General features: G+C 43.1%; 2 protein-coding genes and 1 non-coding gene across 5 annotated transcripts; 1 reads left to right on the forward strand and 2 right to left on the reverse strand.

The window, feature by feature from the left end:
• Positions 1–1297: 1297 nt before the first annotated feature.
• tpo (thyroid peroxidase) lies at positions 1298–23565 on the reverse strand. Its single transcript, XM_055865508.1, has 13 exons — positions 23399–23565; positions 23063–23166; positions 22085–22175; positions 21787–21947; positions 21305–21437; positions 20820–20949; positions 12699–12905; positions 11967–12485; positions 5484–5742; positions 4443–4613; positions 4032–4269; positions 3612–3820; positions 1298–1543 (listed from the first exon to the last, which is right to left on the reverse strand). Exons 2-13 carry the CDS (start codon positions 23151–23153, stop codon positions 1530–1532), a joined length of 2223 nt encoding a protein of 740 aa, XP_055721483.1. The 5' UTR covers positions 23154–23166; positions 23399–23565; the 3' UTR covers positions 1298–1529.
• Positions 23566–25413: 1848 nt separating this feature from the next.
• Positions 25414–119659, reverse strand: sntg2 (syntrophin, gamma 2). 3 transcript variants are annotated; one of them, XM_055865505.1, is made up of 17 exons: positions 119210–119659; positions 107902–108039; positions 87725–87781; positions 85218–85275; positions 77312–77355; positions 76919–76960; positions 74779–74866; positions 72429–72520; positions 66375–66502; positions 56465–56594; positions 55960–55998; positions 50024–50140; positions 49484–49555; positions 49053–49262; positions 28510–28602; positions 28235–28345; positions 25414–27062 (listed from the first exon to the last, which is right to left on the reverse strand). In XM_055865505.1, the coding sequence occupies exons 1-17, from the start codon at positions 119276–119278 to the stop codon at positions 26937–26939; spliced, it is 1614 nt and encodes a 537-aa protein (XP_055721480.1). In that variant the 5' UTR covers positions 119279–119659; the 3' UTR covers positions 25414–26936. The 3 variants fall into 3 exon arrangements, with proteins under 3 accessions (XP_055721480.1, XP_055721481.1, XP_055721482.1); XM_055865506.1 differs by lacking the exon at positions 87725–87781; XM_055865507.1 differs by lacking the exon at positions 119210–119659 and having other exon boundaries at positions 87725–87776; positions 107902–107993.
• Positions 53268–53343, forward strand: trnaa-ugc (transfer RNA alanine (anticodon UGC)). The gene has a single exon. It is a non-coding gene; the product is annotated as a tRNA-Ala (tRNA).
• Positions 119660–144179: the final 24520 nt, after the last annotated feature.

Raw genomic sequence — 144179 nt, forward strand, 5'->3', positions numbered from 1 at the left:
TCCTTCCTTAAACTCATCACCAAGCTGGTTTTGCAGCAATGTTAGTCACCCATTTAATAGTATATCATTGCATACAGGTGTTTTAGAGGTGAGTCATGAACATTAGTGTGAACGTGAGCAGATGTATCAGGCCCATAGCGTCCACAGAGTCATATGCCCCCTCACATTTGTCCTGTTAAAAAAATGAGTCTATTTTTTGTTGTTGTTGTTTCTCTGTAATAATACTAGCCACCTAGAAATTTTATGAAGTTGGCTTTAGCTAGCCCAGATATATTCCAATCTCCGAACATCATAACTAGCTACCAAGATGCAATTTCAGGCTATCAATGAAGTTAGAGTAGCTAGCTTGTCTAACTATTTTACCGGCTGGCAATGTTGGTAGACTTTAGAAAAGCAAACAGTTACTGAATAAGACTGCCCATTCCCCTCAGATTTTTGGTGTGCATGACGCCCCTGAACGTGATCCAGTGGTATGAGTCTCTCTATCTGGTCTCTCTTGCTCTCTGGTCTCTCTCTCTCTCTGGTGTCTTTTGTCTCTCTCTCTCTCTCTCTCTCTAGTCTCTTGGCCCAACTTACCCGGGGTATGGGGTAAGTTGAAGCGCGGAACAGGGTAAGTTAAGCCGCTTACAAATGTCTGTGCTGAATTAAATATCAGCACTACCTTTTTAATATAACATCTCTCTTTATTTTCCAAACACAATTACAATCGCCTTTTTGTCTTTTTAAGCATTTTAAGCATTTTTAAACACAGGCTTAACACCTAACAAACACTTTGTGCTTTTTAAAAAACTTAACACAGGCCAGACCCTGCTGTTACCTCATATCCCAGTGATAATGCTTGCATTACGCCGGGGGAAAAAAAACACTTGAATTTGCTCAACTTGCCATGGCTCAACTTACCCCAAGGCAAACATTTTGACTATATTAGCCCATTCAGCTAGAAGGATGCACTTTCATAATAGGTTTAGGACCTCATATTTAAGTTGATAGAGACCACAACTGATGTATAGAACAATCTTAAAACGATCTACTTTGGTTTAGATACAAGCATCATGAAACCTTTAATACAATACATTCATTTGACCTGGTTGAAAACCTTTTCTTTTTTGTTGACCTAACTTGCTTACCACTTTTCCATGTGCTTTCTTACTTCACAGATTCCATGAAATTATTACGTCTTCCTAAATAGTTGGTCAAATGATTCATTTGGTGTATGGTTTCCTAGAAACAAGGATGGCCCCATTTACCACACTCTCCCCTAACAAGAACATAAATTACACAGAGAGAGGAAACATGATTGACAGTAATTACAGCTGTGTATATTTTTAATAAGTATACACTGACTTTGTATACCTCTTATACTTCTATTCATCCCAAATACATTGAACTGAAGTACAATGATATTCACAAAGATAAAAGGTGTTGCAGGGGTAACAGTAGCTAAAATATACAGGATAAAAAGCATGAAAACATAGAGAAAAAATGAAACACAGGCCGATGTTTTCATGGGGGATCTCTTGCTTCTCGTCTTAGCTGAAGTTGTCTGAAAATAAATTGGGAAATACAATGTGTATTCAATGTGTATTTCCTCAGGCTATTGCAATCACTCATAGACATTATTCCTATTTAAAATTCACAAAGTGACTGCAGGCGACATCGTGCTTTCACACTTTTTCCCCCACAATGGTGTTGCTTTAAGAGTACCAGTGGGGGGGGGGGGGGGGGGGGGGCAGTTAAGAACCAAGGCAAGATGACACAGAAGTTAATACAGGGTGAGACAGATAATACTGGGTGGATTAGATTTTCACTGGTAGTATCCTTGGTACATCACAGAATTCAATATTTTTTGATTGGATGGAAGACTGATTTCCTCTCACTAACTACTGGTATTACGTTTCTCTTCAACTTGGCTTCTGATTGCAATCCTGTGATTCTGGTGCAGCGTAGTGGTGTAAAGTACTTAATTAAAGGAAAGGGTCACCCATTTTGAAAGTTATATTGTTGTTTTTGTGTGCATCTCTTAGAGATGTTCTATTGATTCCCTGGGTCATTTCATCATACGTCATACTGAGAGAGACGTTTACCACAGTACTACGTCATACTGAGAGAGACTTTACCACAGTACTACCTCATACTGAGAGAGACTTTACCACAGTACTACGTCATACTGAGAGAGACGTTTAACACAGTACTACGTCATACTGAGAGAGACTTTACCACAGTACTACGTCATACTGAGAGAGATGCCTCTCCCACTACACTGGAAGTTAATAGGAACACAACTTTTAGATCTCTAAAATGTGTATCACAAGTGTCAGATTTCAATACTGGCCGACGTCAAAACTCGGGAGGAGGTCTTCTCTCAAATGAGCCATTGATCACATTGTTGCGATATTCCTACCTGGAAAAATTTGTAATTTTACAGAGGGTCAAGCACATTTCTCCTATTCGTCTGTCTCTTCAGTCCAGGATGCATTGCATGGTGCCGTTGCCAGAGATAGAAAGGAGATAAGAATCCAATGAATGAAGGAACGTATAACGCCCCACCCAGCCGACTGTCGACCAATCGCGTTCATGTTGTCATGCTGCGCTACACGTTGCTAAGCTAATCGTTACGCAGCCCCTTCTCAAAGTCAGTGTATATGTCGAGAAACTTGACTATTTTCCTCTAAAATACGTAATGTCACGGTTCCAAAGCTATACGATATTACAGATAGCAAGTTAATTATCTTACATCTCAGAAAATATTTGGAATGTTGTACCTCTAATGTTGGGTTTTTGAGCTAGCGCCCAATAGACTCCCATTCACTCCTTAAAGGAGAGCGCTCTTTGTCCCAGAATCGCCCAGAATGAACCGTGCAGCCCATTGATGTACCATTGACGTTTTCCATCTCCTCAAAAATATATCTGCCATTGCTAATGTTAGATCCACATCAATCTACAGGTTGGTGAGATTGTTGACTCTTAAATTGATAGTGCAGTTTGTTTGACCAATTTTACAGCTAACTAGCTACTTGACATACTGATATTGTCTTCAGTATTATTGTGTGTAGCTACGTTTGCTAGCAAGCTACCTAGCTCGCTAGCTAGTCAGCCAGCCCATAAAGAGATCCTTGCATTGTGGAACTTGAGCTGTAACAGATTTCAACAAAGATTTTCCATGTTGCTACCAATCTTATTATGACGCCAAAATTAAACATTTGTTCACAAAAAATATTAGTCTCACATATTAGTGTTATTTAACACTCTACATTAATGAGGGGTTCTGTGTGGATTCTGTCCTTTAAATAGAAAATAGTTTGAAGTATTACTTAAGTCGGTTTTTGGGGTATCTGTACTTTACTATTTATATTTTTGGCAACTTTTAACTTTACTTCACTACATTCCTAAAGAAAATAATATTTTTTACTCCATACATTTTCCCTGACACCCAAAAGTACTCTTTACATTTCGAATGCTCGGGCAGGACAGCAATATGGTCCAATTCACACACCTATCAATATGGCACACCTATCAATATGACACACATATCAATATAACACGTTGTCATCTGCCTCTGGTCTGGCAGACTCGCTAAACCACAAATACTGCGATTGTAAATGACATCATACCTGGGCTAGGCTCCTCTCTCCAGGCCTCCAAGTTCATCGATGGTATATTGTCACACAAGAGAAACCCGTCAGGGTATTTCCCAAACATGAAGGGGTCAAGAGGGGCCTCTTTCACTTCACTGTTGTCACAGATCACGCGAGATAGAGAGTGCCTTAGAAGTTCCACCCTCTGACCCTGTGTAAACACACCCTCACTCTCCCACCAGAACCTGAAAAAAAACATACAGTATTTGATAATAATAATCAGTCCAATATGGTCAAAAGAATGCTTCAGAATATAGCATACCTAGGGGTCCAAGCAGCAAATACTACAACAATAGTACAACAGTGTACCTACTACCAGTTACCCTCCAAACCCCCTCCATGGTTATAGTCTATGTTTTCTATGTAGCATCTGTTCACGTGTTTCAAAAAACTCACCTGTCCCCATCTCGAATCATCTTTATCTGTTTTCCAATGAGACATGAAAAGAGTGGACCAGTCCTGGACCCAGACAGAGGTTCCTCTACCAGTCCTCCTAGCCACACGTCAATGTTGTCAGGATGTCTAAACAGGTCCATGATCTTCCCAACAACACTTGCATCCTTTACAACTTCTCTGAAGTCGTCTTGAGTCGCTATTCTGTCAAGTCCACAGAACGTCCTCCAGTCATTGTAACCTGGGACGTAATTATGGTGCAATTACATTATGCCTGCTTACTAGAGGATTCAAAACAGATCTTCACAGTGGAGTTGTGCAGAGCGATTAATAGCTTTTTGAATTTTGGTTGGATTTCAATGAGATTAGTTTAAATTGTCCTAATATTGACTCCTGTCTATGGGTAACACTGACCTGGAAGTCCATGGTCACGTCCCCTCTGCAGGTTGAGTGCGGCCAAGTCCAAACCCCCTGGGACAGTAAGCACAACCAGTCTCTCCGTCAGCTCCTCTGTCAGTAGGTTTTCTGGGGTCACTGCAGTCGCCGGGGTCCCCAACAGACCTCGGAGGACTGGCTCTAGTCCACCTTTCGTGAAGGTAAAAAGATGACAACATTTCACAATACACTTTCCACTATAAACACATTATTCTCTGCAAATACTTCCAGTCAAATTAGTTCTAGGGTAGTTATGTAAGTTTCACATGCCTCCAGCAGAGCTAGTTGTGTGAATATGATCCCTTTCATTGCAATAAAATGCATATCTGTGGGGCTAAATCATTCAGTCTTGCTAGTAACCACTGAGAACTGGCTTTGGCTGGTATAGTTATGCATCACTTTGGATGTTCAGTAATGTATTCTGGAGCAGCTCACATGATTATTCCTATTTAAAATTCCAAATAACAGTTCCAAGTCTCTGTCAGATTAACAATATCCTATGAACAGTGCTAAAAGTACTAGAACTTTAAAAAAGGGAGTCCCCATGGCAACTGTAGTAAGGTACATGTAGTTATAGACGTCAGAGGTTACATTAAGTAGAGGTCGCCAGTCTGGGTATGTACTGCACAAAAACATCATGCTGTATAGCCTGAAATGAGACTCCTGTGATAGCCTTTACCAAAACAGAGGTGGGGACACCCTTTCTTATTGTTTAATCTAAGGATTGTCCCTTTTAAGTATGCAACAGTCCACACCTATTAGTTACAATAGTAATTTATTCATTTATTAAATTTAACCTTTATTTAACTAGGCAAGTCAGTTCAGAACAAATTCTTATTGACAATGACAGACTACTGGGGAACAGTGGGTTAACTGCCTTGTTCAGGGGCAGAACGACAGATTTTTACCTTGTCAGCTCGGGGATTCAATCCAGCAACCTTTCGGTTATTGGCCCTACAGCTCTAACCGCTAGGCTACCTGCCACCCCAAAATATGTAAGCAGCATATGAGAATACCAACCCTCTTTGACGAGTCGCCAGGGACTGAAGAAAGTCTTATGCAGACTCAAAGAGGAGAAGCGTTCATGTTCCTGGAAGCTCTGGTTGAGTCTCCGGAGAACTGAGGGAATAGTGGCATGGCCGAATCGGAATGCAGCAGTAGAGAACACATTGGAGGCTGAGGGCTCTGTAGTTGGATCATAGCCCCCATAGGGACCAATGTAAAGATCAAAAGCCTCTTTTCCAATGATTTTGGGAACATAATCCCTGGTGGTTATAATCTGGGGGCAAATACAGAACAAAGCAAAAGGAGACCTTTAGTTAAACATTTTTTTTAAAGAATACATTTTGCAATCAACAAGGTTCTATGTCCATTCCATTAAAATATATATATTTCCTGTAGTCCAAGTTGGAACAGGACAGGTTACCCTCAGGGGTTCAAATTAATGCACTGCCACCAGATATCCTTGCAGAAAATTTGCAAGATTATCTAGGACAGGCTGTATACATTCATCTGAATATATTCTACTGAGATGGTATTTTGGGATATCTTATGCGAGCTTGAAGATATTGTTTATTTGTTTCCCATGTGGTTAACCTCATAAAATGTAATTTGGCCTCAATATAAATAATGTATGGTGTCATTTTGGAGTCACTTTTATTGTAAATAAGAATATAATACGTTTCTTAACACGCCTCCATTAATGTGGATGCTACCAGGATTATGGATCATCATCAATGAATCGTGAATAATGATGAGTGAGAAAGTTACAGATGCACATATATCATGCCCCCAAGACATGCTAACATCTCACCATTACAATAACAGGGGAGGTTAGCATTTGATATCATACCCACAAGACATGCTAACCTCTCACCATTACAATAACAGGGCAGGTTAGCATTTCATATCATACCCCCAAGACATGCTAACCTCTCACCATTACAATAACAGGGCAGGTTAGCATTTCATATCATACCCCCAAGACATGCTAACCTCTCACCATTACAATAACAGGGGAGGTTAGCATGTTATATCATACCCACAAGACATGCTAACCTCTCACCATTACAATAACATTGGAGGTAAGCATTTCATATCATACCCCCAAGACATGCTAACCTCTCACCATTACAATAACAGGGGAGGTAAGCATTTCATATCATACCCCCACGACATGCTAACCTCTCACCATTACAATAACAGGGGAGGTTAGCATTTTATATCATACCCCCAAGACATGCTAACCTCTCACCATTACAATAACATGGGAGGTTAGCATTTTATATCATACCCCCAGGACATGCTAACCTCTCACCATTACAATTACAGGGGAGGTTAGCATTTTATATCATACCCCCACGACATGCTAACCTCTCACCATTACAATAACAGGGGAGGCTAGCATTTTATATCATAACCCCCAAGACATGCTAACCTCTCACCATTACAATAACAGGGGAGGTTAGCATTTTATATCATACCCACAAGACATGCTAACCTCTCACCATTACAATAACATTGGAGGTAAGCATTTCATATCATACCCCCAAGACATGCTAACCTCTCACCATTACAATAACAGGGGAGGTAAGCATTTCATATCATACCCCCACGACGTGCTAACCTCTCACCATTACAATAACAGGGGAGGTTAGCATTTTATATCATACCCCCAAGACATGCTAACCTCTCACCATTACAATAACAGGGGAGGTTAGCATTTTATATCATACCCCCAGGACATGCTAACCTCTCACCATTACAATAACAGGGGAGGTTAGCATTTTATATCATACCCCCACGACATGCTAACCTCTCACCATTACAATAACAGGGGAGGCTAGCATTTTATATCATAACCCCCAAGACATGCTAACCTCTCACCATTACAATAACCAAGGGAGGTTTGCATTTTATATCATAACCCCCAAGACATGCTAACCTCTCACCATTACAATAACAGGGGAGGTTAGCATGTTATATCATACCTCCAAGACATGCTAACCTCTCACCATTACAATAACAAGGGAGGTTTGCATTTATGTGGGGGTATGACATTTCTGTGTCTGTAACATTCTCCCTCATCATTATTCACAATTCATTCAGCATTATCTGTAATCCTGGTAGCATCCACATTTATGTAGAAGTGTTCATTTACATTGAAAGTGACTCCAAAACGAAGAAAAAAATACATTATTTACCATTCATTTCTATTGGGCAGAAAATAATCTGAAACACAACTAAAACACAGAGTAAATGCATCCAACACATGTGTAGATTCACAAGCTTGATGTAGTCTATACGCGTTGTGAATATGGGACCAAATACTTCCCCTTTATTACTTTAATACACATAAGTAAATTTGTCCCAATACTTTTTCTCCCCTAAAATGGGGGGGGACGACTGTGTACAAAAGTGCTATAATTTCACAACAGTTCACCTGAAATGGATGAAAATACCCTCAATCTGCACTTTAAAATCATAGTCATTGGTTTATTTCAAATCCACATTTTTGGAGTATAGAGCCATGAGAAGAAAAAATGCTTCACCGTCCAAATAATTACAGAGGACACTGTATCACACACAGAGCCACTGCAGTATGTACAGGGCACTGTATCACACAGAGACATTGCAGTATGTACAGGGAACTGTATCACACACAGAGACACTGCAGTATGTACAGGGCACTGTATCACACACAGAGACACTGCAGTATGTACAGGGCACTGTATCACACAGAGACAATGCAGCAGATACAGGGCACTGTATCACAAACAGAGACACTGCAGTAGATACAGGACAAAGTATCACACACAGAGACACTGCAGTATGTACAGGGCACTGTATCACACACAGAGACATTGCAGTATGTACAGGGCACTGTATCACACAGAGACACTGCAGTATGTACAGGGCACTGTATCACACAGAGACAATGCAGTATGTACAGGGCACTGTATCACACACAGAGACATTGCAGTATGTACAGGGCACTGTATCACACACAGAGACACTGCAGTATGTACAGGGCACTGTATCACACACAGAGACACTGCAGTATGTACAGGGCACTGTATCACACACAGAGACACTGCAGTATGTACAGGGCACTGTATCACACACAGAGACACTGCAGTATGTACAGGGCACTGTATCACACAGAGACAATGCAGTATGTACAGGGCACTGTATCACACACAGAGACACTGCAGTATGTACAGGGCACTGTATCACACACAGAGACACTGCAGTATGTACAGGGCACTGTATCACACACAGAGACACTGCAGTAGATACAGGGCACTGTATCACACACAGAGACACTGCAGTATGTACATGGCACTGTATCACACACAGAGACACTGCAGTATGTACATGGCACTGTATCACACACAGAGACACTGCAGTATGTACATGGCACTGTATCACACACAGAGACACTGCAGTATGTACAGGGCACTGTATCACACACAGAGACACTGCAGTATGTACAGGGCACTGTATCACACACAGAGACACTGCAGTAGATACAGGGCACTGTATCACACAGAGACACTGCAGTATGTACAGGGCACTGTATAACACACAGAGACACTGCAGTATGTACAGGGCACTGTATCACACACAGAGACACTGCAGTATGTACAGGGCACTGTATCACACACAGAGACACTGCAGTATGTACAGGGCACTGTATCACACACAGAGACACTGCAGTATGTACTGGACACTGTATCACACACAGAGACACTGCAGTATGTACAGGGCACTGTATCACACACAGAGACACTACAGTATGTACAGGGCACTGTATCACACAGAGACACTGCAGTAGATACAGGGCACTGTATCACACAGAGACACTGCAGTATGTACAGGGCACTGTATCACACACATAGACACTGCAGTATGTACAGGGCACTGTATCACACACATAGACAATGCATTATGTACATGGCACTGTATCACACATAGACATTGCAGTATGTACAGGGCACTGTATCACACAGAGACACTGCATTATGTACATGGCACTGTATCACACACAGAGACACTGCAGTATGTACATGGCACTGTATCACACAGAGACACTGCAGTATGTACAGGGCACTGTATCACACACATAGACACTGCAGTATGTACAGGGCACTGTATCACACAGAGACACTGCAGTATGTACAGGGCACTGTATCACACAGAGACACTGCAGTATGTACAGGGCACTGTATCACACACAGAGACACTGCAGTATGTACATGGCACTGTATCACACAGAGACACTGCAGTATGTACAGGGCACTGTATCACACACATAGACAATGCATTATGTACAGGGCACTGTATCACACAGAGACACTGCATTATGTACATGGCACTGTATCACACACAGAGACACTGCAGTATGTACAGGGCACTGTATCACACACAGAGACACTGCAGTATGTGCAGGGCACTGTATCACACAGAGACAATGCAGTATGTACAGGGCACTGTATCACACATAGACAATGCAGCAGATACAGGGCACTGTATCACACACAGAGACACTGCATTATGTACATGGCACTGTATCACACACAGAGACACTGCATTATGTACAGGGCACTGTATCACACAGAGACAATGCAGTATGTACAGGGCACTGTATCACACATAGACAATGCAGCAGATACAGGGCACTGTATCACACACAGAGACAATGCAGCATGTACAGGGCACTATATGACACACAGAGACATTGCAGCAGATACAGTATATGAGGCCTTGCTCTCTTCACATTTGACAAGACAGTCAATTTGATCATCTTATAGAAAATCAACCCTTTCGGAGACTTTGTTGAAACAATTGTATTCTGGTTGGTGTTTAGCTTCTCTCTGACAAGACATCATACGTTCTCTCCCTGGCATTTCAATGGAAGGAGACCTGGATTGCGCTTAGCCTTACACATTCTTCTTTGACCAATATAATGCCGCTTTTATCCAGCTGAGATAGGGGGAAAAGTATTTAGTAGTCTACCTGGCCTTTAATCTAGATAATTCCCTGTCCCTGTGGTCGGAGGGATTCCTAAGCGGTAAAACGAACACCATGGGGGTTATAGTGTTATCCTTATATCCACTCTGGGATTACCATTTGGGCCATTTTCTATCACATTTTGAAATGACAGAAGTACATGCAGGCGATTCAGTTCACCTTATTCTATGTCAGATGGACTAAGCAAGCAGGTTGATCCCCTTTTGACTTTCAAAACTGACTTTCGACCAGAAAAGATAAGAACTGAATGCAACAATATCAACGATTTTACAGTTTACAGTTAATTTAAGGAAATCAGTCAATTTAAATAACTTCATTACGCCCTAATCTATGGATGTAACATTACTGGGCAGGGGCACAGCCATGAGTGGGCCTGGGAGGGCATAGTCCCACCCACTGGGGAGCTTGCCCACCCACTGGGGAGCCAGGCCCAGCCACTGGGGAGCCAAGCCCAGCCACTGGGGAGCCAGGCCCAGCCACTGGGGAGCCAGGCCCAGCCACTGGGGAGCCAGGCCCAGCCACTGGGGAGCCAGGCCCAGCCACTGGGGAGCCAGGCCCAGCCAATCAAAAGGAGTTTTTCCCCTCAAAAGGGCTTTATGACAGACAGATATGCTCCTCAGTCGATCCTGCAGGTGAAGAAGCCGGATGTGGAGGTCCTGGGCTGGCGTGATTACAGCTGGTCTGTGGTTGTGAGGCCAGTTGGACGTTCTGCCAAATTCTCTAAAACAATGTTGGAGGTGGCTTATGGTAGAAAAATCAACATACACAGCTCTGTTGGACAATCCTGTAGTCAGCATGCAGATTGCATGCTCCCTCAAAACATGATACATCTGTGGCATTGTGTTGTGTGACAAAACTGCACATTTTAGAGTGGCCTTTTATTGTCCCCCAGCACAAGGTGCACCTGTGTAATGATCATGATGTTTAATCAGCTTCTTGATATGCCACACCTGTCAGGTGGATGGATTTTCTTGGCAAAGGAGAACTGTTCACTAACAGGGATGTTCATTAACAGAAATAAGCTTCTTGTGCATATGGAAAAATGTGGGGATCTTTTATTTCAGCTCATGAAACATGGGACCAACACTTTACATGTTGCGTTTATATTTTTGTTCAGTATAATTGAATACATTTATTTTGTATTGACTACTGTAAGACCAATGGCCGTTTTTAAGAAGTTATTTGTGCACTTTAAATTCAAAACCCATTTCTGATACAGATCAGAACTCTGAATTAAGAGATTGACCTCTGACCTAAAAGGAATATCTTCTTACCTGGGTATTGCTAATAACACTCTGATAATCTCACTACAATAAGTAACACCATACATCAGGCGGCAGGAACTAGGGGTGCTGGGTCATCCCACAACAAAGCAAGGCTCCCCCAAAGTGAAAATACTACACGACTATGTATTTTAATACAATTCATACAATATTATCATGACATTACATCATGTACAGTAGGACTTGCCTGGTGCAGAGCTCCGACGATCTTGCGGGCCTCTTGGTAAATAACCTCTGAGCTCCAGTGTGGGTTGAGGCTATTCAAGGCCTCTGCGATTCTATTGTGTTCTCTCATCCACAACGTGTGTAGAGCCACCAGAGTCAGAACTTCATTCACCCTGCTGTCCCCAGCCAGGAAACAATCCACCCTTTCCCCCTGAGGATCCCCTGGATCTTGGAAGCATGGAGACGGGGTGTTGGGGACAAAAGGCAGGTAGGGTCTGCCACTACGGTCAGTGAATCTGCTGTTGACAGCCAGCCGACCCTCAGTGTTTGAGAGGTCTCGAAGGGCACTCTGTAAATATGGCGTGTGGCCGTATACAGTGGATGCATCCAGGAAAGACGTGATTGAGTTCATTTGTTGCCGTTGTAGCGCGTGTTTGATGTCCGCCGTCGCAGCCTGTGCATTACCGGAGAAGCAGGCTGGCGACGAACGAAAGAACGGCACACAGCTTCTGTTCCCAGACAGTTTGTCATCAGGGAATGTCTGTGAGAGAAATAACACAACTTAGTTTCAGCCCCCCAAAAAATGCACAGTTTATCATGTTATATATAAATGTTTTCCAAAAAAGCTATACTTTACAACACTGCTGTCTCCCTAAAAGGGATTGGTAGGAGTTGGGAAGCAGACAGACAACTGATGTGAAAGCGTATTCATTAGGGTTAGGGTTAGGGTTAGGGTTAGGATATGAGTGGTTACCTCAATAGGGAAACAAGGGTTTATGTTTTCGCACGTCTTTAAACAGTCCAGTCCTCCCAAGAAAGTAGCTCTGCTTGTGCTTTGAGGAGTGAAGGATATGTCATGGTCGATGTACTGGCCCCAGTCCACTAGCATCTGACAATAAACAGCATCTAGCAACATGGGTTTGCTGGAGCTCTGCAGTATTTTCTTGCTGACTTCATGTACCTGGTAATGCAGTGGGGGAACATAACACAGTATGTTTAGATGATACATGTTGATATTTTTGGAGTTTGATGGTTCTAAACTCGTCCTCATAATAATAATAATGAATATTATATAATATAATTATATAATAATGAAGATATCGACAGCTTCACTGTTCACAAACACAAGTACACTGCAAGCATGACCGTAGCACATGTCCATATCTCTCAACAAAGATGACCTTTAAATAACCTCTTAGATGTAAAGTCCCCTGTTTAGAGGACCTGCATTGTTCTGGTACAGGTTTCAACCTGGCATATTTGCTTTTAAATCGATCTGTGGAAACCATAGATTGAAATGGCTTGCATTTAGCGATAGCGAGCGATATCCCTGGTTCTCACAGACACAGCAGTGTATATTTTCCACCTGTGGTATGTCGGATGTGAAATCTGACACCACTTGAAGGTGGGATGTCCCTCCTACCATTGAATTATCTCTTCAGACTATCCAACAACTTCTGGCTGAACACTAAGACACTGACAAAGCACATGCCGCGTTCATAAAGCTAGTCGAAACTAGGACTCTCAGAAACGTTTGACTTGCTAACTTGTATACCTTACAACCAGTTAGCACGTGAAAAATGTCACAGCTTCCTAGTTCCGACTAGCACGTGAACGCGGCTACATGCCTGCAATAGATACACACGGCGAGGCAGGGCTTAACATGCCCATGCCCCCCGAGTACAGTACAGACTCAGTACTCCCATTACTCCTGTGTTAAATTGACAACTTTACTCATTACCCGATAACGGCAGATTTTTTTTTTTTTTTTTTTTTATCATTCTATGAACATCTGGGATATGCTTGATAGGTTTAACGTACTTCCATGTTGTCGAAATCAACTACCTAAAAACACTTTCATTCTGAACGTAAAAATGTTTAGCATGAACAGATAGACTGTCGAATGGAATGTACGATCACGATTATCAGTCAAAGGGTCGATTCTAACGAACTTTCTAAAACTATCTCAAACCTGCTGTTTGTTTGAACAATAGTAGGAGAAAATTTACAATTACAGTTTACAATTGGCTCATTCATCCCCCTCCTCTCCCCTGTAACTATTCCCCAGGTCGTTGCTGCAAATGAGAACGTGTTCTCAGTCAACTTACCTGGTAAAATAACGGTAAAATAAATAAAAATAAAATAAAATAAATAAAAAAAGACCAGCACATTCATTTTCACCAACTGCCCAAGGACCAGGTGAGAAGAACGTCATGGTTTACGCCACTATGATGATGATGGAAAGCTGTCTGGCTCTGGTTATTTGATAAATCTATGAGTGTTCGAAGCCCTTCATCGCTGGTATGTCGTTAACACCTGTTTGTATCTAAATAGCTATGTGTATTGCATACATCTTGCTAGTTAGCTTGTAGTAAGGACTAGTGAGCTGTATCCAACCAAATGACAGCTATAATATTCTTGGGCATTTGGATATTAATGCAAACCTGGATATTCCACCAACTAGGTGCTGTATTACCATACGCTACTTTGGGCCATTTGGTAGTGTGGTCTCCCCAGCTGTAACGGTTGTCCTCCTCCTCTTCATCCGAAGAGGAGGAGCAGGGATTGAACCAAAATGCAGCGGATTGTGAAGACATGATATTTATTAAAGTAAAGACGGAAAACACGAAAACGAAATACACTTGACTAATTAACAAAATAACAAAACGGAGTAGACGAACCTGGACATACGAACTTACAATAAAACACGAGAACGCACGAACAGGGAAAATAGCCTACACATAAATGACGATGAACAAACAAACCGAACAGTCCCGTATGGTGCGACAAACACTGACACAGGAGACAACCACCCACAACGAACACTGTGAAACAACCTACCTAAATATGACTCTCAATTAGAGGAACGCCAAACACCTGCCTCTAATTAAGAGCCATACCAGGCAACCCATAAACCAACATAGAAACAGAAAACATAGAATGCCCACCCAAACTCACGTCCTGACCAACTAACACATACAACAAACTAACAGAAATAGGTCAGGAACGTGACATAACCCCCCCCATAAGGTGCGAACTCCGGGCGCACCAGCACAAAGTCTAGGGGAGGGTCTGGGTGGGCATCTGACCACGGTGGTGGCTCAGGCTCAGGGCGAGGTCCCCACCCCACCATAGTCAATCCCAGCTTACATTTCCCCCTACAAATGACCACCCTTATCTTACATCCACTAAATCTTTTAGGTAACATCGACACCAGGGGCAGCACCGGGATAGAGGGATAGCTCAGGACAGAGGGATAGCTCAGGACAGAGGGATAGCTCAGGATAGCGAGGTAACTCAGGATAGAGAGGTAGCTCAGGATAGAGGGGCAACTCCGGACTGAAAGGCAGCTCCGGACTGAAAGGCAGCTCTGGACTGAAAGGCAGCTCTGAATAAATAGCCGCTCTGGGCTGAGGGACAGCTCATGACTGGCGGACGGCTCTGGACGCTCATGGCTGGCTGACGGCTCTGGACGCTCATGGCTGGCTGACGGCTCTGGACGCTCATGGCTGGCTGACGGCTCTGGACGCTCATGGCTGGCTGACGGCTCTGGACGCTCATGGCTGGCTGACGGCTCTGGACGCTCATGGCTGGCTGACGGCTCTGGACGCTCATGGCTCACTGACGGCTCTGGCAGATCCTGTCTGGTTGGCGGCTCTGGCAGATCCTGTCTGGTTGGCGGCTCTGGCAGATCCTGGTTGGTTGGCGGCTCTGGCAGATCCTGTCTGGTTGGCGGCTCTGACAGATCCTGTCTGGTTGGCGGCTCCGGCAGATCCTGTCTGGTTGGCGGCTCCGGCAGATCCTGACTGACGACTGGCTCTAGCGGCTCCTGACTGACTATCGGCTCTGACGGCTCGGGACAGACGGGCGGCTCTAATGGCTCGGGACAGACGGATGGCTCAGACGGCGCTGGGGAGACGAATGGCTCAGACGGCGCTGGGGAGACGGATGGCTCAGATGGCGCTGCGGAGACGGATGGCTCAGACGGCGCTGGGGAGACGGATGGCTCAGACGGCGCTGGGGAGACGGATGGCTCAGATGGCGCTGCGGAGACGGATGGCTCAGATGGCGCTGCGGAGACGGATGGCTCAGACTGCTCCTGTCTGGCGGAAGGCTTGGGCTGCTCCTGTCTGGCGGAAGGCTCTGTAGGCTCATGGCAGACAGGCAGTTCTTGCGCCGTTGGGCAGACGGCAGACTCTGGCCGGCTGAGACGCACTGTAGGCCTGGTGCGTGGTGCCGGAACTGGAGGCACCGGACTGGGGACACGCACTTCAAGCCTAGTGCGGGGAGCAGGGACAGGGCACACTGGATTCTCAAAACGTACTATATGCCTGGTGCGTGGTACCGGCACTGGTGGCACCGGGCTGAGTGCACGCACATCAGGACGAGTACGGGGAGAAGGAACAGTGTGTACAGGGCTCTGGAGACGCACAGGTAGCTCAGTGCGTGTGGCCGGAACTGGAGGCACCGGGCTGGAGACACGCACCATAGAGAGAGTGCGTGGAGGAGGAACAGGGCTCTGGAAACGCACTGGAAGCCTGGTGCGTGGTGTAGGCACTGGTGGTACTAGGCTGGGGCGGGGAGGTGGCGCCGGAAATACCGGACCGTGCAGGCGTACTGGCTCCCTTGAGCACCGAGCCTGCCCAACCTTACCTGGTTGAATGCTCCCCGTCGCCCGACCAGTGCGGGGAGGTGGAATAACCCGCACCGGGCTATGTAGGCGAACCGGGGACACCATGCGTAAGGCTGGTGCCATGTAAGCCGGCCCAAGGAGACGTACTGGTGGCCAGATATGTAGAGCCGGCTTCATGGCACTTGGCTCAATGCTCAATCTAGCCCTACCAGTGCGGGGAGGTGGAATATCCCGCACCGGGCTATGCACTCCTACAGGAGACACCGTGCGCTCTACTGCGTAACACGGCGTCTGCCCGTACTCCCGCTCTCCACGGTTAGCCTGGGAAGTGGGCGCAGGTCTCCTACCTGCCCTTGGCCCACTACCTCTTAGCCCCCCCCCAAGACATTTTTGGGTGGTACTCACGGGCTTTTCGGGCTTCCGTGCTAGACGCGTCCCCTCATAACTCCGGTTCCCTTCTCCAATTGCCTCTGCTCTCCTCAGTGCCTCCAGCTGTTCCCATGGGAGGCGATCCCTTCCAGCCAGGATTTCCTCCCATGTGTAGCAACCTTTCCCGTCCAAAACATCCTCCCAAGTCCATTCCTCCTTCTTGCGCTGTCCCTTCCTCCGATTACACCGCTGCTTGGTTCTGGTTAAAAGGTGGGTGGTCCTCTTCATCCGAAGAGGAGGAGCAGGGATTGAACCAAAATGCAGCGGATTGTGAAGACATGATATTTATTAAAGTAAAGACGGAAAACACGAAAACGAAATACACTTGACTAATTAACAAAATAACAAAACGGAGTAGACGAACCTGGACATACGAACTTACAATAAAACACGAGAACGCACGAACAGGGAAAATAGCCTATACATAAATGACGATGAACAAACAAACCGAACAGTCCCGTATGGTGCGACAAACACTGACACGGGAGACAACCACCCACAACGAACACTGTGAAACAACCTACCTAAATATGACTCTCAATTAGAGGAACGCCAAACACCTGCCTCTAATTAAGAGCCATACCAGGCAACCCATAAACCAACATAGAAACAGAAAACATAGAATGCCCACCCAAACTCACGTCCTGACCAACTAACACATACAACAAACTAACAGAAATAGGTCAGGAACGTGACACCAGCTGGTCTCGTTGAAAGGACATACAGTACCAGTCAAAAGTTTAGACACACCTCCTCATTACACGATTTTTCTTTATTTTTACTATTTTATACACTGTATAATAATAGTTAAGACATCAGAACTATGAAATAACACATATGGAATCATGCAGTAACCCAGACAGTGTTAAAGAAATCAAAATATATTGTATATTCGAGATTCTTCAAAGTAGCCACCCTTTGCCTTGATGACGGCTTTAAACGCTCTTTGCATTCTCTCAACCAGCTTCACGAGGTAGTCACCTGGAATGCATTTCAATTAACACGTGTGCCTTCTTAAAAGTTAATTTGTGGAATTTCTTTCCTTCTTAATGTGTTTCAGCCAATCAGTTGTGTTGTGACAAGGTAGGGATGGTATACAGAAGATAGCCCTATTTGGTAAAATACCAAAGTCCATATTATGGCAAGAACAGCTCTTATAAGCAAAGAGAAACGACAGTCCATCATTACTTTAAGATATGAAGGTCAGTCAATATAGAAAATGTCAAGAACTTTCAAAGTTTCTTCAAGTGCAGTCACAAAAAACATCAAGTGCTATGATGAAACTGGCTCTCATGACGACCACCACAGGAAGGGAAGACGCAACAAGAATAAACTTTTCTAAATACCTAGACCCTTCAAGGGCAGGCAAACACAGGAAGTAGTTACGCGACATATCTAAGACTAGCTAATTCAATCGAGATTAACTTCTCTCGCTAGCCAGCCAGCTAACGTCCGATAACAGGCAAAAAAGCTAGGGGTAAACAAACAGTGACAGCTCTATTAGCTTTACTGTCAGTGTGAGCAGGTCGGGTAAAACAACAGAGTGGCAGAAGACGTATCATGCAAATAATTTGCGCTACCGAGTGGGGCAGCAGTCTAAGGCACTGCATCTCAGTGCTAGAGGGATCACTACAGACCCTGGTTCGATTCACAACCGGTCGTGATTGGGAGTCCCATACTGTAGGGTGGCGCACAATTGGCCCAGCATCGTCCGGGTTAGGGTTTGCCCGGGTTAGGCCGTCATCGTAAATAAAACAAATGTTCTAAACTGACTTGCCTAGTTAAATAAAGGTAAAAAAAAAAAGAGCTGTTGTGACAACCAGGTATGTTAGTAATGACACTGCTGAAAACATTAATTAAAACATCCAAAAAGTGCCAGTAGTTTGCTTAGGATGTTAAAGTTAGATGGGAGTACCGGGAGTACTCTACGGCTGTACCCTACCCGGGGCCGTGGTCATGTTAAGCAACGTCTTGCCGTGTACACTACCGTTCAAAAGTTTGGGGTCACTTACAAATGTCCTTGTTTTTGAAAGAAAATCACTTTTTTTGTCCATTAAAATAACATTAAATTGATCAGAAATACAGTGTAGACATTGTTAATGTTGTAAATGACTATTGTAGGTCGAAACGGCATATTTTGTTTATGGAATATCAACATAGGCGTACAGAGGCCCGTTATCAGCAACCATCACTCCTGTGTTCCAATGGCACGTTGTGTTAGCTAATCCAGGTTTATAATTTTAAAAGGCTAATTGATCATTAGAAAACCCTTTTGCAATTATGTTAGCACAGCTGAAAACTGTTGTGCTAATTAAAGAAGCAATAAAACTGTCCTTCTTTAGACTAGTTGAGTATCTGGAGCATCAGAATTTGTGGGTTCGATTACAGGCTCAAAATGGCCAGAAACAAAGCACTTTCTTCTGAAACTCGTCAGTCTATTCTTGTTCCGAGAAATGAAGTCTATTCCATGTGAGAAATTGCCAAGAAAATGAAGATCTTGTACAATGCTGTGTACTACTCCCTTCACAGAACAGAGCAAACTGGCCCTAACCAGAATAAAAAGAGGAGGGGTTTCCTTACATCATAGCACAGCGGGAGGAAGTGGTTTCGTCGCTCAGGAACATTCAGAGATCGCTTTATAGCCAGTAATCTAAAATAAGTTGTAGATTTAAAAATAAAATAAAAACTTTCTGTTTGTCATAGACGGAGGATTAATATAAGAAGATCGGCCGGTTCCTACTGAGTTCAGGGAGCCAAGCTGGAGCTCTGTGATGTTCACAGAGGTGGGGCAGATGTTTTGATCGAGAGAGACACTTAGAAAATATGAACAAATATGTATTTTACAGGTATAAGGAAGGTGAAATCATGTAGTTAGTAATTTTATCATTTGATTATGCTGTATTTAGAAAGCATATCAGTAATTTCAAACATTATTCATATAGTTTTGTTGAATAAGAAATATATATCAAATATTTTTTATTTGATCATAGCTGTATTTACTTGAGCTTGTGTCCTCAAAAGTGACTATACCTCAACAATTTACAACTATTTTTTTTTAAATCATAAAGGTGAGATTTTAATCTTTCTTGGAGTATGTAGCATTACTAGTTATTGTTTATGACACCTCTCGTGATAAATAGTTACTTTTGGGGATTACGTAGATGACATTTTAGATTACATTTAGTTACATTTCACTGACGATTTCAATTAGTTTCAAGGAGTGTTTGAGGATTACAAAAGGTGTTTTACCAACTTCACAACCTCGGAGGAAAAATTCGGAATTTACAGTAGCTTCAGAATCACAGTAAAAAATATGTTGTAATACAGACAAATACATTTTAGGTTCCATTTAGTGGGTTGAACACTGTGCAAACTGCAGGCTGTGTAGCTATGTAATGTATTGTATATTTAATGATGTTTTTCTCCATTTTTAAAAATCCAGTCAGTGTGTGGTGATAACATGAAATACGACAGCTGAAAATATCTGAAATGCAAATATGAATGCAAATCGGATTATATTCCTTTTGGCAAAAAAACCCCCATATTAACACGTTCTCAGTATGATAAAAAAATATATATATTTTCTAGAACCAGAAATAGTTCATATCTCTGGTACCTGCCTAATGAATGCATGCAGCATGTGTGCTGTCCATACAATTTACTAACCTAATTTTGTAGTTATTTAAATGCAATGGATATTCTGCACACGTTTTTAATAGAAAGCAGATAACACTGGGAAACTAAGTAGACTCCTTTCAAATAGCTTTCTTATGAAAACATGTTGCACCTGCAGTCTCACAATTTAGAGATTACCGGGGGAAGTTGGAAGCCGTTATATAGTTGCCCATGGTTCCAGCCCTTTGGTTGTCTTTCTCCGTCTTCATATTCTGCCGGAAGCCATCTGGCCAAGGCACTGTTGGCTGTGCCCCAGAAAGGCTTGTGCCTGAAAAATATGTTTAAATCTGTCAAAATATCCCACAATACAAAACAGGTGTGTATGCCATCTCCGATTGCAACATCTCATAGAGAATAAGTTAATTATAGTGCATGGTGGGAGTTTTTAGAGGAATTGTGTGGAAATCAACAGAAAACAGCTATGTGTGTGTGTGTGTGGGGGGGGGGGGGAGGGGGATTATTCAATTTCTAGTTACTTAAAAAACATAGAATACTATTGTAATCTTTTGAATCTATGAAGAAAGAAAATGTACTTTCTAACCTATTTTGAGAAATGTAAAATATAAGTATAAACAAAACGTATTGTGGATGTTCAGATTTGGTGAAAAAGATATACCAGACACCTATTGTTGCAGACTCCAGATATGGAACGGTACTCGTTGGCGAGGCAATCGTTGTGACAGAAGGCTGGGAGAACGGGTGGAGGACAACCTGACAGGTCTGCAATCAGCGCCAAGTCCTCCAATGAAAGGAGCTCTTGAGAAGTGACAGCACTGAGTTAACTAAAGCAAATAGTCTGCAACAGATCGTCTCATTAGGCTGGTCAGGGCAGCCATTTTGCAATTCAATAATATTGCTGACACTGTATATGCGAAAGGCTTATCTTTGACGTTTAACTCTAAGTGAAGTGTGCATCCTGCATGCATCTCTTCTATGTCGTACCAGTATCTGACTCAAGTTAGAACCACACAGATCTCAGGAAGTTATTTGACTATACCACAGAGTAGACATGACCTTTGTGCTGTCATTGCAAGTGTACAGCATAGCCTCCATGACTCATATATAGTGTGATAACGTTTGAAGTGAAATATGACCATAGACCTACCTGATGCAACAAGAGCCCTTTTATGTCTCTGGCTGGCTCTGTCCTTCAGAATAAATACAGTTGTGTCAAACACCTCTGCAGCTCGGGAAATCTCTTGGGTCTCAGGCTCTGCTTGCCGGAGAAATGAGAACAGCTGCATTGGGGACCGGAGTGTGCCTCGCCTGTGATTCAGAGGAAGTGGCAGATAAGTAGTGAAAAAGTGGACCCCCCCCCACCCGCTCTTAAAACAAATGTAAAAGTAATGTATCTAGGAACACTCTCACATGAAACATACACACACTGTCATTAGGTTCATTACTCTGTCCTGGTGTGACATAACGCTGTGTCCACCATCTGAAGGCTTTCTTGAAAAGAGGAAAAGAGTAATCCCCCATTGTCAAATGATGCACCTGGAAGAGTCAAACATAAGACTTGTAAGGAAACCAACCATGATATATAACATGGGAACATAATATAGAGAGCCGTTTCTATTTATTTACAAATTGTTAGAGGACGTATACAAAAAAAAAACCAAGGCAATATTATTATGAAAATAATAAAGCTACAGTGTTGTGATCCCTGTAGTCATTTGGCCAGGAAGAGAGGAACAGAGACATTCCCCTCTGTTACTACGTATATCTCCTCTAAAGCAGCGAAGGAAAGTTGGATATACCTTTTGAATGGCACCTAATGTGGCTGAGCAGGAGATAATTAGTAACCTCTCTCCGTTACCCGGGAGTGACTTGTATCGACATCATGACATTCCGTGGAAGGGGAAGTAGATACTGAATCCAATACAGACTGATGTGATCCAGGAAATAGCCCTCAGACAATAGGGCTTTAGAATGAGCAGATCTGATACCCTTCTCATATCAACTATCATGTGGGTTTTCCATTTTCTTCAAATAGATGTTAAAAAATATATATTTAAAAAAAGATGAATGTTTAATATGCCCTATTTAATAGCTGCATTTCCCCCCCTGACAATCTCCCCGAGATACATCGCACTAGTAAATACCTACTGGGAGGGAGACTGCCATGTAGAAGTTGGTCACTAGAGAACAGTCTAATTCCCCCATCCTGCCTGGATAGAGGAATTAGACTGTTCTCTAATGACCAACTTCTCAATTATATAATCCATAGTATTATATAAGTTTTTTTTAATGTCCTTGGGTGGTAAAGTTGACACGAATAGAGTATGTGCAAAATACAAAATACATCTGTGTTTAATTAAATCATGCACACATAATGAAATAATCAATAGGAACAAGAACCAAACGATAGAGATAGTACTCACGTTTGGAGTTTCTGGCCTCGTCACTTATAAACCTCACGAGAATTGCGCAGTATACAATGGCATATTTAATCAGGTTGAAATGCCCAGCCATGGTTTGGTGATACCTGAATGTACAGTAAGTCAATCACAGAAATATATATATATAAAAAAAAAAAAAAAAACTTTTTCATAAGTAACTATGTTAATTTAAAAGCACTAGACAATCCACCATGAGCTGAATGTGATAAAATATGATTACTTAATGTGTGACATGTTTAAAGCAACCCCCAGTAACTGTTATAACTAGTATTTCAAGAAGTTACACCAAAGCTGCCATCGAACAACATATTTTCCCACCTTTTTTTTGACGTTTTTCCTCAGAGAAGACTCTTGTCGTCTGTCGGGCAAAGAGAACACTGTCTTGTTGGTCTGGTTTCAGAGTGTCTGGTATTATAAGAGGTTCCGTTATACTTGGTTGACTACGTTGCAGAAAACACTTCAGACAGTGTTTTCTTTGCCTGCGCTGCCTACGCATTTAGAAGACAGAGAGACACGTCAAGAAGAGATATAACTTATTCGTCTGTGTATCTCACCATGCGTGTCTTGCCATTGAATTGTGCGTCAAAAGTCTTGCTTATTTGAGCTAGAGAAAAAGAAAGGGAAATTACCTTTTCTGGACTCGTGTGAGATGACCTTGTCTTTATTATGTCTGAGCAGGAAACATCACTGCCATTCTACCAATAAGAAAGGTACCGTCCTGTATTTTATAGAGTAATGACATTTAGATACTGGCCATGTTATATATTATATATATATATACATGTAAAATGCTGAGATGTTATTGTAATGTGGTAACCCGTTACAATGGAAGATTTTGCATAAATGTACAATCGTATGACATGTCATTTAATAGAAGGCCTTTGCTAACATCAGAAAGGCTCCCAATGTATTGTTTGTGTCAAAGTGACTGATACTGTTTATTCCCAGTAGTCTTTCTGTATTGATTGTGATTTATCTCCTTGCAAGGTTGGTTGTTTTTTTTGTCAGGCAGTTTTCGTTCCAGTGGCTAACTGTGTGTCCACAGATGTTATGCGTTTCTTTCAGATAGTACTTCTTTCAAAAAAAAGAATGTTCACCCTGCTGCTCCCATATACTTCTGTCCTCTCACGCTGTCATTTGTAATTGGCTTAATTTAACAGTACAGTAACCTCTTTTTATCTAATTCTCTAAAACAGCCTTCAGGATTTCTTGTAATAAGGGGAGTAGGCACTAGTTCTCCTGGAGAACGCCCTCAGACGCCCCTAATCACAAATGCTTCAGTTAGCATTCAGAGCTTACTGTTGCCTCTGTCGTCAAGAGTGGGTGTCATGGCCCCCCGGGAGATTGAGTGAGGCACTTGAGCTCTGTACTTGACAAACTGCTGATGAAACTGCATAGCATTACCAAGTATGCCGTGACTTCAGTTCAGCGGAAGGACATGGTCCATGTCTTCAGGACGTTCGTTGAAACTCTCCATCTTGTTGCTGTTCTTCATGGTGTCTTGATTTCTCTCACAGAGACATTCTGTATATCGGTTCAGGTTTGGTTTCTGCACTTTGTCTTCACCCCCCACAAAATGATGGTGCTACGGAAGAAACCTTGAATGGTGCAAACAGCTCAGTCTACAGGTGTGAGAGGTACCATTTAGGAGCCTGTTGTACAGCGCCTACTGTTACCGGTCCCCTGTTTAGCACCCGCTGGGAGGCCCTGGCCTAGCAGGTACAGTGTATAGAAAAATTGAAAGATTGTGCACCGACAGTTACATGTGGTGTGACATTCTGAACCACTAGGAAGAAGTGCCTGAGGTTGCCCCTGCAGTGCAGAACCTGAGGGACTGGCCATCTAATGAGATGGATTTGAAAGCCAGTTGGAGAGCATTGGAACATACAGCAGACAATTCAGTCATGCGTTTTTTGTTGTTGTTTCTTGACCATTTGATTCTGCCCTTTAAACATTCCATACAGAGCTCAACAAAACAAAACTTAGAAATCTGATCAAAGTCAAGCTACGGGCAGGAGGCAGAATACCTCCAATCCTCCAAGTAGGAAAACAAAATGCCAAGCAGAGCCCTAGTAAACACATTTTGGATCTAAGAATGGGACAACAAAGTTTTCAGCAAAATGTTATTGCTGTTTAATTTAAGAAGAGATTTTCCTGTCACTGGTCTCAATTTCCTTCTTACCCTATTCAAGACTCTTCAAGCAGCAGGTGGCCTTTGTTCCAGCAGCAAATCAAGACTATTGATTTGTTAGTCGGCGTTTATTTCCACCATCAATAGCTGTGAACATTTAAGGTAGGGCACGGAATTCATTAAAAGACCATTTGACAATAAGGAGGAATGATTTGGGGTTTATTTAGTAATAGAAAATAAAACCAAAGAGGCTGGGTAAAAATACAGATATAGATGTATATGATGGTAAGCGTTTGTAATGACTGTCAGACTGCATGGCCTTATAAAGTAAAATATTACAAAACTTAAAACATACATGTTGATTTATTTTCATAAACTAGCATTTTAGTCATCTGACAGATACAGTATCCTAACATAGCATTGCTACAATAAGCCTGCATCTTCTTCCCCAAGTGTCCTTCCACACAACCCTTTGTTATGGGAGAATATCAGTGACTAGCAGTGACTGTCTACATAAACTAAAACACCCTCTGGTGTCATGAACGCCTCCACCAAGCCCTGCATTTGTGCGCCTCTAAACAAAACTCTCCAGACACTCTTTTTCCAAAGTCATGCAACAGCCACGCTCAGAAGTCATGGAATAAGTTAAATCAACCACAGAGTATAGCCCAGTAGAATACTAATTTCAAAATGTTTTCATGTGTATTGATTTGTACAGTATAAACTGTTCTGCTTTTTACTTTGTAAATATGAGAAAAAAAAAGTTCAACTGCACATGAATTCAAAACTTTGCAATGAACCTAGAACAAAGAAACCCTCTTTGTGACTTGTAGGCCCTATTCATAGGTTGTACCGCCGTCACTGGGTCGCGCCATGCCATTGTCATGAACGTTCTCAAGCAGTTCTCTATTGGCGGCGCCATAGTGGTGATACGCCCAGGCTAACTACTGTTTCGTCTAAATTACACTACAGTGCCTGGAAATATGATGACTGCTGCTAAAGTAATCAAATATTTAGTAGGAAACAACATTGCCAGAGTTATCATGTTGTCAAATTTACTGTAGACAAATGGCAATGGTGTCATTAGCTATCAAAGTTTGTAAAAAATAAATAAATAGCAATGGTAATGTTAGCTAGCTAAAATCTGGTGGCCTTCCTTCAATCTTAGCTCGCTAGCTAACGTTACACTGCATCTAAAGCCAATCTGGTGGCCTTCCTTCAATCTTAGCTAGCTAGCTAACGTTACACTGCATCTAAAGCCAATCTGGTGGCCTTCCTTCAATCTTAGCTCGCTAGCTAACGTTACACTGCATCTAAAGCCAATCTGGTGACATCAAAATGATGACAAAAGGTTTTCCTACCAATTATTTGCCTCCTTTTGAATTTCCAAGCTACTGTAATGCATTTATGATGAACTCTTCATCAGCGCTCATTGACAATGCGAAACATGCAACCCAGTAACATGTTTTTCTACATGGGAAAAGAAATCTGTCATTTTGAGCATATTCATACTGTAATGTCAATAACAACCAATTAATGCAAGTATAAATATCCCCTACTTCCAAAGTCAAATATGTTTTTTTAAAATATTTTCCTTATTATTATTTAACAAGAGCCTTACAAAAATAACAGGAACAAGATATACATATCAATTTAATTTGAATGTGCATAAAATAGTCAATTAGCTCATGTGACTAAACTGTACATGACAACACCAGGAAGTGTCTAAATCATGTATTTTCCAGAGATGCTTTGACTGTTGACAAAGACAGGGTCCACAGAGGCCACTTTGGAGGCGATAAAAGAATGAATACAATGGAGGACTGCCGTCAGATTGGAAAACTCCAGCTCCTGCAATGAAAAGAAAAACCCTGAATACAAATTCGAAGAATTACTCTTAAAAGAGTTTGCATAACATTTACAAAATGTTTTCATACATAATGTCCCAATTACTTTTGTAACAAATAGGCACTTGTATTTATTAATACTACTACTAACAACAAAAACAACAATCATATTAGTTAATAATATTACTCTACTGGTTCCCCACATGGCATTTACCAGAGATAGTTTGATTCTATATATTGATGAGGTAGCAAAAGCTGATTTAATTAAGTGTCCACGGGCGTGGAGGCTGCTGAGGGGAGGACTGCTCATAGTAACAGCTGGAACGGCGTGAAGGGAAGGACATCAAACACATGAAAACCACCCCAATTTAAAGGTGCCACCAAACATTCTGCCGTCTATCAATACTCTCCTCAGAGAGGTCACTGCAATGCAATGGAACTTGAGAAGATATTAATTTAATTTAACCTTCATTATTTAACTAGGCAAGTCAGTTGACAACTAATTCTTATTTACAATAACGGCCTACCAAAAGGCAAGAGGCCTCCTGCAGGGATGGGGGCTGGGATTAAAAAAAATATATATATATAGGATATAAACACACATTACGACAAGAGAGACAACACAACACTACATAAAGAGAGACCTACGACAACAACATAGCATGGCAGCAACACATGACAACACAGGATGGTAGCAACACAGCATGGTAACAACACAGCATGACAATAACATGGTAGCAGCACAAAACATGGTAGCAGCACAAAACATGGTACAAACAGTATTTGGCACAGACAACAGCACAAAGGGCAAGAAGGTAGAGACAACAATACATCTCACGAAACAGCCACAACTGTCAGTAAGAGTGTCCATGATTGAGTCTTTAAATGTAGATGGAGATTAAACTGTCCAGTTTGAGTGTTTTTTTGCAGCTCATTCCAGTCGCTAGATGCAGCGAACTGAAAAGAGGAGCGACCCAGGGACGTGTGTGCTTTGGGGACCTTTTAACAGAACGTGACAGGCAGAACGGGTGTTGTAAGTGGAGGATGAGGGCTGCAGTAGATATCTCGGATAGTGGGGAGTGAGGCCTAAGAGGGTTTTATAAATCAGCATCGACCAGTGGTGTCTTGCGACGGGTACACAGAGATGACCGGTTTACAGAGGAGTATAGAATGTACCTTCATCTCTATCTGTTTGTTTTCAGCATTCTTGAAGAGGAGTTTCACCCTTGTCTTCCCATCATCAGAGGAGCCTTTCAGTTGAGAGAATTTGTATCTCCATAATATCGTCTACAGAGGATAAGAGTTTTACAATATAGCAAGGGTTCATTATTATTAACTAATCAATAAACAGTAGGTGACCAGGCTAGCAATGGACAATATATCCCCTAGTGTATAGCCTGTTGAACATTCAGTTAGAATAGTGAATGAACAGCGAATGAACAACGACTCACCTTCGAGGAGCTCTCGGAACAAGTGAAGCCAGATCCAAAGTCTATAGTCAAACACAGTACTTTACCCTGGCTGCTGCACATGTAGGTCTTTGACTGTTGAGAGAAAGACCGGTATTTAGAGAACAATCAGACGTTTCAACATATACATTGTGTAACGGAAAGATTCAATACGTCAGAAGCATCTCAAACTAAAACGATTCTCTGCTCGGGGGGGGGTTATCAGAACAAAGAAGCTACTGAAGAAAGGTTGAAATAATGTACATGTTCGTTGTGTTTCCATTGAGGGTCCATCTTAAATGGGTGGTTTACAAAAGGAGTAATTAGGGGATCCTGTTTAAGTTTTTTTTGCGTGAAAGGAACTGCTGTCGGGGTCAGAGTACAGTCTACATATGGATTATTGTGAAATTAATTTATTCCAATGCTTGAACTTCCACTGAGCTTTGAATACAGGATCAACAAACAGAATTGTGAACGTGCAATGCTGTAGTAGGCTATCCATTTATATAGCCCTGCTATTGCTGCAGGTGTGTTCAGTCCATTATGCTCGAGAGGAATTTAGATCGTGTCAATTGAGAATTCTTCTAAACTAGTTAAAATATACTTATTAATGTTACCATATTAGAACGTATTGATTACTTTACATGTATTAGGAATGTATAGGTTGGGGTCAAGGGAGGGTGGATAGGAACTGGTTGTATGGAAAGTTACTGTTTTAATTATTTTACCTTTATTAAACTAGGCAAGTCAGTGAAGAACAAATTCTTATTTTCAATGGCGGCCTAGGAACAGTGGGTTAACTGTCTTGTTCAGGGGCAGAATGACAGATCTGTACCTTGTCAGCTCGGGGATTCAAACTTGCAACCTTTTGGTTAACTAGTCCAACGCTCTAACCACTAGGCTACCTGCTCTAACCACTAGGCTACCTGCTCTAACCACTAGGCTACCCTGCCGCCCCTCTAACCACTAGGCTACCTGCTCTAACCACTAGGCTACCTGCTCTAACCACTAGGCTACCTGCTCTAACCACTAGGCTACCTGCTCTAACCACTAGGCTACCTGCTCTAAACACTAGGCTACCCTGCCGCCCCTCTAACCACTAGGCTACCTGCTCTAACCACTAGGCTACCCTGCCGCCCCTCTAACCACTAGGCTACCTGCTCTAACCACTAGGCTACCTGCTCTAACCACTAGGCTACCTGCTCTAACCACTAGGCTACCTGCTCTAACCACTAGGCTACCTGCTCTAACCACTAGGCTACCTGCTCTAAACACTAGGCTACCCTGCCGCCCCTCTAACCACTAGGCTACCTGCTCTAACCACTAGGCTACCCTGCCGCCCCTCTAACCACTAGGCTACCTGCTCTAACCACTAGGCTACCCTGCCGCCCCTCTAACCACTAGGCTACCTGCTCCAACCACTAGGCTACCCTGCCGCCCCTCTAACCACTAGGCTACCTGCTCTAACCACTAGGCTACCCTGCCGCCCCAAGTGAATGTGAGACAAGGGGAAGTACAGAAAGTTAATATTCTGTTCAAACATGTTATTGTTTAATATCAATGTTTCTAAGGAGGGAGGCGAAGGGCAACAGGTCACCACTGATAAGGCAAGCCAGCTGAAGGGCAACAGGTCACCACTGATAAGGCAGGCCAGCTGAAGGCCAACAGGTCGTCACTGATAAGGCAGGCCAGCTGAAGGGCAACAGGTCGTTACTGATAAGGCAGGACAGCTGAAGGACAACAGGTCGTCACTGATAAGGCAGGCCAGCTGAAGGCCAACAGGTCACCACTGATAAGCAGGCCAGCTGAAGGCCAACAGGTCACCACTGATAAGGCAGGCCAGCTGAAGGGCAACAGGTCACCACTGATAAGGCAGGCCAGCTGAAGGGCAACAGGTCACCACTGATAAGCAGGCCAGCTAAAGGCCAACAGGTCGTCACTGATAAGGCAGGCCAGCTGAAGGGCAACAGGTCTCCACTGATAAGCAGGCCAGCTGAAGGGCAAAATGGTCACCACTGATAAGCAGCCCAGCTGAAGGGCAACAGGTCGTCACTGATAAGGCAGGCCAGCTGAAGGGCAACAGGTCGTCACTGATAAGGCAGGCCAGCTGAAGGGCAACAGGTCACCACTGATAAGGCAGGCCAGCTGAAGGGCAACAGGTCACCACTGATAAGGCAGGCCAGCTGAAGGGAAACAGGTCGTCACTGATAAGGCAGGCCAGCTGAAGGGCAACAGGTCACCACTGATAAGGCAGGCCAGCTGAAGGCCAACAGGTCGTCACTGATAAGGCAGGACAGCTGAAGGGAAACAGGTCGCCACTGATAAGGCAGGACAGCTGAAGGGAAACAGGTCACCACTGATAAGGCAGGCCAGCTGAAAGACAACAGGTCACCACTGATAAGGCAGGCCAGCTGAAGGGAAACAGGTCGTCACTGATAAGGCAGGCCAGCTGAAGGGCAACAGGTCGTCACTGATAAGGCAGGCCAGCTGAAGGGAAACAGGTCGTCACTGATAAGGCAGGCCAGCTGAAGGGCAACAGGTCACCACTGATAAGGCAGGCCAGCTGAAGGGAAACAGGTCGTCACTGATAAGGCAGGCCAGCTGAAAGACAACAGGTCACCACTGATAAGGCAGGCCAGCTGAAGGGCAACAGGTCACCACTGATAAGGCAGGCCAGCTGAAGGGCAACAGGTCACCACTGATAAGGCAGGCCAGCTGAAAGACAACAGGTCACCACTGATAAGGCAGGCCAGCTGAAGGGCAACAGGTCACCACTGATAAGGCAGGCCAGCTGAAAGACAACAGGTCACCACTGATAAGGCAGGCCAGCTGAAGGGAAACAGGTCGTCACTGATAAGGCATGCCAGCTGCGTAACTAGGAAGGAGCGAGGAATTCGGCTCCATGTCAAGTCAACAGATGAAGTGAGAAAAACCTCTAGAAGGGGGGGCCAGAGTGGCCCACCACAACGACCCTCCTACTGCAGTCTTGTGTCACACAGAGGGGCCCACCACAACGACCCTCCTACTGCAGTCCCATGTTCACACAGAGGGGCCCACCACAACGACCCTCCTACTGCAGTCCCATGTTCACACAGAGGGGCCCACCACAACGACCCTCCTACTGCAGTCTTGTGTCACAGAGAGGGGCCCACCACAACGACCCTCCTACTGCAGTCCCATGTTCACAGAGAGGGGCCCACCACAACGACCCTCCTACTGCAGTCCCATGTTCACATAGAGGGACCCACCACAACGACCCTCCTACTGCAGTCCCATGTTCACACAGAGGGGCCCACCAGAACGACCCTCCTACTGCAGTCCCATGTTCACACAGAGGGGCCCACCACAAGGACCCTCCTACTGCAGTCTTGTGTCACACGGAGGGGCCCACCACAACGACCCTCCTACTGCAGTCCCATGTTCACACAGAGGGGCCCACCACAACGACCCTCCTACTGCAGTCCCATGTTCACACAGAGGGGCCCACCACAACGACCCTCCTACTGCAGTCCCATGTTCACATAGAGGGGCCCACCACAATGACCCTCCTACTGCAGTCTTGTGTCACACGGAGGGACCCACCACAACAACCCTCCTACTGCAGTCCCATGTTCACACAGAGGGGCCCACCACAACGACCCTCCTACTGCAGTCTTGTGTCACACAGAGGGGCCCACCACAAGGACCCTCCTACTGCAGTCCCATGTTCACAGAGAGGGGCCCACCACAAGGACCCTCCTACTGCAGTTCCATGTTCACACAGAGGGGCCCACCACAAGGACCCTCCTACTGCAGTTCCATGTTCACACAGAGGGGCCCACCACAAGGACCCTCCTACTGCAGTCCCATGTTCACAGAGAGGGGCCCACCACAAGGACCCTCCTACTGCAGTCCCATGTTCACACAGAGGGGCCCACCACAACGACCCTCCTACTGCAGTCCCATGTTCACACAGAGGGGCCCACCACAAGGACCCTCCTACTGCAGTCCCATGTTCACACAGAGGGGCCCACCACAAGGACCCTCCTACTGCAGTCTTGTGTCACACAGAGGGGCCCACCACAACGACCCTCCTACTGCAGTCTTGTGTCACACAGAGGGGCCCACCACAACGACCCTCCTACTGCAGTCTTGTGTCACACAGAGGGGCCCAACACAACGACCCTCCTACTGCAGTCCCATGTTCACACAGAGGGGCCCACCACAAGGACCCTCCTACTGCAGTCTTGTGTCACACAGAGGGGCCCACCACAACGACCCTCCTACTGCAGTCCCATGTTCACACAGAGGGGCCCAACACAACGACCCTCCTACTGCAGTCTTGTGTCACACAGAGTGGCCCACCACAACAACCCTCCTACTGCAGTCTTGTGTCACACAGAGGGGCCCACCACAACGACCCTCCTACTGCAGTCCCATGTTCACACAGAGGGGCCCAACACAACGACCCTCCTACTGCAGTCCCATGTTCACATAGAGGGGCCCACCACAACGACCCTCCTACTGCAGTCCCATGTTCACACAGAGGGGCCCACCACAAGGACCCTCCTACTGCAGTCCCATGTTCACATAGAGGGGCCCACCACAACGACCCTCCTACTGCAGTCTTGTGTCACACAGAGGGGCCCACCACAACAACCCTCCTACTGCAGTCTTGTGTCACACAGAGGGGCCCAACACAACAACCCTCCTACTGCAGTCTTGTGTCACACAGAGGGGCCCACCACAACGACCCTCCTACTGCAGTCTTGTGTCACACAGAGGGGCCCACCACAACGACCCTCCTACTGCAGTCTTGTGTCACACAGAGGGGCCCACCACAACAACCCTCCTACTGCAGTCCCATGTTCACAGAGAGGGGCCCACCACTACGACCCTCCTACTGCAGTCCCATGTTCACACAGAGGGGCCCACCACAACGACCCTCCTACTGCAGTCCCATGTTCACATAGAGGGGCCCACCACTACGACCCTCCTACTGCAGTCTTGTGTCACACACAATCATTTCCACACTCACAAAGGTTCTAGCATAAGGCAGGGCCATGACTACACCAGTGGGAGGAACCAATTAAGTTCCTGCCTAGCAACAGAGATGTATCTAATCAAATGGTGGCTACCCAGAGTATTTGCATTGCTCCCCCCCCCCCCCCCCCCTCCCTTTACGCAGCTGCTACTCTCTGTTATTATCTATGCATAGTCACTTTAACAACTACATGTACATATTAGCTCAATTACCTCGACTAACCGGTGCCCCCGCACATTGACTCTGTACCGGTACCCCCCTGTATATAGTCTCTCTATTGTTATTTTACCGCTGCTCTTTAATATCTTGTTCCTTTTATTTATTATTATTATTCATATTGTTTTAAACTGCATTGTTGGTTAGGAGCTTGTAAGTATTTCAGTGTCAGGTCTACAACAGGCTCTGATCAGGCCCTACACCCAAACAAGGGCACTGCGTTCATCCACCTCTGGCCTGCTCGCCTCCCTACCTCTGAGGAAGTACAGTTCCCGCTCAGCCCAGTCAAAACTGTTCGCTGCTCTGGCACTCCAATGGTGGAACAAACTCCCTCACGACGCCAGGTCAGCGGAGTCAATCACCACCTTCCGGAGACACCTGAAACCCCACCTCTTTAAGGAATACCTAGGATAGGATAAAGTAATCCTTCTAACCCCCCCCCCTTAAAAGAGTTAGATGCACTATTGTAAAGTGGTTGTTCCACTGGATATCATAAGGTGAATGCACCAATTTGTAAGTCGCTCTGGATAAGAGCGTCTGCTAAATGACTTAAATGTAAATGTAAATGTAAATGTACAACTGTTGTATTCGGCACTTGTGACTAATACAATTGGATTTGATGTGTATTGTCTGTCTAGATGTGTAAGGAGATGACCCCACCTAGTAAGAGGTTATAAATAGCTGTGCTTGTGTAATCATAACTTGTCTTAGCAGCTGTATGACCCAGTGGGTGAATAAACTTGGTTTGAGTTTTTCCTCGTTGTCCGTTTTGAGTTTTTTTTTTTTACTCCGTTTGTTCAGAACCTGACAATATAAAATGCAAGGAAAAAGTGAAATATCTACGGAGGTGTCTACAGTCTGTAGTCTTCCATTTACTGCCCTGACAAGAACAACCAAATGTGTGACATAATGCTTTTCACACAGTCTTATTGAAAGCAGTGATGTGTGAGGAGTGTCTCTGTAGTGAAGTGTAGATCTTTGTGGAAATAATAAGGTTCGGTGTAGAAACCCTATCTTCCCCATGTTTCCGTTCTTCAGCAAACGAAGCCCACTCAAACAGAATGCTACTATCGCTCCCTTTACCGCTTCGGACACTTTGTTTGACACATTTTGCTGTGAATTTCAGGTGTTGCTCCTTTCACACTCTCTCACAAGGCTGGTGGGAACCTGCTGTGTTTAATGATTGACTACAGTGAACAGTGAATGCAGCGGGACTCTTCAGTGTCTTGCTGTTTAAAAATAACCTCTTCTCCACAAAGGTGCCTGGATGAAATTGAGTTGCCATGAAAAGAAAAATCCTTGTGTGATAATTTGTTGTGTCACGCTAAACACAGACTACACGTTGCTAATTGGAAAGCTTCCTCAACGGGGATTGGGAGAAAACAACATGCCAGAGTTAGGGCTAGTGCTGTCGTCCTACTCGACAGAATACAACGAAAAACATACATTAAATTGGCTCATGAGTATGACCCTGTCTAAGTTTAATGTGAATACACCAATACCAGCAGCACACCACCCTGCATCCAATTGCTTGCTTGCTTCTGAAGCTAAGCAGTGTTGGTCCCTGGATGGGAGACCAGATGCTGCTAGAAGTGGTGTTCGAGGGCCGAATAGGAGGTACCCTTTCCTCTGGTCTAAAAAAATATCCCAATGCCCCAGGGTAGTGATTCGGGACATTGCCCGAATGACTTTCAGATCGGATGTTAAACGGGTGTCCTGGCTAATTTCCCAATCGGGGCCTCACACAGTCACCTAATCATCCCCAGCTTACAATTGGCTCATTCCTGTAACTGTTCCCCAGGTTGTTGCTGTAAATGAAAATGTGTTCTCAGTCAACTTACCTGGGAAAATAAGGGTTAAATAAACACCTAACTCCATGTAAAACTGTAAGGGACAAACCGTGTAGGTTAAATGTTATTTTTTTAAGCTGACGCCCATCCAATCAGTTTTCAGTTCCAGGCTTAGCCAAAGTTCAACTCTGTTGAGAGCTTTTCTGAAACCACAGGAGACTAAGCCCAAGTTCAACTCTGTTGAGAGCTTTTCTGAAACCACAGGAGACTTAGCCAAAGTTCAACTCTGTGTCACGACCGTCAAAGGGACTGAGAGAGGACCAAGGCGCAGCGTGTGGAAAGTACATCTTCTTTTTATTTTAAGAAGGAAAACGAAACAAAACAACAAACAGACGAACGTGAAGCTAACCAAGAACTAAGTGCATACATGCAACATAGAACATCGACATAGACAATTCCCCACAAACAGCTAAAGCCTATGGTTGCCTTAAATATGGCTCCCAATCAGAGACAACAATAGCCAGCTGTCTCTAATTGAGACCCAATTCAGGCAACCATAGACTTTCCTAGATACCTACACTCAACCATAGACACAGCTAGACTACTATACTAAACATAAACCCAACTACTCTAATAAACCCCCTAAACCTTACAACCACCCTAGACACTACAAAAACACATACATTCCCCATGTCACACCCTGACCTAACTAAAATAATAAAGAAAACAAAGAATACTAAGGCCAGGGAGTGACATAACCCCCCCCTTAAGGTGCGAACTCCGGGCGCACCAGCACATAGTCTAGGGGAGAGTCTGGGTGGGCGTCCGTCCACGGCGGCGGCTCCGGCACTGGTCGTGGTCCCCACCCCACCATAGTCACTACCCGCTTACGTAGCCTCCTCCAAATGGCCACCCTCCACATTAACCCCACTGGATTAAGGGGCAGCACCGGACTAAGGGGCAGCACCGGACTAAGGGGCAGCAACAGGATAAGGGACAGCACCAGGATAAGGGGCAGCACCAGGATAAGGGGCAGCTCCGGACTGAGGGACGGCAGCTCCGGACTGAGGGACGGATCCTGGCTGGATGACTGCTCTGGCGGATCTTGGCTGGACGGCTCTGGCGGATCCTGGCTGGACGGCTCATGGCTGGCTGACGGATCTGGCTGCTCATGGCTGGCTGACGGATCTGGCTGCTCATGGCTGGCTGACGGATCTGGCTGCTCATGGCTGCCTGACGGATCTGGCTGCTCATGGCTGGCTGACGGATCTGGCTGCTCATGGCTGGCTGACGGATCTGGCTGCTCATGGCTGGCTGACGGATCTGGCTGCTCATGGCTGGCTGACGGATCTGGCTGCTCATGGCTGGCTGACGGATCTGGCCGCTCATGGCTGGCTGACGGCTCTGGACGCTCATGGCTGGCTGACGGCTCTGGACGCTCATGGCTGGCTGACGGCTCTGGCAGATCCTGTCTGGTTGGCGGTTCTGGCAGATCCTGTCTGGTTGGCGGCTCTGGCAGATCCTGTCTGGTTGGCGGCTCTGGCAGATCCTGTCTGGTTGGCGGCTCTGGCAGATCCTGTCTGGTTGACGGCTCTGGCAGATCCTGTCTGGTTGACGGCTAAGGCAGATCCTGTCTGGTTGGCGGCTCTGGCAGATCCTGTCTGGTTGGCGGCTCTGGCAGATCCTGTCTGGTTGGCGGCTCTGCAGATCCTGTCTGGTTGGCGGCTCTGGCAGATCCTGTCTGGTTGGCGGCTCTGGCAGATCCTGTCTGGTTGGCGGCTCTGGCAGATCCTGTCTGGGTGGCGGCTCTGGCAGATCCTGACTGACGAATGGCTCTAGCGGCTCCTGACTGACTAACGGCTCTGACGGCTCGGGACAGACGGGCGGCTCTAATGGCTCGGGACAGATGAATGGCTCAGACGGCACTGGGCAGACGGATGGCTCAGATGGCGCTGGGGAGACGGATGGCTCTGGCCGGAATAGGCGCACTGTAGGCCTGGTGCGTGGTGCCGGAACTGGAGGCACCGGGCTAAGGACACGCACCTTCAGGCTAGTGCAGGGAGAAGGAGCAGGGCATACTGGACCCTGGGGACGCACATTAGGCCTAGTGCGTGGTGCCGGAACTGGTGGTACCGGGCTGGGGACACGCATCTCAGGGCTAATGCGGGGAGCAGCAACAGGATGCACAGGACTCTGGAGACGCACAGGAGGCTTGGTGCGTGGTGCCGGAACTGGTGGTACCGGGCTGGGGACACGCATCTCAGGGCTAATGCGGGGAGCAGCAACAGGATGCACAGGACTCTGGAGACGCACAGGAGGCTTGGTGCGTGGTGCCGGAACTGGTGGTACCGGGCTGGGGACACGCATCTCAGGGCTAATGCGGGGAGCAGCAACAGGATGCACAGGACTCTGGAGACGCACAGGAGGCTTGGTGCGTGGTGCCGGAATTGGTGGTACCGGGCTGGAGACACGCACCATAGGACGAGTGTGTGGAGGAGGAACAGGGCTCTGGAGACACACTGGAAGCCTGGTGCGTGGTGTAGGCACTGGTGGAACTGGACTGGGGCGGGGAGGTGGCGCAGGAAATACCGGACCGTGCAGGCGTATTAGCTCCCTTGAGCATTGAGCCTGCCCAACCTTACCTGGTTGAATGCTCCCCGTCGCCCGACCAGTGCGGGGAGGTGGAATAACCCGCACCGGGCTATGTAGGCGAACCGGGGACACCATGCGTAAGGCTGGTTCCATGTAAACCGGCCCGAGGAGACGCACAGGTGGCCAGATATGTAGGGCCGGCTTCATGACATCCGGCTCAATACTCAATCTAGCCCTGCCAGTGCGGGGAGGTGGAATAACCCGCACCGGGCTATGCACACGTACAGGAGACACTGTGCGCTCTACTGCGTAACACGGTGTCTGCCCGTACTCCCGCTCTCCACGGTAAGTACAGGGAGTAGGCGCAGGTTTCCTACCTGACTTCGCCACTCTCCCTTTAAGCCCCCTCCCAAGAAATTTTTGGGGTTTTCTCACAGGCTTCCTACCGCGTCGTCGTGCTGCCTCCATACGCCGGTATCCCTCCTCGCACTGCGCCAGAGAATCCCAGGCGGGCTCCGGCACTCGCCCTGGGTTGATCGCCCACCTGTCGATCTCCTCCCACGTAGTGTAGCCCAGATCCTTTTCCTGCCTCCGAGCTAGCTCCTCATATCGCCGCCTCTCTGCTTTCGCTGCCTCCAGCTCAGCTTTGGGGCGGTTATATTCTCCTGGTTCTTCGCGGTCCAGAATTTCCTCCCATGTCCATGAATCCTTGATGCCTTGCTCCTGTTGCCGCTTTTCGCGCTGCTTGATCCCGCATAGGTGGGGAATTCTGTCACGATCGTCAAAGGGACTGAGAGAGGACCAAGGCGCAGCGTGTGGAAAGTACATCTTCTTTTTATTTTAAGAAGGAAAACGAAACAAAACAACAAACAGACGAACGTGAAGCTAACCAAGAACTAAGTGCATACATGCAACATAGAACATCGACATAGACAATTCCCCACAAACAGCTAAAGCCTATGGTTGCCTTAAATATGGCTCCCAATCAGAGACAACAATAACCAGCTGTCTCTAATTGAGACCCAATTCAGGCAACCATAGACTTTCCTAGATACCTACACTCAACCATAGACACAGCTAGACTACTATACTAAACATAAACCCGACTACTCTAATAAACCCCCTAAACCTTACAACCACCCTAGACACTACAAAAACACATACATTCCCCATGTCACACCCTGACCTAACTAAAATAATTAAGAAAACAAAGAATACTAAGGCCAGGGCGTGACACTCTGTTGAGAGCTTTTCTGAAACCACATGAGACTAAGCCCAAGTTCAACTCTGTTGAGAGCTTTTCTGAAACCACAGGAGACTTAGCCCAACTTCAACTCTGTTGAGAGCTTTTCTGAAACCACAGGAGACTTAGCCCAACTTCAACTCTGTTGAGAGCTTTTCTGAAACCATGGGAGACTTAGTTCAACTTCAACTCTGTTGAGAGCTTTTCTGAAACCACAGGAGACTTAGTTCAACTTCAACTCTGTTGAGAGCTTTCCTGAAACCACATGAGACTTAGTTCAACTTCAACTCTGTTGAGAGCTTTTCTGAAACCACAGGAGACTTAGCCCAAGTTCAACTCTGTTGAGAGCTTTTCTGAAACCACAGGAGACTTAGCCCAACTTCAACTCTGTTGAGAGCTTTTCTGAAACCACAGGAGACTTAGTTCAACTTCAACTCTGTTCAGTGCTTTTCTGAATCCACAGGAGACTTAGTTCAACTCTGGTTTGAAACCACAGGAGGCTTGTCTAATTGGCTCGAGAACTGAGCATCACCAGCTAATGTAAATACTTCATCACATCTCATTGGTCTCCCAAAGATAATGTCCCAAGTTGACATAATTAATGGTGGAAAATGCAAATTATTATTGCTTTTTCACAGAGTGACAGAGGGGGTAAAAGACCACATTTTAATTATGCCTTTTGTGCTGCCCACATTGTACACCTCAGGATAATGTTCAGACTAGGCTCAGTCAGAGAATACACATAGACAATTTATTCTATTCTATTTGTATTTGTGGTTCTGCTGCGACATGGACCACAATGCTTGATCATTCGCAGGACAGGGATTCCTCCCAGAGTCGTCATAGTGTACAAGGCTAAGTATGTCTTTAGTAGTGTACAAGGCCAACTATATCCTTCATAGTGTACAAGGCCAACTATATCCTTCATAGTGTACAAGGCCAACTATATCCTTCATAGTGTACAAGGCCAACTATATCCTTCATAGTGTACAAGGCCAACTATATCCTTCATAGTGTACAAGGCCAACTACATTGTTCATAGTGTACAAGGCCAACTATATCCTTCATAGTGTACAAGGCCAACTATATCCTTCATAGTGTACAAGGACAACTATATCCTTCATAGTTTACAAGGCCAACAAGGCCAATCCCCACATATAGTTACACATGGAGTAAAACAAACATACAGTCAATAATACAGTGAAAAATAAGTCTATATACAATGTGAGCAAGTGAGGTGAGATAAGGGAGGTGAAGGCAAATAAAATATATATATAAATAAAAATATTAAAAAAGGCCATGGTGGCGAAGTAAATACAATATAGCAAGTAAAAAAAAACACTGGAATGGTTGGTTTTCAGTGGAAGAAGGTGCAAAGTAGAGATAGAAATAATGGGGTGCAAAGGAGCAAAATAAATAAATACAGTAGGTAAAGAGGTAGTTGTTTGGGCTAAATTATAGATGGGCTATGTACAGGTTCAGTAATCTATGAGCTGCTCTGACAGCTGGTTCTTAAAGCTAGTGAGGGAGATAAGTGTTTCCAGTTTCAGAGATTTTTGTAGTTCGTTCCAGTCATTGGCAGCAGAGAACTGGAAGGAGAGGCGGCCAAAGGAAGAATTGTTTTTGGGGGTGACCAGAGAGATATACCTGCTGGAGCGCGTGCTACAGGTAGGTGCTGCTATGGTGACCAGCGAGCTGAGATAAGGGGGGACTTTACCTAGCAGGGTTTTGTAGATGACCTGGAGCCAGTGGGTTTGGCGACGAGTATGAAGCGAGGGCCAGCCAACGAGAGTGTACAGTTCGCAGTGGTGGGTAGTATATGGGGCTTTGGTGTTTTGTCACCAAAGCCTTCATTCATGTCACCAAAGCCTTCATTCATATATCCTTCATAGTGTACAAGGCCAACTATATCCTTCATAGTGTAGAAGGCCAACTATATCCTTCATAGTGTACAAGGCCAACTATATCCTTCATAGTGTACAAGGCCAACTATATCCTTCATAGTGTACAAGGCCAACTATGTTATTTGTAGTTTACAAGGCCAACTATATCCTTCATAGTGTACAAGGCCAACTATGTTATTTGTAGTGTACAAGGCCAACTATATCCTTCATAGTGTACAAGGCCAACTATGTTATTTGTAGTTTACAAGGCCAACTATATCCTTCATAGTGTACAAGGCCAACTATGTTATTTGTAGTGTACAAGGCCAACTATATCCTTCATAGTGTACAAGGCCAACTATGTTATTTGTAGTTTACAAGGCCAACTATATCCTTCATAGTGTACAAGGCCAACTATGTTATTTGTAGTGTACAGGGCCAACTATATCCTTCATAGTGTACAAGGCCAACTATGTCCTTCATAGTGTACAAGGCCAACTATATCTTTCATAGTTTACAAGGCCAACTATATCCTTCAATGTGTACAAGGCCAACTATATCCTTTAATGTGTACAAGGCAAACTATATCCTTCATAGTGTACAAGGCCAACTATGTCCTTTAATGTGTACAAGGCAAACTATATCCTTCATAGTGTACAAGGCCAACTATGTCCTTTAATGTGTACAAGGCCAACTATATCCTTTAATGTGTACAAGGCAAACTATATCCTTCATAGTGTACAAGGCCAACTATGTCCTTTAATGTGTACAAGGCCAACTATATCCTTCATAGTGTACAAGGCCAACTATATCCTTTAATGTGTACAAGGCCAACTATATCCGTCATAGTTTACAAGGCCAACTATGTCCTTCATAGTGTACAAGGCCAACTATATCCTTCAATGTTTACAAGGCCAACTATGTCCTTCATAGTGTACAAGGCCAACTATGTCCTTCATAGTGTACAAGGCCAACTATGTCCTCCATAGTGTACAAGGCCAACTATGTCCTTCATAGTGTACAAGGCCAACTATATCTTTCATAGTTTACAAGGCCAACTATATCCTTCAATGTTTATAAGGCCAACTATGTTATTTGTAGTTTACAAGGCCAACTATGTCCTTCATAGTGTACAAGGCCAACTACATCCTTCATAGTGTACAAGGCCAACTATGTTATTTGTAGTTTACAAGGCCAACTATGTTATTTGTAGTTTACAAGGTCAACTACATTCTTCATAGTGTACAAGGCCAACCTTATCCTTCCTAATGTACAAGGCCAACTATGTCCTTCCTAGTGTACAAGGCCAACTATGTTATTTGTAGTGTACAAGGCCAACCTTATCCTTCCTAGTGTACAAGGCCAACCTTATCCCTCCTAGTGTACAAGGCCAACCTTATCCTTCCTAGTGTACAAGGCCAACCTTATCCTTCATAGTGTACAAGGCCAACTACATTCTTCATAGTGTACAAGGCCAACTATATCCTTCATAGTGTACAAGGCCAACTATGTCCTTCCTAGTGTATAAGGTCAACTATGTTATTTGTAGTGTACAAGGCCAACCTTATCCTTCCTAGTGTACAAGGCCAACCTTATCCTTCCTAGTGTACAAGGCCAACCGTATTCTTCCTAGTGTACAAGGCCAACTATGTCCTTCATAGTTTACAAGGCCAACTATATCCTTCATAGTGTACAAGGCCAACTATATCCTTCGTAGTGTACAAGGCCAACTACGTTATTTGTAGTGTACAAGGCCAACTATGTTATTTGTAGTGTACAAGGCCAACCTTATCCTTCCTAGTGTACAAGGCCAACTATATCCTTCATAGTGTACAAGGCCAACTATGTCCTTCCTAGTGTACAAGGCCAACTATGTACTTCCTAGTGTACAAGGCCAACTATATCCTTCCTAGTGTACAAGGCCAACTATGTCCTTCCTAATGTACAAGGCCAACTATGTCCTTCCTAGTGTACAAGGCCAACTATGTCCTTCCTAGTGTACAAGGCCAACTATGTGCTTCCTAGTGTACAAGGCCAACTATGTGCTTCCTAGTGTACAATGCCAACTATGTCCTTCCTAGTGTACAAGGCCAACTATGTCCTTCCTAGTGTACAAGGCCAACTATGTCCTTCCTAGTGTCAAGGCCAACTATGTCCTTCCTAGTGTCAAGGCCAACTATGTCCTTCCTAGTGTCAAGGCCAACTATGTCCTTCCTAGTGTACAAGGCCAACTATATCCTTCATAGTGTACAAGGCCAACTATGTTATTTGTAGTGTACAAGGCCAACTATATCCTTCATAGTGTACAGGGCCAACTATGTCCTTCCTAGTGTACAAGGCCAACTATATCCTTCATAGTGTACAAGGCCAACTATGTTATTTGTAGTGTACAAGGCCAACTATATCCTTCATAGTGTACAGGGCCAACTATATCCTTCATAGTGTACAAGGCCAACTATATCCTTCATAGTGTACAAGGCCAACTACATTCTTCATAGTGTACAATACCAACTATATCCTTCCTAGTGTACAAGGCCAACTATGTCCTTCATAGTGTACAAGGCCAACTATAACCTTCATAGTGTACAAGGCCAACTATAACCTTCATAGTGTACAGGGCCAACTATGTCCTTCCTAGTGCACAGGGCCAACTATGTCCTTCCTAGTGTACAAGGCCAACTATGTCCTTCCTAGTGTACAGGGCCAACTATGTCCTTCCTAGTGCACAGGGCCAACTATGTCCTTCCTAGTGTACAAGGCCAACTATATCCTTCATAGTGTACAAGGCCAACTATGTCCTTCCTAGTGTACAAGGCCAACTACATTCTTCATAGTGTACAAGGCCAACCTTATCCTTCCTAGTGTACAGGGCCAACTATGTCCTTCCTAGTGTACAAGGCCAACTACATTCTTCATAGTGTACAAGGCCAACCTTATCCTTCATAGTGTACAAGGCTAACAATGTCATTTGTAGTGTACAAGGCCAACTATGTTATTTGTAGTGTACAAGGCCAACCTTATCCTTCCTAGTGTACAATACCAAATATGTCATTTGTAGTGTACAAGGCCAACTATATCCTTCATAGTGTACAAGGCCAACTATGTCCTTCATAGTGTACAAGGCCAACTATGTCCTTCATAGTGTACAAGGCCAACTATGTCCTTCGTAGTGTACAAGGCCAACTATATCCTTCATAGTGTACAAGGCCAACTATGTCCTTCATAGTTTACAAGGCCAACTATGTCCTTCATAGTTTACAAGGCCAACTATGTCCTTCATAGTGTACAAGGCCAACTATGTCCTTCATAGTATACAAGGCCAACTATGTCCTTCGTAGTGTACAAGGCCAACTATATCCTTCATAGTATACAAGGCCAACTATGTTATTTGTAGTGTACAAGGCCAACTACTCTATGTCATATTAATGTTGTATTTAAAATGTTAAAAAATCAATAAACAGTAAGTCCCGGTCCACTGAAGTACAGGATACATCAGAGCACACAGGACATTACCAAGTGCTCCTGCTTTCAAGGGTTCAGTCTATGAAAGTTTAAGAGAGGCTGTTATTTCATTGGGTTAAATTTTTTCTTTGAGTCTGCAGTTCATGTGTTGACATTTTCTTCTGGTACAGTTGAGAACTTGCCTAAGGAATGTCCTCAGAATTAAGAGGAAACTTAATTGAGCCCCTTGGAATCATGATCCTGAACTATCCATGACCACACACGCACTCTATGGACCATAAATGGATATATTATCCTTCAAAGATTGTCAGATTGATAACTTATTTTCTCAACAGCCAATTAATATTTGGAACATGTGTCTGGTAAACCATTTAAGCGTTGTGATTACATTTTCTAGTTTAATATCAAATAAAATACAATGGTATTTGTCACATACACGTGTTTAGCAGATGTTATTGCACGTGTAGAGAAATGCTTGTGTTTCTAGCGCCAACAGTGCAGTAATATCTAACAGTAATATCTAACAATTTCACAACAACACACACAAATCTAAAGTAATTAAGAAAATATAAATATTTGGGCGAGCAATGTCAGAGCTGCATAGACTAAGGTACTAAATAGTATAGAATAAAGTGTATACTGTAAACATTATTAAAGTGACTAGTGTTCCATTATTAAAGCGGCCAGTCATTTCAAGTCTATATATATATATATATATATATATATATATATATATATATATATATATATATATATAGCGCAGCAGCCTCTAATGTGCTAGTGATGGCTATTTAACAGTATTTAACAGTCGAATGGCCTTAACAGTATAACTGACATGGGTGTGTGAGGACAGTTGATGCAGTACCAAATTGGGGAATTTTGTCGGTTCACACTTTGCCCTTGAAATGTATTTCAGCACTGCAGTGATTTACATCTCTTCTGACAGGTTCTTTCCTTTGTATTATTTATACATGTCTGTAGTTAAAGGGGTTCCTGAGCATCATGGCCCTCAGGCTTAACTGTGCTTTTTACTTAGCCTTTTGCCTTTGGTTGGCTGCTTTTGAAGAGGAGGATTATACAGAACCCTGCCGGCCATTCCATGAGGTCCCGACTTGACATCTAGCATACTTTTTACTCTTGGTTCAAATGAATGATCATGAAAAGAAATGAGTTCAAAAAAGGGACCATAGTTATTGTGGAAAAACATCAAATCAAATTGTGAAAAAAAATCTGTAAAGGTTTTGACGAGTGTCCAGTTTTTCAGACGGTGCTAAGCCAGGTGTTATGAAGTGTCCTGTGTCGCTCATAAAGACACTTCAGGTGTTATGAAGTGTCCTGCGACGCTCATAAAGACACTTCAGGTGTTTTGAAGTGTCCTGCGACGCTCATAAAGACACATCAGGTGTTATGAAGAGTCCTGCGATGCTCATAAAGACACTCCAGGTGTTATGAAGTGTCCTGCGACGCTCATAAAGACACTTCAGGTGTTATGAAGTGTCCTGCGACGCTCATAAAGACACTTCAGGTGTTATGAAGTGTCCTGCGACGCTCATAAAGACACTCCGGGTGTTATGAAGTGTCCTGCGACGCTCATAAAGACACTCCGGGTGTTATGAAGTGTCCTGCGACGCTCATAAAGACACTCCAGGTGTTATGAAGTGTCCTGCAACGCTCATAATGACACTTCAGGTGTTATGAAGTGTCCTGCGACGCTCATAAAGACACATCAGGTGTTATGACGTGTCCTGCGACGCTCATAAAGACACTTCAGGTGTTATGAAGTGTCCTGCGACGCTCATAAAGACACTTCAGGTGTTATGAAGTGTCCTGCGACGCTCATAAAGACACTTCAGGTGTTATGAAGTGTCCTGCGACGCTCATAAAGACACTTCAGGTGTTATGAAGTGTCCTGCGTCGCTCATAAAGACACATCAGGTGTTATGAAGTGTCCTGCGACGCTCATAAAGACACTTCAGGTGTTATGAAGTGTCCTGCGACGCTCATAAAGACACTTCAGGTGTTATGAATCCCTGTACATTCCTTTAAAATGCTGTATGTGACTATCAGAAATGACCCTATTGGTACTTTTGTCTTGAAACAATCAATAACACCTCTATACACACGGTTGACAGTAGCAGGCCCACTGTGTAGATTGAGTAGGTTATTCCTATCATTAGCCGAGGTGAGTCAGTCTAGTGTAAGAGCCTGTACCTTTTGGCTGTAATGATGAGTATCTAAGTAATTTAATGCAGTCTAACCTTTAGCAAATCTTTTACATATACAGGTAAAGATAATATGAATATGAATATAATATGATTAAATAAAAATACATTAAATACTGAAAGGAAGACCATAATGCTACAGACCTTACTGTAACAGAGCTCATCACCATAATGCTACAGACCTTACCGTAACAGAGCTCATCACCATAATGCTACAGACCTTACCGTAACAGAGCTCATCACCATAATGCTACAGACCTTACCGTAACAGAGCTCATCACCCATAATGCTACAGACCTTACCGTAACAGAGCTCATCACCATAATGCTACAGACCTTACTGTAACAGAGCTCATCACCATAATGCTACAGACCTTACCGTAACAGAGCTCATCACCATAATGCTACAGACCTTACCGTAACAGAGCTCATCACCATAATGCTACAGACCTTACCGTAACAGAGCTCATCACCATAATGCTACAGACCTTACTGTAACAGAGCTCATCACCATAATGCTACAGACCTTACCGTAACAGAGCTCATCACCATAATGCTACAGACCTTACCGTAACAGAGCTCATCACCATAATGCTACAGACCTTACCGTAACAGAGCTCATCACCATAATGCTACAGACCTTACCGTAACAGAGCTCATCACCATAATGCTACAGACCTTACCGTAACAGAGCTCATCACCATAATGCTACAGACTTTACCGTAACAGAGCTCATCACCATAATGCTACAGACTTTACCGTAACAGGCAATTTAATGGTTCAATGAGGTGAGGACTAATTATTCAGATCCCTTTAAGCTACATTTTATTAAACTTAACACTCATGTTTTAAAAAGGAACAAACCATGAAAAGAAACTGCCCGTCAACCAATTCTCTGTGCAATTGATTTCCTTGTCGGAGAGAAACTAAAAGCAGGCCCTGGATCAGTAATTAAAATCCACTTTGTATCTCTGAAATGTTACCTATTTGGACAAATTAAGGTTTCCATAAATAACAATCACATAGCCTAACAGTTGTATTGCCCCCAACCCCCCCCCCCCCCCAAAAAAAATGCATTAAGTATGTTCTTCCTCATAATGACAATAATGAGTACTTTTCTTGAATAATCCACTAAAAGGAACAGATTATAAAAATGAATGCATTGCTGAATTTAATGTATTTCCCAACAGGCACAAAACTGGTAGAATCAACTTTGTTTCAACGTAATTTGTCAACATATTGTGACGTGGAATCTACATGGAAAATACATTGGATATAAAAAAAAAATAAAAAATAAAACTGTTGTTTTGAGGGTGAAATTTCAACCACGGGATAATGTCATCATGTTAACCGAATTTCAACATAGACAAACGTTGTGTAAAATCTGTTGAATTTATGCCTTTAAAACAATGTCAAGTCTTCAACGTTACAGTATATCCACTATCAGAATGTTTTATTTTTAAATACACTGGGAAGCACCTCCTACTGGAGAATTTATCTATCTACAGTTACCCTTTGGTCTCCTATTCAGGAATTTAATCAAGCCCTGCTCAGCTATGATATGGATATTACCAATGTGCTATCGTGAGAATGATTGTTGAGCAATCTACACTTAAAAACAAAATAGATTCACTGTTCCTGTCAAAGTCATTCCACAGGATAAGTTTAACAGAGCAAATGAAATATGTCCATACTATATATATCACTCACATATCATTTAAATTAATAATTGATATGCTCGATTCACGTCTCCACCTCAACCAAAAATTGAAGATAAAGAATAGGACTGAATCAAATCAAACTTTTTTTGTGAAAGTTAATTTAAAGTTAGAATTAATTTAGTCCTGTTCTTTAACTTTAATTATTTCTCATTGATCAACGACTCAACCTATTATGACCCAGTTATCCACTTTAGAGTGATATGGTGTGCCCACTGGGTTGGCTCTGTATTTTGCTGCAGTTAACATTTTTCAATGTGTGATAACACTATGAAGGCTCTCTGGGGGAATGTGGCCCAGTTCAAAATGAGCAAAATGTCAGTCATATCTCAGCACTACTTATACGAACCCCCCCAAGCATATCATTTCCAAACGAACCACTTTGCTGTTCCACTTACTCCGATTCTCTGCACCTCCATAAAGACGGCTCTTTGGAAGGACTTCTCCCACACGGCGAGGTCAGAGGTCATCTCCACGCTGAAGGTGTGACTCTGGCCGTGGCCGACCAGGATACTGAAACAGAAAGGCTCTCCGTCCTGCAGCTCCTCATCCTGCTGGAGGCCGAGGTAGAACTTGGCTTGGATCCAGCAGTCCTCTGCCATCCACAGCTACAACACCACATCCAACATGAAGAGTGTCATCAGTTCTCTTCACTGGGAACCATATTTCAACTTGATATGAATAGGCTTCTGTACGGGTAACTGTCATGTTGGTGCACATCTACGTCGATACATGATTCACACAACATGTTGAGTACCCATGCACATAATTCACATTCCGGTAACAGTCGATTCTATTATCTTATTCTGCATGTGAACTTTGAACATACCTTATGAACCTTGAACAGAACCTCATAAAGGACATACAGGGTTTCAGCTTGTCCCCAGTCAGTTGCACTAACCTGAGATGGAGGGGGAGGGGGGGGGGGGGGGGGTTGTGAGTGTATATTATAAGCCTTCATTTTCTCATCAATGTAATGTCTTACAGACAGGATTTAAGACACTTTGAACCAAAGTAAAAGGAACCAACATATAGTGTGCTTGACCGACATCATTTGGAAACACTGCATTAACCCATGTTACTCAACCAAATAACCTGACCTAGGGAAGACAATTACATGGTTTCATTAGTGGGTGGTTCAGGGTCCAGCTCAAAACTCATTTCAGAAATAGTTGATGTAATTGTAAAAGCAGGAATGAAAAGATCCAGAATAACCACTGTAGCTACACACTGAGTGCAGCCCACCAACATGCTCCCGGCTAAAGGAACATTTTAATGGACTATCATGGTGGGATAAAATATGAACTTGTAAATCCTTGGACTCCTGAACAGTTAATGGATGAAGAGGAAATCAATGGGAGATTCATACAGGAGGACTCCTGAAGACGTAGAGCCAAGGGCCTCTCAATGCCAGGAACTTGAAGGTACTCGATGGACCAGCATCATCAGCGTGCGGGTTTCCACACACCCAACCCATGTGGACAATCTGCAGAGGCAAGGTTCAAGGGATGAAAATCCATTCTGCTGCATTTTTTGTGATTTATTTATGAACCTATATGCTATAAGTAAATACGTCTTTATTAACGATACAGTTGAAGTCGGAAGTTTACAAACACGTAGGTTGGAGTCATTAAAACTCGTTTTTCAACCACTCCAAAAATGTATTGTTTAACAAACTATAGTTTTGACAAATCGGTTAGGACATCTACTTCGTGCATGACACAAGACATTTTTCCAACAATTGTTTACAGACAGATTATTTCACTTATAATTCACTGTATCACAATTCCAGTGGGTCAGAAGTTTACATACACTAAGTTGACTGTGCCTTTAACAGCTTGGAAAATTCCTAAAGGGATGTTTGGCAGAAGCTTCTGAAGGCTAAATCACATAATTTGAGTCAATTGGAGATGTACCTGTGGATGTATTTCAAGCTCTACCTTAAAACTCAGTGCCTCTTAGCTTGACATCATGGGAAAATCAAAAGAAATCCGCCAAGACCTCAGAAAAAAATTGTAGACCTCCACAAGTCTGGTTCATCCGTGGGAGCAACTTCCAAACGCCTGAAGGTACCACGCTCATCTGTCCAAACAATAGTACCCAAGTATAAACACCATGGGACCACGCAGCCGTCATTCCGCTCAGGAAGGAGACGCCTTCTGTCTCCTAGAGATGAACGTACTTTGGTGCGAAAGGTGCAAATCAATCCCAGAACAACAGCAAAAGACCTTGTGAAGATGCTGGAGGGAACAGGTACAAAAGTATCTATAACCACAGTAAAAAGAGTCCTGTATCGACATAACCTGAAAGGCCGCTCAGCAAGGAAGAAGCCGCTGCTCCAATACCGCCATAAAAAAGCCAGACTACGGTTTGCAACTGCGCATGAGGACAAAGATCATACTTTTTGGAGAAATGTCCTCTGGTCTGATGAAACAAAAATAGAACTGTTTGGCCATAATGACCGTCGTTATGTTTGGAGGAAAAAGGGGGAGGCTTGCAAGCTGAAGAACACCATCCCAACTGTGAAGCAAGGGGGTGGCAGCATCATGTTGTGGGGGTGCTTTGCTGCAGGAGGGACTGGTGCACTTCACAAAATAGAGGGCATCATGAGGCATGAAAATTATGTGGATATATTGAAGCAACATCTCAAGACATCAGTCAGGAAGTTAAAGCTTAGTCGCAAATGGGTTTTCCAAATAGACAATGACCCCAAGCATACTTCCACAGTTGTGGCAAAATGGCTTAAGGACAACAAAGTCAAGGTATTGGAGTGGCCATCACAAAGCCCTGACCTCAATCCAATAGAAAATGTGTGGGCAGAACAGAAAAAACGTGTGCGAGCAAGGAGGCCTACAAACCTGACTCAGTTATACCAGCTCTGTCAGGAGGAATGGGCCAAAATTCACCTAAATTATTATGGGAAGCTTGTGGAAGGCTACCAGTAATGTTTGACTCAAGTTAAACAATTTAAATGCAATGCTACCAAATAGTAATTGAGTGTATGTAAACTTCTGACCCACTGGGAATGTGATGAAATAAATCAAATATTAAATAAATAATTCTCTATCCTATTAATCTGACATTTCACATTCTTAAAATAAAGTGGCGATCCTAACTGACCTAAAACAGGGAACTTTTACTAGGATTAAATATCAGGAATTGTGAAAGGTGTATGTAAACTTCTGACTTCAACTGTAGCTATAGTTAAAGATAGTTATAAACTCAGGAAAAAAAGAAACACCCCTTCATAAAAATTAATGAACATGCACCTGTGGAATGGTTGTTTAGACACTAACAGCTTACAGACGGTAGGCAATTAAGGTCACAGCTATGAAAACTTAGGACACTAAAGAGGCCTTTCTACTGACTCTGAAAAACACAAAAAGAAAGATGCCCAGGGTCCCTGCTCATCTGCGTGGACGTGCCTTAGGCATGCTGCAAGGAGGCATGAGGACTGCATATGTGGCCAGGACAATAAATTGCAATGTCCGTACTGTGAGACGGCTAAGGGAGACAGGACGGACAGCTGATCGTCCTCGCAGTGGCAGACCACATGTAACAACACCTGCACAGGATCGGTACATTCCAAAATAACAGTTGCGTGACAGGTACAGGATAGCACAACATCTGCCCGAGTTACACCAGGAACGCGCAATCTCTCCATCAGTGCTCAGACTGTCTGCAATAGGCTGAGAGAGGCTGGACTGAGGGCTTGAAGGCCTGTTGTAAGGCAGGTCCTCACCAGACATCTCCGGCAACAACGTCGCCTATGGGCAAAAACCCACCATCGCTGGACCAGACAGGACTGGCAAAAAGTGCTCTCCACTTACGAGTTGCGGTTTTGTCTCACCAGGGGTGATGGTCGAATTTGCGTAAATCGTCGAAGGAATGAGCATTACACCGAGGCCTGTACTCTGGAGCGGGATCGATTTGGAGGTGGAGGGTCCGTCATGGTCTGGGGCGGTGTGTCACAGCATCATTGGACTGAGCTTGTTGTCATTGCAGGCAATCTCAACACTGTCCATTACAGGGAAGACATCCTCCTCCCTCATGTGGTACCCTTCCTGCAGGCTCATCCTGACATGACCCTCCAGCATGACAATGCCACCAGCCATACTGCTCGTTCTGTGCGTGATTTCCTGCAAGACAGAAATGTCAGTGTTCTGCCATGGCCAGCGAAGAGCCCGGATCTCAATCCCATTGAGCACGTCTGGGACCGGTTGGGTCGGAGGGTGACGGTTCGGCCCATTCCCTCCAGAAATGTCCGTGCCTTGGTGAAAGAATGGGGTAACATCTCACAGCAAGAACTGGCAAAGCTGGTGCAGTCCATGAGGAGGAGATGCACTGCAGTACTTAATGCAGCTGGTGGACACACCAGATACTGACTGTTACTTTTGATTTTGACCCCCCCTTTGTTCAGGGACACATTATTCCATTTCTGTTAGTCACATGTCTGTGGAACTTGTTCAGTTTGTCCCAGTTGATTAATCTTGATATGTTCATTTAAATATTTTCACATGTTAAGTTGACATTGAGATGACGTTTCATTTTTTTCTGAGTTTAGATAAACATAGTTACAGATGACGATAGTTATAGTTAAAGACATCTATGGGGGCCCCGTGTGGCTCAGTTGGTAGAGCATGGCGCTTGCAACGCCAGGGTTGTGGGTTCGATTCCCACGGGGGGCCAGTACAAAAAAGAATGAATGTATGTACTTGTAAGTCGCTCTGGATAAGAGCGTCTGCTAAATGACTTAAATGTAAATGTAAATCTATAGATGAAGACAGCTATAGATGAAGACAGATGTAAATGGCTATAGATGAAGATAGATGTAGATAGCTATAGATGTAGATAGCTATAGATGTAGATAGCTATAGATGAACATAGCTATAGATGAAGATAGCTATAGATGTAGATAGCTATAGATGTAGATTGCTATAGATGAAGATAGCTATAGATGTAGATGGCTATAGATGAAGATAGCTATAGATAGCTATAGATGTAGATATCTATAGATAGCTATAGATGAAGATAGCTATTGATGTAGATAGCTATAGATGTAGATAGCTATAGATAGATATAGATGAAGATAGCTATTGATGTAGATAGCTATAGATAGCTATAAATGAAGATAGCTATAGATAGTTATAGATGTAGATACCTATAGATGTAGATAGCTATAGATGTAGATAGTTATAGATGAAAATAGCTATAGATGAAGATAGCTATATATAGCTATAGATGAAGATAGCTATAGATGTAGATAGCTATAGATGTAGATAGCTATAGATAGCTATAGATGAAGATAGCTATAGATGTAGATAGCTATAGATGTAGATAGCTAAAGATGAAGATATCTATAGATGTAGATAGCTATAGATGAAGATATCTATAGATGTAGATAGCTATAGATGTAGATAGCTATAGATGTAGATAGCTATAGATGTAGATGGCTATAGATAGTTATAGATGTAGATAGCTATAGATGAAGATAGCTGTAGATGAAGATAGCTATAGATGTAGATAGCTATAGATGAAGATAGCTATAGATGTAGATTGCTATAGATGAAGATTGCTATAGATGTAGATAGCTATAGATGAAGATAGCTGTAGATGTAGATAGCTATAGATGAAGATAGCTGTAGATGTAGATAGCTATAGATGAAGATAGCTGTAGATGTAGATAGCTATAGATGTAGATAGCTATAGATGTAGACAGCTGTAGATGTAGATAGCTATAGATGTAGATAGCTATAGATGTAGATATCTATAGATGTAGATAGCTGTAGATGAAGATAGCTGTAGATGAAGATAGCTGTAGATGAAGATAGCTATAGATGTAGATAGCTATAGATGTAGATAGCTATAGATGTAGATAGCTATAGATGTAGATGGCTATAGATGAAGATAGCTATAGATGTAGATAGCTATAGATGTAGATATCTATAGATGTAGATGGCTATAGATGAAGATGGCTATAGATGAAGACAGCTATAGATAGCTATAGATGTAGATATCTATAGATAGCTATAGATGAAGATAGCTATATATAGCTATAGATGTAGATAGCTATAGATAGATATAGATGAAGATAGCTATTGATGTAGATAGCTATAGATAGCTATAAATGAAGATAGCTATAGATAGTTATAGATGTAGATAGCTATAGATGTAGATAGCTATAGATGTAGATAGCTATAGATGTAGATAGCTATAGATGTAGATAGCTATAGATAGTTATAGATGAAAATAGCTATAGATGAAGATAGCTATAGATAGCTATAGATGAAGATAGCTATAGATGTAGATAGCTATAGATGTAGATAGCTATAGATGAAGATAGCTATAGATGTAGATAGCTATAGATGAAGATAGCTATAGATAGTTATAGATGAAAATAGCTATAGATGTAGATAGCTATAGATAGTTATAGATGAAAATAGCTGTATATGAAGATAGCTATAGATGAAGATAGCTATAGATGAAGCTAGCTATAGATGAAGATAGCTATAGATGAAGATAGCTATAGATGAAGATAGCTATAGATGTAGATAGATGTAGATAGCTATAGATAGTAATAGATGAAAATAGCTATAGATAAAGATAGCTATAGATGAAGATAGCTATAGATGTAGATAGCTATAGATGTAGATAGCTATAGATGAAGATAGCTATATATAGTTATAGATGAAAATAGCTATAGATGAAGATAGATGTAGATAGCTATAGATAGTAATAGATGAAAATAGCTATAGATAAAGATAGCTATAGATGAAGATAGCTGTAGATGTAGATAGCTATAGATGAAGATATCTATAGATGTAGATAGTTATAGATGTAGATAGCTATAGATGTAGATAGCTATAGATGTAGATAGCTATAGATGTAGATAGCTATAGATGTAGATAGCTATAGATGTAGATAGCTATAGATGAAGATAGCTATAGATGAAGATAGCTATAGATGAAGATAGCTATAGATGTAGATGGCTATAGATAGCTATAGATGTAGATAGCTATAGGTGAAGATAGCTATAGATGTAGATAGTTATAGATGAAGATAGCTATAGATGTAGATAGTTATAGATGAAGATAGCTATAGATGAAGATAGCTATAGATAGCTATAGATGTAGATAGCTATAGATGAAGATAGCTATAGATGTAGATAGCTATAGATAGCTATAGATGTAGATAGCTATAGGTGAAGATAGCTATAGATGAAGATAGCTATAGATAGCTATAGATGAAGATAGCTATAGATAGCTATAGTTGAAGATACTTATAGCTCCTTGGGTGAGGACATACCTGATCATCCGGAGAGCAATATCTGTTAATCATTTTCATCTGTTAGAGGAGAAAACAAGGGATTGCAATTGTAAGTGGAACGGCGTTAGAGCTGGAAAATCCACAGGCGGCTTCTGGTGTTACCTTACTGTGGACACTGACATTGGATGCAATGAAACCACACACAACTTTATAATCCAACAAATCCCATGCTGCTACTGTGGCATGGTCAGACCAGGTGTAATACTTTACGTATACTGTGGCCATGGTCAGACCAGCTGTAATACTTTACTGATACTGTGGCATGATCAGACCAGCTGTAATACTTTACTGATCCTGTGGCATGGTCAGACCAGCTGTAATACTTTACTGATACTGTGGCATGGTCAGACCAGGTGTAATACTTTACTGATACTGTGGCATGGTCAGACCAGGTGTAATACTTTACTGATACTGTGAGTCCATTCAATCTGTATCTGGATAAAACATTCAAAATACATTTTTCCTGGTCACACTGTAGACTTACATTCTCCAGTGTCAAATCACTGATATTGGTTGATATTGCTTGAAGCCAGTCAGTGCTTTCTGCTGCAGTGCAAAATTGTAGAATATTGATGCTCGCTCCATCTAAGGCGCAGACTTCAAAGCTGTTCGACCTGGAGGGGTATGAACGTTCAGGTTAGAGATGTACAGTAAGTTAAAAGAACTTTTTGAACTAGAATGGTCAGAGTGGAAAACCTTTTATCAAGCTGCTCTTTCCCTGAAGTTAGGTCAGTCAGTGTTACAGTGCAAATTAACATTACAGTTCTACTGCATTCACTAACCATAGCAACTAATATAGAGCATTAAGGAAATACAGTGCCCTGAAAAATGATTTATACACTCATAAACAGATTCCACATTCTGTAGCGTTATGGCCTTTATTTTGACTGATCTTTACAACGTAACTCCACACTTTTCTAGAGAAAGAAAAGTATAGACAAATAAAAATATATTACTTAATTATATAATTCTGAGATATTTGATTGCATATGTAATGGCCACAACACACCCAAATTAATTCAGGAGCAAGCTCAAAAACAGGACATCAGACGGTTACAAATTACAGCTCGGTTTCAAAGTACATCATCATTTGTTGCATGTCACAGATAATGACACTGCCCCTGTCAAATGGCGTACACATGTATCGAATCCCTTTCATCACTTATATTTAAGGTGATGCTTTTTGCCATTTCATTTTTTTTGTGCATTTGAAACACACTCCAGATCAATTAGATTGATAGAGACAACTGTAAATCGTATTAAACAAAAATAGCATTGAACATGACGATGCCATCAAAACAGTTTTTCTCTGATGGTTAGGCAATCACATTTATCACACATATCTTGAAAAGCGTAAAATGTTAAGCAAACTCTCCATAGGCTTGGATGAAGTGTTGGACAGCTAGCAGTGGATAATGTTCTGTAGGGGGATGTTGAAAAACATGAGGATAATGTTCTGTAGGAGAATGTTGACAAACATGAGGATAATGTTCTGTAGGATGATGTTGAGAAACATGAGGATAATGTTCTGTAGGATGATGTTGAGAAACATGAGGATAATGTTCTGTAAGAGGATGTTGAGAAACATGAGGATAATGTTCTGTAGGAGGATGTTGAGAAACATGAGGATAATGTTCTGTAAGAGGATGTTGAGAAACATGAGGATAATGTTCTGTAGGAGGATGTTGAGAAACATGAGGATAATGTTCTGTAAGAGGATGTTGAGAAACATGAGGATAATGTTCTGTAAGAGGATGTTGAGAAACATGAGGATAATGTTCTGTAGGAGGATGTTGAGAAACATGAGGATAATGTTCTGTAGGATGATGTTGAGAAACATGAGGATAATGTTCTGTAGGATGATGTTGAGAAACATGAGGATAATGTTCTGTAGGAGGCTGTTGAGAAACATGAGGATAATGTTCTGTAGGAGGATGTTGAGAAACATGAGGATAATGTTCTGTAGGAGGATGTTGAGAAACATGAGGATAATGTTCTGTAGGAGGATGTTGAGAAACATGAGGATAATGTTCTGTAAGAGGATGTTGAGAAACATGAGGATAATGTTCTGTAAGAGAATGTTGAGAAACATGAGGATAATGTTCTGTAGGGGGATGTTGAGAAACATGAGGATAATGTTCTGTAGGAGAATGTTGAGAAACATGAGGATAATGTTCTATAGGAGGATGTTGAGAAACATGAGGATAATATTCTGCAGGGGATGTTGAGAAACATGAGAATAATATTCTGTAAGGGGATTTTTAGAAGAGAAATATGAGGAGAATGTTCTATAGGGGGGTGTTGAGGAACATGAGGACAATGTAGAGAATTATGAAAGCACTGCAATCAATATTTCAAATAACCAGAGCTTGAACACACGCTCTCCCTGAAACTCAGACATCGTGTTACAATGTTACAAAGATCCTTTGGGAACCTTGGTTCTTCTGTTGAAAACGCCCTTAACAATATGCAATGCATGTGTACAATTGGCTTGTTATAAATCTTTGTTCCACTGAGTGCTGACTCTGAGGGATTCTCAATTGTAAAGTTAAGTACAAATCCTCTTGATGTGTAGGGTAGGGCGCACATGTAAATTGCCCATTATAAAATGCAGTGAGACTATATGTGAAGAGAGTGATCAAAACATAGAAAACAGCCGTTTGGAGATAACATTATCTGAATGAATGCAAGCCGCAGTGATAGATCCAGTTTTACTCTGTCTGCTTGACTTGTTTCTGAGATTGCCTGGATAGTGGAATGTTCTGCTTCAACTATCAGCACACTGCAGCATGGTCCTCTAAAACCCAGACGGTTTCTGTCATGGTCCTCTAAAACCCAGATGTCTCTGTCTTGGTCCTCTAAAACCCAGATGTCTCTGTCATAGTCCTCTAAAACCCAGATGTCTCTGTCTTGGTCCTCTAAAACCCAGATGTCTCTGTCATAGTCCTCTAAAACCCAGATGTCTCTGTCTTGGTCCTCTAAAACCCAGATGTCTCTGTCATGGTCCTCTAACACCCAGATGTCTCTGTCTTGGTCCTCTAAAACCCAGATGTCTCTGTCATGGTCCTCTAACACCCAGATGTCTCTGTCTTGGTCCTCTAAAACCCAGACTGTCTCTGTCATGGTCCTCTAACACCCAGATGTCTCTGTCTTGGTCCTCTAAAACCCAGACGTCTCTGTCTTGGTCCTCTAAAACCCAGACGTCTCTGTCTTGGTCCTCTAAAACCCAGATGTCTCTGTCATGGTCCTCTAAAACCCAGACGGTTTCTGTCTTGGTCTTCTAAAACCTAGACTGTCTGTGTGAGTGACAGAGGACAATAGAATTTCCATTAGTCCACATTGTTCCATTGTTATTGGGAATTGAGGAGTACATTGAGGAAAAGCAAGGGGGATGAGGGGGTAGGATTATGATAGCCACATGTCCTGAAGTTGAAAACATATGGCTTTTCTGCTGACTAGTCATAGAGAGTATATTGAGATAAATAGAAACCTAAACCTAGTGGACATCCAAGATAACAGCAGCCAGGAATATACTGTGAAATCCAAGATAAGAGCAGCCTGGAATACACTGTGAAATCCAAAATAACAGCAGCCAGGAATATACTGTGAAATCCAAGAAGAGGAAGATGGATAGCTGTGAGACTAATCCAAGAGGAGGGAGATGGATAGATGTGAGACTAATCCAAGAGGAGGGAGATGGATAGCTGTGAGACTAATCCAAGAGGAGAGGGATGGATAGCTATGAGACTAATCCAAGAGGAGGGAGATGGATAGCTGTGAGACTAATCCAAGAGGAGGGAGATGGATAGCTGTGAGACTCATCCAAGAGGAGGGAGATGGATAGCTGTGAGACTAATCCAAGAGGAAGGAGATGGATAGCTGTGAGACTAATCCAAGAGGAGGGAGATGGATAGCTGTGAGACTATTCCAAGAGGAGGGAGATGGATAGCTGTGAGACTAATCCAAGAGGAGGGAGATGGATAGATGTGAGACTAATCCAAGAGGAGGGAGATGGATAGATGTGAGACTAATCCAAGAGGAGGGAGATGGATAGATGTGAGACTAATCCAAGAGGAGGGAGATGGATAGCTGTGAGACTAATCCAAGAGGAGGGAGATGGATAGCTGTGAGACTAATCCAAGAGGAGGGAGATGGATAGCTGTGAGACTAATCCAAGAGGAGGGAGATGGATAGATGTGAGACTAATCCAAGAGGAAGGAGATGGATAGATGTGAGACTAATCCAAGAGGAGGGAGATGGATAGATGTGAGACTAATCCAAGAGGAGGGAGATGGATAGCTGTGAGACTAATCCAAGAGGAGGGAGATGGATAGCTGTGAGACTAATCCAAGAGGAGGGAAGATGGATAGCTGTGAGACTAATCCAAGAGGAAGGAGATGGATAGATGTGAGACTAATCCAAGAGGAGGGAGGTGGATAGATGTGAGACTAATCCAAGAGGAAGGAGATGGATAGATGTGAGACTAATCCAAGAGGAGGGAGATGGATAGCTGTGAGACTAATCCAAGAGGAGGGAGATGGATAGCTGTGAAACTAATCCAAGAGGAGGGAGATGGATATCTGTGAGACTAATCCAAGAGGAGGGAGATGGATATCTGTGAGACTAATCCAAGAGGAAGGAGATGGATAGCTGTGAGACTCATCCAAGAGGAGGGAGATGGATATCTGTGAGACTAATCCAAGAGGAAGGAGATGGATATCTGTGAGACTCATCCAAGAGGAGGGAGATGGATAGCTGTGAGACTAATCCAAGAGGAGGGAGATGGATAGATGTGAGACTAATCCAAGAGGAGAGAGATGGATAGCTGTGAGACTAATCCAAGAGGAGGGAGATGGATAGCTGTGAGACTAATCCAAGAGGAAGGAGATGGATAGCTGTGAGACTAATCCAAGAGGAGGGAGATGGATATCTGTGAGACTCATCCAAGAGGAGGGAGATGGATAGATGTGAGACTCATCCAAGAGGAGGGAGATGGATAGCTGTGAGACTAATCCAAGAGGAGGGAGATGGATAGCTGTGAGACTAATCCAAGAGGAGGGAGATGGATAGATGTGAGACTCATCCAAGAGGAGGGAGATGGATAGCTGTGAGACTAATCCAAGAGGAGGGAGATGGATAGCTGTGAGACTCATCCAAGAGGAGGGAGATGGATAGATGTGAGACTCATCCAAGAGGAGGGAGATGGATAGCTGTGAGACTCATCCAAGAGGAGAGGGTGGATAGCTGTGAGACTAATCCAAGAAGAGGGAGGTGGATAGCTGTGAGACTAATCCAAGAGGAGAGGGTGGATAGCTGTGAGACTAATCCAAGAGGAGGGAGATGGATAGCTCTGAGACTAATCCAAGAGGAGGGAGATGGATAGCTGTGAGACTAATCCAAGAGGAGGGAGATGGATATCTGTGAGACTAATCCAAGAAGAGGGAGATGGATAGCTGTGAGACTAATCCAAGAGGAGGGAGATGGATAGCTGTGAGACTAATCCAAGAGGAGGGAGATGGATAGCTGTGAGACTAATCCAAGAGGAAGGAGATGGATATCTGTGAGACTAATCCAAGAGGAGGGAGATGGATAGATGTGAGACTAATCCAAGAGGAGGGAGATGGATAGATGTGAGACTAATCCAAGAGGAGGGAGATGGATAGCTGTGAGACTAATCCAAGAGGAGGGAGATGGATAGATGTGAGATTAATCCAAGAGGAGGGAGATGGATAGATGTGAGACTAATCCAAGAGGAGGGAGATGGATAGATGTGAGACTAATCCAAGAAGAGGGAGATGGATAGCTGTGAGACTAATCCAAGAGGAGGGAGATGGATAGCTGTGAGACTAATCCAAGAGGAGGATAGATCTGTATCACATCCGGCTGTGATTGGGAGTCCCATAGGGTGGCGCACAATTGGCCCTGCGATGTCTGGGTTTTGCCGAGGTAGGCCGTCACAGTAAATAAAAAATAAAAAACGGATAATAAACAGTGAGTAGCAGCAGTGTAAAAATAAATGGGGGGGGGGGGGGGGGGGTCAATGTAAATAGTCCGGGTGGCCGTTTGTTTCAGGACTTCCGCCGAAGTCGGTCCCTCTCCTTGTTCAGGCGACGTTCGGCGGGCCGACGTCACCGGCCTTATAGCCACAGCCAATCTACTTTTCATTATCCATTTGTTTTGTCTTTGTCTTAAACACCTGGTTTCAATCCCCCAATTACTTGTTCATTATTTAACCCTCTGTTCCCCCATGTTTGTTTGTGAGTAATTGTTTATTGTATTACGGTCCGTATTTGTGGCCTTATATTTATACAACGTGTATTGTAATCTTATTGTGTAAATTGCTTTCATTACTCATATCTGCTGTCCTGCTTCTGACTCATCTCACCATCTACACACAGACGCTTTACAATTTGGTAAATTGTTCAGCGGTCGTATGGCTTGGGGGTAGAAGCTGTAAAGGAGACTTTTGGTCCGAGACTTGGTGCTCCGGTAGAGAACAGTCTATGACTTCGGTGACCCCGAGTCTTTGACAATGTTTTGGGCTTTCAACTGACACCGCAAATTATATAATATACAATTGAAGTCGGAAGTTTACATACACCTTAGCCAAATACATTTAACCTCTCTGGTATCATTTTGACACTAGCCTCGACAACAGCCAGTGAAATTGCAGGGCGCCAAATTCAAACAAGAGAAATCGCATAATTAAAACTCCTCAAATATACAAGTATTATACACCATTTTATTATACACCAACTTCTTGTTAATCTAACCACAGTGTCCAATTTCAAAAAAGGCTTTATGGCGAAAGCACACCATGCAATTATGTCATTTTCCAGCCAAGGAGAAGACTCACAAAAGTCAGAAATAGCATTAAATTGAATCACTAACCTTTGATGATCTTCATCTGGTGGCACTCCCAGGACTCCATGTTACACAATAAATGTTCGGTTTGTTCAATAAATTCCCTCTTTATGTCCAAAAACCTCAGTTTAAATTGGCGCGTTATGTTCAGTAATGCATTGTCTCAAATAACATCCGGTGAAATTGCAGAGAGACAAATCAAATTACAGAAATACTCATCATAAACATTGATGAAAAATACAAGTGTTATACATAGGATTAAAGATACACGTCTTGTTAATCCAGCCGCTGTCAGATTTCAAAAAGGCTTTACGGGGAAAGCACACCATGCGATTATGTTAGGACAGCGCCTAGCCACAAAACACCATACAGACATTTTCCAGCCAAGGAGGAATCACAAAAGTCAGAAATAGCGATTAAATGAATCACTTACCTTTGATGATCTTCATCAGGTGGCACTCCCAGGACTCCATGTTACATAATAAATGTTTGTTTTGTTCGATAATGTCCCTCTTTATGTCCGAGAACCTCAGTTCTGTTGGTGCGTTTAGTTCAGTAATCCAAAGGCACAAAGCGCGCTCTCAACATTCAGATGAAAAGTCAGAAAAGTACAATAAAAGTTCGTAGAACCCTTCAAACGATTTTTTAAATCTATCCTCAGGTTGTTTTTGTCATTAATAATCAATAATATTTCAACCAGACAAAAGCTTCGTCAATAGAAAAGCAGAAACAAGAAAGGAACGCTCCCGATCACGCGCTGAAATTTCCACTGTCCACTCATTGAAAGTGCTGTTTCTCCCTCATTTGTCAGAGTAAAAGCCTGAAACAATCCTTAAAGACTGGCCACATGTAGAAGAAGCCATAGAGATCGTGAACTGGGTCCTAAGTCTTTGTATGGTGGATAGGCTTTCAATGGAAAAACAGCCTTTCAAAATAACAGTACTTCCTGGATGGATTTTCCTCAGGTTTTCGCCTGCCATATCAGTGCTGTTATACTCACAGACATTATTTTTAACAGTTTTGGAAACTTTAGAGTGTTTTCTATCCAACTCTACCAATTATATGCATATCCTAGCTCCTGGGCCTGAATAGCAGGCAGTTTAATTTGGGCACGCTTTTCATCCAAAATTCCGAATGCTGCCCCCTACCCTAGTAAACTCAGTTTTTCACAATACCTGACATTTAATCCCAGTAAAAAATCCCTGTTTTAGGTCAGTTAGGATCACCACTTTATTTTAAGAAAGTGAAAATTCAGAATAACAGTAGAGAGAATTATTTATTTCAGCTTTAATTTCTTTCATCACATTCCCAGTGGGTCAGAAGTTTACAAACACTCAATTAGTATTTGGTAGCATTGCCTTTAAATTGTTTAACTTAGGTCAAACATTTCGGGTAGCCATCTACAAGCTTCCCACAGTAAGTTGGGTGAATTTTGGCCCATTCCTCCTGACAGAGCTGGTGTAACTGAGTCAGGTTTGTAGGCCTCCTTGCTCGCACACGCTTTTTCAGGGGGTGTCAAGAGCAATAGAGACTTTAATAAGAGCAATAGAGACAGGGAGCTGGTGGGATAATGATGTAGCTGGTGGGGAAAATGATGTAGCTGGTGGGGATAATGATGATATGGTGGGGATAATGATGTAGACGGTGGGGATAATGATGATATGGTGGGGAGAATGATGTAGATGGTGGGGATAATGACATATATGGTGAGGATAATGATGTATATGGTGGGGATAATGATGTAGCTGGTGGGGATAATGATGTAGCTGGTAGGGGAAATGAAGTAGATGGTGGGGATAATGATGTTGCCGGTGGGATGATGATGTAGCCGGTGGAGATAATGATGTAGCCGGTGGGATAATTATGTAACTGGTTGGGATAGTATGTAGCTGGTAGGGATAATGATGTAGCTGGTGGGGATAATTATGTAGCGGGTGGGGGAAAGTATGTAGATGGTGGGGATAATGATGTTGCCGGTGGGATAATGATGTAGCCAATGGAGATAATGATGTAATTGGTAGGGATAATGATGTAGATGGTGGGGATAATGATGTAGCCGGAGGGAATAATGATGTAGCCGGTGGGATAAGTATGTAACTGGTTGGGATAATGATTTAGCTGGTGGGGATAATGACGTAGCAGTTGTGGATAATGATTTAGAAGGTGAGGATAATGATGTAGCTGGTGGGGATAATGATGCAGCTGGCGGGATAACGATGTAGACCATGGGGATAATGATTTAACTGGTGGGATGATTTAGCTGGTGGGATAATGATGTAGCTGGTGGGGATAATGATGTAGCTGGTGGGATAATGATGTAGCTGGTGGGGATAATGATGTAGCCGGTGGGATAATGATGTAGCTGGTGGGGATACTGATGTAGCCGGTGGGGATACTGATGTAATTGGTGGGGATAATGATGTAGATGGTAGGGATAATGATGTAGATTGTGGGGATAATGATTTATCTGGTGGGATAATGATGTAGCTGGTGGGGATAATGATGCATCTGGTGGGATACTGATGCAGACGGTGGAGACAATGATGTAGACGATGGGGGTAATTACATTTACATTACATTTAAGTCATTTAGCAGACACTCTTATCCAGAGCGACTTACAAATTGGATAATGATGACAAGAGAGAGAAAGATCTTGTTCACAGATGATTCGTGTCTCATGTTTACATACACATTCTGGTAAAAAGTTAATCATAACCAATCAGTTATTCAAATTAAGTTATGCCACGTTGTTAACGGCAATAACACCTAATAAGGTATCATCCTTAATTAGATTGAACTCATAAAATGGAATATCTGCAATCAAGAAGTTGTTTTCATCAGCCATACGTCCGTCCACTCAAACTCTGTTTTATGTTTATTTGAAGGATCTTAAATCTTCCCATTAATATGCTGAAGCAATGCTTTACTTCTCATAAAATATGTCCACTCAGTCTCGTCTTCACGGATTAACCGTGACAAGTGTGATTATGGGTATCAATACAAATTCGGGAAAAAAAATATATACTTCCACTCTTTTCATACATAGTATACATTTTTCTTTGGAATTGACAGAAACGAGCACCATAATCCACCACATGGTATCAGGTTGTGACTAACAGCAATAACTTATTTCAGTTCTAAGTAAGAAAGATACCCATTGATTACCACTTTATTAATTTCTAAATAACAGCTCCATTAGGGTTCTAGAGGACTGCCGTATCTCTGACATCATGTTATCTAGCAGAGGAAGGAATGAAAATAACATTTCCTGGGATTTCCTGCCTTCATTTGATATTGTTTATATCTCTAAAAGAACCAATCCAGTGTATTAAAGTTAAACCTTCCCATCCTATCATGGCTTTGCCGTCTTGGCCCTGCAGCAGCGCTGACCTTTTAACACATTGCATGCCTGTGCATAGATATTGGAGTTACAACCTTTCACCTAAATGAAAAGTGCTCACAAAACCAACAGCAGTGCTGGGTGAACTGTGCGCCTCAGAGGTGAATTTCATCACACAGGATTACCTTACCTTAATTTATCCGTTCCGGCTTTGTATTTGGAGACTCGGGCCATCAACAAGGGTAGGGACACTGCATCCAGCCAGCGCTTCTCATACTTTGGTTCATTAGCCGAGGGTGAGGAAGGCGAGGATGGAGCCTACATGGTACAAGTGAAGAAGACAGTGATGGTCTCCTCTCAATCACAGGCTAGTTCACTTTGATCATTGTGCATTCAAAGTGCATTCGAAAACACCAATGTCCTACTTTCAGTTCCTTTTGCACTTGACAGGATGATATCCTTGTTACTTCCTAGATACTGTATGCTATTAATTATTGGTGATCATTATGGTCACCTAGCGAGCACACCTTTTACTTACTGTGTCCTGGGATTTCACAATGGCATTTCTCTACAAGTCAATCGCAGCACCTGGCACATTTTCTTGCACAAATTATTTGCTTTTCCTACCCTCTGAGCAAATCAAAGGCTATAGCCAATTATGTCTACTTTCCAGAGCAAACGATTCTCCCTTTGTCAGGTCATGTAGAGAGCAATTAGAGACCAATGCTTAATAATTACACTTGACTTTCAAGTTGTGCTGCGCAAGGGGGTGGTAAAGATTACAAGAAATGGAATACTATCTGCACGTCAACACGGATTAGAGTGACGAGGTGTCAGGTTTCACCAAGGACCTGGGAAACAAGATGCTAAGCTGCCACTCTTGTCCTTCAAATCATTCACTCTTCCATAGCTCGTGATATTTCTGAGATGACAAATAGACCGAAGCGTAATTATTTGGAGGCATGTAAATGAATCCATAGGAACCTGTCCTGGGGGCAATGAAAGGAAAACACTGTCAATCATTTCAATGTCAACGCCACATACAGGAGATGACAAGCTTAGAGAATTATAATCACCTGCAGGCAAGCAAACAAGAATGCTAAAGGAAGGCAAAATAGTGGGGAAATATTGTCTGGGTTAAGCATTATGTGTTAACTATGTAAATACAGGGCACTATGTTTACCCACCAGCAGTGTCATCTACACTCTTAGAAACAAGGGGTTCCATAAGGGTTCTTTGGCTGTCCCCTTAGGAGAACCCTTTTGGGTTCCAAGTAGAACCGTTTTGGGATCCAGGTAGAACTCTCTGCAGAAAGGGTTCTACATGGAACCCAAAAGAGTACTACCTGGAAGCAAAATGGTTCTACCTGGAACCAAAAAGGGTTCTCCTTTGAAGGATAGCCAAAGAACCCTTTTATGTTGAATATAACACCTTTCTTTCTAAGATCGTACCTCCTTTAGTTGCAGAGAGAATCAGGTGAAAAAAGGCCAGTTAACCATGGTTTCCAGTATTTAGTCTACATGGTTTCCAGTATTTAGTCTACATGGTTCCCAGTATTTAGTCTACATGGTTTCCAGTATTTAGTCTACATGGTTTCCAGTATTTAGTCTACATGGTTCCCAGTATTTAGTCTATATGGTTTCCAGTATTTAGTCTACATGGTTTCCAGTATTTAGTCTACATGGTTTCCAGTATTTAGTCTACATGGTTTCCAGTATTTAGTCTACATGGTTTCCAGTATTTAGTCTACATGGTTCCCAGTATTTAGTCTATATGGTTTCCAGTATTTAGTCTACATGGTTTCCAGTATTTAGTCTACATGGTTTCCAGTATTTAGTCTACATGGTTTCCAGTATTTAGTCTACATGGTTTCCAGTATTTAGTCTACATGGTTTCCAGTATTTAGTCTACATGGTTTCCAGTATTTAGTCTACATGGTTTCCAGTATTTAGTCGACATGGTTTCCAGTATTTAGTCTACATGGTTTCCAGTATTTAGTCGACATGGTTCCCAGTATTTAGTCTACATGGTTTCCAGTATTTAGTCGACATGGTTTCCAGTATTTAGTCTACATGGTTTCCAGTATTTAGTCTACATGGTTTCCAGTATTTAGTCTACATGGCTCCCAGTATTTAGTCTACATGGTTTCCAGTATTTAGTCTACATGTTTTCCAGTATTTAGTCTACATTTAGTCTACATGGTTCCCAGTATTTAGTCTACATGGTTTCCAGTATTTAGTCTACATGGTTTCCAGTATTTAGTCTATATGGTTTCCAGTATTTAGTCAACCATGGTTTCCAGTATTTAGTCGACATGGTTCCCAGTATTTAGTCTACATGGTTCCCAGTATTTAGTCTACATGGTTCCCAGTATTTAGTCTACATGGTTGAAAGGTTGTTCACTGCTATATTATATCATTCTGTAGAAGAAACCAAACAAACTAAATCATGACTGTCATTTCAGTCCTACTTTCTCACTATGAAAAACACTAGGATGCATAATTGATTCTGCATCGAAAAAAAGCCCGAATAAAAACAAACGCTTTGAGAATAATAAAACAAAATAGACTCGTGTTAGTACTCTTGACTGGAGCAGTTTGTCATAGCTTGGAGCTTTTGCTATTGTATGTTGTTGACCTAGTGAGGGTCTTTTCTGGTGAGAAAACTGGCCAGCTAATTGTGTTTGTCAGCCACCTGCCTTCTCAACCTCAGAATTTAATGTATCTATTATGAGAACCCAGCCAGTTGATCTATTATGAGAACCCAGCCAGCTGATCTATTATGAGAACCCAGCCAGCTGATCCATTATGAGAACCCAGCCAGCTGATCTATTATGAGAACCCAGCCAGCTGATCTATTATGAGAACCCAGCCAGCTGATCCATTATGAGAACCCAGCCAGCTGATCTATTATGAGAACCCAGCCAGCTGATCTATTATGATAACCCAGCCAGCTGATCTATTGAGAACCCAGCCAGCTGATCTATTATGAGAACCCAGCCAGCTGATCTATTGAGAACCCAGCCAGCTGATCTATTGAGAACCCAGCCAGCTGATCTATTATGAGAACCCAGCCAGCTGATCTATTATGAGAACCCAGCCAGCTGATCTATTATGAGAACCCAGACAGCTGATCTATTATGAGAACCCAGCCAGCTGATCTATTATGAGAACCCAGACAGCTGGTCTATTATGAGAACCCAGCCAGCTGATCTATTATGAGAACCCAGCCAGCTGATCTATTATGAGAACCCAGCCAGCTGATCTATTGTGAGAACCCAGCCAGCTGATCTATTGAGAACCCAGCCAGCTGATCTATTATGAGAACCCAGCCAGCTGATCTATTATGAGAACCCAGCCAGCTGATCCATTATGAGAACCCAGCCAGCTGATCTATTATAATAACCCAGCCAGCTGATCTATTATGAGAACCCAGCCAGCTGATCTATTATGAGAACCCAGCCAGCTGATCTATTATGAGAACCCAGACAGCTGATCTATTATGAGAACCCAGCCAGCTGATCTATTATGAGAACCCAGCCAGCTGATCTATTATGAGAACCCATCCAGCTGATCTATTATGAGAACCCAGCCAGCTGTTCTATTGAGAACCCAGCCAGCTGATCTATTATGATAACCCAGCCAGCTGATCTATTGAGAACCCAGCCAGCTGATCTATTATGAGAACCCAGCCAGCTGATCTATTATGAGAACCCAGCCAGCTGATCTATTGTGAGAACCCACCCAGCTGATCTATTGTGAGAACCCAGCCAGCTGATCTATTATGAGAACCCAGACATCTGATCTATTATGAGAACCCAGCCAGCTGATCTATTATGAGAACCCAGACAGCTGATCTATTGTGAGAACCCAGCCAGCTGATCTATTGTGAGAACCCAGACAGCTGATCTATTATGAGAACCCAGACAGCTGATCTATTATGAGAACCCAGCCAGCTGATCTATTATGAGAACCCAGACAGCTGATCTATTGTGAGAACCCAGCCAGCTGATTCATGATGTCACATTAAGTCAAACCTGAGTTGTTTACGCATAGGTAAGCATGTGTCAGAGTATGTTCTCCCACAGTTGAAAAGAACACAAGAATGCAATGATAGTGCAGTGACTACAATGATAATATAGTTAATGCAGTGATACTGCAGCGAATACAGTGACCATGCTGTTAATACAGTGATAATGCAGTGATTATGTAGTGATACTGCAGCAAATACAGTGATACTGCAGTGAATACAGTGGCCATGATGTTAATACAGTGATAATGCAGTGATTATGTAGTGATACTGCAGCAAATACAGTGATACTGCAGTGAATACAGTGGCCATGATGTTAATACAGTGATAATGCAGTGAATATGTAGTGATTATGCAGTGAGTATACAGTGATACTGCAGTGAATACAGTGGTCGTGTTGTTAATACAGTGATAATGCAGAGATTATGTAGTGATTATGCAGTGAGTATACAGTGGCAAATACAGTGACCATGTTGTTAATACAGTGATAATGCAGTTATTATACAGTTTTACTGCAGTGAATATGGCACCCATGCTGTTACTGCAGCGATAATGAAGTGATTATGTAGTGACTGTGCAGTGATACCGCCGTGATAATGCAGCAAATACAGTGACCATGTTGTTAATACAGTGATACTGCAGTGAGTATGTAGTGAGTATACAGTGATACTGCAGTGACTACAGTGACCGTGTTGTCAATACAGTGGTAATACAGTGATTATGTAGCGATTATGCAGAGATAATGCAACACATACAGTGAACATGTTGTCGATACAGTGATAGTGCAGTGGTAATGTAGCGATTATGCAGTGATACTGCAGCAAATACAGTGCCCATGTTGTTAATACAGTGAATATGCAGTGATTATGCAGTGATTATGCAGTGAGTATACAGTGACACCACCGTTAATACAGTAATAATGCAGCGATGATGCAGCGATACTGCAATGAATACAGTGATAATGCAGTGATAATGCAGTACACGACGCTCAGTGCTCCAGGATTGACATTCTCTAGCTGTTCTGGACGATAACAATAAACTGAACAGACACAGGGCTGGATTTCCTCTGAAAAGGGGCCTTCTGACGCTCTTCCTGCTCATCCTAAATATTTCATGTTCATAGACTATCATGGAATTAAGTCTTTTGAGAATTGAATACGCTGCACTCATTCATAATAAAGCGATATGGTCAGCCAGGTGCCAATACTAGAGATTACAAAACCCAATTGGAGTGTGCTTTTGGTTTCCATCAGGTGTGAATGTATAGATCGCATTTGCAAGGAGGTCTATTTGCATGACAGGAAATGTGCAGGCTGGCAAAATATTCTGCAGTGTTTTTTAGACCAGGAACATTCAAATCACGGTGAAGAATATAGAATGGGAAATCACTCACAATCTAGCTGCAAGACAAGGAACAATTGGCCAGTAAAATATTTTTGTAGCATGTACTAATGGTCTCGGTTTCAATAGTACACTCAGTTTCCCCTGTTGCCATTATATCACAGAGGTTCAAGGTGTTGTTCAGGGAGACAGGTCTCATGAGAGTGAGATGTTACTATGAAATGGCATCGCTACAGAATGTAGGCTACCTATCCGCTCTGGGATTCCATATGAGGGGTCACAACAGTATCCTGCCCTCCTAAACTAGTCCCTGTCATATCCACTAATACTACAGAATGTAGGCTACCTATCCGCTCTGGTATTCCATATGAGGGGTCACAACAGTATCCTGCCCTCCTAAACTAGTCCCTGTCATATCCACTAATACTACAGAATGTAGGCTACCTATCCGCTCTGGGATTCCATATGAGGGGTCACAACAGTATCCTGCCCTCCTAAACTAGTCCCTGTCATATCCACTAATACTACAGAATCTGGGAGCTGCAACGTCACTTTGCCATGCTAAGATCACTCTGATTGTCTTCCATCTACATCATTGGTTCACTGCCAAGTGAGTATGTTTGTAGTAGCAATGCTTTGTTTATTTCAAGAACCGTGCTTTAAAATCTGGCTACGGGGTGACTGTAGGAATACCTGTCAACTTCCATCCTCACCTCCTCCCTCAGTCTAAACCAGATATCAAATCCTCAAACCGGGTATTGGGAACATTCTCAAATTGTCACTGTGTATTAGTGTGACGTTAATGCATGCTACCGGAATCACAAGCACATTTAAATGGAAGAAAAACTATGCAATTGCATAACGGTTTACTTACTGTGTTGCTAGAATTCCCATTTAAATGTAAACCACTGTCAAATAGTGGTGAAGAGACTCTGCTACTTTGATCAGCGGGTGGAACAGGAGAGCCTGGAAACCATGAGAGCAAATGTTATATTGTTGAAACATGAATTACTTAATGAGCTCAGCCTCAGCTGCAGAATCAGCCTGAGAATCAGCCTCAGTCTCAGAATCAGCCTGAGAATCAGCCTCAGTCTCAGCCTGAGAATCAGCCTGAGAATCAGCCTGAAAATCAGCCTCAGTCTCAGAATCAGCCTGGGAATCAGCCTCAGTCTCAGAATCAGCCTGAGAATCAGTCTGAAAATCAGCCTCAGTCTCAGAATCAGCCTGAACATCAGCCTCAGAAGTAGCCTGAGAATCAGCCTTAGCCTGAGAATCCGCCTGAGAATCCGCCTGGGAATCAGCCTGAGAATCAGTCTCAGAATCAGCCTCAGAATCAGCCTCAGAATCCGCCTGAGAATCCGCCTGGGAATCAGCCTGAGAATCAGCCTGAGAATCAGTCTCAGAATCAGTCTCAGAATCAGTCTCAGAATCAGCATCAGAATCAGTCTCAGAATCAGCATCAGAATCAGCCTCAGAATCAGCCTCAGAATCAGCCTCAGAATCAGCCTCAGAATCAGCCTCAGAATCAGCCTCAGAATCAGCCTCAGAATCAGCCTCAGAATCAGTCTCAGAATCAGCCTCAGAATCCGCCTGAGAATCCGCCTGAGAATCCGCCTGAGAATCAGTCTCAGAATCAGTCTCAGAATCAGCCTCAGAATCAGCCTCAGAATCAGCCTAAGAATCAGCCTCAGAATCAGCCTCAGAATCAGCCTAAGAATCAGCCTAAGAATCAGCCTCAGAATCAGCCTCAGAATCAGCCTAAGAATCAGTCTTAGGCTCTAAAACAGAATCACCTTCATAGGCCAGGTTCATGTACAGTGCATGAACAGAATGTGATTTAGTGATATGATGTAAACAGTAAACAGAATAAACAGACAGAATATTGAATATATATAGACAGAATATATAAACAGAATATATATATATATATATATATCGAATGTATTGATGATAAACATTGTATACAGTATAGAGGCATCATTGTTCCCTCAATCCAAAAGTTTACAAAAAAAACACACAAGCAGCGACCAAACAGCATGGCTGACTCTCTGGGCACCTCAGGTATCATAACAGCATGGCTGAATCTCTGGGCACCTCATGTATCATAACAGTATGGCTGACTCTCTGGGCACCTCAGGTATCATAACAGTATGGCTGACTCTCTGGGCACCTCAGGTATCATAACACCGTGGCTGACTCTCTGGGCACCTCAGGTATCATAACACCGTGGCTGACTCTCTGGCCACCTCAGGTATCATACCACCGTGGCTGACTCTCTGGGCACCTTAGGTATCATACCACCCTGGCTGATTCTCTGGGCACCTCATCTATCATAACTGCATGGCCAGTCAGTAGAGAATCTAAAGGGGGCCTTGTGTTAGTATGTGTCTAGCCTGGGACCCGAACCATGTGGTTCATTAGCATAGCTAAGAATACAACTAGGTCGAATGGAGCTCTTTTTCCACTCTCTCGTCCAACCAATCAGCATAAAGCTTTACTTCTTCATTGTTGACTCATCAAGCCGACAACTTCAAAGGTCCATTTCCAGACTCAATAAGGTTGCTAGGATTCTGGACATCAAAGCTATTGGGTGCCAACCGTTTTTTTTGGATCACATGGTCAAAAACAGAGAAAAAAAAAAGATGACAGCAGCCTGTTGCATGACTTTCCCCTTTACTGTGTCTCCTCGCTGTAGCAGGGAAGCCAACAGAGACAAATGCAGGTGTTTGATGTGACATTAGCTGAGGTACTGAAGCCTCAGTTACTGTTCCAGCCAATCTTCTAAAGAATAAAGCAAACCTCAGTTAGAGGTTAATAAAAATGTATTTTTATTTAACTACGCAAGTCAGTTAAGAACAAATTCGTATTTACGATGACGGCCTACACCGGTCAAACCTGGACGACGCCGCTGGGCCAATTGTGCGCCACCCTACGGGACTCCCAATCACGGGCGGTTGTGATACCACCTGGATTTGAACCAGCGTATCTGTAGTGACGCCTCTAGCACTGAGATGCAAGTGCCTTAGACCGCTGAGTCACTCGGGAGCCTAGTAAGACAAAGGAGGCCTCATGAAGAATGGGTTGAGTAAAGAATGGCCAGGCGACAGTCAAACAACTGACGGGCTTCACTTGAGCTTCCCTCTCCATTTTTTGAATGCGTAGTTACAGAACAGAATACGACATGAAACATCTAACGTAATGGTAAATCCACTCAGAACTCTTACCCAATGGGAGCTTTAGAAAAGACGGAACTTCCCTGAGGAAACGAACAGTGATGGTGACTTCCTCCCCGGCAGTCCGCAGGAGATGAACCTGCCAGAGGAGAGAGAGAGAGAAAGAGAGAGAGAGAAAGAAAGAGAGAGTGAAAGGGAGGATAAGAGAGAGAGAGAGAGAGACGTAGGGAGGATAAGAGAGAGAGAGAGAGAGAGGTAGGGAGGATAAGAGAGATAGAGAGAGAGAGAGAGAGAGAGAGAGAGAGAGGTAGGGAGGATAAGAGAGATAGAGAGAGAGAGAGAGAGAGAGAGAGAGAGAGAGAGAGAGAGAGAGAGAGAGAGAGAGAGAGAGAGAGAGAGAGGTAGGGAGGATAAGAGAGAGAGAGAGAGACAGGTAGGGAGGATAAGAGAGAGAGAGAGAGAGGTAGGGAGGATAAGAGAGAGAGAGAGAGAGAGAGGTAGGGAGGATAAGAGAGAGAGAGCGAGACATGGAGAATGAGAGAAAGAGAGAGAGCAAGGGAGGATGAGTGAGAGAGAGAGAGAAGATGACAGCTTGTCATCTCAGATGAATAAAATAGCAAGCCACAAGTACATGTAGCTGTACAGCACTTAAGCACATGCAACGCACCACTTGAGCAAAATACAGAATATGCAATCAGCAGTTAAGCCCTGTCTGAATTGATGTCACTTCAGTAATCACATACAATACCATAACCTCAAATATAGCCATTCATTTGCCTGGTGAGAAGCTAGCAAAATACAAGCCAATAATATAAAGTAATTACCCTCTCAATGTCTGAGATCACACAAACCCATTATCTGATTTCTAGAAGGTATCTGCACTTGTTATGGCACAGACAGAGGCAAGTCAAGAAATACGTTGTTTTTTTTTAGCAGTAGGCCTACAATTATACAAATGTTCATGCTTATTTTTCAGATGTGTATCCAAATGAAAGCCTTTCCTTTCCAACTACCCTCGACTTTATCGTCAACAATTAACATATTCTATTTCTTCCCCACAACACATCAGTCGTTTGCCCTTATTGCTACAGCCGGTGACTACTGAGACAGCTTGGCTTTATACGCTTTACATTTTCCCAAAGTGAATTGCTCATGATGTCTCTGACGTTCTGGAGGTGAATAGAAGAGAACAGCTGTTTGGAGCTACGTAGAGAGAGACAAAGAGAGAGAGAGAGAGAGAGAGAGAGAGGAGAGACAGAGATAGAGGGGATAGGAGAGAGAGGAGAGGAGAGACAGAGATAGAGAGATAGGAGAGAGAGAGAGGAGAGAGAGAGAGAGAGGAGAGACAGAGATAGAGGGGATAGGAGAGAGAGGAGAGGAGAGACATAGATAGAGGGGATAGGAGAGAGAGGAGAGGAGAGACATAGAGATATAGAGATAGGAGAGAGAGAGAGGAGAGAGAGAGAGAGAGGAGAGACAGATATAGAGGGGATAGGAGAGAGAGGAGAGGAGAGACATAGAGATATAGAGATAGGAGAGAGAGAGGAGAGAGAGAGAGAGGAGAGACAGAGAGAGGAGAGACATAGATAGAGGGGATAGGAGAGAGAGGAGAGGAGAGACATAGAGATATAGAGATAGGAGAGAGAGAGAGGAGAGAGAGAGAGAGAGGAGAGACATAGATAGAGGGGATAGGAGAGAGAGGAGAGGAGAGACATAGAGATATAGAGATAGGAGAGAGAGAGAGGAGAGAGAGAGAGAGAGGAGAGACAGAGATGGAGGGGATAGGAGAGAGGAGAGGAGAGACATAGAGATAGAGAGATAGGAGAGAGAGAGAGAGGAGAGACAGAGAGAGGAGAGAGAGAGAGAGGAGAGACAGAGAGAGAGGGGATAGGAGAGAGCGAGAAGAGGAGAGAGAGAGAGTGAGAAAGAGAATCGCTGATAGCTCTCCTAAACTCGGAGACTCAAGTTCTGTGCAGCTTTTGTCTAATGAATATACTCCATATCGATTTGTCACAGTCAGGACGAGAAAACAAGACAAACTAAATTAGTCTCCTGTATGACATGACAGAGCTCCGTTCGCTTGACGAAGCATGTCTCAGCTTTTGGCAATCACAGGGAATGATTTTGCTTTCAAATCTGGGAAAAGAGTACGCGACAATGTCTGTGCAGCAGCTAATTAAATTATACTCACAACTTCTTCGTGACTACAATGTTCGACATTAATGCCATTGATCTAAACAGAGTAAAGGAGAAAGTATGAAGCACAGTTAGCAAACAACATCCTAATTTAAAAGTGTCATTGTAAATATCCTTTGGTAATTTTACAACCATGTGTTGAATCTGATGAGAGAACATACAGTACATACATAGAGCAGAAAAGTTTAATTAAATAAATATACACTTTTGTTTATCGGTTTGGATCTATGATCAAAATAGCAATGTCAAATAGCATCTTTTGAAATTACAACTCACACTCCAATGGAAGAGGGCAGCTCAATTAAAATTCAAAGAGCATATCTCTCTGTCTCTCACCTCTGACCTCAGGCAGCTTTGACAGATAAAAGTAAAGAGCCAGTGTACTAACCTGTAACATAGCGTCCCCAACGAATAGCTTCCCAGTTTGATCTGCTGCAGGCGGCAATCGTTGAGTGTCAAAGGTTAATGAAAACATTTGAAAATAATTACTAATTCCCATTCATGATGGAAATAGCAATCAATGTTCCTGTCTGCTTAATCTCCACTGACACCATAGAGCTCTCAGATACACAGGAAACCATGAAATATGGAACTAATAAGTCATTTGCAGTAGCGATTTACAAAACAATGACACTTCTGAACTGGTGAAAAGATTTCCATGGCTCTCTGAAGAAGGATGTTAACTTCCTCTCTGGGTTATTAGAGGCAGGATGTTAACTTCCTCTCTGGGTTATTAGAGGCAGGATGTTAACTTCCTCTCTGGGTTATTAGAGGCAGGATGTTAACTTTCCTCTCTGGGTTATTAGAGGCAGGATGTTAACTTCCTATCTGGGTTATTAGAGGCAGGATGTTAACTTCCTCTCTGGTGTATTAGAGGCAGGATGTTAACTTTCCTTTCTTGGTTATTAGAGGCACGATGTTAACTTTCCTTTCGTGTTTATTAGAGGCAGGATGTTAACTTCCTCTCTGGGTTATTAGATGCAGGATGTTAACTTCCTCTCTGGTGTATTAGAGGCAGGATGTTAACTTTCCTTTCTTGGTTATTAGAGGCACGATGTTAACTTTCCTTTCGTGTTTATTAGAGGCAGGATGTTAACTTCCTCTCTGGGTTATTAGATGCAGGATGTTAACTTCCTCTCTGGTTTATTAGAGGCAGGATGTTAACTTTCCTCTCTGGGTTATTAGAGGCAGGATGTTAACTTTACTCTCTGGGTTATTAGAGGCAGGATGTTAACTTCCTCTCTGGGTTATTAGAGGCAGGATGTTAACTTCCTCTCTGGGTTATTAGAGGCAGGATGTTAACTTTCCTCTCTGGGTTATTAGAGGCAGGAGGTTAACTTCCTCGCTGGGTTATTAGAGGCAGGATGTTAACTTCCTCTCTGGGTTATTAGACGCATGTAGATGTTAACTTTCCTCGCTGGTTTATTAGAGGCAGGATGTTAACTTCCTCTCTGGGTTATTAGAGGCAGGATGTTAACTTCCTCTCTGGGTTATTAGAGGCAGGATGTTAACTTCCTCTCTGGTTTATTAGAGGCAGGATGTTAACTTCCTCGCTGGTTTATTAGAGGCAGGATGTTAACTTCCTCTCTGGGTTATTAGAGGCAGGATGTTAACTTCCTCTCTGGGTTATTAGAGGCAGGATGTTAACTTCCTCTCTGGGTTATTAGAGGCAGGATGTTAACTTTCCTCTCTGGGTTATTAGAGGCAGGATGTTAACTTCCTATCTGGGTTATTAGAGGCAGGATGTTAACTTCCTCTCTGGTGTATTAGAGGCAGGATGTTAACTTTCCTTTCTTGGTTATTAGAGGCACGATGTTAACTTTCCTTTCGTGTTTATTAGAGGCAGGATGTTAACTTCCTCTCTGGGTTATTAGATGCAGGATGTTAACTTCCTCTCTGGTGTATTAGAGGCAGGATGTTAACTTTCCTTTCTTGGTTATTAGAGGCACGATGTTAACTTTCCTTTCGTGTTTATTAGAGGCAGGATGTTAACTTCCTCTCTGGGTTATTAGATGCAGGATGTTAACTTCCTCTCTGGTTTATTAGAGGCAGGATGTTAACTTTCCTCTCTGGGTTATTAGAGGCAGGATGTTAACTTTACTCTCTGGGTTATTAGAGGCAGGATGTTAACTTCCTCTCTGGGTTATTAGAGGCAGGATGTTAACTTCCTCTCTGGGTTATTAGAGGCAGGATGTTAACTTTCCTCTCTGGGTTATTAGAGGCAGGAGGTTAACTTCCTCGCTGGGTTATTAGAGGCAGGATGTTAACTTCCTCTCTGGGTTATTAGACGCATGTAGATGTTAACTTTCCTCGCTGGTTTATTAGAGGCAGGATGTTAACTTCCTCTCTGGGTTATTAGAGGCAGGATGTTAACTTCCTCTCTGGGTTATTAGAGGCAGGATGTTAACTTCCTCTCTGGTTTATTAGAGGCAGGATGTTAACTTCCTCGCTGGTTTATTAGAGGCAGGATGTTAACTTCCTCTCTGGGTTATTAGAGGCAGGATGTTAACTTCCTCTCTGGGTTATTAGAGGCAGGATGTTAACTTCCTCTCTGGGTTATTAGAGGCATGTAGATGTTAACTTCCTCTCTGGGTTATTAGAGGCAGGATGTTAACTTCCTCTCTGGGTTATTAGAGGCAGGATGTTAACTTCCTCTCTGGGTTATTAGAGGCAGGATGTTAACTTCCTCTCTGGGTTATTAGAGGCAGGATGTTAACTTCCTCTCTGTTTTTTTAGAGGCATGTAGATGTTAACTTCCTCTCTGGGTTATTAGAGGCAGGATGTTAACTTCCTCTCTGGGTTATTAGAGGCAGGATGTTAACTTCCTCTCTGGTTTATTAGAGACAGGATGTTAACTTCCTCTCTGGGTTATTAGAGGCAGGATGTTAACTTCCTCTCTGGGTTATTAGAGGCAGGATGTTAACTTCCTCTCTGGGTTATTAGAGGCATGTAGATGTTAACTTCCTCTCTGGCTTATTAGAGGCAGGATGTTAACTTCCTCTCTGGGTTATTAGAGGCATGTAGATGTTAACTTTCCTCTCTGGGTTATTAGAGGCAGGATGTTAACTTCCTCTCTGGGTTATTAGAGGCAGGATGTTAACTTCCTCTCTGGGTTATTAGAGGCAGGATGTTATCTTCCTCTCTGGGTTATTAGAGGCAGGATGTTAACTTCCTCTCTGGGTTATTAGAGGCAGGATGTTAACTTCCTCTCTGGGTTATTAGAAGCAGGATGTTAACTTCCTCTCTGGGTTATTAGAGGCAGGATGTTAACTTCCTCTCTGGGTTATTAGAGGTAGGATGTTAACTTTCCTCTCTGGGTTATTAGAGGCAGGATGTTAACTTCCTCTCTGGGTTATTAGAGGCAGGATGTTAACTTCCTCTCTGGGTTATTAGAGGCAGGATGTTAACTTTCCTTTCTTGGTTATTAGAGGCACGATGTTAACTTTCCGTTTGTGTTTATTAGAGGCAGGATGTTAACTTCCTCTCTGGGTTATTAGAGGCAGGATGTTAACTTCCTCTCTGGGTTATTAGAGGCAGGATGTTAACTTCCTCTCTGGGTTATTAGAGGCATGTAGATGTTAACTTCCTCTCTGGGTTATTAGAGGCAGGATGTTAACTTCCTCTCTGGGTTATTAGAGGCAGGATGTTAACTTCCTCTCTGGGTTATTAGAGGCAGGATGTTAACTTCCTCTCTGGGTTATTAGAGGCAGGATGTTAACTTCCTCTCTGTTTTTTTAGAGGCATGTAGATGTTAACTTCCTCTCTGGGTTATTAGAGGCAGGATGTTAACTTCCTCTCTGGGTTATTAGAGGCAGGATGTTAACTTCCTCTCTGGTTTATTAGAGACAGGATGTTAACTTCCTCTCTGGGTTATTAGAGGCAGGATGTTAACTTCCTCTCTGGGTTATTAGAGGCAGGATGTTAACTTCCTCTCTGGGTTATTAGAGGCATGTAGATGTTAACTTCCTCTCTGGCTTATTAGAGGCAGGATGTTAACTTCCTCTCTGGGTTATTAGAGGCATGTAGATGTTAACTTTCCTCTCTGGGTTATTAGAGGCAGGATGTTAACTTCCTCTCTGGGTTATTATAGGCAGGATGTTAACTTCCTCTCTGGGTTATTAGAGGCAGGATGTTATCTTCCTCTCTGGGTTATTAGAGGCAGGATGTTAACTTCCTCTCTGGGTTATTAGAGGCAGGATGTTAACTTCCTCTCTGGGTTATTAGAAGCAGGATGTTAACTTCCTCTCTGGGTTATTAGAGGCAGGATGTTAACTTCCTCTCTGGGTTATTAGAGGTAGGATGTTAACTTTCCTCTCTGGGTTATTAGAGGCAGGATGTTAACTTCCTCTCTGGGTTATTAGAGGCAGGATGTTAACTTCCTCTCTGGGTTATTAGAGGCAGGATGTTAACTTCCTCTCTGGGTTATTAGAGGCATGTAGATGTTAACTTTCCTCTCTGGGTTATTAGAGGCAGGATGTTAACTTCCTCTCTGGGTTATTAGAGGCAGGATGTTAACTTCCTCTCTGGGTTATTAGAGGCAGGATGTTATCTTCCTCTCTGGGTTATTAGAGGCAGGATGTTAACTTCCTCTCTGGGTTATTAGAGGCAGGATGTTAACTTCCTCTCTGGGTTATTAGAAGCAGGATGTTAACTTCCTCTCTGGGTTATTAGAGGCAGGATGTTAACTTCCTCTCTGGGTTATTAGAGGTAGGATGTTAACTTTCCTCTCTGGGTTATTAGAGGCAGGATGTTAACTTCCTCTCTGGGTTATTAGAGGCAGGATGTTAACTTCCTCTCTGGGTTATTAGAGGCAGGATGTTAACTTTCCTTTCTTGGTTATTAGAGGCACGATGTTAACTTTCCGTTTGTGTTTATTAGAGGCAGGATGTTAACTTCCTCTCTGGGTTATTAGAGGCAGGATGTTAACTTCCTCTCTGGGTTATTAGAGGCAGGATATTAACTTCTCTGGTTTATTAGAGGCAGGATGGTAACTTTCCTTTCTTGGTTATTAGAGGCAGGATGTTAACTTTCCTTTCTGGGTTATTAGAGGTAGTATGTTAACTTCCTCTCTGGTTTATTAGAGGCAGGATGTTAACATTCCTTTCTTGTTTATTAGAGGCAGGATGTTAACTTCCTCTCTGGTTTATTAGAGGCAGGATGTTAACTTCCTCTCTGGGTTATTAGAGGCAGGATGTTAACTTCCTCTCTGGGTTATTAGAGGCAGGATGTTAACTTCCTCTCTGGGTTATTAGAGGCATGTAGATGTTAACTTCCTCTCTGGGTTATTAGAGGCAGGATGTTAACTTCCTCTCTGGGTTATTAGAAACAGGATGATAACTTCCTCTCTGTGTTATTAGAGGCAGGATGTTAACTTCCTCTCTGGGTTATTAGAGGCAGGATTTTAACTTCCTCTCTGGGTTATTAGAGGCAGGATGTTATCTTCCTCTCTGGGTTATTAGAGGCAGGATGTTAACTTCCTCTCTGGGTTATTAGAGGCAGGATGTTAACTTCCTCTCTGGGTTATTAGAGGCAGGATGTTAACCTCCTCTCTGGGTTATTAGAGGCAGGATGTTAACTTCCTCTCTGGGTTATTAGAGGCAGGATGTTAACTTTCCTCTCTGGGTTATTAGAGGCAGGATGTTAACTTTCCTTTCTTGGTTATTAGAGGCAGGATGTTAACTTTCCGTTTGTGTTTATTAGAGGCAGGATGTTAACTTCCTCGCTGGTTTATTAGAGGCAGGATGTTAACTTCCTCTCTGGGTTATTAGAGGCAGGATGTTAACTTCCTCTCTGGGTTATTAGAGGCAGGATGTTAACTTCCTCTCTGGGTTATTAGAGGCATGTAGATGTTAACTTCCTCTCTGGGTTATTAGAGGCAGGATGTTAACTTCCTCTCTGGGTTATTAGAGGCAGGATGTTAACTTCCTCTCTGGGTTATTAGAGGCAGGATGTTAACTTCCTCTCTGGGTTATTAGAGGCAGGATGTTAACTTCCTCTCTGGTTTATTAGAGGCATGTAGATGTTAACTTCCTCTCTGGGTTATTAGAGGCAGGATGTTAACTTCCTCTCTGGGTTATTAGAGGCAGGATGTTAACTTCCTCTCTGGTTTATTAGAGACAGGATGTTAACTTCCTCTCTGGGTTATTAGAGGCAGGTTGTTAACTTCCTCTCTGGGTTATTAGAGGCAGGATGTTAACTTCCTCTCTGGGTTATTAGAGGCATGTAGATGTTAACTTCCTCTCTGGCTTATTAGAGGCAGGATGTTAACTTCCTCTCTGGGTTATTAGAGGCATGTAGATGTTACCTTTCCTCTCTGGGTTATTAGAGGCAGGATGTTAACTTCCTCTCTGGGTTATTAGAGGCAGGATGTTAACTTCCTCTCTGGGTTATTAGAGGCAGGATGTTATCTTCCTCTCTGGGTTATTAGAGGCAGGATGTTAACTTCCTCTCTGGGTTATTAGAGGCAGGATGTTAACTTCCTCTCTGGGTTATTAGAAGCAGGATGTTAACTTCCTCTCTGGGTTATTAGAGGCAGGATGTTAACTTCCTCTCTGGGTTATTAGAGGCAGGATGGTAACTTTCCTCTCTGGGTTATTAGAGGCAGGATGTTAACTTCCTCTCTGGGTTATTAGAGGCAGGATGTTAACTTCCTCTCTGGGTTATTAGAGGCAGGATGTTAACTTTCCTTTCTTGGTTATTAGAGGCACGATGTTAACTTTCCGTTTGTGTTTATTAGAGGCAGGATATTAACTTCCTCTCTGGGTTATTAGAGGCAGGATGTTAACTTCCTCTCTGGGTTATTAGAGGCAGGATGTTAACTTCTCTGGTTTATTAGAGGCAGGATGTTAACTTTACTTTCTTGGTTATTAGAGGTAGAATGTTAACTTCCTCTCTGGTTTATTAGAGGCAGGATGTTAACATTCCTTTCTTGTTTATTAGAGGCAGGATGTTAACTTCCTCTCTGGTTTATTAGAGGCAGGATGTTAACTTCCTCTCTGGGTTATTAGAGGCAGGATGTTAACTTCCTCTCTGGGTTATTAGAGGCAGGATGTTAACTTCCTCTCTGGGTTATTAGAGGCATGTAGATGTTAACTTCCTCTCTGGGTTATTAGAGGCAGGATGTTAACTTCCTCTCTGGGTTATTAGAAACAGGATGATAACTTCCTCTCTGTGTTATTAGAGGCAGGATGTTAACTTCCTCTCTGGGTTATTAGAGGCATGTAGATGTTAACTTCCTCTCTGGGTTATTAGAGGCAGGATGTTAACTTCCTCTCTGGGTTATTAGAGGCAGGATGTTAACTTCCTCTCTGGGTTATTAGAGGCAGGATGTTATCTTCCTCTCTGGGTTATTAGAGGCAGGATGTTAACTTCCTCTCTGGGTTATTAGAGGCAGGATGTTAACTTCCTCTCTGGGTTATTAGAGGCAGGATGTTAACCTCCTCTCTGGGTTATTAGAGGCAGGATGTTAACTTCCTCTCTGGGTTATTAGAGGCAGGATGTTAACTTTCCTTTCTTGGTTATTAGAGGCAGGATGTTAACTTTCCGTTTGTGTTTATTAGAGGCAGGATGTTAACTTCCTCTCTGGGTTATTAGAGGCAGGATGTTAACTTCCTCTCTGGGTTATTAGAGGCAGGATGTTAACTTCTTCTCTGGTTTATTAGAGGCAGGATGGTAACTTTCCTTTCTGGGTTATTAGAGGTAGGATGTTAACTTCCTCTCTGGTTCATTAGAGGCAGGATATTAACGTTCCTTTCTTGTTTATTAGAGGCAGGATGTTAACATTCCTTTCTTGTTTATTAGAGGCAGGATGTTAACTTCCTCTCTGGTTCATTAGAGGCAGGATGTTAACTTCCTCTCTGGGTTATTAGAGGCAGGATGTTAACTTACTCTCTGGGTTATTAGAGGCAGGATGTTAACTTCCTCTCTGGGTTATTAGAGGCAGGATGTTAACTTTCTCTCTGGGTTATTAGAGGCAGGATGTTAACTTTCTCTCTGGGTTATTAGAGGCATGAATTCACGCTTTCACTAAAAGAAGGGCGGGGGGGATTCTAATAGCTAAGTTGAAACAGAACGTGTCTAGTTTCTATCCATTACAATTAAACCTTTGCTATATACCTCATCAGCAGTTTTCCATCTATAGCTGAGCATCTGCATTCTGGTTTAGTAGTCATACAGTAACTACATGACATAAAGGCAACTTCACCTAAAATGGTGTAAATGGATATCCTTCATAAAAGCAGTGTAAATGTCAGATGTTTCAGGCCACATCGCTGGGAGAAACATTCAATATTTACCTGCTTGATCTTTAAACATCTTTGAAATGACCACAGGTACTTTATGCTCAGCACCTCCCTGAGAGTCACAAGAGAAAGGTCATTATTAATCACAAAGTGTAACATTTATATAAATCTACGGAAAATATGCACCGAACAAGCAAGCAGATCAGAGTTTCATTCCACAGAGAACTGTACGTTGATATACAGTTGAAGTCGGAAGTTTACATACACTTAGGTTGAAGTCATTAAAACTCGTTTTTCAACCACTCCACACATTTCTCGTTAACAAATTATAGTTTTGGCAAGTCGGTTAGGACATCTACTTTGTGCATGACACAAGTATTTTTCCAACAATTGTTTACAGACAGATTATTTCACTTATAATTCACTGTATCACAATTGCAGTGGGTCAGAAGTTTACACACACTAAGTTGACTGTGCCTTTAAACAGCTTGGACAATTCCAGAAAATTATGTCATGGCTTTAGAATATTCTGATTGGCTAATTGACATAATTTGAGTCAATTGGAGGTGTACCTGTGGATGTATTTCAAGGCCTACCTACAAACTCAGTGCCTCTTTGCTTGACATCATGGGAAAATCAAAAGAACTCAGCCAAGACCTCAGATAAAGATTGTAGACCTTCACAAGTCTGGTTCATCCTTGGGAACAATTTCCAAACGCCTGAAGGTACCACTTCATCTGTACAAATAATAGTACGCAAGTATAAACACCATGGGACCACGCAGCCGTCATACTGCTCAGGAGGGAGATGCGTTCTTTCTCCTAGAGATGAACGTACTTTGGTGCAAAAAGTGCAAATCAATCCCAGAATAACAGCAAAGGACCTTGTGAAGATGCTGGAGGAAACAAGTACAGAAGTATCTATATCCACAGTAAAAGGAGTCCTATATCAACATAACCTGAAAGGCTGCTCAGCAAGGAAGAAGCCACTGCTCCAAAACCGCCATAAATAAGCCAGACTACGGTTTGCAACTGCACATGGGGACAAAGATTGTACTTTTTGGAAAAATGTCCTCTGGTCTGATGAAACAACTGTTTGGCCATAATGACCATCATGGATCTTGGAACGTGGATCTTTATTCCTGACGACAGTGAAAACGGTCATGCCCAACACACAGGCGCATGAAAAATACCAGTCCAAACACACAGGACTAAACTGTCCGGAAAAATAGCATCCACCTAAAATACCAACACCAACGAACAGAAAAACAAGCCCGCACAAAAGCCAGCGGGCCCACTGCCCTTAAATAGCCCACAAAACTAAACTCAAAACAGGTGCACCCAATCAGCCCAAACTAACAGAAACAAAAAGAAGGGAATCGATGGCAGCTAGTAGGCCGGTGACGACGACCGCCGAGCGCCGCCCGAACAGGAAGAGGCACCATCTTCGGCGGGATTCGTGACAGGGGGTGGCAGCATCATGTTGTGGGGGTGCTTTGCTGCAGGAGGGACTGGTGCACTTCACAAAATAGATGGCATCATGAGGCATGGAAATTATGTGGATATATTGAAGCAACATCTCAAGACATCCATCAGGAAGTTAAAGCTTGGTCGGAATTGGGTCTTCCAAATGGACAATGACCCCAAGCATACTTCCAAAGTTGTGGCAAAATTGCTTAAGTCAAGGTATTGGAGTGGCCATCACAAAGCCCTGACCTCAATCCTATAGAACATTTGTGGGCAGAATCAAAAAAGTGTGTGCAGGCAAGGAGGCCTAGAAACCTGACTCAGTTATACCCGCACTGTCAGGAAGAGTGGGCCAAAATTCACCCAACTTATGTGGGAAGCTTGCGGAAGGCTACCCAAAAAGTTTTACCCAAGTTAATTAATTTAAAGGCAATGCTACCAAATACTAATTGAGCGTATGTAAACTTCTGACCCACTGAGAATGTGATAAAAGAAATAAAAGCTGAAATAAATCATTATCTCTACTATTATTCTGACATTTCACATTCTTAAAATAAAGTGGTGATCCTAACTGACCTAAGACAGGGAATTTTTACTTGGATTAAATGTTAGTAATTGTGAAAAACTGAGTCTAAATGTATTTGGCTGAGGTGTATGTAAACTTCTGACTTCAACTGTAGCAGACACAGTAACAGGAACTTCCTCATCTATACCATGTAGATCTAGCAGACACAGTAACAGGAACTTCCTCATCTATACCATGTAGATCTAGCAGACACAGTAACAGGAACTTCCTCATCTATACCATGTAGATCTAGCAGACACAGGAACTTCCTCATCTATACCATGTAGATCTAGCAGACACAGTAACAGGAACTTCCTCATCTATACCATGTAGATCTAGCAAACACAGTAACAGGAACTTCCTCATCTATACCATGTATATCTAGCAGACACAGTAACAGGAACTTCCTCATCTATACCATGTAGATCTAGCAGACACAGTAACAGGAACTTCCTCATCTATACCATGTATGCATTCAAATCTCCCAATAGAGGCAAAATATTTGTATTGATGAAAATGGAACCACTTACTTTGATGCTTAGACCCAGACCTCCAGCTGCCTGTCTTCGGAGTACGACAGTTCTGTGCTTTAAAAAATGGGAATTGACCTTGGTAAAATAATATTGAAATGTTGAAACAAGTTTGGAGTGTAACATTGTGGTGCTAATTTTCCAGTTGATAGTCTTTACGATCAAAACCATAACATCGAAAAGATACAGCATTCCTCCATAGAAAAACATAAAAACATAAAGAACGCAGTAACAGCTTCTTATCAGGGGTGGACTGGGACAAGAATTCGGCCCTGGCACTTTATCCACACCAGCCCATATCACAGCGCATGCTGCCAACTCCCACAGGATACCATTTTTAAGGTCTTTGTGTCCAGTATGAAGGAAGTTAGAGATAGTTTAGAATGCTAGTAGATACCCATAGACTTCCAGTCATTGCGCTAACGCTAGTTAGCATTGGCTGCCGAAACTACCTCTAACGTTCATACTGGACACAGAGACATAAAAATGGTATCCATGAGTACATCTGAATCTGGGCACGTAGATAAAGGGCCTTATTGCCAAAATCCCAAAGTATCCCTTTAATTACTATTACAGGGATCCTGACTAACATTTTACCCTGGTGTCACTGGTTCCGCTAACTTTTCCATCCAATTGTGTACTACAGTATGTCATCAATTTCATTTTATATGTTACGTCCTGCAAAAAATAAACAAATAGTATGATATGTTATGAATCCAATTCATAAAGAATCCAACTTTAAGAAGTGTAAAGAATAGACAACTGAGGTTTTCAAGAAACACGTTGCTTCATTTAACATCCAAGCAGGAATGCATGAATCAAGATATTTTGATGTGTAAACTTATACAGTGATTGTATAAGTTTACACCAGTCTCAACGTCAACAGTGAAGAGGTGAATCTGGGATGCAGAGTTGCAAAGGAACAGCCATATCTCAGACTGGCCAATAAAAATAAAATATTAAGATGGGCAAAAGAACACAGACACTGGACAGAGGAACTCCACCTAGAAGTCCAGCATCCCGGAGTTGCTTCTCTTCGCTGTTGACGTTGAGACTGGTGTTTTGCGGGTAATATTTAATGAAACTGCCAGTTGAAGACTTGTGAGGCATCTGTTTCTCAAACTAGACACTCTCATGTACTTGTCCTCTTGCTCAGTTGTGCACCGGGGCCTCCCACTCCTCTTTCTATTCTGGTTAGAGCCAGTCTGCGCTGTTCTGTGAAGGGAGTAGTACACAGAGTTGTACGAGATTTTCAGTTTCTTGGCAATTTTTCGCATGGAATAGCCTTCATTTCTCAGAACAAGAATAGACTGACGAGTTTCAGAAGAAAGTACTTTGTTTCTGGCCATTTTGAGCCTGTAATCGAACCCACAAATGCTGATGCTCCAGATACTCAACATTTACATTTACATTTAAGTCATTTAGCAGACGCTCTTATCCAGAGCGACTTACAAATTGGAAAGTTCATACATATTCATCCTGGTCCCCCCGTGGAAATTGAACCCACAACCCTGGCGTTGCAAGCGCCATGCTCTACCAACTGAGCCACACTCAACTAGTCTAAAGAGGGCCGGCTTTATTGCTTCTATAAATCAGCACAACAGTTTTCAACTGTGCTAACATAATTGCAAAAGGGTTTTCTAATGATCAATAAGCCTTTTAAAATGATAAACTTCGATTAGCTAACACAACGTGACATTGGAACACAGGAGTGATGGTTGCTGATAATGGGCCTCTACGCCTATTTTTATTTATTTTATTTTTAATTCACCTTTATTTAACCAGGTAGGCTAGTTGAGAATAAGTTCTCATTTACAACTGCGACCTGGCCAAGATAAAGCAAAGCAGTGCGAGAAAGTTACACCGAGTTACACATGGAATAAACAAGTGTACAGTCAATAACACAAAAAAGGTCTATTTACAGTGTGTGCAAATGACGTGAGGAGGTAAGGCAATAAATAGGCCATAGTAGCGAAGTAATTACAATTTATCAGATTAACACTGGAGTGATAGATGAGCAGATGGTGATGTGCAAGTAGAAATACTGATGTACAAAAGAGCAGAAGAGTAAATAAAAACAATATGGGGATGAGGTAGGTAGATTGGTTGGGCTATTTACAGATGGGCTATGTACAGCTGCAGCGATCGGTTAGCTGCTCAGTTAGCTGATGTTTAAAGTTAGTGAGGGAAATATAAGTCTCCAGCTTCAGCAATTTTTGCAATTCGTTCCAGTCATTGGCAGCAGAGAAGTGGAAGGAAAGGCGGCCAAAGGGGGTGTTGGCTTTGGGGATGATCAGTGAGATATACCTGCTAGAGCACGTGCTACGGGTGGGTGTTGTTATCGTGACCAGTGTAGATATTCCATTAAAAAAAACAGCCGTTTCCAGCTACAATAGTCATTTACAATATTAACAATGTCTACACTGTATTTCTGATCAATTCTATGTTATTTTAATGGACAAAAATATTATATATTTTTTTAAATATTTTATATATATATATATTTCTATTATATTTTCTCTTTCAAAAACAAGTACATTTCTAGGTGACCCCAAACTTTTGAATGGTAGTGTACATCTATATGTGGACTAATATCATAGGCTAATTCATGTTGAGTTCACCTCAGAAAGTAGAAACTCAAAACACACTATCTAGATTAGATATGAAACTGTATGAAAATTTCAAATCACGATTATAGTGACCAAAATGATCACGGTAATCAGTATTATCGCGGTATTGTTAAAACGTGCTGGAAATGTTCAAGAAGTACTGATACACTGAAATCATTTCACCAAGTTTTATATTGAAAAGCAACAAACAACAAATACAATTATCAGCACTATGCACTTTTTGTGTGCATAAACATTAAAATAATAACATTTAACATTAAATATGGCACCATGTGTCCATGAGATGTAAAAGTTTCCCTAGTGGAGGTTTTAATGAACACAAACTTAAGTAAGCAAATCAAATGTGCATATAACAGCAAGTAAAGCAAATGTGCATGCAAGAACAATACAACCATATGTAAACAAATCTAATGTGCAGGTGTTGACATCAAAATAACAACACAAAATATGTAAACAAATCAAATGAACAGCACTGATTGTATGTCTGTTCTCTCCTCCATAAAGAAGGTGCTGCTGGTATAACATCCTGTATGTCCGTTCTCTCCTTCATAAAGAAGGTGCTGCTGGTATAACATCCTGTATGTCTGTTCTTTCCTTCATAAAGAAGGTGCTGCTGGTCTAACATCCTGTATGTCTGTTCTCTCCTCCATAAAGATACCAGGTGCTGCTGGTCTAACATCCTGTATGTCTGTTCTCTCCTTCATAAAGAAGGTGCTGCTGGTCTAACATCCTGTATGTCTGTTCTCTCCTCCATAAAGATACCAGGTGCTGCTGGTCTAACATCCTGTATGTCTGTTCTCTCGTTCATAAAGAAGGTGCTGCTGGTCTAACATCCTGTATGTCCGTTCTCTCCTTCATAAAGAAGGTGCTGCTGGTCTAACATCCTGTATGTCCGTTCTCTCCTTCATAAAGAAGGTGCTGCTGGTCTAACATCCTGTATGTCCGTTCTCTCCTTCATAAAGAAGGTGCTGCTGGTCTAACATCCTGTATGTCTGTTCTCTCCTTCATAAAGAAGGTGCTGCTGGTCTAACATCCTGTATGTCCGTTCTCTCCTCCATAAAGAAGGTGCTGCTGGTCTAACATCCTGTATGTCCGTTCTCTCCATTAAGAAACCAGGTGCTGCTGGTCTAACATCCTGTATGTACGTTCTCTCCTTCATAAAGAAGGTGCTGCTGGTCTAACATCCTGTATGTCCGTTCTCTCCTTCATACAGTAACAAGGTGCTGCTGGTCTAACATCCTGTATGTACGTTCTCTCCTCCATAAAGAAGGTGCTGCTGGTCTAACATCCTGTATGTCCGTTCTCTCCTTCATACAGTAAGAAGGTGCTGCTTGTCTAACATCCTGTATGTATGTTCTCTCCTCCATAAAGAAGGTGCTGCTGGTCTAACATCCTGTATGTCCGTTCTCTCCTCCATAGAGATACAAGGTGATGCTGGTCTAACATCCTGTATGTATGCATCTTTGTCCCTTGAGATTGAAATGTAAAAATGTCAGCATATTTACTTTGTCTGGTTTAAAAGTAGTGATCTGCGAGGGGAGACAATTGCCTGCTGGCACTGAACACTCTCTCTGATGGCACGCTGGTTGCTAGGTTGCACAAAAGCTTCCTGGGAACCCTGGCATGGTGAGGCAGCTCTGGTGCATGGCCCTTCCACCACACCAGTGGATCCTCTTCTTCTGGAATGGGTGGTAGAGACGGGTAGAACTTGATCTCTTCTTTCACTCTGTCGTCTGGGGTGGTCGGAATCTGACCCTCTTCACCTCTCTGCTGCCTTGTTGAGGTAATGTTTCTCAGCAACCCAGCCAGGCTTTTCCCCTCCGAAGCCGCTGTGGGGGTGTTGGTGGTGCAGGTGCTGCTGGTGCTTTGGGGTTCTTTCGGTGTTCCTCAAGGTTCCGTTTTGGGACCACTATTGTTTTCACTATATATTTTACCTCTTGGGGATGTCATTCGAAAACATGTTAACTTTCACTGCTATGCGGATGACACACAGCTGTACATTTCAATGAAACATGGTGAAGCCCCAAAATTGCCCTCGCTAGAAGCCTGTGTTTCAGACATAAGGAAGTGGATGGTTGCAAACTTTCTACTTTTAAACTCGGACAAAACAGAGATGCTTGTTCTAGGTCCCAAGAAACAAAGAGATCTTCTGTTGAATCTGACAATTAATCTTGATGGTTGTACAGTCGTCTCAAATAAAACTGTGAAGGACCTCGGCGTTACTCTGGACCCTGATCTCTCTTTTGACGAACATATCAAGACTGTTTCAAGGACAGCTTTTTTCCATCGACGTAACATTGCAAAAATCTGAAACTTTCTGTCCAAAAATGATGCAGAAAAATGTATCCATGCTTTTGGTACTTCTAGGTTAGACTACTGCAATGCTCTACTTTCCGGCTACCCGGATAAAGCACTAAATAAACTTCAGTTAGTGCTAAATACGGCTACTAGAATCCTGACTAGAACCAAAACATTTGATCATATTACTCCAGTGCTAGCCTCCCTACACTGGCTTCCTGTTAAGGCAAGGGCTGATTTCAAGGTTTTATTGCTAACCTACAAAGCATTACATGGGCTTGCTCCTACCTATCTTTCCGATTTGGTCGCTACGGTCACAAGACGCAGGCCTCCTAAGTGTCCCTAGAATTTCTAAGCAAACAGCTCGAGGCAGGGCTTTCTCCTATAGATCCCCATTTTTATGGAATGGTCTGCCTTCCCATGTGAGAGACGCAGACTCGGTCTCAACCTTTAAGTCTTTACTGAAGACTCATCTCTTCAGTGGGTCATATGATTGAGTGTAGTCTGGCCCAGGAGTGTGAAAGTGAACGGAAAGGCTCTGGAGCAACGAACCGCCCTTGCTGTCTCTGCCTGGCCGGTTCCCCTCTCTCCACTGGGATTCTCTGCCTCTAACCCTATTACAGGGGCTGAGTCACTGGCTTACTGGTGCTCTTTCATGCCGTCCCTAGGAGGGGTGCGTCACTTGAGTGGGTTGAGTCACTGACGTAATCTTCCTGACTGGGTTGGTGCTCCCCCCTTTGGGTTGTGCAGTGGCGAAGATCTTTGTGGGCTATACTCGGCCTTGTCTCAGGATGGTAAGTTGGTGGTTGAAGATATCCCTCTAGTGGTGTGGGGGTTGTGCTTTGGCAAAGTGGGTGGGGTTATATCCTTCCTGTTTGGACCTGTCTGGGGGTATCATCGGATGGTGCCACAGTGTCTCCTGACTCCTCCTGTCTCAGCCTCCAGTATTTATGCTGCAGTTGTTTATGTGTCGGGGGGCTAGGGTCAGTTTGTTATATCTGGAGTACTTCTCCTGTCTTATCCGGTGTCCTGTGTGAATTTAAGTACGTTCTCTCTAATTCTCTCTTTCTCTCTATCTTTCTCTCTCTCGGAGGACCTGAGCCCTAGGACCATGCCTCAGGACTACCTGGCATGATGACTCCTTGCTGTCCCCAGTCCACTTGGCCGTGCTGCTGCTCCAGTTTGAACTGTTCTGCCTGCGGCTATGGAACCCTGACCTGTTCACCAGACGTGCTACCTGTCCCAGACCTGCTGTTTTCAACTCTCTATAGACTGCAGGAGCGGTAGAGATACTCTTAATGATCGGCTATGAAAAGCCAACTGACATTTACTCCTGAGGTGCTGACTTGCTGCACCCTCGACTACTGTGATTATTATTATTTGACCATGCTTGTAATTTATGAACATTTGAACATCTTGGCCATGTTCTGTTATAATCTCCACCCGGCACATCCAGAAGAGGACTGGCCACCCCTCATAGCCTGGTTCCTCTCTAGGTTTCTTCCTAGGTTTTGGCCTTTCTAGGGAGTTTTTCCGAGCCACCGTGTTTCTACACCTGCATTGCTTGCTGTTTGGGGTTTTAGGCTGGGTTTCTGTACAGCACTTTGAGATATCAGCTAATGTAAGACAGGCTATATAAATACATTTGATTTGATTTGATTCCCTGACTTTTGCAGCTGCCCGCTTCAAGGCCTGCTGGACACAACTGTCAGTGTCAACTTTTGCAGCCTCAGGCTCATCTAAAAAGCTCCTTTTGAAGCGGGGGTCAATGAAACAAGCCATGTGCAAGCCATGTCTCTTTGCTTCTCTGTGTATCTGTTGTTAAGGTCTTCTCTGTGTATCTGTTGTTAAGGTCTTCTCTGTGTATCTGTTGTTAAGGTCTTCTCTGTGTATCTGGTGATAAGGTCTTCTCTGTGTATCTGTTGTTAAGGTCTTCTCTGTGTATCTGTTGTTAAGGTCTTCTCTGTGTATCTGTTGTTAAGGTCTTCTCTGTGTATCTGTTGTTAAGGTCTTCTCTGTGTATCTGTTGTTAAGGTCTTCTCTGTGTATCTGGTGATAAGGTCTTCTCTGTGTATCTGTTGTTAAGGTCTTCTCTGTGTATCTGTTGTTAAGGTCTTGTCACACCCTGGCCTTAGTATTCTTTGTTTTCATTATTATTTTAGTTAGGTCAGGGTGTGACATGGTGAAGTATGTGTTTTTGTATTGTCTAGGGGGTTGTATGGTTTAGAGGGTTAAGGAGAATAGATGGTTTAGTGTTGTGTGTAGGTGTCTAGGAAAGTCTATGGTTGCCTGAATGGGTTCTCAATTAGAGACAGCTGGTTATGGTTGTCTCTGATTGGGAGCCATATTTAAGGCAGCCATAGGCTTTAGCTGTTGTGGGTCATTGTATATGTATAGTCTATGTTGAACGTAAGTAGTTTGTGTGTGCCCTTGCGTTTGTAGTTTCACGGTCGTTTGTTGTTTTTGTTAGTTTGAAGAAGTGTTTCGTGTTCCGTCTTCAATATAATAAAAAGGAAGATGTATTCATATCATGCTGCGCCTTGGTCCAATCTCTCATATCAAGACGACCGTGACAGGTCTTCTCTCATTACCCTTTCCATCTCCTTGGTCAGGGACGGCTACGTATCCTTTTCCACCAGAACATCACGGGTGATGTGGTCCAGGACAGGTTAATGGCTGACAGTGTCACTCGTGTCTCTGAGGCAAGTGCATCTGTAAACTTGCTCAGAGGTTCAAGGAGCTGGCACAGTTGCTCCATGACACTTTGTCGGCATCCATGGGCATCAGATTCCATGTTCCTCTTTCTCGAGCCAGTGTCGCACAGACTGGCTGCTGTTGGCTGAGGAAACGCTCAAGCATCTTGTGTGTAGATCCCCATCGGGTCACCACATCATGGATCAGAGCCTTCTGTGGCATGTTGAGGGCAGCTTGCTTTTCTCTCAGTTCTCTCCTTCTCTTCCAGCTCCGTGAGAAGCCTTGGACCAGATGACGGCAGGCCTTGACTGCTGTGTCAACTCTTTGAATTTTCAGAGCCTTTGAGATGGTCAGGTTCAAATGTTGGCCAAAGCACCAAAGCCACAGATCTGGGAACTCTTCAAAAGCCTTGATCATGTTGGTTGCGTTGTCTGTGGTTATGTAGACCAGGTCTTTTTGTTAACCCCCCCACTCTTCCAAAATATTCTCAAAAAACTCTCTGATGTTGTGAGCCGAGTGATCTTCTGGGAAGAACAGTGTTTCCAGGCAGTTTGATTCCAGTTGCCAGTCTGGGGTGAGGTAAAGGATAGTGAAGCTGATGTAGGGTTGACCACCCTCACTTTCACTGGTCCAGAGGTCAGTAGTTGCAGAAAACCATGTGCCTTGAGCCAAACCTTTTCCAACATCAGCTTTAACCTGGTTGTGTCACGATCGTGTGCTGGAGAGAATGAGGACCAAGGCGCAGCTGGATAAGAATACATCTTCTCTTTTAATGAAACGAACGAAGATGAACACGACACGAAACACCACTATTACAAACAAACAAAATAACAAAACGACCGTGAAGCTACAAACGTTGTGCATAGACAGACAGGCTACAAACGTTCTGACATAGACAACTACCCACAATTAATGAGAGCCTATGGCTACCCTAAATAAGGCTCCCAATCAGAGACAACCGACATCAGCTGTCTCTTAATTGGGAACTCATTCAGGCAACCATAGACTCTTCTAGATCACTCACCAACATAGACAACGCTAGACATCTACACTAAACACAAAACCATATTTTACACCCCATAACCCCTTTACCAAATAAACATCCAAAACCAACAAAACATAAACATTACCCATGTCACACCCTGACCTAACTAAAATAATCAAGAAAACAAAGAATAATAAGGCCAGGGCGTGACATAACCCCCCCCTTGAGGCGCGAACTCCGGGCGCACCATACACAGTCTAGGGGAGGGTCTGGGTGGGCTCCCCTCCACGGTGGCGGCTCCGGCTCTGGTCGTAGTCCCCACGTTACCACAGTACCTAACCACCTCCTAGGCCTCCTCCAAACGACCCCCCTCCACATTAACCCCATTGCATTCAGGGGCAGTTCCGGACTAAGGGGCAGTACCAGGGTAAGAGGCAGTACCAGGGTCAGGGGCAGTACTAGGGTCAGGGACAGTACCAGGGTCAGGGGCAGTACCAGGGTCAGGGGCAGTACCAGGGTAAGGGGCAGCTCCAGGGTAAGGGGCAGCTCCAGGGTAGGGGGCAGCTCCGGACTGAGGAACGGCAGCTCCGGACTGAGGGACTGCAGCTCCGGACTGAGGGACTGCAGCTCCGGACTGAGGGACTGCAGCTCCGGACTGAGGGACTGCAGCTCCGGACTGAGGGACAGCCCATGGCTGGCTGACAGATCTGGCTGCTCATGGCTGGCTAACGGATCTGGCTGCTCATGGCTGGCTGACGGATCTGGCTGCTCATGGCTGGCTGACGGATCTGGCTGCTCATGGCTAGCTGACGGATCTGGCTGCTCATGGCTAGCTGACGGATCTGGCTGCTCATGGCTAGCTGACGGATCTGGCTGCTCATGGCTAGCTGACGGATCTGGCTGCTCATGGCTAGCTGACGGATCTGGCTGCTCATGGCTAGCTGACGGATCTGGCTGCTCATGGCTAGCTGACGGATCTGGCTGCTCATGGCTAGCTGACGGATCTGGCTGCTCATGGCTAGCTGACGGATCTGGCTGCTCATGGCTAGCTGACGGATCTGGCTGCTCATGGCTGGCTGACGGATCTGGCTGCTCATGGCTGGCTGACTGATCTGGCTGCTCCTGTCTGGTTGGCGGCTCTGGCAGATCCTGTCTGGTTGGCGGCTCTGGCAGATCCTGTCTGGTTGGCGGCTCTGGCAGATCCTGTCTGGTTGGCGGCTCTGGCAGATCCTGTCTGGTTGGCGGCTCTGGCAGATCCTGTCTGGTTGGCGGCTCTGGCAGATCCTGTCTGACGGACGGCTCTAGCGGCTCCTGTCTGGCTGGCGACTCTAGCGGCTCCTGTCTGGCGGACGGCTCAGTGGGCTCATGGCAGACGGGCGGCTTTGCAGGCTCATGGCAGACGGGCAGCTTTGCAGGCTCATGGCAGACGGATGGCTCAGATGGCGCTGGGGAGACGGATGGCTCAGATGGCGCCGGTAATACCGGACCGTGCAGGCGTACTGGCTCCCTTGAACGCCGAGCCTGCCCAACCTTACCTGGTTCTATGCTCCCCGTCGCCTGACCAGTGCGGGGAGGTAGAATAACCCGCACCGGCCTATGTAGGCGAACCGGGGACACCATGCGTAAGGCTGGTGCCATGTACGCCGGCCCGAGGAGACGCACTGGTGACCAGATGCGTTGGGCCGGCTTCATGACATATGGCTCAACGCTCAGTCTAGCCCGGCCGATACGTGGAGCTGCAATGTACCGAACCGGGCTATGCACGCGTACAGGAGACACCGTGCGCTCTACTGCGTAACACGGTGTCTGCCCGTACTCTCGCTCTCCACGGTAAGTACAGGGAGTAGGCGCAGGTTTCCTACCTGACTTCGCCACACTCCCTTTAAGGCCCCCCCCAAGAAATTTTTGGGTTGTACTCACGGGCTTCCAGCCTTGTCTCCGTGCTGCCTCCTCATATCGCCTCCTCTCGGCTTTCGCTGCCTCCAGCTCTTCACGAGGGAGGCGATATTCTCCAGGTTGATCCCACGGCCCCTTACCATCCAGTATCTCCTCCCATGTCCAGAAATCCTTTATGGGTAGGTCCTGTTGCCTTGTTTTCCGCTGCTTGGTCCGATGGTGGGTAATTCTGTCACGATCGTGTGCTGGAGAGAATGAGGACCAAGGCGCAGCTGGATAAGAATACATCTTCTCTTTTAATGAAACGAACGAAGATGAACACGACACGAAACACCACTATTACAAACAAACAAAATAACAAAACGACCGTGAAGCTACAAACGTTGTGCATAGACAGACAGGCTACAAACGTTCTGACATAGACAACTACCCACAATTAATGAGAGCCTATGGCTACCCTAAATAAGGCTCCAAATCAGAGACAACCGACATCAGCTGTCTCTTAATTGGGAACTCATTCAGGCAACCATAGACTCTTCTAGATCACTCACCAACATAGACAACGCTAGACATCTACACTAAACACAAAACCATATTTTACACCCCATAACCCCTTTACCAAATAAACATCCAAAACCAACAAAACATAAACATTACCCATGTCACACCCTGACCTAACTAAAATAATCAAGAAAACAAAGAATAATAAGGCCAGGGCGTGACAGGTTGTACATGTTCGGGATATCAGTCTTGGAAAATCCTTTTCGTGATGGCACTTTTTAGTGAGGCACGGGAGCCTTCATCAGCCTCAGAAAGCCAGGCCTCTCAACAATATGAAAGGGAATCATGTCCTTTGTAATGTAATATGAAAGGGCTGCAGTGAGGTCTTGAGCATTTTTTGATGTGGATGCATAAGCAGCCTGCCTTTTAAATGCTTGCTGGAGTGTCTGTGTCACAACTGTAGATGAGGAGGGACCAGTAGCATCACTGGGTTTGCCTGCTGCACATCCACTCTGTAAACAAGGGAATAGCAAATGTATTATTATTATTGGTGTTGTTACATTATAATTATTATTAGTAGTACTAACACACACAAACACACAGTCTATCTGCGGTGATGCATTTGAGTATATGCAATGACCCCATGCACAATTTACATAAATACAAATGAGTCTTTAGACAGTGATAGTCATTGCAATGAGCCCAACAATTGGCATAAATACAGGAGTCTTGTATAGGAGTCTCCTGTTGGAACATTTTTACAACCAAGTCAATGACTGACGTATTTTAAATGAACAAAATATGTTGGTTGGGTGACTAAACTACGTAACGTGTTATCGTGTGTAATGGGCGAATAGAGTCTGAAGACACACGACTCATACAGCAGCAGAACATGTAGTGTTTTTACAAGAGTAGGTAACACTGAAAGCTTCAGTTTACATTACTGACAAGCTATTAGCAAGTTAGACAGACAAACCATGACATTTTCCCCCATTCCCGAAGTCCCCACATCATGCATTGAGCTAAAAGTGAACTTACCTTGCATTTGCTATAAAGTAGCGGGTGGTGGTCGCGAAGATGACTCAAGAGATTTGAAGTGCGTTTTCTTTGTTTTGCATATTCTGCAGACAGGGTGATCATCTTCCATTAGGTTTCCCTCAGCACTCTCGCAAAACCCAAAATATTCCACACTTCAGATTTGGTCCACTTTGAAGGCTGAAAAATCTCCTGAGCGCTCTCATTGCCTTCCTCCATGTTTTCACACAAAACAAAACCCACGTTGCTGCGTCTGCGTCAGACTGTTGATAACTTTGGTTGATGCTGTACACTATTTACCTTGAGCTTTTCAAACCGCGGTAATCAAACACCGTTTTAATGATAATTAACATTTGAAACGGTAATACAAACCGTCTGGAATTTTACTGTGGTTTATCGTGAAACCGGTAACCGTTTCATCCTTAATCTAGATTGCTAACTCTAAATATAATACCCACTGCTAGTAGCCATGTATTCATCCAACAGTAAATGTTGCTAGACAACCATTTTCAGGTCTTGTCATAGATTTTCAAGGAGATTTAAGTCAAAACTGTAACTTGTCCACTAAGGTCTTCTTGGTAAGCAACTCCAGAGTGGATTTGGCCTTGAGATGTAGGTTATTTTATTGCTGAAAGGTGAATTAATCTCCCAGAGTCTGGTGGAAAGCAGACAAACAGCTTTTTCCTCTAGGATTTGGCCTGTGCTTAGCTCCATTCTGTTTCTTTTTTAAATCCTGAAAAACTCCCCAGTCCTTAATGATTACAAGCATACCCATAACATGATGCAGCCACCACTATGTTTGAAAATATGGAGAACGGTACTCAGTAAATCAAAGTATAAATATTTAGCAGTATTACATTGGTGCCTTGTTGCAAACAGGATGCATGTTTTGGAATATTTTTTTGTGTACAGGCTTCCTTCTTTTCACTCTGTCAATTAGGTTAGTATAATGGAGTTACTACAATGTTGTGGATCCATCCTCAGTTTTCTTCTATCACAGCCATTAAACTCTGTAACTGTTTTAAAGTCACCATTGGCCTCATGGTGAAATCCCTCAGTTGTTTCCTTCCTCTCCGGCAACTGAGTTAGGAAGGACGCCGCGTATCTATGTAGTGATTGGGTGTGTATTTGGAAACACAATGTCAACTTTCACTGCTATGCAGACAATACACAGCTGTACATTTTGATGAAACATGGTGAAGCTCAAATCACCTACCCTGGAAGCCTGTGTTTCAGACGTAAGGAAGTGGATGGCAGCACATGTTCTACTTTTAAACTTGGACAAAACAGAGATGCTTGTTCTAGGTCCCAAGAAAGAAAGAAATCTTCTGTCGGATCTGACAATGAATCTTGATGGTTGTACAGTCGTCTCAAATGTGGGAAGTTGATTTTGTTTAGGGCACATAGCCTTTGAGCTTCACGGTTTGGTTTTGTAATGTTTATTGTTTTGTTTGGCGTCATTTTGAGTTAATAAAGAAAATGGACGCTCACAACGCTGCACCTTGGTCCGCATCCTTCAACAGCCGTGACAGTTCGTAACATCGCAAAAAATCTGACGCTCTTTACCAAAAATAATGCAGAAAATCTAAGCCATGCTAATGCCACATCAACATTAGACTACTGCAATGCTCCACTCCTTGTCTAGCGCTAAATAAACTTCAGCTTGTGCTAAATATCGCTGTTAGAATCTTGACTAGAACCCCCCAAAATGATCATATTACTCCAGTTCTAGCCTCTGGCTTTCTGTTAAGCCTATGGCTGATTTCAAGGTTTTACTGCTAACCTACCAAGCATTACATGGACTTTCTCCTACCTATCTCGCCGATTTGGTCCTGCCGTACATACGTACACGTATGCTACAGTCACAAGATGCAGGCCTCCTTAACGTTCTTAGAATTTCTAAGCGAAGAGCTGGAGGCAGGGCTTTCTTTCATAAAGCTACATTTTTATGGAATGGTCTGCCGATCTATGTGAGAGGCAGACTTGGTCTCAACCTTGAAGTCTTTATTGAAGACTCATCTCTTCAGTAGGTCCTATGATTGAGTGTTCTGGCCCAGCGTGTTAAGGTGAACGGCAAGGCACTGGAGTGATGAACCACCCTTGCTGTCTCTGCCTGGCCGGCTCCCCTCTCTCCACTGGGATTCTCTGCCTCTGACCCTATTACGGGGGCAGAGTCACTGGCTTGCTTGTGCTCTCCCATGCAATCCCTGGGAGGGGTGCATCACGTTGTGCCAGGCTTCTTTCACTATACTCCACATGAGTGGGTTGAGTCACTGACGTGGTCTATTTTCATGTCCTCGGGCAGTGGGGGGGATCTTCGTTGGCTATGCTCGGCCTTGTCTCAGGGTAGTAAGTTGGTTGTCTGTTATAATTTTGGTGGTGTGGGGGCTGTGCTTTGGCAAAGTGGGTGGGGTTATATCCTGTCTGATTTTCCCTTTCCCGGGGAAACTTTGAACGGGGGCACAGTGTCCCCGACCCCCCCTTGACTCAGTCTCCAGTATCTATGCTGCAATAGCCTATGTGCCGGGGGGCTAGGCTAGGATCAGTCTGTTGTACCTGGTGTAATTCCCTTGTCTTATCTGGTGTCCGGTGTGATTTTAGGTATAATCTCTCTAATTCTCCCATCTCTCTCTCCACATCTCTCCATGGCTCAGAACTACCTGGCCTGACGACTCCTGGTTGTCCCATCCCCAGTGCACCTGGTCATGCTGCTGTTCCAGTTTCTGCTGTTCTGCCTGCAGCTCTGGAACCCTGACCAATTCACCGGACTTGCTACATTGTCGTGCTGCTGTTCCAGTTTCTGCTGTTCTGCCTGCAGCTCTGGAACCCTGACCTATTCACCGGACTTGCTACATTGTCGTGCTGCTGTTCCAGTTTCTGCTGTTCTGCCCTCAGCTATGGAACCCTGACCTATTCACCGGACTTGCTACATTGTCGTGCTGCTGTTCCAGTTTCTGCTGTTCTGCCTGCAGCTCTGGAACCCTGACCTGTTCACCGGTCGCGCTACTTTGTCCCAGACCAGCTGTTTCGACCTTCTCTTTTCCTCTCTCTCTGCCTCTCTCTCGCTCTCTCCCTCTTTCTCTCTCTAGCATACATGCTGTCTCGATCTCTGAATGCTCGGCTATGACAAGTCAACTGACATTTACTCCTGAGGTGCTGACCGGTCGCACCTTCTATAACCACTGTGATTATTATTTGACCTTTCTGGTCATCTATGAACGTTTGAACATCTCGAAGAACGATCTAGCCTTAACGGCCATGTACTCTTATTATATATACACCTGGCACAGCCAGAAGAGGAATGGCCACCCCTCAGAGCCTGGTTCTCTCTAGGTTTCTTCCTAGGTTCCTGCCTCCCTTGGGAGATTTTCCTAGCCACTGATGTTTCTACATCTGCACTGCTTACTCTCTGGGTTTTTAGGCTTGGTTTCTGTATAAGCACATTGTGATAACTGCTGATGTAAAAAGGGCTTTATAAATGCATTTGATCGATTGATTTGATTGATAGACCATCCAAAGTATAATTAACAAATTGATCATTAATAGCATCTATCAATAGGTGCCCTTCCCTGGTTTTGTGGTTGAATCTGTGTTTGAAATTCACTGCTCGACTGAGGAACCTTACAGATAATTGTATGTGTGGGGTAGAGCGATGAGGTAGTCATTCAAAAATCATGTTAAACACTATTATTGTACACAAAGTGAATCCATGCAACTTATTATGTGACTAGTTATGCAAATGTTTACTCCTGAACGTATTTAGGCGTGTCATAATGAAGAGGTAGACTACATGTGAAACAACATAATTCCACTTTGACATTTTAACTTCTTGAGGGCAGGGGGCAGCTTTTTCACTTTCGGGAAAAATAGCATGCCAAAATTAAACTGCTTGCTACTCCTCCCCAGAATATTAGATATGCATATTATTAGTAGATTTGGATAGAAAACACTCTGAAGTTTCTAAAACGGTTTGAATCATGTCTGTGAGAATAACAGAACTTATGTAGCAGGCAAAACCCTGAGGACAAACCATTCAGAATTTTTATTTTTTTGATGTCACTGTCTTTTCAATGCGTTTTTTAAGAGACACCAGATTTTTAAAGGACTTGCTTGCAGTTCCTACCGCTTCCACTGGATGTCACCAGTCCTTGGAAATCGGTTGAGGTTATTCCTTTGTGTAGTGAAGAAGTAGGGCTATCGTAAATGAGGGTCACATGAAGTAAATGTTTGGAGAGAGTTATGTTATGAAAAAAGTTGCGTCAGTTTGGTTTCGTTTTGTATTGAACGCAGATCATCCCGTCTTCAAATTGATCGATCATTAACGTTTAAATATACCTAACGTTGTATGACAAAAGTAGTTTGAAATGTTTTGGTAAGTTTACATGTAGCTTTTGATATATTTTGTATGACTTGGCGAAAGTTGGAAGCTGTGTTTTTCTGGATGAAACGGTCCAAATAAATAGACAATTTGGATATATATCGACGGAATTAATCGAACAAAAGGACCATTTGTGATGTTTATGGGACATATTGGAGTGCCACCAAAAGAATTTCGTCAAAGGTAAGGCATGATTTATATTTTATTTCTGCGTTTTGTGTCGTGCTTGCAGTGTTGAAATATGCTACTCTGTTTGTTTACTGATGTGCTGTCATCAGATAATAGCATCTTCTGCTTTCGCCGAAAAGCTTTTTTGAAATCTGACATGTTGGCTGGATTCACAACGAGTGTAGCTTTAATTTGGTATCTTACATGTGTGATTTAATGAAAGTTAGATTTTTTAAATCATGTTATTTGAATATGGCTCGCTGTATTTTCCCTGGCTATTGGCCGTTGGGACGTTTGCGTCCCACCTGCCACAGAGAAGTTTTAAATCAAATCAAATTGTATTGGTCGCATACATATATAGCAGATGCAGTAATATTTAACAATTAACACAAATCTGGAGTAGAAGAATGGAATTAAGAAATATATAATATCAGGACGAGCAATGTAGGAGTCCAGAGTGTATATACAGTTGAAGTCGGAAGTTTACATACACCTTAGCCAAATACATTTAATCTCAGTTTTTCACAATTCCTGAAATGCAATCCTAGAAAAAATCCCTGTCTTAGGTCAATTAGGTTCACCACTTTATTTAAAACATGTGAAATGTCAGAATAATAGTAGAGAGAATGATTTATTTCAGCTTTATTTTTTTTAATCACAATCTCAGTGGGTCAGAAGTTTACTCAATTAGTATTTGGTAGCATTGCCTTTAAATTGTTTAACTTGGGCCAAACGTTTCGGGTAGGCTTCCACAAGCGTCCCACAATAAGTTTGGTGAATTTTGGCCCATTCCTCCTGACAGAGCTGGTGTAACTGAGTCAGGTTTGTAAGCCTCCTTGCTCGCACACACTTTTTCAGTTATGCTCACAAATGTTCTATTGGTTTGAGGTCAGGGCTTTGTGATGGCCACTCCAATACCTTGACTTTGTTGTCCTTAAGCCACTTTGCCACAACTTTGGAAGTATGCTTGGTCATTGTCCATTTGGAAGACCCATTTGCAACCAAGCTTTAACTTCCTGACTGATGTCTTGAGATGTTGCTTTAATATATACACATAATTTTCCTCCCTCATGACGCCATCTATTTTGTGAAGTGCACCAGTCCCTCCTGCAGCAAAGCACCCCCACAACATGATGCTGCCACCCCCGTGCTTCACGGTTGGGATGGTGTTCTTCGGCTTGCAAGCGTCCCCCTTTTTCCTCCAAACATAATGATGGTCATTATGGCCAAACAGTTCTATTTTTGTTTCATCAGACCAGAGGACATTAATCCAAAAAGTACGATCTTTGTCCCCATGTGCAGTTGCAAACCGTAGTCTGTCTTTTTTATGGCGGTTTTGGAGCAGTGGCTTCTTCCTTGCTGAGCGGCCTTTCAGGTTATGTCGATATAGGACTCGTTTTACTGTGTATATAGATACTTTTGTACCTGTTTCCTCCAGCATCTTCACAAGGTCCTTTGCTGTTGTTCTGCGACGCGTGGCTGCGTGGTCCCATGGTGTTTATACTTGCGTACTATTGTTTGTACAGATGGACGTGGTACCTTCAGGTGTTCGGAAATTGCTCCCAAGGACGAACCAGACTTGTGGAGGTCTAAAAAAAATTCTCTGAGGTCTTGGCTGATTTCTTTTGATTTTCCCATGATGTCAAGCAAAGAGGCACTGAGTTTGAAGGTAGGCCTTGAAATACATCCACGGGTACACCTCCAATTGACTCAAAGGATGTCAATTAGCCTATCAGAAGCTTCTAAAGCAATTGTGATACAGTGAATTAAAAGTGAAATAATCTGTCTGTAAACAATTGTAGGAGAAATTACTTGTGTCATGCACAAAGTAGATGTCCTAACCGACTTGCCAAAACTATAGTTTGTTAACACGACATTTGTGGAGTGGTTGAAAAACAAGTTATAATGACAACAACCTAAGTGTATGTAAACTTCTGACTTCAACTATATATATATATATATATATATAAAATAAACACAACATACTTCTACAGATTTTTATGAATGACAGTATTCCTCCCCAAGCACCCCCCCATATATATATACACACACACACACACACACATTTATACACTACCGGTCAAAAGTTTTAGAACACCTACTCATTCCAGGGTTTTCTTTATTTTTACTATTTTTTACATTCTAGAATAATAGTTAAGACATTAAAACTATTAAATAATGCATATGGAATCATGCAGTAACCAAAAAAGTGTTAAAAAAATCAAAAGATATTTTAGATTTGAGGTGAATAATGTTTCATCAAATACTTTTTAATATATTTTTTGATAATACAAGGGGTCTTAATATTCAAAATAAAATAGCTGAATCCTTGGTATGACCTTCTTAAAACAATTCCATTTAGCTTAGTAAGAACCCCCCCCCACCCCTCTGCCCCTTCCCTGGCTTAGACAGGGCGTACACTCTTATGGGGCTCCTGAGTGGCGCAGTGGTCTAAGTGACTGTATCTCAGTGCTAGAGGCATCACTACAGACACCATGGTTCAAATCCAGGCTATCACACAACTGCCTGTGATTGTGAGTCCCAATTGGCCCAGTGCCATCTGGGTTTGGCTAGTGTAGGCAGTCATTGTAAACAAGAATTTGTTCTTAACTGACTTGCCTGCTTAAATAAAGGTTATATAATGGAGCGAATGGCATCGTGTTTTGATGCCTTTCCGCTCCGGCCACGAGCCCGTCGTCACCAACCTCCTGTGTTCTGAAGGCAATGTACAAACAGAAAGCTGAGACCATCCTCTCTTCGACGGGGACAAGGGGAGGAAGCTTCCAAAGCTGTGTTTTCTTTTTCCGCAATTGCATTTTGAAATGTTGATCAGAAAGAAAAAAGAATGATTGAGCGCATCAGGGGAGAGGACAGTGGCTCCTTCATCAAAGCAGCAGGCTGAAGCAAGGACACGGGCACAGGGGCAGGACAAACACTTTCATTACCGGAATCATGAGGATAATACATTTGACTGTTTGACCAAAATCCGGGTTTTAACCCCCACCCCTAAAAAAAATGGTGACAATGTAGAATGTGCTATTTCTACATTTATAGGCATCCTTTACATGTTTCACAATCCATGATCTCTTCTAATTGATGAAACACATGACTTTGTAAATCTTAACAGACCCAACAAAAAATAAAATACAGCCCATCTGGCATTTTCCAGAATTGCCAGATGGCCAATCCGCCCCTGCCATTTTAGAGACATTCAATACAGTATATTAAAACAAATGTACACAAGAAGGCGTGGCTTCTTTAGAACGGTATGAGGCAAAGCATATCAACTAAAGCTAATATACTAAGGCTAAATGTGAATCACATCTTTCATGTCCCCATTACATCCAACTAAAGCTATTGTAAGCTATACACATCAGTGTCAGGATGTGAAAAGCTAGAGTCAGCTGTGGTCTCGTCATCATCAGGGAATGGTTTTAATGTGAACGGAACTGAAGTCATTTCAAGTCAATGAACAATGAGTAAGAGGAGCACAAATACCAGTTTGAGTTTAAAGTGTTAGTTATGTGTGCCTGGTTAACCCAAGTATGGTCAAACCCACCCCCTAATGTCAAGGTAAAGCCTCAGTACTTACATTTAATTGTGGGTCACCCCCTCTCGTGCAAACCACATCCAGCTTCTGTATGGTCAACACCTCTTTTGTCAGCTTCAGACGGACATCATAAGTATTACTGGTCTCCTTGTTATACAGCAGGGCAATTCCAGACTTTGTCTGTTGAGATAGATAGAAAAAATAACATTTTACCTGCCTGAGTTACTGTGTTGCTATAGTGACCTAGTTCTCTCACTAACAACAGGAGCTCAAAGAGCTGCTTCACAACAAAAAAGGCTTTTGTATTTTTTTGACCAACTTTTTTTTTCTCCTTTCCCTCTAAAGTGTTGTGCTTTTACTTCTCTGTTCACATGATATCCTCCATGGATTCTTTCTACGACTTGTTTTGTCGTTCCCATCGCTTGCTTTTTGCCCTAATGGGCTAGAAGAAGAAAAACACCCGCGAGGATGATGGAAAATGAACAGAACGTACATTTGGCAGGCAAACTATTTCAATCTTTGAGAATTCTAGAACTCTGTCTTTCTTAATAAAGCTCCACTCAGGTATTATCGAATTTGATCAGAGGGTAACACAGGTAAAACCAAACAGAACTTCTGAATTAAAACAATGCTTGCCTAAGCAGCATTTTTTTGTTGAAGCACTAAGTACCATACAGTGCATTCGGGAAAGTATTCAGACCACTTGACTTTTTCCACATTTTGTTACGGTTACAGCCTTATTCTAAAATTGTATTAAATTAATTGATTCCCTCATCAATCTACACACAATAGCCCATAATGACAAAGAGAGAAAACAGGTTTTTGCGGCAGGTAGCCTAGTGTTTAGAGCGTTGGGCTAGTAACCGAAAGCTTGCTAGATCGAATCCCCGAGCTGACAAGGTAAACATCTGTCATTCTGCCCCTGAACAAGGCAGTTAGCCCACTGTTCCTAGGCTGTCATTGTAAATAAGAATGTATTCTTAACTGACTTGCCTAGTTAAATAAAGGTTAATAAAAAAAAAAGTGTTAACTAAAAATAGAAATACATTATTTACATAAGTATTCAGACCCATTGCAATGAGACTTGAAATTGAGCTCAGATACATCCTTTCCAATGATCATCCTTGAGATGTTTCTACAACTTGATTGGAGTCCACCAGAGTTCCTCTGTGAAGATGGTTGTTCTTCTGGAAGCTTCTCCTATCTCTGCAGCACTCCACCAATCAGGCCTTTATGGTAGAGTGGCCAGTCCCCAAGCCACTCCTCAGTAAAAGGCACATGATAGCCGGTGTAGAGTTTGCCAAAAGGTACCTAAAGACTCTCAGACCATGAGAAACAAGATTCTCTGGTCTGATTAAACCAAGATTGAACTCTTTGGCTTGAATGCCAAGCGTCACATCTGGAGGAAACCTGGCACCATCCCTACGGTGAAGCATGGTGGTGGCAGCATCCCTACGGTGAAGCATGGTGGTGGCAGCATCATGCTGTGATGATGTTTTTCAGCAGCAGGGACAGGGAGACTAGTCAGGATTGAGGGAAAGATGAACGGAGCAAAGTACATCGAGATCCTTGATGAAAGTATGCTCCAGAGCGCCCAGGACCTCAGACTGGGGCGAACCTTTTTTTGCTTTGTCCTTATGGGGTATTGTGTTTAGATTGATGAGGAAAAAAACAACAATTTAATCCATTTTAGAATAAGGCTGTAAAAATTCAAGGGGTCTGAATACTTTCCGAATGCACTGTATTTTTCTCTAGTGAAGACTTCAAGAACTTTACAAGATGGCCATCATGTCTGCCTTAGAGGAGCCAAAGCCCTCAACAAAACAACAGCACAGAGCACCCTGTCTATCATTCAATGAGTTCACACCCTGGTTTTAAAGTCTATGGTTCACACAGCCTGGCCTCAAAGACGTAACATTGTAAAAGTAAATTTGGTAATTAAAAAAATTGTCTCATGTTAAAGTGACCAAATTAATTTGCAGCTGTGTAAAAACATAATATATTCGAAAAATCCAAGACTCACTCTAAAAAAAACTCTATACAATACCCGCTAAAATAAAGGCTTTATAACTTTTCCACACGAGAGAGTGCCTTGGATTTTATGTTTTTACACAGCTGCAACGTCATTTGGTCACTATAAATTATACCCTTTTCTCGAATGAGCACCTCTCTTTGTCTTCATACTTGATGTCAAAGCAGCGTTCCCTCTTTTTTTTGCATTTTTAAATAGTATGATATTACGTTTGGTTACATAAGACAGACGTTTACTTAAGGAAAAAAACAGAAGGAGGGTGGTTGGTCAGAAAGGATAAGTGGGCCCAATATGCGAATGTCTAGCAACCCAAAAGTTGTGTGTTCGGATCTCATCACGAACAAATTTAGCATTTCAGCTACTTTTCAACTACTTAGCATGTTAGCTAACCCTTCCCCTAACCCTTTAACCTAACTCCTAACCCTAACTCCTAACCCTAGCTTTAACCATAATCTAAACCCTAACTCCTAACCCTAGCTTTAACCATAATCTAAACCCTAACTCCTAACCTAACCCTAACTCCTAACCCTAACTCCTAACCCTAGCTTTAACCATAATCTAAACCCTAACCACTAACCTAACTCCTAACCTAACCCTAACCCTAGCTTTAACCATAATCTAAACCCTAACTCCTAACCCTAGCTTTAACCATAATCTAAACCCTAACTCCTAACCCTAACTCCTAACCCTAGCTTTAACCATAATCTAAACCCTAACTCCTAACCTAACTCCTAACCTAACCCTAACCCTAACTCCTAACCCTAACTCCCAACCCTAGCTTTAACCATAATCTAAACCCTAACTCCTAACCCTAGCTTTAACCATAATCTAAACCCTAACTCCTAACCCTAACTCCTAACCCTAACTTCTAACCCTAACTTCTAACCCTAGCTTTAACCATAATCTAAACTCTAACTCCTAACCCTAACTCCTAACCCTAGCTTTAACCATAATCTAAACCCTAACTCCTAACCCTAACTCCTAACCCTAGCTTTAACCATAATCTAAACCCTAACTCCTAACCCTAACTCCTAACCCTAGCTTTAACCATAATCTAAACCCTAACTCCTAACCCTAACTCCTAACCCTAGCTTTAACCATAATCTAAACCCTAACTCCTAACCCTAACTTTTAACCCTAGCTTTAACCATAATCTAAACCCTAACCACTAACCCTAACTCCTAACCCTAGCTTTAACCATAATCTAAACCCTAACTCCTAACCCTAACTCCTAACCCTAGCTTTAACCATAATCTAAACCCTAACTCCTAACCCTAACTCCTAACCCTAGCTTTAACCATAATCTAAACCCTAACTCCTAACCCTAACTCCTAACCCTAGCTTTAACCATAATCTAACCCCTAACCCTAACTCCTAACCCTAGCTTTAACCATAATCTAAACCCTAACTCCTAACCCTAACTTCTAACCCTAGCTTTAACCATAATCTAAACCCTAACCACTAACCCTAACTCCTAACCCTAGCTTTAACCATAATCTAAACCCTAACTCCTAACCCTAACCCTAGCTTTAACCATAATCTAAACCCTAACTCCTAACCCTAACTCCTAACCCTAGCTTTAACCATAATCTAAACCCTAACTCCTAACCCTAGCTTTAACCATAATCTAAACCCTAGCTCCTAACCCTAACTCCTAACCCTAGCTTTAACCATAATCTAAACCCTAACCACTAACCCTAACTCTTAACCATAACCTTAACCCTAACTTTAAGCTCTAACCTTAACCACTAACCCAAAATCTTAACCTTAACCATTAGCCTTAACCCTAACCACTAACACTAACCCCTAGCCTAGCTAACGTTAGACACTTAGCCACCTAGCTAAGGTTTGGAATTCGCAACATGTCATACGTATTGCAAATTCGTAAATATTGTACGAATTCCAAATCGTAACATATCGTACGAAATGTATGATGGACATTCACAAATGAATACATTGCATACGAAACGTAACATATAATAATACTTTGAGTGTCACAGATTTACGGTTACAATGTTTTGTCTACCCCTGAGTCCAGGTTGGGTTCACAACAAGAAACGTGCCTTCACTTCACACGTCACAAGACCCAGTAACCAGAACCCTGGTGGTGGGAGAAGAGACACATGGAGTGCACCCTGACTTCCGATCTTGTCAGAGCTCTCCATCATGTACTTCTTCATCTCCCCCGCTGAGAGGGGGGGTTCACAACTGCAGGTGATAAAACACTGCAGCTGTTATATTATTTAGGTTTACAAACATTTGTTGAACCTTTAGGTTTTCAACCACATGATACTTCATAAGAATTAACTTCACGTTAAAGTCTCATACAAATCTCAATTATTTAGAATTGGTCAAAATAAACTCGTAGTCAAAATCTCTGTTAATGTCATTTGTGTTTTCAGGAAACCTAATAAGATTTCTCATAGAGTAGCAGCTTCCCTTACTTTTGGGCTCCGAGTGGCACAGTGGTCTAAGACACGGCATCTCAATGCAAGAGGCATCACCTGGTTTGAATACAGGCTGCATCACATCTGGCTGTGATTGGGAGTCCCGTAGGGCGACGCACAATTGGCCCAGTGTCGCCGGGGTAGGCCGTCATTGTAAATATGAGTTTGTTCTTAACGGACTTGCCCGGGTTAAATAAAACATTTTTTAAAATTGTTCGCTACGCTATTCTTACGAACCGCATAGCATTACAGCAGTATGTACATATGTTAGCTAGTTACCTAATGTTAGTTGGCTACTAATACATCGAACTTGCCAGGCAGAATGTTAACTGTCACATTCAGATCAACTCTACTCCTCGGCCACAGCGTCCAGGGTGCGCTCTGAACACTCCGAGAGTACAATGCTCTGAATTTACCAACGGACAATCTGACAATGCTCTGGATTTACATCTGACAACGCTCTGGATTTACAAAGGGTTTAGCTAGTAATTTGTTATGCTAACAAGCTAGCAAGAGGTTGCATAGCAACAGCATCAACTTCCGGTAGACAGGCGAAGCGCTAGTACACTCAACTGAAAGGATACCATTTGTTTACAGTATACTAAAATGAGCTAATAGTATGTAGTATACACTCATTAAGTATGTAGTAAACTGTATGTTAGTATGGGTATTCAAAACCAAGTTTGTGTTCTCTGCTATGAACTGTACTTCACTAAAGTCCATAATCATTCTGTAATCTGTGATGGGATTTATTAAAATGATTCAAAACCATTCATTGGCTACCTATCTGGAACACGGTGAGGTTTTTTGTAAAAGGAAGTGTAGTTAGTGTGTAGTTATTAGGTAATTAGCATGTTAAGTCATTTCTAAGTTACGTTCTAAGCAGTGGTCTGTAAAATAAAGTGTTACTGTATTTACCCTAATGAGCTGCCCCATAATGCATCAGCATTTAAGACATCTTACATAAACACTCCATAGAAATAATCAATTTATTTGAAATATTTATTCAACACTGTAATCATTTGTGACACTGACTGTTTACCAGAATAAATTTGTTCTATGTCAAGATAAGACCAGTGTTACCATGAATCCTGAAAGTCATGAATATTTAATGTACAGTATATTTTGTTTCACCGCCCAGCTCTGTTTCCTCCCAGTTCATAATTTTGTTATTGTAACCTTTGTTGAGGGCGTTGCTAGTTCGAATCTCCAAGCCGAAAATGTGAACAATCTGACGATGTGCCCTTGAGCAAGTCACTGAATTATAAATCGCTCCAGGGACAATGGTGACCCTGGTCTTGACTCCACTCTCCGAGGGAGTTGGGATATGCAGAAAACACATTGCAATTTACACATACGTATTAATACACACTTCTACACATGTGAAATAGAACAAATATAAGCACCCACCAAATTAATATTATAAAATATGTTTCTATTGGGGTGAGAACTTTATGAATTAATGAATTTATACTTAATTTATTTGTACAGATTGTGGCAGTGCTCATATTGTCCATTCAGTAACCCTCACCCATAAGGTTGTCATTACGAGACTGAACCTCTTCCCTGTGGTTTTTAATGTGTGGCTGTTTTCGCGCTTGTTAACATCATGTTTGGTGGTACGTTACTACAAAAAAAACCTCCATGGGCAAACGTAGTGAAAACCTCCATTTAGGTAGATATTATTTGTAGTCATTGGCTTATTGCACTCATAAGATGCCAAGATTCAATTTACGCTTTCTTTTCACCCCATCTGCATCCCCTAGAGAGAGAATGCCAGATATAATTATTGTCTTGTGTCCCCTCTCATGTATATCGTCCAGATGCGTTTTCCCTTAGTCGCTACATAAAGCTTTGAATAATAGTTATCTCCTTCTGGAAGTCAAGGGAAAATGCATGACCTAAATTCCAAACTGTCTTTGAAAAAGAATGGGACCCTCCTCTACAACTTTAAAAGAGGCATGGATCAAACATTTGCGCTATCTAGAGATTACATCCCATCTACTTCCTAAAGCGGTATGGGAATATAACATAGTACCGTATAGAGTCAAGTATTTTATTTAAAAAATTATATTTAACCTTTATTTAACTAGGCAAGTCAGTTAAGAACAAATTCTTCTTTAGGAACAGTGGGTTAACTGCCTTGTTCAGAACGGCAGATCTTTTCCTTGTCAGTTCTGGGATTTGAGCTTGCAACCTTTCGGTTACAAGTCCAACGCTCTAACCACTAGGCTATCTGGCGCCCACAATGTCAGGCAACCTAACGTGTAACGTAAATTATTTGAAAAGTCATTACTTTATTACATTTTTCAACATTTTAACATTTGTCATAATTAATTTTTAAAGAGTACACACTATTTCACATGCAGCAATGGATAGAAGGTAGGTGTCGTAATCAGTGTCGTAGGTGTCGTAATTAGTGTCGTAGGTGTCGTAATTAGTGTCGTAGGTGTCGTAATTAGTGTCGTAGGTGTCGTAATTAGTAGGTGTCGTAATTAGTAGGTGTCGTAATTAGTAGGTGTCGTAATTAGTAGGTGTCGTAATTAGTAGGTGTCGTAATCAGTGCTTTTGTCAAGCTTGGTCTTTCATTCCTTTCCCTTTATGATCTCAGTCTGGAATCAAAATGAGCCCAGTATAATACAGGTGAACTCAGTGGAATACAGGTGAACTCAGTGGAATACAGGTGAACTCAGTGGAATACAGGTGAACTCAGTGGAATACAGGTGAACTCAGTGGAATACAGGTGAACTCAGTAGAATACAGGCAGAGGATGAGAAACAACACAGATTAAGTACTCATGGCACCTTCCCTCTGGTTGGATTTCATTTCAACCTTCCCTCTGGTTGGAGATCATTTTAACCTTCCCTCTGGTTGGAGATCATTTTAACCTTCCCTCTGGTTGGAGGTCATTTTAACCTTCCCTCTGGTTGGAGGTCATTTTAAGCTTCCCTCTGGTTGGAGGTCATTTTAACCTTCCCTCTGGTTGGAAGTCATTTTAACCTTCCCTCTGGTTGGAAGTCATTTTAACCTTCCCTCTGGTTGGAGGTCATTTTAACCTTCCCTCTGGTTGGAGGTCATTTTAACCTTCCCTCTGGTTGGAGGTCATTTTAACCTTCCCTCTGGTTGGAGGTCATTTTAACCTTCCCTCTGGTTGGAGGTCATTTTAACCTTCCCTCTGGTTGGAGGTCATTTTAACCTTCCCTCTGGTTGGAGGTCATTTTAACCTTCCCTCTGGTTGGAGGTCATTTTAACCTTCCCTCTGGTTGGAGGTCATTTTAACCTTCCCTCTGGTTGGAGGTCATTTTAACCTTCCCTCTGGTTGGAGGTCATTTTAACCTTCCCTCTGGTTGGAGGTCATTTTAACCTTCCCTCTGGTTGGAGGTCATTTTAACCTTCCCTCTGGTTGGAGGTCATTTTAACCTTCCCTCTGGTTGGAGGTCATTTTAACCTTCCCTCTGGTTGGAGGTCATTTTAACCTTCCCTCTGGCTGGAGGTCATTTTAACCTTCCCTCTGGCTGGAGGTCATTTTAACCTTCCCTCTGGTTGGAGGTCATTTTAACCTTCCCTCTGGTTGGAGGTCATTTTAACCTTCCCTCTGGCTGGAGGTCATTTTAACCTTCCCTCTGGCTGGAGGTCATTTAAACCTTCCCTCTGGTTGGAGATGATTTAAACCTTCCCTCTGGTTGGAGATCATTTTAACCTTCCCTCTGGTTGGAGATCATTTTAACCTTCCCTCTGGTTGGAAGTCATTTTAACATTCCCTCTGGTTGGAGATCATTTAAACCTTCCCTCTAGTTGGAAGTCATTTAAACCTTCCCTCTGGTTGGGAGTCATTTAAACCTTCCCTCTGGTTGGGAGTCATTTTAACCTTCCCTCTGGTTGGAAGTCATTTAAACCTCCCCTCTGGTTGGAAGTCATTTAAACCTTCCCTCTGGTTGGAGGTCATTTTAACCTTCCCTCGAGGGATAATGTCAGCAAGTCGATGCTCAGTTGAGTGCCAAGCATAATCTGTTTAACATTTTAAGGGAATATCCTAAATTGTAATACAATTTGGGGCTGTCAAAATTACACCAAAAGTACACCTATTGTGATCTGTGATCATTCAGGAATTCAATGGGAATACAATCCAGCATAATGATACATAGTAAATATAATATTAACAACAATTACACATCATCAGCAGTATGACAGCGAGGTTAAACAGGTATTATGCAAATCAGTAGAACCGGGTGTGAGCAAACACTTCAGAAATATCCAATTTTTAGAGAAGGCAAGGAAGATTATTTTTTTTAAATCTCATTTTGAAATGCATAGGACATCATTCAAATTCATGAGGTCTCTGCCTTAGATCAAAATGAAAATGTTGTGGGTCACTAATAACAATGCAGTGGAGGAGTTGCATTTTTTCATTTGATAAGTAAACATCTCAGGAAAGGATTTAAAACCGGTATCAGCCTAGCTGATCTTATCGGAATCATATATAGGAGAATCATTATCTGGTTGAGATTGCATCGCTTACAGTCAGTATAATAGAGAGTCAAGTTAAAAGCCACCAAGGTGGCTGTGGATATGACATTTTCCAAACAGAAACGTCAGTAGGACTCACATGGTTTAATATTGAAGCCTGATTGATTTCCTGGCTACAACTCCATCGACTTTCACACTCCACTGGGGTGTAATTATGTTCCATGCTAAGAGGAACCTCAAGGCCTTTGACCAGGGGGAGTTGCATGCTTTTTTCCCCCCCTCATGTACATCACAGTTTTCATTACAGCATAAATCAAAGGAGGTGTTTCATTAAAGAATAATAACCAAAAAGATCAGATCCTGAAGGCAGATTAGAACATGGTTTGATAGTTACAGATACTGCTTGGCCTCTGGCACTACAGCCAGGAATGTTGAACATTTAATATACCTCACAATGGATGATCATTCCTTGGAGAATGTAACTGAAGTGATGGGACTCTTAATGAGCGCCAGGTTGGCCCATCCCATGATACTTAAAAGACTTCACTAATTTACATGACTAGATCAGATAGTATCTTTCCCATTCATTGGGCTTGAGCCTTATGGCTGAATATACAGCTATAGGACGTGGGACATGGAGTCATCTAAAAAAAAAGAAGAGTGTAAACGTAATTCTAAAAAGTTTAAAAGGGCAGACCAGGGCAGTTTAGAGGCTCACATTGAAAAGCAATAGAACATCTAATCAATTTAGAACATATAAACAACAAAAATGGCAACCAATTGTCTCTGTAATTATCCTAAAAAAAACAGAGCATCTGTGGAAATAGGGGCTGTTGATCCCGTGGGAAGAAGATGAATGGTTAAACACCTTGAATCATTACTGAGATTCATAACAGAAGACAATGCTTCTGTTATTCACTTGTGATCTTATGAATGTTTTATTGTCTAATGTTTCATACTCTACTATCTTTTTTGTTGTTGTTGTGTGTCTGAAGTTACCACTCTACTCATGATTACGTCATGTCAACCTTTTAAAGCTAGAAACCAGACCAAACTACCAACCCTGCCTTTGTTTTGGTAGAATAATAAAAACTGAGGGATGGGCCTGGAGAAATGTAACCACTCTCAAATGTATAGGAAGAGCTATGGGTGCAAAGACTGACCGTCTATGATATCAAAATTATCTTTAATTTAGACATTAAAAATAAAATGGATGTAGGAACGGTGTATCTCTTAAATCAAATATTCAACTTTCATCACTGCAGGTCTGTCTGATATTCGAGGGTTGTTTTATAGAAACAAATATATTGGGGAAAATTCACTTTCAATAATGGAAGAATATAAGGGGGAATTATTTAACAAATTTTAAAAAAAACATGTGTTGCATTGGTCATTAAGGTCACGTTAGGGATGAGGTGGGACTGAAATATCAGACTGGTGGATTGAACCTTGATCTCAGTGGACAATGGATGCTATGTTATGATGCATAATCTAGTGTGTTGTCAACAATTTCATCATATGTTTGACTAAATGAAGTATTTGTTCTAATATAAGAACTATTTTCTTAGTACACGGTACTGAGATATGAACCACCTGGTTGGCCCATTTTTCTTTTTTAAAGTATTGCTTTTTAGTCTTTTTACATTTTAACTATTTATTTCATATTCCTCCTCTTCACGGTCTCTACAGTACTAGCAGGAATAGTGGAACATTAATCCCTCACCAACTGAATTCCTGCCTTTTATCCCATATCTTTGGGGACCAACTCTGAGTTTTCTTACAGCCCTCTGACTGGGCTAAATTAGAGTGTCACAGCCGTGACTGAACTGGAGAAACCCAAAAGAATACAAATTATTTAAATTGATGCAGGAGGGCGGAGTTGACCAATCATGTTCAAGTTAAGATTGTTTTCACATCAACTTTTAAATCCACTGTCAAAAGATGCTCTACCAGCAGGTTGAGAATAGGGTAAAGGGTTCATTTTGTACTTTTTAAAATCACAACTTCAACCTACTTTGATCATCTTATTTACCTATAGCGTTGCAGGAGGACAAATAGGCGATTATTGATAGCCACAAGCCATGTAGGAACAGAAGTACTCCTCCAATAACAATATGGGAACGCAATGAATGCGTGAATTCAGAATCGATTGTGTCAAGGTAAACTAAAAACAACTTTCTTTGAGTGCAAGCTGCATAGCAAGCTACATGATGGAATATTTATTACAATTCTCCTACTTCCTGCTTCTCAAGCATACATGGGGCAATGATCTACTGATGTGAAATTGTGTTTTAAATCACTGACCTTTTCTTTCCAGCAGAATTGGGGCATATCTGACTAAACAAACTAAACAAAATACATATTTAGTAGGTTAAAGAAAGGCAGAGAGAGAGCCTGTACTTGCCCAAGTTGGAACCAAGAGGCTGGCTGGACGCTCTATCTGTTCCGGTAGCTGTTTCCCGGCCACATGCATTTCCCATACGGCCGCTGGCTCTGTCCGCAGACCTCGAAGAGACTTTCATGAGTGAGTCATTTATCCAACATTAGTCGGATAATGCCGTTTTACAACGTCCCATTCACCAAGAGGCACACGGACGGGCAGACTGACCAAGCATATAGCCAGTGCGCAACGGGGTAGACTTCAAAGGAAGGCAGGCAGACTACTTCGCTCAACAGTGTCTATCTAGTCGCTATGTGACATTTCCCGACGGTGTTTCTAGATCTGGTAGATAGTCACGCAATAAATGGTAACTATCTGAAAATAAATGCACAGCTCAAAATATTAGATAGATGAATCCATAAGTGAGGTTAAAACAGCTGCTGCTGCTCCTCGCTGCATTCTGTGTCGTGATTGGTGAGGCGCACAACACACCTCCTGTATGTTGTCTCCACCTGTTGTCATTGGAAGAAATTAAATTCATTTTATATTATATTATAAAGAAAACAATGTATACTAATGTTTTATGAAGCATGGATTTCCATGATTAAAATGGTTAGGTAGGCCTTATGTGTCTAATCAACAGAACTACAGCCATACGGCTATGAGTTATTCCTCTCAATAATAAAGGACATGATTAACATCTACATTTTGAATAAATTAATGTTGATTTTGTCATATTTCAAAGGGAGCAGGACTAGACTTCAAACGTCCAAGACTCTCTGCAACAGACCTTGAAATGTACCTTACACATTCAATCCATGATCCAAATGTATTGTTGTTTTGAAAAACATTGTTAAGAATATATTTGATAGAGAGCACACTGCTGTGAATGCTAACAATAACAGATGTACGGGCAATATAGTTCCACGTGTTATTAGTCCTATGTACAGGATACACATCCAGCTAAATGTATACTTGCAGGTTCCTTCTCGACAATGCAACAACAATAAGAAATAATACAAGATAAGAATGAACACAAAGTAAATGGCTCAGTAGAATAGAATAAACATTTTAGAGTAATTATATTACAGGAGGATATTGTTTACAATATATTCTTTGCCGTCTACAGTTTTCGGAATACCCTGGAGGTTAGAATATGTGTGACTCTGCAGAGGGGCTTTTCACTTTTCCCACATTTACCTCACCCTCAAGTGGAAAAAGATCCCTCTTCTCCAGCCTAACTGTCCATGATAGGGATCACTCTCACTGCAACCAATGTGGTACTATTTTTAGCATGTCTCTCCTCATACTCAAGACCATTATGTCGTCTCAGATTCTATATGTTTGATTCAGCCCGGGATTCTGAAATTGGGGGATTCATTTTCACTGCCAGCTGGAAGCCTGTTTAAATGGTGCAAGCGAAAATGTTGCAGTTTGACAAAAAATAAATCGATGCACCTGATGAGAGGAAGTACTTGAGGTGTTATTTCAATTATTGAAGCCGAAAATGAAACACTGCAGTCTAACATGTCAACTCTGAAAATATTTCCATTATTGCAAATAGTAAAGATCTTTCTACGGCAGAGGAATCGTACTACGCTGGCTCTGATGCCTCTTCTCCCTCGGGAGGCTTAAAAGATTTGGCATGGGCCCTCAGATCCTCAAAACGTTTTATAGCTGCACAATATTGAGAGCTTCTTGACTGGCTGCATCACTGCTTGGTATGACAACTACTAGGCAAGGTGCACTTTTTGCCATGATGCTCTCATATTGTCTGAGTGACGGAATCAGGGTGAACAGGCCATGGTTGGGCTGGCTGAGGTTCCTGGAGGGCAGGCAGTGTGCACCCAATTGTGCGTTCGGCCGAGCGAACAACCCTCCGCGGAGCCTTGTGGTCAGTGGCGGTGGAGTTGACGTACCAGGCTGTGATGCAACCCGACAGTATGCTCCCGATGGTGGAACTGTAGAACATTTTGAGAAGCCCTCTTGTCGAAGGTTGAAGTGTCACTGTCATGCCTTAATCACCATGGTGTCAATGTGGTTTGACCATTTCTGCTCCTCGGAGATGATTACGCAGAGGAACTTTTCGTTTTTGACCATCTCCATGCTGGCCACATTGATGAGAATGTGGCGTGCCCAGCCTGGTTCCTCTTGAAGTCCACAATCAGCTCCTTTGTTTTGCTGACATTGAGGGAGAGGTTCTTTACCTGGCACCACGCCGTCGTTGTCGGTAATCAGGCCCCTACTACTGTCGTGTCATCAGCTAACTTGATGATGGAGTTGGAACTGTGTGAGGCCATGCAGTCGTGGGTATACAGGGAGTACAGGAGGAGACTGAGGACGCACCCTTATGGGGCCCCCGTGTTGAGGATCAGTGTGGAGGAGGTCATGTTTTCTACCTTCACCACCTGAGGACGGCCTGTCAGGAAGTCCAGGACCCAGTTGCATAGGGAGGAGTTTAAACCCAGGGCTGTGGGCTTTATGTTGAGCTTAGAGGGCACTATAGAATTGAAGGCAGAGCTGTAGACAATGAACAGCATCCTGACATTCATTCCTTTTGTCCAGCTGGGTGAAAGCAGTGTGCAGTGCAATGGCAATTGCATCTTCCGTGGATCTGTCGGGGCGGTAGGGTCGAGTGTTAGGGTCAAGTGTGTCGGGGAGAGAGGAGGTGATGTGATCTTTGACTAGCCTCTCGAAGCAAGTGAGCGCTTGCTACGGGTCGGTAGTCATTCAGGTCAGTTATTTTCCCCTTCTTGGACACTGGGATGATGGTGGACATCTTGAAGCAGGTGGGGATAACGGCCTGAGCTAGAGAGAGAAAATGTCCGAAAACACAACGTCTGGGCCGGCTGCCTTGAAAGGGTTAACACACTTGAATGACTTCCATATGTCCTCCATGGAAACTGCAAGGGGCTCTCCTCTGCAACTCAGAGTCGTTATGCTCGAAGCGTGAGAAAAAGGTGTTTAGCTCGTCTGGTAGGGCGGCGTTGGTTTCCGCGACGTAACTGGCATTCTTTTTGTAATCAGTAATCATTAGAAGCTCCTGCCACATATGCCTCGTGTCCGACCCGCTGAATTTCTCCTCTATTTTGTCCCTATACCTGTGTCTCGGCATCTTGATCGATCTACGTAGGTTCGTGTTTGTAGTTTCCTCTTGACGCTAGGGAACAGAATTTATTTTTCTTAAATATCGTTCCCAAGGTAAACGGACATTTTCTCTGGCCCAGATCGTAGAATATGCATATAATTTACAGATTAGGATAGAAAACACTCCAACGTTTCCAAAACTGTCAAAATATTGTCTGTGAGTATAACAAAACTGATTCTGCAGACGAAAACCTGAGAAAATATAACCCGGAAGTGATATATATATTTTTTTTATCTGTATTTCCTGGACCATCTTTCTTCCATTTAAAGGGATATCAACCAGATTCCTTTTCCAATGGCTTCCTCAGGCTGTGACCAGGCTTTAGACATAGTTTCAGGCTTTTATTTTGAAAAATGAATGAGATTTTTCAAATGTAGTCAGGTGACCTCCGAATATTTCCTGCGCGCGCGAGAGGAGCTCTCCATTTTCCGTTTGTCTCTTAATGAATAGGTTATGGTCCAGTTGAAATATTATCGATTATGTTTGTTAAAAACAACCTGAGGACCGATTTATAAAAAAAACATTTGACATGTTTCTACAACCATTACGGATACTTTGGGGAATTTGTCGAACAGAACAAGGCTTTGGTTTTCTGAACATAATGCGCAACCCAAATGGCGTTTTTTTTGTGATAAAAGTAATATTTATCGAACAAAAATAACATTTGTTGTGTAACTGGGAGTCTCGTGTGTGCAAACATCCAAAGATTATCTAAGGTAAGCGATTAATTTTATTGCTTTTCTGACTTTCGTGACCATGCTAATTTGGGGCTAGCTGTTGTAGCATTGATTGCTACACTCACAAAAGCTTGGATTTCTTTCGCTGTAAAGTATATTTTCAAAATCTGACACGATAGGTGGATTAACAACAAGCTAAGCTGTGTTTTGGTATATTTCACTTGTGATTGCATGATTATAAATATTTTTTGTAATATTTTTGCATTTGGCGCCCTGTAATTCTAGCAGTTGTTTAGGAAAGTGATCCCGTAAAAGGGGTCCGTAGCGCAGAGAGGTTAACCATACTATTGTCCTTGCCGTGTTAATAAGCAGCATCTCTCTCCTTCATTTTCTATACAAGGCTGCCATAAATCCACAGTTTTGGATTTGGGTACATTTTGAAAGACACCATCAGTATTACATCATCTATGATTGTTTGATGAGTCCGGTGACCGGTCCGGTCCGACTCAGCCCGGTGACGGGCCGGTCCGACTCAGCCCTGTGACCGGTCCGGTCTATTCATTGATGTTATCCCCCAGAGTCGACCCGAAACATATTCCAGGGCACGTGATCAAAACAGTCTTGGAGCATGGATTCTGATTGGTCAGACCAGCGTTGTACAGACCTGACCACCAGAACATCCCTATTGAATCTTTGTTTGCAGGTAGGAAGGAGCAAAATGGAGTTTTACCAAAAGGAGGACGGGAGACGGCCTTATAAAATTGTCGAAAAGGAATGTAGCAGTAGTCATGAGTTGAATTTCCGTGAGTTGGACAGTCAATGTGTTGATAGTAAATACGGGAGAACAGTCCTCAAATTACTTTTGTTAATGTCCCCCTCCGACAATGAATGCTGGCTCCGGATACGCTGTCTCCAGTTTGTTCAGGGTCCAATAAACATCTTTGAGAGCCTTTTTGGTGTCAGCTTGGGGGTCGGGATGTACACAGCCATGGCGATAATCCCTGAGAACTCTCTCGGAAGGTTAAAAGGACGACATTTGATGTCCAAGTTTTCCAAGTTGGGAGAGAAGAAGCTCGCATGTTCCTATATGTCCCCCCCCCCCCATCGCACCACTTGTTATTGGTCATGAAGCAGACACCACCTCGTTTGTTCTTGCCACAGAGAGCCTGCTTCCTATCTGCTCGATTAATTCTCACATACAGTGTGGCCTTCATAATTATTGGAGCAGTGACATGTTTTTGGGGGGGGATTCTGTACTCCAGCACTTTGGATTTGAAATGATACAATGCGTATGAGGTTAGTGCAGACTATCAGCTTCAATTTAAGGGTATTTTCATCCATATCGGGTGAACCGTTTAGAAAGTACAAGCTTGGTGTAATCATTATGTGGTAGGAATATGGGACCTACTAAACTTTTGACTACTTCAATACACATACAGGGGCATTTGTCCCGGAACTTTTAGTGTCCTAAAATTGGGGGACGGTGTACAAAAAGTGCTGTAATTTCTAAATGGTTCACCTGATATGAATAAAAATACACTCAAATAAATCTCACATTCATAGTCATTGGTTTATTTCAAATCCAAACTTTTGGAGTATAGAGCCAAAATAAAAGAAATGTGCTTCACTGATCCATACCCTCCTGTACACCCTGTACTCCCTGTTCATCAACAACTGCGTGGCCGCGGATGACACCGAAACAACATCATCATTAAGTTTGCTGACAACACAACAGTGGTAACCCTGATCACCGACGACGATGAGACAGCCTATAGGGTGAAGGTCAGTGACCTGGCAGTGTTTTGCCAGGACAACAACCTCTCCCTCAAAGTCAGCAAGACAAAGGAGCTGATCGTGGACTACAGGAAATGGGGGAGAGGGCACACCCCCATCCACACAAACAGGGCTGTAGTGGAGCGGGTCGAGAGCTTCAAGTTTCTCGGCGTCCACATCACTAAGATCTATCATGGTCTACACAAACCAACACAGTTGTGAAGGCACGACAATGTTTCTTCCCCCTCAGGAGGTGCAAAAGATTCGGCATGGGCCCTCAGATCCTCAAAAAGTTTTACAGCCTCACCATTGAGAGCATTTTGACTGGCTGCATCACCGCTTGGTATGGAAACTGCCTGGTATCCGACCACAAGGCACTACAGATGATAGTCACTAGGGCTGAGCTGGGCTGAGCTCCCTGCCATCCAGGACCTCTATACCAGGCGGTGTCAGAGGAAGACCCTAAAAATTGTCAAAGACTCCAGCCACGTAAGTCATAGACTGTTCTCTCTGCTACCGCATGGCAAGCGGCACCGATGCACCAAGTCTGGAACCAACAGGACCCTGCACAGCCACTGCTCCCAAGCCATAAAACCCTGTCGTCATGTTATTATTTTTCTAATATATATATATTTTTTTCTCTCTCTGCATTGTTGGGAAGTGCACGTCAGTAAGCATTTCACTGTTAGTCTACAAGCATGTAACAAATAATATTTGATTTGATTTGATCGAACATTTGATTTGATTTGATTGATGTACATTTTGGCTCTTTGCTGAATAACTATTTTTGAATTAGCATTTTTGTAACTGGTTAGGTGATTTGTCTTAAGAAATATGACTTGATAATTAGTTGTATACATCATTCATACTGTACATCCCTGTCAAGGCTGTCTTCGTCCTCCTCATCTGACGAGGAGAGGCGAGAAGGATCAGAGGACCAATACGCAGCGAGGTAAGTGTTCGTCACTATTTAATGAAAGAAACTGAACACTACAAAAACAACAAAGCCGTGAAGCTAAATAACAAATAGTGCTGACACTAAACACTACACATAGACAATCACCCACAAACCCCAACAGAAAACAGGTTACCTAAATATGGTTACCAATCAGAGACAATGAATGACAGCTGCTTCTGATTGAGAACCATATCAGGCCAAATGAGAAAACCCCACATAGAAACAGACAACATAGATAATACCCACCCAACTCACGTCCTGACCAACTAAATAAGACTAAACAAAGGAAATAAGGTCAGAAACGTGACAATCGCATTGAAGTTGTCATCAAATGCATTGTTAACAATGTGACATTTTTCTTTATCTGACCATATTAACATTACTAAGCTTTCTCCCAGTGTTATTTTAAGATGTTGATATTGAATGGAAATATATCTGTCCTGAGGAATAACATATCAAAGCCCTTGTCATCATTTTTAAGCAGTACAGTGGTTCCTCCTTTAAAAGTTGCGTCATACTGCAGTACACCTTGCGTGCTGCTGCAGCATTCTGTGGCACGTTATCTAATTGTCAGCCATTTTTTCTGTTACTGCAAGTTAGTGCTAGTTTGACCACCAGAGGGCATCTTTGAGAAGCATTTGATAGTCTTCCATATTGGCATTACCAAATTATTTTTAAACCTTTTTCGTAATAACATAGTATATGGGATTGATTTTAAGAAATTTGGCTTAATTAATTTGATTAATATTATGGTGTTTCTATTCCGAAAAAAAACGGAAAACGTTGATAATCTCAGCAAGGTTTTACCTGTGGTCGTGGAGCTGGGTGGACGTGTGACTAAAATGTAGTTTTATATTAACATCCGCATTTGCATGTCTTCTTTCTTGTTATTTTATTAACAAAGCATAAAGATGTTGATGAAGAAATGCTGGACTGCTGTTTTGAGTTAGAAATGTAACACTTTAGAGTACTTTAAGTATCGAATACATTGCAAGTTGAGGGATTTTCACAACAGTAGTCGGGCTATAAAAAGTATATTGTCCTGCTGATAGGAACCATTTGCATGATGGGCTACACCTGCTACCGTTGTGAAAAACAAGTGTTTGAAAAGCTGTTTTCCAAAATGCCTCCAGTTGTCCATCACTACCCGTAAATAAAAACACAGCGTCTAGTTTACATCTTGTTTACATTCTTTATTGTAAACACAATGTCACACATCATTTGTATCTACCTTTCCAATTACTTTTAGGAGATCTTATTTACAATGTCGGCCTACCCCCAGCCAAACCCAGATGATGCTGGGACAATTGTGCGCCGTCCTATGGCACTCCCAATCACGGTCGTATGTGATACAGCCTGAATTGGAACCAGGGACTGTAGTAAAGCATCTTGCTCCAAGATTCAGTGCCTTAGACCACTGCGCCACTCGGGAGCCATGACCAAAATATATTTTTCCAGAATATTAACTGTGTGTAGTGTGTAGGTAGATGTGGAAAGGTATATACAAATGATTTGTTGCAAGTTGGGGGGGTCACACCAAGCTCAAGTTGGGGAGATGGGGGTTTCACACCTAGCTCGGATATTAGACAATTCTTTAGTAAAGGTTGAATAGTCTATTGTTCAGCTAATAGCCCATCCTGCTACACCTGTGAAAAACTAATTAATAATACCTTTTCCCCTTTCCACATGTTAAAGATTCCAATAGATAAAGTGTTTTTAGCCACAAACGGCCCCAACCCCAAATAATACATTTGGGCCACAGTCGATAGTGTGCTGGACTTCGGGCCAGAATGTTGAGGGTTCGGAACCTGCTCCTTGTTTCTTTCATTACATTATTATGCAGGTCTCAGAGCAAATAGCCTGGATTGTTACTCCCATCTCGTTCCTCGCCCCTCTTCCACACGTCATTCTCCGCCTGAGTGGCTCGCTTGTGGGCGTGCTGGCACCATGTACTGGTTTTTATTCTGTATATATGAATTACAAATAAGCCTTTACTTAAATCATGTTTCTAGTCTATTGCATAGTTACAATGTGTAATCATTGATGTCCCAGGAGCAGGAGTGATACAAACTGATGAAGTGTATAATTGTAATGCATACATGCAGACACAGCATCATTCAAAGAATGGAGTTTGATACACCTGGTATTGGATATGACTGGAAATAAACTTGCTAAATAGCGATTTTCATAAATTAACTTTATGACAAAAAATATGCACAATCATTTGACTAACATATTCCTGTCAATTGTACATTTTTTGCTTGACTCATTATGACGTTATAATTACTTACATTTGTTTCCACCATAATGTTTCGTTAGCCATCTTTGCTGAAGAAAGTCACCAGGGACAGGTGGCTGGCGTCAAATTTGTCATTGGAACCACTCAATATGATTGGTCAAATAAAAACCTTGGGACCCAAATGCATAATGAGTGCTCTAACTCCCCCTGGTGGTGGTCAGGAGCAATGAAGCCGTGACGCTGGGTACCTCTAACTCCCCCTGGTGGTGGCCTTGAAGCTGGGTACCTCTAACTCCCCCTGGTGGGGGTCTGGAGTAATGAAGCCGTGACGCTGGGTACCTCTAACTCCCCCTGGTGGTGGTCTGGAGTAATGAAGCCGTGACGCTGGGTACCTCTAACTCCCCCTGGTGGTGGTCAGGAGTAATGAAGCCGTGACGCTGGGTACCTCTAAGCTCGCAACTTTTAAAGGAGGAACCACTGTAGTTAAAATATTGTTTATTACTGTGTTTTTTTTAACAAAACATGTGTCTGTAACCCCAGCCTCTTGCACAGACCCTCTCACCTTCTCTTGGGTTTGGCTGTGTGTGTGGCCCCGGTGAGATTGTTGGTTTGTGTGTGTGTCTGATTTCAGGGTGTGTGTGTGTGTGTGTGTGTGTGTCTGTAGGGTTTCCCTGGTGGTGATGGTTATGTTGCAGACTGAGCTCCAGTAGGTCATACAGCAGGCTGCTCTCCTTCAGCAGTCCCCCTAGCAGCAGGGCTCCTTCAGCAGTCTCCCTAGCAGCAGGGCTCCTTCAGCAGTCCCCCTAGCAGCAGGGCTCCTTCAGCAGCACTCCTTCAGCAGTCTCCCTAGCAGCAGGGCTCCTTCAGCAGTCTCCCTAGCAGCAGGGCTCCTTCAGCAGTCTCCCTAGCAGCAGGGCTCCTTCAGCAGTCTCCCTAGCAGCAGGGCTCCTTCAGCAGTCTCCCTAGCAGCAGGGCTCCTTCAGCAGTCTCCCTAGCAGCAGGGCTCCTTCAGCAGTCTCCCTAGCAGCAGGGCTCCTTCAGCAGTCTCCCTAGCAGCAGGGCTCCTTCAGCAGTCTCCCTAGCAGCAGCTCTCCTTCAGCAGTCTCTCTAGCAGCAGCTCTCCTTCAGCAGTCTCCCTAGCAGCAGGGCTCCTTCAGCAGTCTCCCTAGCAGCAGGGCTCCTTCAGCAGTCTCCCTAGCAGCAGCACTCCTACAGCTGTCTCCCTAGCAGCAGGGCTCCTTCAGCAGTCTCCCTAGCAGCAGCACTCCTACAGCTGTCTCCCTAGCAGCAGGGCTCCTTCAGCAGTCTCCCTAGCAGCAGCTCTCCTTCAACAGTCTCCCCAGCAGCAGCTCTCCTCTGGCTTTCACAGTAGACTGGACAAGGTCTGCCCCCTCCTGGAGAAACAGTACAACTACATAGTTACAGTACTCCACTACACAGTGGTGTGTGTGTGTGTGTGTGTGTGTGTGTGTGTGTGTGTGTGTGTGTGTGTGTGTGTGTGTGTGTGTGTGTGTGTGTGTGTGTGTGTGTGTGTGTGTGTGTCTACCTGTCTAGACTGTGGTCCTGTGGTATGTTCAGTCTGACCTCTGACCCCTCCTCTTTGAGCCTCCGGAACTCTTCCAGAGACAGAACGAACTCATCATCACCCTGAGAGACAGAACACACTCATCATCACCCTGAGAGACAGAACACACTCATCATCACCCTGAGAGACAGAACGAACTCATCATCACCCTGAGAGACAGAACACACTCATCATCACCCTGAGAGACAGAACACACTCATCATCACCCTGAGAGACAGAACAGTCATCATCACCCTGAGAGACAGAACACACTCATCACCCTGAGAGACAGAACACACTCATCATCACCCTGAGAGACAGAACACACTCATCGTTACCCTGAGAGACAGAACACACTCATCATCACCCTGAGAGACAGAACACACTCATCATCACCCTGAGAGACAGAACACACTCATCATCACCCTGAGAGACAGAACACACTCATCATCACCCTGAGAGACAGAACACACTCATCATCACCCTGAGAGACAGAACACACTCATCATCACCCTGAGAGACAGAACACACTCATCATCACCCTGAGAGACAGAACACACTCATCATCACCCTGAGAGACAGAACACACTCATCATCACCCTGAGAGACAGAACACACTCATCACCCTGAGAGACAGAACACACTCATCATCACCCTGAGAGACAGAACACACTCATCATCACCCTGAGAGACAGAACACACTCATCATCACCCTGAGAGACAGAACACACATCATCACCCTGAGAGACAGAACACACTCATCATCACCCTGAGAGACAGAACACACTCATCATCACCCTGAGAGACAGAACACACTCATCATCACCCTGAGAGACAGAACACACTCATCATCACCCTGAGAGACAGAACACACTCATCATCACCCTGAGAGACAGAACACACTCATCGTCACCCTGAGAGACAGAACACACTCATCGTCACCCTGAGAGACAGAACACACTCATCGTCACCCTGAGAGACAGAACACACTCATCGTCACCCTGAGAGACAGAACACACTCATCGTCACCCTGAGAGACAGAACACTCATCATCACCCTGAGAGACAGAACACACTCATCATCGCCCTGAGAGACAGAACACACTCATCATCACCCTGAGAGACAGAACACACTCATCATCACCCTGAGAGACAGAACACACTCATCACCCTGAGAGACAGAACACACTCATCATCACCCTGAGAGACAGAACACACTCATCATCACCCTGAGAGACAGAACACACTCATCATCACCCTGAGAGACAGAACACACTCATCATCACCCTGAGAGACAGAACACACTCATCATCACCCTGAGAGACAGAACACACTCATCACCCTGAGAGACAGAACACACTCATCATCACCCTGAGAGACAGAACACACTCATCATCACCCTGAGAGACAGAACACACTCATCATCACCCTGAGAGACAGAACACACTCATCATCACCCTGAGAGACAGAACACACTCATCATCACCCTGAGAGACAGAACACACTCATCATCACCCTGAGAGACAGAACACTCATCATCACCCTGAGAGACAGAACACACTCATCACCCTGAGAGACAGAACACACTCATCGTCACCCTGAGAGACAGAACACACTCATCGTCACCCTGAGAGACAGAACACACTCATCGTCACCCTGAGAGACAGAACACTCATCGTCACCCTGAGAGACAGAACACACTCATCGTCACCCTGAGAGACAGAACACACTCATCATCACCCTGAGAGACAGAACACACTCATCATCACCCTGAGAGACAGAACACACTCATCATCACCCTGAGAGACAGAACACTCATCATCACCCTGAGAGACAGAACACACTCATCGTCACCCTGAGAGACAGAACACACTCATCGTCACCCTGAGAGACAGAACACACTCATCGTCACCCTGAGAGACAGAACACACTCATCATCACCCTGAGAGACAGAACACTCATCATCACCCTGAGAGACAGAACACACTCATCGTCACCCTGAGAGACAGAACACTCATCATCACCCTGAGAGACAGAACACACTCATCATCACCCTGAGAGACAGAACACACTCATCATCACCCTGAGAGACAGAACACACTCATCACCCTGAGAGACAGAACACACTCATCATCACCCTGAGAGACAGAACACACTCATCGTCACCCTGAGAGACAGAACACTCATCGTCACCCTGAGAGACAGAACACACTCATCATCACCCTGAGAGACAGAACACACTCATCATCACCCTGAGAGACAGAACACACTCATCATCACCCTGAGAGACAGAACACACTCATCATCACCCTGAGAGACAGTACAAACTCATCGTCACCCTGAGAGACAGAACACACTCATCATCACCCTGAGAGACAGAACAGTCATCATCACCCTGAGAGACAGAACACACTCATCATCACCCTGAGAGACAGAACACAATCATCATCACCCTGAGAGACAGAACACAATCATCATCACCCTGAGAGACAGAACACACTCATCACCCTGAGAGACAGAACACACTCATCACCCTGAGAGACAGAACACACATCATCACCCTGAGAGACAGAACACACTCATCGTCACCCTGAGAGACAGAACACACTCATCGTCACCCTGAGAGACAGAACACACTCATCGTCACCCTGAGAGACAGAACACACTCATCATCACCCTGAGAGACAGAACACACTCATCGTCACCCTGAGAGACAGAACACACTCATCGTCACCCTGAGAGACAGAACACACTCATCGTCACCCTGAGAGACAGAACACACTCATCATCACCCTGAGAGACAGAACACACTCATCATCACCCTGAGAGACAGAACACACTCATCATCACCCTGAGAGACAGAACACACATCATCACCCTGAGAGACAGAACACACATCATCACCCTGAGAGACAGAACACACTCATCATCACCCTGAGAGACAGAACACACTCATCATCACCCTGAGAGACAGAACACACTCATCATCACCCTGAGAGACAGAACACTCATCATCACCCTGAGAGACAGAACACACTCATCGTCACCCTGAGAGACAGAACACTCATCATCACCCTGAGAGACAGAACACACTCATCATCACCCTGAGAGACAGAACACACTCATCATCACCCTGAGAGACAGAACACACTCATCACCCTGAGAGACAGAACACACTCATCGTCACCCTGAGAGACAGAACACTCATCGTCACCCTGAGAGACAGAACACTCATCGTCACCCTGAGAGACAGAACACACTCATCATCACCCTGAGAGACAGAACACACTCATCATCACCCTGAGAGACAGAACACACTCATCATCACCCTGAGAGACAGAACACACTCATCATCACCCTGAGAGACAGTACAAACTCATCATCACCCTGAGAGACAGAACAGTCATCATCACCCTGAGAGACAGAACACACTCATCATCACCCTGAGAGACAGAACACAATCATCATCACCCTGAGAGACAGAACACACTCATCACCCTGAGAGACAGAACACACTCATCACCCTGAGAGACAGAACACACATCATCACCCTGAGAGACAGAACACACTCATCATCACCCTGAGAGACAGAACACACTCATCGTCACCCTGAGAGACAGAACACACTCATCGTCACCCTGAGAGACAGAACACACTCATCATCACCCTGAGAGACAGAACACACTCATCGTCACCCTGAGAGACAGAACACACTCATCGTCACCCTGAGAGACAGAACACACTCATCGTCACCCTGAGAGACAGAACACACTCATCGTCACCCTGAGAGACAGAACACACTCATCGTCACCCTGAGAGACAGAACACACTCATCGTCACCCTGAGAGACAGAACACACTCATCATCACCCTGAGAGACAGAACACACTCATCATCACCCTGAGAGACAGAACACACTCATCATCACCCTGAGAGACAGAACACACTCATCATCACCCTGAGAGACAGAACACACTCATCATCACCCTGAGAGACAGAACACACTCATCATCACCCTGAGAGACAGAACACACTCATCATCACCCTGAGAGACAGAACACACTCATCATCACCCTGAGAGACAGAACACACCACAGCTTGTAGCAGCTGTTGCCTAGATGATGGCAACAGAACTTTGTGTATATATATACCACCACATCAACACAAACACACGCCTAGTGACACAGGTGTCAGTCAGGAAGTGGAAGAGTGTGCTGTGGTGAGCAGGAGGGAGGCGGGACATACACTGTCAGCCAAACAGAGATTAGGGAAAGCATTTTGGGCGAGTATTATATCAATATAAGAAAGGCGGGGTTTCTTCAACTATGGTTTGGGACCCAAAGTGGGCCCTGAGCATGTTCTAGGTGGGTCACAAGTTATGAGAATACATCTAGAATCACAAACAGTTTCTTCTTCATTTTTGTCGTTGGTGCACGATTTGGGTCACTGGAGGATGATCAATTTCTCGAGCTGAAAATGTTTAAGAATCGCTGATTAAAGGTAAAAGATCTGACTGACCAGCTAGCTGAGGGAACAGGTCTCTGATTATCCCGGCTATTGATCTGACAGCGCTCCGGGGCAGGCTGCGGTCCGAGCCAAACTTGGCACTGTCGTAAACAAACTGCTGATGGCTCTGATGTATATCTCCCCCAAGAACTCCAGCCACGAGAAGTGACCGCTCAGCATTAGCACACCATCCACTCTTTGACACACACAGTAGAGTTAACCGAGCTCTGGAAGCCAATTTATCCATATGAAGTCTGCATTTCACAAAAAGATACATTGTAATATAGTGCCTTCAGAAAGTATTGGTGGACTGTTGGAAAGCAGATTGAACCAGGTTTTCCTCTAGGATTTTGCCGGTGCTTAGCTCCATTCCTTTTGTTTTTTATCCTGAAAAACTCCCCAGTCCTTAACGATTACAAGCAGACCCATAACATGATGCACTATGCTTGAAAATATGGAGAGCGGTATGCGATAATGTGTTGTATTGTATTTGTCCCAAACATAACACTTTGTATTCAGGACAAAAAGTTTATTGCTTTGCCACACTTTTTTGCAGTATTTCATTAGTGCCTTGCTGCAAACAGGATGCATGTTTTCTAATATTTTTTATTCTGCACAGCCTTCCTTCTTTTCACTCTGTCAATTAGGTTAGTATTGTGTAGTAATTACAATGTTATTGATCCATCCTCAGTTTTCTCCTATCACAGCCATTAGACTAGAAATGTTTTATAGTTGCCATTGGCCTCATGTTGAAATCTCTGAGCAGTTTCCTTCCTCTTTGGCAACTGAGTTAGGAAGGACGTCTGTATCTTTGTAGTGACTGTGTGGATTGATACACCATCCAACGTGTAATTAATAAACTTCACCATGCTCAAAGAGATATTCAATGTCCGTTTCTTATTTTTACCCGTCTACCAATAGGTGCCCTTCCTTGTGAGGCATTGGAAAACCTCCCTGGACATTGAAATTCAGTACTTGACTGAGGGAACCTTACAAATAATTGTATGTGTGGGGTACATAGATGTACGTAAGTCATTAAAAAATTGTGTTAAACACTTTTATTGCACACATGCAACTTATTATGTGACTTGATAAGCACATTTTTACTCCTGAACTTATTTAGGTTTGCCATAATAAAGGGTTTGACTCAAGACATTTCAGCTTTTCATTTTCAATTCATTTGTTAATCTTTCGAAAAACATAATGTCTACTTTGACATTATGGTGTGTTGTGAGTAAGCCAATGACACAACATATCAATATAAGCAATTTTAAATTCAGGCTGTAACAAAATGTGGAAAAAGTCAAGATACGTGAAGACTTTCTGAAGGCACTGGACTAGTTGATTATTGTTTACGTCACAATTTGGCTTGAAATGTGGCTGTAGAGTTCATAAACATGTACAGTGCATAAACATGTACATTCTGACAATATTCACATCCCTTCACTTTTTACAGCCTTATTCTAAAATTGATGAAATAATTGTTTTTTCTCATCAATCTACACTCAATACCGCATAATGATCAAGCGAAAACAGGTTTTTAGAAATGCTTGCAGATTTATTGCAAATAAACAGAAAATTCCAGAAAATGGTGTAATGGATTTAGAAGCTTCTGATAGGCTAATTGACATAATTTGAGTCAATTGGACGTGTACATGTGGGTGTATTTCAAGGCCTACCTTCAAACTCAGTGCCTCTTTGCTTGACATCATGGGAAAATCAAAATAAATCAGCCAAGACCTCAGAAAAATAAATGTAGACCTGGTTCATCCTTGGGAGCAATTTCCAAATGCCTGAAGGTACCACGTGCATCTGTACAAACAATAGTACGCAAGTATAAACACCATGAGACCACGCAGTCGTCATACCACTCAGGAAGGAGACGCGTTCTATCTCCTAGAGATGAACGTACTTTGGTGCAAAAAGTGCAAATCAATCCCAGAACGACAGCAAAGGACCTTGTGAAGATGCTGGATGAAACAGGTACGAAAGTATCTATATCCACAGTACAGGTGGACTGGTGCACTTCACAAAATAGATGGCATCATGAGGCAGGGAAATTATGTGGATATATTGAAAAAACATCTCAAGACATCAGTCAGGAAGTTAAAGCTTGGTCGCAAATGCGTCTTCCAAATGGACAATGACCCCAAGCATACTTCAAAAGTTGTGGCAAAATGGCTTAAGGACAACAAAGTCAAGGTATTGGAGTGGCCATCACAAAGCCCTGACCTCAACCCTATAGAAACCTGACTCAGTTATACCAGCTCTGTCAGGTGGAATGGGCCAAAATTCACCCAACTTATTGTGGGAAGCTTGTGGAAGGCTACCCGAAACGTTTTACCCAAGTTAAACAATGTCAAGGCAATGCTACCAAATAGTAATTGAGTGTATGTCAACTTCTGACCCACTGGGAATGTGATGAAAGAAATAAAAGCTGAAATAAATAATTCTCTCTACTATTATTCTGACATTTCACTTTCTTAAAATAAAGTGGTGATCCTAACTGACCTAAAACAGGGATTTTTTACTAAGATTAAATGTCAGGAATTGTGAAAAACTGAGTTTAAATGTATTATTATTTTATTTTACCGTTATTTTACCAGGTAAGTTGACTGAGAACACGTTCTAATTTGCAGCAACAACCTGGGGAATAGTTACATGGGAGAGGAGGGGGATGAATGAGCCAATTGTAAACTGGGGATTATTAGGTGACCATGATGGTTTGAGGGCCAGATTGGGAATTTAGCCAGGACACCGGGGTTAACACCCCTACTCTTACGATAAGTGCCATGGGATCTTTAATGACCTCAGAGAGTCAGGACACCCGTTTAACGTCCCATCCGAAAGACGGCACCCTACACAGGGCAGTGTCCCCAATCACTGCCCTGGGGCATTGGGATATTTTTTTAGACCAGAGGAAAGAGTGCCTCCTACTGGCCCTCCAACACCACTTCCAGCAGCATCTGGTCTCCCATCCAGGGCCTGACCAGGACCAACCCTGCTTAGCTTCAGAAGCAAGCCAGTAGTGGTATGCAGGGTCGTATGCTGCTTAGTTTAAATGTATTTGGCTAAGGTGTACGTAAACTTGTCCGACTTCAACTGTAAGTTTTCAGACCCTTTGCTATGAGACTCGAAATTGAGCTCAGGTGCATCCTGTTTCCATTGATTGTCCTTGAGATGTTTTCACAACTTGATTGGAGTCCACCTGTGGTAAATTCAATTGATTGGACATGATTTGGAATGACACACACTTGTCTATGTAAGGTCCCACAGTTGAAGGTACATGTCAGAGCAAAAACCAAGCCGTGAGGTCGAAGGAATTAGCCGTAGAGCTCCGAGACAAGATTGTGTCAAGGCATTGAAGGTCCCCAAGAAAACAGTGGCCTCCATCATTCTTAAGTGGAAGAAGTTGGAAACTACCAAGACTCTTCCCTGAGCAGGCCACCCAACCAAACTGAGCAATCTGGGGAGAAGGGCCTTGGTCAGGGAGGTGACCAAGATTTTCAGAGTTCTTCTGTGGAGATGGGAGAACTGTCACGTCCTGACCATAGTGCTTATGTGTTTTGCTTGTTTTAGTGTTGGTCAGGACGTGAGCTGGGTGGGCATTCTATGTTGTGTGTCTAGTTTGTCTGTTTCTGTGTTCGGCCTAATATGGTTCTCAATCAGAGGCAGCTGTCAATCGTTGTCCCTGATTGAGAGTCATATATTTGGTGGCTTGTTTTGTTTTGGGGATTTGTGGGTGGTTGTTTCCTGTGTCAGTGTTTGTGCCACACGGGACTGTGACGGTTAGTACGTTTGTTATTTTGTATAGTGTCTTGTCTTCGTGTATATTAAATCATGGAAACTTACCATGCTGCACATTGGTCCTCCGATCCTTCTCGCCTCTCCTCGTCCGAGGAGGAGGAAGAGCTAGACTGCCGTTACAAGAACCTTCCAAAAAGACAACTATCTCTGCTGCACTCCACTGATCAAGCCTTTATGGTAGAGGGGCTAGATGGAAGCCACTCCTCAGTAAAAGACACATGACAGCCCACTTGGAGTTTGCCAAAAGGCACCTAAAGTACTCTCAGACCATGAGAAACAAGATTCTCTGGTCTGATGAAACCAAGATTGAACTCTTTTTATTTTTATGTTATTTCACCTGTATTTATCCAGGTAGGCCAGTTGAAAACAAGTTCTCATTTGCAACTGCGACCTGGCCAAGATAAAGCAAAGCAGTTGTCACGCCTTGGCCATAGAGAGGCTTTTATTCTCTATTTTGGTTAGGCCAGGGTGTGACTAGGGTGGCCATTCTAGTTTCTTTATTTCTATGTTTTTCTATTTCTTTGTGTTTGGCGGAGTGTGGTTCTCAATCAGAGGCAGCTGTCTATCGTTGTCTCTGATTGGGAATTATACTTAGGCAGCCTTTTTCCCACCTGTGTTTTGTGGGTAGTTGTTTTCTGTATAGTTTATTTACCTTACAGAACTGTTCGTTTTTCTCTTTGATATTTTTGTTCAAGTGTTCTGATTTAAATAAAATATCATGAACACGTACCACGCTGCGCTTTTGTCCAGTCATTTCCAGGAAGAGGATCGTGACAGCAGTACATACAACAACACAGAGTTACACATGGAAAATCAAACATACAATCAATAATACAGTAGAAAAATCTATATACAACATGTGCAAATGAGGTAGGATAAGAGAGGTTAGGCAATAGTGGCGAAGTAATTACAATATAGCAATTAAACACTGGAATGGTAGGATGTGCAGAAGATGAATGTGCAAGTAGAGATACTGGGGATCAAAGCAGCATGATAAATATATAAATACAGTATGGGGATGAGGTAGATTGGATGGGCTATTTACAGATGAGCTATCTACAGGTGCAGTGATCTGTGAGCTGCTCTGACAGCTGGTGCTTAAAGCTAGTGAGGGAGGTAAGAGTCTCCAGCTTCAGAGATTTTTGCAGTTCGTTCCAGTCATTGGCAGCAGAGAACTGGAAGGAAAGGCGGCCAAAGGAAGAAATGGCTTTGGGGGTGACCAGTGAGATATACCTTCTGGAGCGCGTGCTAAGGGTGGGTGCTGCTATGGTGACCAGTAAGCTGAGATAAGGCGGGGCTTTACCTAGCAAAGACTTGCAGAGACATGTAGATGACCTAGATTACCTCTTTGGCCTGAATGTCAACCGTCACATCTGGAGGAAACCAGGCACCGCTCATCACCTGGCCAATATCATCCCTACGATGAAGCATGGTGGTGGCAGAATCATGCTGTGGGGATGTTTTTCAGTGGTAGGGACTGGGAGACTAGTCAGGATCGAGGGAAAGATGAATAGATAAAAGTACAGAGAGATACTTGATGAAAACATGCTCCAGAGCGCTCAGGACCTCAGACTGGGACGAAGGTTCACCTTCCAAGAGTGGCCTAGCCAAAGCCCGGACTTGAACCCAATTGAACATCTCTGGAGAGACCTGGCTGTGCAGCGATGCTCCCCATCCAACCTGACAGAGCTTGAAAGGATCTGCAGAGAAGAATGGGAATAACTCCCCAAATACAGGCCAAGCTTGTAGTGTCATACCTAAGAAGACGCAATGCTGTAATCACTGCCAAAGGTGCTTTAAGAAAGTACTACGTAAGTAAAGGGTCTGAATATACTAGTGTAAATGTAATATTTCAGTTTTTATATTAATACATTTGCAAACATTTATAAAAACCTGTTTTTGCCTTGTCATTATGGGGTATTGTGATGTCATTATGGGGTATTGTGATGTCATTATGGGGTATTGTGATGTCATTCTGGGGTATTGTGATGTCATTATGGGGTATTGTGATGTCATTCTGGGGTATTGTGATGTCATTATGGGGTATTGTGTTGTCATTATGGGGTATTGTGATGTCATTATGGAGTATTGTGTGCAGATTGATGAAGAAAAAAATAAAACATAACAAAAGAATACTTTCCGAATGTACTGTAATAGAATATTATCTCAGGAAACCACACAAATCCTTGTTTTTAGGCAAACTCTATGCTTTTGCTCATGGGTGTGGGAAGTTGTGCCCCAACTGGCCAATGAAGTTATTTCTTGACAACATTTATGTCCAATTAGGGACCTTTTGTTTTTGGCTCGAAAGCACCTCCAGAGACAACAGTTCTGTATACCCTATTTAAAGGTGGCACATTCCCAAGAAAATAAGCACAAATAAGGCACTGGACAAATAAAGCATTATTTTTATGATATCATGGTTGAAGTCTCCATAGGCTACGCGCAGAATCTCAAGCCCCTGCTGTTTACGCACATCTGTCATTCGTTGTTTTGTGGGCCGGGCGTGTGCATCTACTGAAGGTAAGATAGACAGATACATTACATGGACAGAATATATTTATCCTGGTAGCCTACTTCGTGGCAGAATTGCTCAGATACGGTGTGTGTGTGTGTGTGTGTATGTGTGTGTGTGTGTATGTGTGTGTGTGTGTTGTTTTCAGAACCACCCCACCAGCCACCATAAAATATGTGAGCTAATCGTCTCCGTAGAGAACTTGTTGATTCAACAGGGGGCTTCTGGGGTGGTTTCAGCGTTGTCAAGGGGGCGTTTTGGTTGCTACGGAAATCATTGTGCAGGTGTTGACCTGGGCTTGTGACGTCAGCTGACTGGAATCTCCCCCCATTTCAATATTTCCAGCAGTTTCCTCCGGTAACTGATACTACCTAACTTTCAACGCCACTGTTTGTCTATTCTGATGTTCCATTTGGAGTTGACACCCTGTCTGGTCTGTCTTGTCTGTCTGCATTGTCTGTCTGTATTGTCTGTGTGTATTGTCTGTCTGTGTGTCCGTGTGTCCGTGTGTCCGGTGTGTATAGAGTGTAAATCACGGGGGGCCCAGGGCAGGGACATCAGTTGGGTATGGCAGGGCAGCGTTTGTTATACCCTAGCTCCATGTGGGGATGGAAATCTCAGGGTGGTGAGAAATGTTGGGTTTGTGCCAGACATAGCATTTTCCTTGATGGCCAAAAAGCTCAATTTTAGTCTCATCTGACCAGAGTACCTTCTTCCATATGTTTGGGGAGTCTCCCACATGCCTTTTGGCGAACACCAAACGGGTTTGCTTATTTTTTTCTTTAAGCAATGGATTTTTTCTGGCCACTCTTCCGTAAAGCCCATCTCTGTGGAGTGTATGGCTTAAAGTGGTCCTATGGACAGATACTCCAATCTCTGCTGTGGAGCTTTGCAGCTCCTTCAGGGTTATCTTTGGTCTCTTTGTTGCCTCTCTGTTTAATGTCCTACTTGCCTGGTCTGTGAGTTTTGGTGGGTGGCCCTCTCTTGGCAGGTTTGTTGTGGTACCAAGTTCTTTACATTTTTTACAATAGATTTAATGGTGCTCCGTTTTTATAACCCAACCCTGATCTGAACTTCTCCATAACTTTGTCCTTGACCTGTTTGGAGAGCTCCTTGGTCTTCATGGTGCAGCTTGCTTGGTGGTGCCCCTTGGTTAGTGGTGTTGCAAGCCTCTGGGGCCTTTCAGAACAGGTGTATGTATACTGAGATCATGTGACAGATCATGTGACACTTAGATTGCACACAGGTGGACTTTATTTATTTATTTATGTGACTTCTGAAGGTAATTGGTTACACCAGATCTTATTTAGGGGCTTCATAGCAAAGGGGGTGAATACATATGCACGCACCACTTTTCCGTTTTTTTATTTTGTTTAATTATTTGAAACAAGTAATTTTTTAAATTTCACTTCACCAATTTTGACTATTTTGTGTATGTCCATTACATGACATCCAAATAAAAATCTATTTAAATTACAGGTTGAAATGCAACAATATAGGAAAAACACCATTGGGGATAAATAACTTTCGCAGGGAACTGTAGTTTGTACCAACAAAAATAAGGGGTTAAATATGTGTCCACAAAAGCAAAAATATTTCCTGCTGTCTTATATCTTAGATGTAGGACAGACACTTCAAAACCTTATTCTTTAAGATTGATGTTTTGGGCTGTCTTTACTGCCATTTATGAATGTGTTATTCAATGTGTTTCTATGGGCTATAGTATTAAAGGCCAAATTCAATATTTTATCAACTATTTTCAGTCCTGTATCTCAGTCCCTTTTCAGATGTCATCACAGGACAGTCCTGTATCTCAGTCCCTTTTCAGGTGTCATCTCAGGACAGTCCATATCTTTTCAGCTGTCATCTCAGGACAGTCCTGTATCTCAGTCCCTTTTCAGGTGTCATCTCAGGACAGTCCATATCTTTTCAGCTGTCATCTCAGGACAGTCCTGTATCTCAGTCCCTTTTCAGGTGTCATCTCAGGACAGTCCTGTATCTCAGTCCCTTTTCAGGTGTCATCTCAGGACAGTCCTGTATCTCAGTCCCTTTTCAGCTGTCATCTCAGGACAGTCCCGTATCCTTTCAGCTGTCACCTCAGGACAGTCCCATATCTTTTCAGCTGTCATCTCAGGACAGTCCCGTATCCTTTCAGCTGTCATCTCAGGACAGTCCCATATCTTTTCAGCTGTCATCTCAGGACAGTCCCATATCCTTTCAGCTGTCATCTCAGGACAGTCCCATATCTTTTCAGCTGTCATCTCAGGACAGTCCCGTATCCTTTCAGCTGTCATCTCTGGACAGTCCCATATCTTTTCAGCTGTCATCTCAGGACAGTCCCGTATCCTTTCAGCTGTCATCTCAGGACAGTCCCGTATCCTTTCAGCTGTCATCTCAGGACAGTCCCGTATCTTTTCAGCTGTCATCTCAGGACAGTCCCATATATTTTCAGCTGTCATCTCAGGACAGTCCCATATCTTTTCAGCTGTCCCAACAGTTTTTTTCTTTTGTCAGACAGACACAAACATTAATTCAGGCTAGAAGAGTGTAGACCCAATGACAATCGCCCAATGTCATTACACTTTCTGGTGTTTTCTATGTCTCTATGTTTGTGTGTGTCTGTATGTCTGTACTTCTGTCTTTCTGTCTTTGTTTGTCTGTCTGCCTGAGTGTGTCTGTCTGTCTCTGTGTCTGTCTGCCTGAGTGTGTCTGTCTGTCTCTGTGTCTGTCTGCCTGAGTGTGTCTGTCTGTCTGTCTGCCTGAGTGTGTCTGTCTGTCTGTCTGCCTGAGTCTGTCTGTCTGTCTGTCAGACTGAGTCTGTCTGTCTGTCTGTCTGTCTGTCTGTCTGTCTGTCTGTCACTGTGTCTGTCTGCCTGAGCGTGTGTCTGTCTGCCTGAGCGTGTGTCTGTCTGCCTGAGCGTGTGTCTGTCTGCCTGAGCGTGTGTCTGTCTGTCTGTCTGTCTGTCTGTCTGTCTGTCTGTCTCTGTGTCTGTCTGTCTGAGTGTGCATACGGTGCAGTAGTGGTTAATTCCCCCTGAACACAGATGGCTCAGGCGTTCCAATCCTCTTATGAATCCCACCCCTCCTTCTCTCCTGTCCTGGGGATCATAATTAGCTAAATAGAGTGAGCAACAGCGCGAGGAGGACAACAATGCACCTGCCGTTATTTTCGGCGGTCAGTAACGGAGGAAGAGAACGGATGCATGTTGTTCAGACTGGGACATGGGTCTACTACTCCCTCGTGCACAGATAGAAGAGGCAAACCTGGAGTTTACCGTTCCGTATCTGAACTGGAGTTTACCGTTCCGTATCTGAACTGGAGTTTACCGTTCCGTATCTGAACTGGAGTTTACCGTTCCGTATCTGAACTGGAGTTTACCGTTCCGTATCTGAACTGGAGTTTACCGTTCCGTATCTGAACTGGAGTTTACCGTTCCGTATCTGAACTGGAGTTTACCGTTCCGTATCTGAACTGGAGTTTACCGTTCCGTATCTGAACTGGAGTTTACCGTTCCGTATCTGAACTGGAGTTTACCGTTCCATATCTGAACTGGAGTTTACCGTTCCGTATCTGAACTGGAGTTTACCGTTCCATATCTATGGATTACGTCTGAGACGCAGCTTCTTCCTGTGAGGCAGAGGGGTGTGGTGGGAATCAACCGACTAGAGGAGAATGTAAGACACATATACCTGTAGAAGACTGTACACTTGGTTGATAAAAGCCCTACATCCTGCAGTGAGGAGTCGACTGGCTGAATCATCTGTTTCTGGTAACTGACCTGAGGAGTCGACTGGTTGAATCATCTGTT

Source organism: Salvelinus fontinalis, chromosome 16 (genome assembly GCF_029448725.1).
Source record: "Salvelinus fontinalis isolate EN_2023a chromosome 16, ASM2944872v1, whole genome shotgun sequence".
Taxonomy (NCBI): Eukaryota; Metazoa; Chordata; class Actinopteri; order Salmoniformes; family Salmonidae; genus Salvelinus; species Salvelinus fontinalis.

Bases quoted from the DNA above. Each gene is read 5' to 3' on its own strand.
- tpo (XM_055865508.1), bottom strand. From the start codon at position 23,153: ATGGCTGGGCATTTCAACCTGATTAAATATGCCATTGTATACTGCGCA. The intron at 22,176-23,062 runs GTGAGTACTATC...TGACTCTTCCAG, and splicing joins CGAGGCCAGAAACTCCAAAC to GTGCATCATTTGACAATGGG. The intron at 21,948-22,084 runs GTAATGAACCTA...TCTGAATCACAG, and splicing joins TTATGTCACACCAGGACAGA to GCGAGGCACACTCCGGTCCC.
- sntg2 (XM_055865505.1), bottom strand. From the start codon at position 119,278: ATGCATGTGGCCGGGAAACAGCTACCGGAACAGATAGAGCGTCCAGCC. The intron at 56,595-66,374 runs GTAAGGTAATCC...ATACCCCTCCAG, and splicing joins GCCGGAACGGATAAATTAAG to GTCGAACAGCTTTGAAGTCT. The intron at 55,999-56,464 runs GTAAGTCTACAG...CTCCTCTAACAG, and splicing joins GTGATTTGACACTGGAGAAT to ATGAAAATGATTAACAGATA.